Source organism: Staurois parvus, unplaced genomic scaffold (genome assembly GCF_062004578.1).
Source record: "Staurois parvus isolate SC_StPar_1 unplaced genomic scaffold, SC_StPar_1.0 ptg001689l, whole genome shotgun sequence".
Classification (NCBI taxonomy): domain Eukaryota; kingdom Metazoa; phylum Chordata; class Amphibia; order Anura; family Ranidae; genus Staurois; species Staurois parvus.
In genome coordinates this window covers 2068-146246 of record NW_028319485.1, presented here as the reverse complement: position 1 = coordinate 146246, position 144179 = coordinate 2068, and the positions used below count along the sequence as shown (strand labels likewise).

The following is a 144179-nucleotide window of genomic DNA, read 5'->3' as shown; positions in this document are numbered from 1 at the left end:
TCTGTCCACCCCTCTGTCCAACCACTGCCCCCCTGTCCACCCTTCTGTCTCCCCACTACCCCCTGTCCACCCCTCTATCTCCCCACTGCCTCCCTGTCCTCCCCTCTGTCCCCCCTCTGCCCCCTCTGCCCACCTCTCAATCCACCTGCTGCCCCATTTCCAGCTTTGCTCTGTGTATTCAGAATTCCCCGCCATGTCATGCCTCTTTCTATGCTTTCAGATATAGGTGACCCAGTTGGTGAGAACTTTTATGGGGCTCTCAGGGTATGCCCACCCCCCTGTCAGGGGCCCCCACATTGGTTCCTGGACTCACCCATTCCTCTCTTACAGTGGGAGCTGGAGGTGATCGGGGAACATCCTCTCCCTGATCCCTCTGCGGGTAATGAACCCCAAAGTCACTTGTATCACTTCAGGGTCACAGCTGTAATTTCCTGGCTGCTGCAGCTGCGGATGCAGCTAATCAAGCACAATTTGTGGTTGATCAGCTGCATTGGAGGGCAAGGGAGACATTGGGGGTCCAATAGACATCCAATGTCTCCATAAAGAGGACCTGTCACCTGCTCATGCTACCACATAGCTGACTTGCTAAATCCTGAGTAAACAAAAAATAAAATAAATGTTAAAAAATGTTGAGTCTCCGGCATTCACCCGTGTCCATATCATGATACAAACCCCCAGCGTGTATGGAGACATAAATGGTGTCACACATGTGAGGTGTCAGCGCACACGTCACAGGGACATGAAGAATTGTAGAACCATCATACATGACGATGACCTGTAAAGGCTTTTTTTTTTTTTTTTTTAAAGAGACTTTATTAGGTTTTATCTTATACACACATGAACCAACGATAAAAGTTATACAGTATACGTAGCGTAGCAACATGTCAAAGCAGGTAACAGAATCCAAAAATACCAATTGTTCTCATAACGAATATGCAAAAGCCCCAAGAGAGACAAAGAGAAAAACAAAGATGTGTAGGAATAAAAGATTTACTTATAGAAAAGGGAGACATCGCATGAAGTGTCGAAATGTAAGGGCTTAGGAGTAATGTATCCAGGTTGTTAAGAAGATACGAGTCAAAACATGCATAGGTATAATTCTAGAGAGATAAGCAGATATATTCCATGTTAGCCAATAGTCAAATGACCAGGAGGAGGGTCAACGTGCATATGGATAGGAAGTGGGAACAAAAACAGAAAACATAGAATAGAGAATAGAGATTAGACCGTAGGGAAAGAAGGAGAAAGAAAATTGAGAAAACAAGTCTAGAAAGAAATAGACCATCATGAAAGACAAAGAGAAAGAAAGAAAGAAAGAAAGGAGGGAGAAGTAGAAGACTTAGGAATGTATTGCCTAGGTTCAGAGGCCAGATGACCGGAAGAACATGTCAGTAGCAAGAAACAGCTCGACAGTGTGTGGAGGTGTAGATGGGCTAGTATGGGGACAGTTCCCTAAGAGTCAACAAAGAGGTGAGGTTGTGAAAGAAAGAAAATAGAAGAAAACTGAAAACTGAATCCAAAGTGGAAGGAGGGTAGATTGTCAAAGGTCCAAGAAGGCCCAGAAAGTATAATTTAAACAGTCAGATTACCCCTAATACGAGCAATACATAATGCATCAGGAATATCCCAGAGGCTACATTAGGACCAGGCTAGAAATCCGTGTGAGGGGTGCTGAGACTCCGAGGAAGGGAGTATTCTTGAAACATATTGTCCCCACTTGCGGTTGAACTTTTCCTCTCCTGGAGTAGATGGGGAGTTATAAATGTTGAGCCGCTCCAAACGAAGTAGAGAGTGTAAGTCCAATTTGACATCCGAAATGGTTGGCGGGCAATTGGAGACCCATTTTTTTAAAATTGACCTTCTCGCTGCCATCAGGCAGGTGGAGAGCCACGGTTTGGCAGTTCTGAGCAGAGCAATGTGCTGATGTGAAGCAGCAGTCACGGGAACATCCAGGTTTCCAAAAAGAAGGAGCAGTGGGTCTCTAGGTAGCGGGAGAGCAGTAACGAAGAGCATAAAGTTCAAGAGTTGGGACCAGAAATTAGAGATCGAGGGACAACTCCAAAACCTGTGGTGGAGGGATGGCTTATATGAGCCACAAAGCGGACACGCAGAGATCGTTGGGTCCGATCTTGAGTACAAACAAGGCATATAGGCATGATGCATAATTTTAAATTGCTGCTCCCGCCAAAATTCGTTCGTGTTGAACGCACAGGTAGTGTTAAAGCCTGCAAGTATTTGTTCCGCAGTGAAAACATTGTCGAAGTCCCGTAACCATGTTTTGATGGAGGTAGAGGAGTCCAACGGTGTAGCATATTGCAAGGACAATTGATTATATATGTTAGATATGTTATACTTCTGGTTCCTCACAAGAACCTCTATCATAGTCGTGCAAAAACGGGTGGACTTATCCTGAGCTATGGATTTCACAAAATTCCTGACTTGTAAAATATACAAAAAATGATGGGAAGGTAGTTCAAACGAGCCAAGAATTTGTTGAAACGGAAGGGGAGAACCTGATGCACCATCATACAATTGGTTCACAAGTCTAAGACCCTGGTTATACCACAAATCGTAGGCTGCATGTTGTTGAGAGACAGAGAAGGAAGGATTGTGATGTATGGGAAGAAAGCGAGATATCCAGGGAGAAACTCCTAGTCTACGTCTGACCTCCCTCCAAGTGAAGAGTGTATCCCGTATGAGTGGATTATGTTTAAGATGAACCGGTATTGAGTTGGAGTTAGAATGTAATAGGGCCGACAGGTCGAACGGACTCACCATGGCTGATTCAAGTAGGTAATTGGAGAACATGGACGCTTGGGATAGCCAATCTATACACACCCGTAAAATACAAGATAAATTATAGAGCCGAATGTTGGGGAGGCCCAGGCCGCCCTCACATCTAGGGAGAAACAGCTTGTGTATAGCTATACGCGGGCGACGCCCCCTCCATAGGAAGCTGGAAATCCCCTTGTTTAACTTGACTATATCCGTGCGTTTGAGCAGAAGAGGGATAGTTTGGAGAGGGTATAAAAGCTTCGGAAAGCTTGTCATCTTGAAGAGATGGGCTCTACCCATGAGGGATAACGGCAGGTCTTTCCACACTTCCAATTCCGCTAAAATTTTTTGAATAACTGGCGAAAAGTTGAGAGAATAAAGGGACGAAGCTAATTTCCCAATTTTGATACCCAGATAGGTAATGTAACGTGTATTGATTTTAAAGAGGGAGTCGCAGGCCCAATCAGGAAGTCGAGCGTGGTAGAGGGGAAGGACCTCACTTTTTGCAAAATTAATACGAAGACCCGAGCAACACCGAAAGTCTGCAAAAACTTTCTGAATATATGGCAGATCTAGTGACGGGTTGGAAGTGAATATTAATATGTCGTCCGCAAATAAAGCTAGGCGAAGATCTTGTTGAGCAACTTGAACGCCATGAAGTTGTGACTGAAAAAGCAGGAAGCGGGCTAGGGGTTCCAATGCTAAATTGAAAAGCAAGGGAGATAGTGGACAGCCTTGCCTTGTTCCTTTATGTAGTAGAAAAGAGTTAGATATTTTTCCCGCCGCTACTATCTGAGCCGTTGGGGCAGAATACATAGCCTGAATTAACTGTATAAACGAACCGGAAAAGCCGAATTTAGAGAGTACTAGTTGAAGCCATTGAAAACTAACGTTATCAAAGGCTTTTTCAGCATCGAGAGAAATAATCGCTAAATCCTGAAGGGGGTTATTTTTAGCCTGATGCAGAACTGTAAGCACTTTGCGGATATTAGACGTGGCCGATCGACCCTTTATAAAACCTGCTTGAGAAGGGTGAATGATAGAGGGTAAAATAATGGCCAAACGGTTAGCTATGATCTTAGAAAGGATCTTTGCATCTAGGTTAAGGAGGGAAATGGGACGATACGATCCAGGATCAGAAGGGTCTTTACCTTTTTTTGCTATTAGTTTAATGTGGGCTTGCGAAGCCGATGGGAGATATACCCCGCTCTCCTGGATGGACTGATAAACTAGCTGGAGAGTAGGAGACAGAGTTTTGTCCATCAGTTTAAAAAATTCAGAGGTGTACCCATCTGGACCTGGAGCTTTACCATTAGCTAGAGATCTAATAGCTAGACAAATATCCGCCTGTGAAATAGGGGCATTTAGAGATTGCAGTGCTATTGGATCTATTTGGAGCAAATTTACACTTTCCAGAAAGGACTGTGCTCGTGCCTGGTCAATAGGATCTGGCCCGTACAAGTCTGCATAAAAGCTTTCCAAAATAGATATAATCTCTTCCTGAGATTGTTTAAGTGCCCCCTGGGAGTCTTTAAGAGAGGTGAATTGCGTGGGGGTGAAAGGCTTCCTACACAGGCGCGCCAGCAGTTTGCCTGGTTTATTACCAAACCTGTGATATTGTAAGTCAAGGTGTGAGTGATGTAATGCTTCCTGAGCAGCCGCCCAGGTATCAAATTGGTTTTTAGCGTCCGCCCAAGCTTTCCTGTTGTCCTGCGTATTAGAGTCCGCCATTTTTCTTTGAGTCAGTCTAAGAAGGTTACTAGCTTCAGTGAAATTACGTGAAATTCTTTTTTTATAAGCGGACGTAAAAGCGATGATTTTGCCGCGTAACACAGCCTTCCCTGCATCCCAAAACAAATTTGGATTAGAGACATGGACAGCATTCGTAATTTGAAAGTCTGCCCAGGTGTCCTGTAATTGTTTGGAGAGCTCCTGATTATTCGCCAGAAACGAGGGGAAACGCCATATCCTAGGATGTGGCGTAGGGTCTAAAAAGTTTATAGTAATAGAGATTGGAGAGTGATCTGATATGGCTATGTCATGTATGGTAGATGATACAACATGTTGCAGTAGAACGGAATTACAAAAAGTATAATCTATTCTAGATAAAGAATGATGAACAGGGGAATAGAAAGTGTAATCTTTGCCGTCCGGATGGGTTAAGCGCCATATATCGGTAATTTGCATTGCTTCAGCGAAGCTACATAGCAAAGTAGGTGTGAGACGGGGAAACTGAGGGGAGCGAGGGCCACGGTCTACATTCTGCGATTTATCCTCCTGCTCTTGCATAACAGAATTAAAGTCCCCTCCCACGACGAGCAGCTTGTGAACATATGCCGCCAGCCGTGAAGAGAGGGCCTGGAAAACCTGCCTTGTCGGGGAATTGGGTGCGTAGAAACTAGTAAGAACCAATTCTTGGGTTCCGAGTTTGATATGTGCTGCTATGAAACGGCCTTCAGTATCAGCATCCATAGCGACTAATTCCGGATTAAGCCGTTTGTGAATAAGAATAAGTACCCCTGCTTTATTATTTAGGGAGGAGGAGCCGAAAACATGACCCACCCATAGTTTACGCATGCGGATAAAGTCAGATTGGGTAAGGTGAGTTTCTTGGAGCAAAGCTATATCCGCACGCAAGCGCCGTAGATGTCGTAGAACCGCCATGCGTTTGTGAGGGGACCTGAGACCCTTGACATTCCAAGAGAAAATACGTGTCATCTTAACTGATGTGCTTGATATGATAGAAGGATAATCATTTTACCCATTAGAAATGTACGCATAATGAACACTGCTTCGCTAGACAATTGGGGGTGATTAGAAACCGGTCTCAGAGGACGGAGGAGTTCTCCCAAGAAATAAAGTTGGAGAAGAAAAGAAAAGCGAGAGAGAAAGGCGAGAACAAGATCAAGGGCCCTAATAGAGCCCAACAAAAAGTCAAAACATACAATATACCAATACAGTATACAGGACTTCACGTCATTCCGCATGCTGTTTCCACCAATACCAGCGTGACCGAGAGTATCTGGGAGAAGAGCCTGCCCCAGGGGCCAGTGTATAATTGTTGGGATGGGAGAGGGCCTCCCTCAAATTTATTCCCAGCAGCGGCTCCAGCATCTCCCCCCCCCCAGCATCGCTGAAATAGGGAACCAGGCACATGCAGGAGTAGGGAAGTATAAATTCAGGCATATATATGATTTACACAATAATGTTGAAGCAGGTGAGCGTGAGAGAACGCCGCACCATCAGATAATATATATAACATTACAAGTTGAACAGCCAATAAAACTCAGACTTTGGAAAGTATGTTCATTGCAATAGAAAGCAATAGAAACCAAGCAAAAAAATGAAAAACAGTCACATCTGAACCAATCGGGCCAGGAGATAAGCTTAAAGCTAATATGTAGAGACCAATGGCCTCTTATACCTTCAAGGCGGGCGAGATTTGGAAGACGCTGGGTTTGTGCGTTGACGCTTAGGTGGGTCTTTGCGAGGACTACGTTGATCTCTAGGGCCAGAATTCCTGCCCGCAATACGCGTCGACGGATCCCCGTCATTTAGGTGATCTTGGAGGTATTGGTGGGCTTCTTCAGGGTGGACGAAAGATTTGGATTCCCCGGATGGTGCATTGAAACGTAACGTAGCCGGATACGCTAATGTGAATTTTATTCCTTTCTGGTGAAGAGTGGCGCAGACTTGCTGAAACGCTTTCCGTTTACGTGATACTTCCTGTGAATAGTCCGCAAATATTAATAATTTGTGACCCTCAATTTGTAGAGAACGGGAATTACGAAAAGAGGTGAGGATCGCCATGCGATCAGCATAGTTGAGATAGCGGACAATCACCGAACGTGGCACCCGGCGTTCGTTAGATGGGGGCCCCAGGCGATGAGCTCTCTCTACCTGACAGGAGGAGGATAGACCCAAAGCTGCAGGGATTCGTGCTGAGCAGAGATCGGGAAGAGAACCTGTATTAAAAGATTCTGGGAGACCCACGATGCGTAAGTTATTTCTACGTGATCGATTTTCCAGATCGTCGATTTTATCCAATATATTTTGCTGTATACGATTGGATTGTGACGTAACTGCTTGTATGGAATGGACTTCATCTTCTAAGTCAGATAAGCGCTGCTCAGCCACAGTTAACCGTTTAGAATGTTCGCCCAAATCTATTCGCAGCTGTTCAATGCCCTGGCTTACAGCCTTATCCACAGCCTGTGTGATATTTGGGAGCAAAATTGAAGAAACTGCCTGGGCTATTTTTATATATTGCTCAGAAGAGCTATCAGTGCCTGATGTGAGTGGAGAGGCAGTGAGGATGGTGGGGAGAGGTGCAGACATACCTGCTCCCACGTTGTGATCTCCCTCTGTGCCTGTGTCCATGCTGTGACAGGCAGCTTCGGCGGCCATCTTGGCTGCAGGAGGGGGAGAGCCGCACCCCTCCGCCCCAGCAGCCGACTCGTGGCCGGACTGCATCGGGAGAAGGTACCGCTCCATGCTGGGGCCGCCGCGGGATGTGAGGAGGCACCCCAAAGCCAAGATGCGGGGGTCCCCGAGGCAGATGGCAGATGTTATAAGGGCGGGTTCCCGGGAGCCGCGGGTCCCGCTAGTCACAGCATCCGGCGCCGGAACCGGAAGTCTTAATGAAAGTTTTAAAAGACATCCCTGCTTATGATTCAGATAAAGATATATACAGCAACATGGAAATGTATGAAATGCATGTCAAATGCCATCAGCTTTCAAATCATGAAATAAATTATTTATTTCCATTTGGCTACCAATTAAATTTATGTCTCGAATTAAAAATTCTGTTATTAACGATAAATATCAGAAAAAACATAGTGACGCGACAGACAGACTGCGACAATTACTGTTATGTTCAACTGGTGAAGACGTACCTTCTGTAGAAATGCTAGACTTACTTCAGACTACTGCTGGCGAAGACCCTTTTGAGTTTAAAAATAAGTTTTCCAAAGCATATAAAATTATATTTGGAGTAGAAAATGAGGAAGACTCAGCTATGATCAAAGCTTTTGTAAAGAAATTCAAGTATCTTGATCCAGTAACCGTTGTCATAGCAGAGGAAAAACAAAATCTGAATGACATAGTAAGTTTCATTGACAAAATCTGGAGAAAATTGAAAAACAGCAATCTCAATTACGAGGTAGCTGTGATTCAAAGTGACAAAAATAGTCAGACAGCAGCCATGCCAGGAACCACAAGTCCCAGTAAGAATGACAACGAGAGATGCAAGCAAGTGAGTCATAAAGAGCATACCACATGCTTTCACTGTCATAAACAAGGTCATATCAGACGGCATTGTTGGAAGTTTAAACTTGACTCACAAATAAAGAAAATGGAAATAAAAAGTGAAAAAGCAGCTTTTGTACAACCTGCTGTGTTGTGTAATGATAAAAGTTTAACTGAATTGCCTTATGCCTCAACAGTTACACAGATTCATACTTTGACTAGAAACAACTGTTCAGACTACATGGTGAGAAGGGCTGTCACTGACACAAATGGTTTATTACCAGTTCCAAAAATAGAATCACGTCCACATTCATCCCCAATATCGTTAGAATTTGTAGCTCCAATTGTATTGGATGACAATGGAAGACCATTTGTACAAGGTTTACTAAATGGTAAAAAGATTAAATTTTTAATTGACAGCGGATCTGAGATTAGCCTTACCAGAGAAAACGTACCTGTGAAACCAAATTCACCCATGTGTAATATAAAAGGTTTTAATAATACAGGTCATTCCACTGCTAGACAGGTGCCTAATGTAACATTTGAAGTACCTGGGCTAGTGAAAACTAACATTGATATTTGGTATAGTAATGCCACCGAGAATATTCTTGGCATTGATTTTATCAATAAGCAGAAGTGGATTATTGATATTATGACCAAAGTTATTTGGAGGAATCCATCTAGGCCCAAATCAATGTTAATGGATCCTTCTATATACAGTGATGTTGGTTTCAACTCTAAAATGTCTACAGCACAAAGATGGCCCGATACTGATGGTAATTGTGCTTTAAAAGAATTGGTACAACGTTTTCCAAGTTTGTGGTCAAAATTTAAAAATGACATAGGAACATTGAAAAATACAGAATTGAATATTGAGGGAAAAGATCCTATACCCCTTAATCAGTATGAGTTACCACAAGAATCAATAGGACCACTTTCTGCCATTATTCAAGAGTTTGTACAACTTGGCATTTTAAAGAAAACACAATCAGTGGTAAATAACTGTATTTGGCCTATCAAAAATGCTGACAATTCATATTCTTTGTCAGTTGACTTCAGGACACTGAATAAACATATCACAAATAACAAAGCAGTTGTTCCGGATCATTCTAATATCAAGTTACATTTAAAGGCCGAATCCAAAGTGTTTTCTGTTTTGGAAATCGATAACAGTCATTTTTCGATCCCCTTAGCTAAAAGTTGTCAATACAAGTTAGCTTTCAAGTTTCAGAAAGAGACCTATCCATTCACTCGATTAGTAGCTGGTTTAGACATCAGTGATGGTGTAGTCCATGAATCCATAGCAAAAATTCTATCAACATTTTCAAGGCCAGAATGCATTTTTCAGCATGTAAATACAATTATGCGAAGTACGCAGAATGTTAACGAACATATTACTCTTTTGTCTGAGTTATTTATGTTGTTACAGGATGCAGGCCTAAAATTAAACCCGGAAAGAGTTCAGCTGATGAAAAGTCAGGTGGAATGCTTTCACATGCAGATTAGTCAAGGGAAGAGACAATTATTACAAGAAACAGTCAGAGCTATCACTGCCATTCCAGTTCCTACAACTCATAAAGCATTGCAACAATTTTTGAAAAACATAAATCATTGCAAAGAGTTTATACATGGTTTCGCAGAGAAAGTTAAGCCATTATATCATCTTTTGAAGAGTAAAAATAACTTAGTTGACCAATGGGGTCCAAATGAGAATAATGCTTTAAAAGTGTTGAAAAAGGATTTGCAGAATGCGCCAGCATTAGGTACAATTGAGGTTTGTTCCAATGCTCCTTTTGTTGTGAAAACTCATGTATCTGATAATGCAATTTCAGTAACTTTGTCTCAATTAAAAGAAGGTAATGAGAGACTAATTAGTTACTTCTCCAGAGATTTATCACCATTGGAAAGAACTTTTACACCTGAGGTACTGCAACGGCTAAGTGTCTTTTATGCAATCAAAGCTTCAGAAAGCACAGTGAAGTCACACAGTATCATATTACAGTCTCCTGACAGTTCACTAAGAAGAATTCTTGAGGAAGATACATTCAGAGAATGTGGTGAAAGGTATCCTCAGTGGATAAGAGCACTGTTAGCCAAACACATTGTGATAGGTACAGCTGTATCAGACAAGTCTCTACCTCACATTCACAGCAACACATGTATTACTGAAGAACACTCTAACACCAGAATAATGACATCAGCACAGAAAACAGCTACGCATATTTCTAATATTATAGGGATGAGAACAAAGGCATAATCCTTTGTCATCTCTGGGGTGATACAAAACCTTTCTTTGTTTAGTAAAACAGGGTTTTGCGGTCATGACCTATGATGAAATATTGCGTCCTGTCATACCTAAATATCACACTACTTTTGTATTCTAGTTTAGGTACTTTTAGACAGGATTAGGACAGTATTTTGATTGATATATAGAAGTTTTCTGTAAAAGGAAATAGGAAGTAATGTTACTTCACAATATGTGTTCTAACCTCATAAACCGATTGTTCCATAATCTTTCATATTTGTTGAAAAAGGTGTAAGAATAATGCAATGTTTGTGCCAAAGTAATGATACTGCATTTCTTTACAGAAATGGCATCTAAAATCAAATATGAAGCGTAACAATCTCCTACAAGCCAACGTGAAGGAATTTGGACGTTAAAGAAGAGATCTTCATATGGGAAGAAGATTGAACAGGAGCTTAATACTTCACACTTGTGACTGATTTATCACGTTCAACAAAAATGTTTCTACTTTACAGAACTTAAAGAAGATATTTTATAGACATTGCATGAAGAAAAGATTCATCAAGAGGAAATCTATTTATTATTAGTGATAACATCATTTATTATTGAAAATATTGTTATAGGTCACATATACATTTTAATGATCCTCTTATTCTGATACTTACATCCATATTAGGATAATAATATTATTATTATTTTTTATTTTTTACATATTCATATACAGAATATTTTTTAGCTAATACTTCACAGACTTATTCCAGTTAATAGAATATCTTTTGTTAAAAGGTTAAGAAACATATTACTCTTGTATGAGCAATAGAAACTTATGACACATTTTAGAATGGAAAGTATATTTCCGGAGAGTTAAAATATTATTCAAATATGGAAATATACTACATTAATTATTATTACATCATTTATTATTATTATTATTATTATATTAACATATATCATTTCAAATTAACATTATGATTAAGAATTTTTATAGTAAGAAAAACTGAAGATAAGGTATAGAGTTTTGAAGGAAAGTTATTTTTGGTTGGTCCAGTTATGAAGAATATGTACGATCATTTGGAATAAGGCAGTGTGTATGGGCCATGAATGAAGTGTGCATTGGTTAAACATTAATGATGGACTAAACATAATAAGGAGGATTTATTAGAAATCAAAATTATGATTCGGCACTTATATTGATGGCAAGCTTGCAAAATATTTGGTTTTTATGATTAATCATAATTAATATTAATATGTGTGAATGGTCTTTTGACAAATGGTAGTATTACAATTCTTCAGACATAACTGAGACTGAAAAATAGGAATAAGTTAAACTGAGACAGTAAATATGGGTAAGTTAGCTGAGACAGTAAATATGGGTAAGTTAGCTGAGACAGTAAATATGGGTAAGTTAAGCTGAGGCAGTAAATATGGGTAAGTTAGCTGAGACAGTAAATATGGGTAAGTTAGCTGAGACAGTAAATATGGGTAAGTTAGCTGAGACAGTAAATATGGGTAAGTTGGCTGAGACAGTAAATATGGGTAAGTTAGCTGAGACAGTAAATATGGGTAAGTTAGCTGAGACAGTAAATATGGGTAAGTTAGCTAGACCAGCTAAACCAGCTGAAGACTATATTTAGGCATAGCTGGTTAGAAGTCTCTAGTATATGTCAAGGGTATTAGGAGGACTCATTATAGATGTACTATTACATTATGTATTTTAATAGTATCTGTGTGTATTTAGTATACGTTTCTAATATTGATACATATATAGATTAGTGATTATACATTGAAGTTATATTATCATTTAAATATGAATATCTGAGGTTACATCATCGGCTTACAATATTATGTACATCAGCATCCATATGTTCCTGTCCATCAAAACCATTCTGTGAGTGTCGTCCCCTCCCTTCTATGCCATACAAGGTATTACGAATCTCTCGCTATGACACACTCATTCTGCATATAAGGGACAGAGGACGGGATCTCACACACACGCTAACACTGACACTCTGACACATACACATACATGTCTAGGACGTTCTGAGAAAACAACAGGTGCGTGCTGCAAGACAAATATCATCACTTCCATCTATTTCCGGCTTCTTCACAAAGTCTCGAAGGACAAGTAGAGCATGAGAAGGACAAGAACATGAAGGACAGAACGGCACATGGCCGGACTTCAATAACTAAAAATGGTGACTTTTTCTTTAAACTTCAGCTTGATATTTCTACAGTAGTTTTATCTACATGGAACTGTTCATGATACGCTTTACATTGTTATTTTACACCATTGTGTGATAGAATAAAATCACACTTTATTTTTTATTTCAACGGCTCTTTCATTCATAATCGCCTCAAGACACTAAAAGGTATTATATGTGTCTAAAATCCAACAGGGGGTGGTAAAATATGAACCTGCAGCCACTTGCTGGGGATTTGGATTTTTAACAATGCTACAGATTTGTTATTTTTTGCGCATTCCCCACCACTATACAGCCGGGAGTGTGAGGACTTTAGTAAAGTCTGATTTCATGTGGAAGTGATACAAATGGCTGTGAATCCGCCTGTTACTTCCATGAACATTGCTGCAATGTGCCCTGACCCCACCACCGGACAGCAGAGCATGGTCCTGTCATGGTGGGTGTCACTGGGAAGGGTGGCGGGAGCTCAGTGGACCTCCTGTACACAGACCAGGAAGTGACATGTATGACGTGGATGACATCACTTCCTGGACTGGAGCTGTCATTCTCCGGGATCAGTGTCGGGGGAAGAAGCTGATGGAAGGCGGTCTGTGTTCCATCATCTGCAGTGGAGTAGACAGGAGACATCTACAGTCTAATATACCCCAGGGGTCTCCATAAAGAGAACCTGTCACCTATATGCCATCACATAGGAGGCTATTGGTCCCCTACATGATAGCAATACAAGTTATGGACAAAATAAGTAAAGTTTGAAGCATAGAAAGAGACACATTTTTTTTAATATTGTAAAAATGTTAGAGCCCCCCTCCCCCCACACACACCTACAAAAACACGCACATTGGGGTGTATACATAGGAACACAGTGATCCCCACACACGTTACATATCAGCGCACACGCCACAGGGAGAGCAATGATTGGAGCACCAGTGCTCCTGTGTAACTCTATACTGATGACCTGGAGGGGCTATTAAAGCGTTCCAAGTGCACACAGTGTTACGGCTTGACATGTTGGGAATCCCATTTCCTCGGCACAACCTCATCTTTTATATTTCACCAGAAAATAGGTCATGAATTGCATTTATGTGCTCAGAAATAAACGTTACTATATTGTTCCTGAAATGTTGCCTTTCATAAACTGTTGTGCTAATATCATGTAACATAGAAAATGACAACTCCCAACATTGGATTATATAGGGTGTCTGCTATCAAAGAATACATCAGATTTGGGGTTTAGTGATCTTCAGGAATAAAATGATTTTTAAAAGGTGTAAACAAGAAATAAAAAAAATATGTAAAAATGTCCCCAGGACTCCATGGACCCCTTCATTCCACGCCGTCTCCAGGAACCGGGAAACCCCAGAGAAGCCAAGTGTCCCCTGACTTCCTCTCCAGGCTGGGATGTCACTCTGGTCGGGCGCCACCTACAGTGGAAGAAGCAGACTGCACCGGCCTACATCTGCTCTATGCTTTGTCTGATCAGGATGGAGGCCATTTGTCCCTGAACACAGAGCGCCCTAAACACGAGGTAAACGTGGTGCAACACTGAGCCCCGTCCAGCTGTAGTGTAGACTTTGACAGGCTGCAGGCAGCGGGGCTGGACGCTGTACCTGTGCCTATCAGGTGTATTATAATGCCAGCATTGTACCCACAGGGGCCGGACCCCCCATGTACAAGTGGCCTAAGAGATACCATCAGCTTGTGTCCCATTCCATCAGACTCCTAGAACTGGAAGAGGACATTTTTGGGGGGATGTGTTGTAGAAGAACCCAGACCACGGTATTGTGCGGTGAAAATATCATCCAACTTTATTCATCATATAAATGTGACACTTTAACTACAGAAGGAAAGAGATAGATTGTTTACATTTCAAGGATCTAGTTATACAATTTATATAATCTATGCTAATAAACTGATTAACATATGACACACCCCTCAATACCAGCCCCGCCCACTTATGTAACCCTCTAAACATCCAAATCCCTGTAACTTCCCAGAAGACACTTTCATCTTTTATCCATAACAAGCTGATTGAGTACAAGAGAACCCTGAGCCCCTCCTGCTCATTCCCACACAGCAAGTCCATGTCACCATCTACAAGGTGAGAGGACCTGAAGGAGAACAAGTCCATGACCACCAGGACCATCGCCTGACTGAAGCCATGCTCACATTTCTTTCTAATGCTGCTTCTATGGTCTACTCAGATACAGATTTGGCAGATGTACATTCGTGTCTTCAAGGAGCTGATCAAACATGATTTGTGCTTGACTATCTTTTTTGGGGACCAGAGGTGACATTAGGGGTCTGATAGACCTCTTGTGTTTCTTTAAAGAGGACCTGTGACCAGCAATATGTTATCACATGCGAGGCTATTAACCCCCTATATGGCAATAATAAAGTTCAGAGAAAGAAAAGTGTAAAGTAACACTCTGTAAATGAAAAAACACACAAAACACATTTTAAAGCCCCCAGTTCCAGTATACATGAGCAATTGCAAGGGTTGGGTGCAGTTATGTAGGAAAACATCAATCACACTACACATTGTACATATCTCTGCACACACCATTGCCGATGACATACTTTTTCTAACAGACCCACATATCACGTTACCTTATTTGCTACACGATTTCAAATTATTTCAGTATTTGGCCAACTTGAAAATCAACTTTTCTAAATCCCAAGCTCTTAATGTCTCATTACCTCCAGACATGATTAGACAAGCAAAATCAAATTTTCCTTATACCTGGCAGTCTGAGGCTATCACTTATTTGGGAATCCAATTGCCAACCCACCTTACGGAACTCTATGCCAAAAATTTTTTGCCCCTCTTATGTGACATCACCAAAGACCTTCAGACATGGAATAAACCTTGGTTCTCCTGGTTTGGTAGAGCAGCTATACTTAAGATGAACGTGCTCCCTAGAATACTATATCTACTGCAGATTATACCAATTCAGTTACCAAACTTCTTGTTTAAATCATATAGAACGCTCTGTACCTCCTTTCTTTGGTATAATAAATGCCCAAGAATTAGCTTTACCCAACTTACTATGCCCAAGAAGAGTGGAGGTATTGGATTGCCGGATATTACCCGTTACTACAGGTCTCGTCACCTAGCTAGAATAGTAGATTGGACCACGAACCACATTCGTAAGGTTTGGGTTGGTGTGGAGGCTGATTTCTCAAAGATACCGCTTGCCACCTCCCCTGAAAACCTCTCACATTCCTTCTGAGTTTCGGGAACACCCTCTTATAGGTCCCACTTTATGCTGTAGCTCTCAGTTGTTCCAGAAAAAAGAACTTCCGTCCTCTCCGAGCCCTCTAACTCCGATCAAAATGAATCCGGACTTTCTACCAGGGATGTCTCCGACCTTTCTCGCCGGATATAACCGTGAAGATAATCTAACAGTACGTCAATTCTTCAAAGATACTAAGCTCTTATCTAGAGAAGACGTTACAAAGGCGTGGCCATCCCTTACACTAACGCCTTGGATGTATAGACAAATCCACCACTTTTTACGAAACTCCCCACATCTAAAGGATTATTCAAGGCTACTTACTCCATTTGAGAAACTCTGCTTTACAGACTTCCCCCAGAGGCATGTGATATCCAAGCTTTATTCCTATCTTGAAAGTGCCAATACATCTCAATCTCGGAAGACCTGTGAGGCCTGGATGCGTGATCTACAACTTCCAATGTCACCAGAGGACTGGGACCACATTTATGACCACATGCATAAAGGTTCCATATGTGTCTCTACACAAGAAAGCAACTATAAATTAATTTCCAGATGGTACAGAGTTCCGTATGTGATTCATAGATTTGATCCTAACGTTCCGGATTTATGCTGGAGATGTTACCAGGCAACAGGTACACTTCTACATATATGGTGGGAATGTCCGCTGCTACAGCCCTTCTGGAGAAAAGTTCTGGACATAATCGCACAAGTAACTACATACACCCTAGACTTTACCCCAGCACAATTCTTACTCCATCACTCCTCACTTCCTGTAAGGACTTATCGTAAGTCGCTTGCCTTACATATGATAAACGCGGAAAAGCAGTGTATTCCTGTTCATTGGCGATCAGACCATGTTCCCACCGTGCGAGAGTGGCTTCTTAGGATCGTCAGGATCGCAGAAATGGAGGAGCTGATCTCAGTGGCAAAGGAACACCCCGAGAGATTCAGGAAGACTTGGGCTTGTTGTTCCAAACTACTAATACTTATCATGGTTTAATGAAGGAATGAACAAGAAGAGATTTGGAGATACGGAAAACCTTGAAAGCTTTCACCTCAGGAATAACTCCATAGATGGAGTCTAACCGAACCGTATCCTAAATTAAAGATAGAATCTGTGTCAGTTTGGCCGTTGCTTATTGATGTGACTGGTTTGGTTGCACTTACTTAATCATAAACCTCATCCTTCCCCCCCCTTTTTTTTTCTCTTCCTTCCCCTCTTCCCTATATATTTGTTTTTTGTGCTCCCCCCTCACCCCATTATGATATTACTTTTCATATTCCTCTTCCATTTACGTGCTCTTTTCTTTTCTTTCTCTCACACCTTTTTCATACTCTATTTAATCATATATTTCATAAGGAACAGAGTATTCATACATGTACAGGTGAGACGGTTATCTACAAAACTAACCTACATTTTTCGGATACGGATACATTGGACGTATATACCTTGAAATGACACTTTTGTCTTACTCTTCACAGTCCTGTTATCCGAGATCTCCCTACACAGTGGACTAGTGTGCAGCGTACTTCTCTAAATCACATACTGTTATCATTATTTCTACTGTTACATATTATGCATCTGCTTTATTGTAGGACTTTGTTTCAGGATGATCTACAATTTAATTCCATGTCTTGGTCCCGTCTGCAATACGGGAGAACATGTAAGAGGTACATTCGCGGACTGCGATCCGTATCTGTATATGATTTGTTAAGCCTTTCATATTTCAATAAAACTTTTTTGGAATAAAAAAAAAAAAAATTCAAAACATTAACAATAACATATAAAGTCATTTATAACTCTGCCCCAAATTACATCACCAATCTTGTCTCCAAATATCACCCAAACCGTACTCTCCGCTCCTCGCACAACCTCCTGCTCTCTAGCTCCCTTGTCCCCTCCTCCCATGCTCATCTCCAGGACTTCTCCAGAGCTTCCCCCATCCTCTGGAACTCTCTACCCCAATTTATCAGACTATCGCCTACTCTGCTCACTTTTAGGCAATCTCTGAAATCCTCTCTCTTCAGGGAAGCATATCCTGCCCTCAGCTAATAATGGAATCTTCTACTCTTCCAACCAGTCCATCCCCCACAGTTAGTACCTTTTTTGTACCAATAGCCCCTCCCTCCTAGATTGTAAGCTCCAAGGATCAGGGTCCTCCTATCCCTCTTGTATTTAACTGTATTGTTGCTGTATTGTCTCCCGTTATATTGTAAAGTGCTGAGCAAACTGTTGGGGCTATATAAATCCTGTATAATAATAATAATGAGAGGAGATGAAATGTGGAAAGAAGGCATTGATAATGGGAGAGGAGATGGAACATGTAATGGGAGGAATGGACAAGGTGGGTTTAGCTGGAGACCTCAAGCCTGGCTGATGATGTATCAATAGTCAGAAGAACCTGGAATGGACTCTCCCACTGAGGCTTCAGAGACTTGGTAAGATGACAATAGACCCCATCCTAGTCTCTGGTACTGAGGCAGTGTTGGTCATGTATTACCTCAGGATCCAGAAATGAGGAAAATGCTTGGAAACACAACTCAGTTGGTGAATCATGAAAATGCATTACATGTTCAGTCAAAGCTCCATAAAAAAAGCTAAAGAATGAGAATCATGAGGGAAGCTGTTCAGTTATTGATGCTTATCTTAAAAAAATTATCAAAAGATAAAATATTTAAATCCCTTCTAGTTGTGTATTGATGGAGATAAGCACTAAACTCAGTTCATCCAATCATTACATTGCAGTTTGCTCAGATTTTAGTTTGTTTCTTTTAAGGTAACATTTTATCTTCTCCCTTCTTCTCTAGGTTGTGGGATGATATTGGGGATGTGAAACTAACTTGTGACACCTGAAACTTTTTAAATATCTCTTTTCGTCCAGTATTTAATCTATGCTGAAATTTGTGAATCCTCCGGTGATAGATTAGACCGGCATTAACTGTAAAAGTTTTGTCATATTGATAGCATTAAAATGACTTCTCTCCAGTGTGAATCATCTGGTGTGTGATAAGATATGACTTCCGTGTAAAAGCTTTATCACATTCAGAACACTGATATGACTTCTCTCCAGTGTGAATCCTCTGGTGTCTGATAAGACTTGACTTCCGTGTAAAAGCTTTATCACATTCAGAACACTGATATGGCTGCTCTCTAGTGTGAACATTCTGGTGTCTGATAAGATCTAACTTATGTGTAAAAGCTTTATCACATTCAGAACACTGATATGGCTTCTCTCCAGTGTGAATCCTCTGGTGTCTGATAAGATCTGACTTTACTGTAAAAGCTTTATCACATTCAGAACACTGATATGACTTCTCTCCAGTGTGAATCCTCTGATGTGTGATAAGATATGACTTCCGTGTAAAAGCTTTATCACATTCAGAACACTGATATGACTTCTCTCCAGTGTGAATCCTCTGATGTGTGATAAGATATGACCTCTGTGTAAAAGCTTTGCCACATTCAGAACACTGATATGACTTCTCTCCAGTGTGAACAATCTGGTGTCTGATAAGATGTGACTTCTGTGTAAAAGCTTTATCACATTCAGAACACCGATATGGCTTCTCTCCAGTGTGAACTCTTTGGTGTACTATAAGGTCTCTCTCACGTGTAAAAGTTTTGCCACAGTCAGAACAATGATATGACTTCCCTCCATTGTGAACCTTCTGATGTGTGATATATTTTCTCTCCATTGTAAAATCTCCAAACAAGAAGTAGTATGAAATGACTCCTCTTATGTATACGTGGTTTGGACTTTAGTGTAAAGCAATTGTCACTTCCAGAACACTGAAATTCCCTTTCTCCTGCTGTCCTCTGAGGCTGGATCAATGTGGAAGAGGATCCAAACCATGACTTTTAGAACACAGATATGACTTGTACCCTGTATGAATCCTCCAGTGAGCTGCAATAAAGACTTTCAATCAATTAAGACATCCATATGTCTTGTTTTCCATGTGACTCAGCTGTATTCATGAAGACCAACATGACCGAAAACTTGGCTCATCAATCCACCTGTACAGAACGAAAAAAAATTAAAATTCTATATAAAGGGCTACATAAAGTTTCTTTCTATTTTTAATGTTCATTACTAAATATATCTTATGAATAGAAAGAATATGTACAGCATTATCTACAGTATTTTTGTAATCAAATAGAGTTTATTCAGAAAGTTTATAAGTGCGCACAGTATTCCCAACATTCAGCCCAGACAATGGAGTCATACATTCTCACGTATAGGCAGTTGTGGCACTGTTACAGATCATACAGAACAATAACTTGCTTTGTCTATGGTGTCACTTTTACCTTTTATAAACAAATGAACAGAGAAAAGAAGAAACAGCCTAGAACAATTCAGCTGTACACGGCAAGTAACTCCCCCAGTACATACATAGATAGCTGACACCGATCAATTTTTTATGGTCAAGCAGCCTCACTATTGCTCTATGACTTGTAATAGGAGGAGGTGTAAATAATTCCTCCTCTATTGAGACCAAGAGGCACACCCGAGGAATATTGAATACCAACATTATAATACTGGTCATATTGTTCCACTTTTTGAATAATTTTGGACATCTCCAAAACATGTGTATCAAATCCCCGACATCACCGCTACAATTGTGGTCATAAGGGGAAATCCCTCCTGTCCTAGTTGAACAATTGAGCTGGAGTCCTGAAAGCTCTATGCAAAGAAATGACTGAGTTTCTGTGAAGAGGACAGAGAGATGAGAGGTATGGAGGTCACAATCACCTCCCACCACTCTCTCTTATTTTCTCTGTTTCCCATTTCTTTCTATAAGTCTTCGGCAAGAGTCAAAAGACGGGAATAAATATATGAGAGATCATGCCTTTCCCACTGGTGCCATCTGAAGCCCATTAACAAGTGTGAGAGTGTCAGGAATGGACTTGCCAATGGTGATGGGACTCACCTGCCTTGTGGGCTGCAGTACCAGGGCTTGCCAGCGGGTGCTCTCAGCAACCAGAGACTCACTCCTGCAATCGGCCATCACCTGAGGCTGATTGCAGGAGGTGTATTTAAGGAATGGCCGGGCCTGTGATCAGTGCCTTGATGTATGTTTCCCATGAGCCCCTGTATCTTGTTATCTGTGCCTGCTTTGATCCTGATCCTGTTGACTGTCTCCTGCACTGACCCCTGGCTCTTTACATGACTACTCTCTGCCTGCTCCTCCTGTACCTACCTGCCTGATAGTTACTGACCCGGCCTGCCTGACTATGCTTGTGTTCCCACACATATTGGGACTAGCTTAAGGTTTGGTTTTGCACTGTGTTCTGTGTATTGTGTAACCTTAAATAAATTATATTACTTTTACACCATCCTTGAGCCTGCGTTTCCCTGTGTCAGTCCACACATCTCTGGACATACCTGGAGCCCTGACAGAGAGTGATGTGAAATCTGTATCTGATGGAAGTAGCAACCGATGGATGGGATCTAATGTGTCTACTAAGTCCCACCTGGTAAGATGTTGAAGTTGGGCAGCTATAAAATAAAGTCTAGCATTTGGTATTGCTAGGCCTCCTTGGTCTTCACCATACTGTAGAGTAGTGAGTTTGATTCTAGCTGACAGCTTCTTCTAAATGAGTTCCCCAAACTGGGAGTCTATACTGGAGAACCACTTACGAGGTGTCCACATGGGAGAATTGTGGAGTATATAGAGGAATTGTGGGGTCCATATCTTCTCTTGTTCATAGATTTTATTGGAAAGAGATAATAGTTTTACAAGGAGCTGATAACAATGTGATTGCAGGACTCACCAACAGTAAGTCAGAAGGGGTACAACCCTTAGAGGTAACGTACAGGTTGTAATTTGTACAGTACAAATAATATCTTCATACATTAAAGTGGAGTTCCAGTGAAAATTAAAAAAATAAAAGTCAGCAGCTGTAAAAACTGTAGCTGCTGACTTTTAAAAGATCGGCACTTACCTGTCCCTCGATCTCGTGGTGTCCTCCCCACAGCCCGTTTCACTGGCCGCCCTGTGTTTCCAGTGCCGGCATCTTCAGTGTGGGCACCCAGCTGTGACAGTTTGCAGCTTCACATCCGGGTGCCCACTGAGCATGTGTGAGTATCTCTGTGCTTTGTGAATGGTCCTGTAGTCTTCTAGGACCTTTCATGTGTCCCAGAAGACTACAGGGAGGGAGGGGGGAGGACAACCTCCGCTTCTGATCACCTAGGTGATTGCAGCAGAAGTGGGAGCGGGTACCTGTCAATTTCGGTTACCCCCCCAAAAAGGTGCCAGTGGGGTCCTTAACCACTTGCATACCAGGCACTTACAGTGGGGATCGAAAGTTTGGGCACCCCAGCTAAAAATTTGTATTAATGTGCATAAAGAAGCCAAGGAAAGATAGAAAAATCTCCAAAAGGCATCAAATTACAGATTAGACATTCTTATAATATTTCAACAAAAGTTAGATTTTATTTCCATCATTTACACTTTCAAAATAACAGAAAACAAAAAAATGGCGTCTGCAAAAGTTTGGGCACCCTGCAGAATTTATAGCATGCACTGCCCCCTTTGCCAAGCTGAGACCTGCCAGTGTCATGGATTGTTCTCAATCATTGTCTGGGAAGACCAGGTGATGTCAATCTCAAAGGTTTTAAATGCCCAGACTCATCTGACCTTGCCCCAACAATCAGCACCATGGGTTCTTCTAAACAGTTGTCTAGAAAACTGAAACTGAAAATAGTTGACGCTCACAAAGCTGGAGAAGGCTATAAGAAGATAGCAAAGCGTTTTCAGATGTCAATATCCTCTGTTTGGAATGCAATTAAGAAATGGCAGTCATCAGGAACAGTGGAAGTTAAAGCAAGATCTGGAAGACCAAGAAAAATATCAGACAGAACAGCTCGCAGGATTGTGAGAAAAACAATTCAAAACCCACGTTTGACTGAACGATCCCTCCAGAAAGATCTGGCAGACACTGGAGTTGTGGTACACTATTCCACTATAAAGAGATACTTGTACAAATATGGTCTTCATGGAAGAGTCATCAGAAGAAAACCTCTTCTACGTCCTCACCACAAAAATCATCGTTTGAACTTTGCAAATGAACATATAGACAAGTGTAACGGAAACGGAACCCAGACCGCACTGAGTTTTTCTGTTATACTACAGCTTCCCCTGTCCGAACACCATCCACGGACCACACCCTGAAATCCCTCAGGAAAAAGACAGCACCCAGCTCTTCTTAAGACAGAAGCCAACAACTTTTATTGTACACAAACAACATGTTTTATACAGAGGGCGGGGAAAGACAACCAGGGACAGGAAACACATCATCAGCCCACCCTATCAGTGGGAAGGGCTACAGTATAGGCAGGAAACACCTCATCACCCCTCCCCATCCAACCAAGACACAGAACAATGGGATGCAGCCATGCAGCAAAGGACATTGACCAACCCCCACACCAATACACAAACAGTACATCCCATAATAGTTGGCTGGACAGGAAGGCACAGCACCATGGGGGGGAGCACATGGCAAACAGACAATGGACAGCCATGTGGCCTAGACAAAGGACAACACACTATACACAAGACTCAGACATTCACATACACACCCTGTACCCCTTAACAGGCACAGGGTGCCTTAAACATAATGGGAATTTGGGAGGATGATACAGAGGTCCCCCCACCCCCAAAAGTCACTCCCGTCACAACAAGTCTGATGCATTTTGGAAACAAGTTCTGTGGACCGATGAGGTTAAAATTGAACTTTTTGGCCGGAATGAGCAAAGGTACGGTTGGAGAAGAAGGGGCACAGAATTTAATGAAAAGAACCTCTGTCCAACTGTTAAGCATGGGGTTGGATCAATCATGCTTTGGGGTTGTGTTGCAGCCAGTGGCACAGGGAACATCTCACGAGTAGAAGGAAAAATGGATTCAATAAAATTTCAGCAAATTTTGGATGGTAACTTGATGCCATCTGTGAAAAAGCTGAAGTTTAAGAGAGGATGGCTTCTACAAATGGATAATGATCCTAAACACACCTCGAAATCCACGGGGGATTACATCAAGAGGCGTAAACTGAAAGTTTTGCTATGGCCTTCACAATCTCCTGACCTCAACATAATTGAAAATCTATGGATAGACCTTAAAAGAGCCGTGCGTGACAGACAGCCCAGAAATCTCAAAGAACTGGAAGACTTTTGTAAGGAAGAATGGGCAAAGATACCTCAAACAAGAATTGAAAGACTCTTGGCTGGCTACAAAAAGCGTTTACAAGCTGTGATACTTGCCAAAGGGGGCAGTACAAGATATTAACTCTGCAGGGGGCCCAAACTTTTACAGACGCCATTTTTTTGTTTTCTGTTATTTTGAAAGTGTAAATGATGGAAATAAAATCTAACTTTTGTTGACATATTATAAGAATGTCTAATCTGTAATTTGATGCCTTTTGGAGATTTTTCCATCTTTCCTTGGCTTCTTCATGCACATTAATACACATTGTTAGCTGGGGTGCCCAAACTTTCCATCCCCACTGTATACCCCCTTCCTTACCAGGCCAATTTTCAGCTTTCAACGTTGCCACACTTTAAATGACAATTGTGCGGTCATGCAACATTGTACTCATTTTTATCATTTTTTTTACACAAATAGAGATTTCTTTTGGTGGTCTTTACTCCCCGCTGGGTGTTTTATTTTTTGTGCTATAAACAAAAAAAGAGCAAAAAATAAGATAAGTTTCTTTGTTTCTATTATAACATTTTGCAAACAGGTAATTTTTCTCCTTCACTGATGTGCACTGATAGGCAGCACTGATAGGCAGCACTGATGAGGCGGCACTGATAGGTGCCAGTGGGGTCCTTAACCACTTGCCTATCAGGCACTTATACCCCCTTCTTTACTAGGCCAATTTTCAGCATTGTCGCACTTTAAATGACAATTGCGCGGTCATGCAACATTGTACTCATTTGAAATTTTTATCATTTTTTTTTACACAAATCGAGCTTTCTTTTGGTGGTATTTACTCCCCGCTGGCTGTTTTATTTTTGCGCTATAAATAAAAAAAAAAGCAAAAAATTTGAAAAAAAAGTTTCTTTGTTTCTATTAAAATATTTTCCAAACAGGTAATTTTTCTCCTTCACTGATTGCGATAGGAGTCCCAGAGTGGCTGGTTCAGCCCCATAGTGTTGATGCCCAAACCGGATGGGAGCTGGTGATTTTGTAATGACTTCCGACAGTTAAATAAAGTCACAAAGTTTGACACCTACCCCATGCCGAGGATAGATGAATTAATCGACCGTCTGGGAGCAGCCCGGTACATGACGACGCTCGATTTGACCAAAGGATATTGGCAGATACCCCTAGCTGAGTCAGCAAAGGAGAAGACTGCATTTGTAACCCCAGAAGGGTCATTCCAGTATAGAAGAATGCCGTTCGGGTTACAGAATGCACCGGCTACCTTTCAGCGCAAAATGGATCAAATTATTCGCCCCCATCAGAAGTATGCTGCAGCTTACCTGGACGATGTGATTGTCCATAGCGCAGATTGGGCCTCACATTTGCCAAAAGTTCAGGCTGTACTAGACTCAATACGGAAAGCTGGGTTTACGGCCAACCCAAAGAAGTGTATGATTGGACAGGCAGAGGCCAGGTACACCATTGGGAGAGGAGTAATAAAACCCCAGATCAACAAAGTTGAAGCGATAGAGTTGGCCACGCCCAAACAACAAGAAGCAGGTACGGGCATCCGATGTTGGCTTAGGAGCAGTGTTGTCCCAGGATTGGAAGGGGGAGGAGCACCCGGTAATCTACCTGAGCAGAAAGCTTAAGTCTCACAAGGAAAATTACACCACAATTGAGAAGAAGTGCTTATCAGTAAAGTGGGCTCTAGATTCCCTGCGGTACTATCTGCTAGGCAGACATTTTGACCTAGTCACGGATCACGCTCCCTTGAAATGGATGGCTCAAAATAAAGAGACCAATAGAAGGGTAAATAGGTGGGAAATGTGGATGCTTTATCCCGGGTTCATGCCTGCCTGGCTACTGGTGTTACAACCCCAAGGTTGAAACAAGAGGGGGGGTATGTGACAGTAGGCAGGTGAAATCACCTGGTTGCGTCCTGGATGGACGATACATCTGTCCAAGGTTTAGACTATATGGGGATTTGTTCCACTAGGGGGGAAGTGCTGAGTCCTTCAGCACTGAGGTAATGAGCCCAGCTGAAGATAGTGCGCTCATTAAGGCCTTTATAAAACTTCCCAGCCTGCTTAGGGAGTTGCTGCAACCTGGAACCAGATCTGTGCCTGAACTGACTGGGGAGCAACATCCTATCTGTGTGCAGTGAGACAAAAGCCTGTGTGGCTAATCCTCCAACTAACAGGGGCTAGGTATAGCATCAGGCTATACCTGGTGGGTAGCTAGGGAAGCTATGTTGTACAGTAAGTATCCAAGTTGGCCAGGATTTAATGTTTCTTATTTTTTTTTACGTTTTTATGTAAATATTGTAAATAAACTGCATCTTTTTGTTTTTTTCACCTCCACTGTTGTGCTGTGCCTGTGTTTTGTGTTGTGCACCCATCCAGGGGGTCACACACACCCACTGCCGAGCGAACCCCATTACAGTGTTCAAACCTGGTCATGTCTGGGAGGGAGGGGGTTGGTGTGTAAGTGGGAGGAACAAAAGTGATTGATCTGAAGATATCTAAAAAGTTCAGGTCTAGATATTTTGTGGGACTCACATAGGGTTTGGAAGGGTATAAAGGAGTCTGGTGCTGTGAAATTGTAAGTTTGAACTAGACTAGCTCTAGGACAAGCATGAAAAGAAGATGGAGGCATCCATGCCGGATAAAAGCCTGGAATGAGGAGGTATGCCATGAGTGGGTTATGGGGTGACTGTAAGGTGTATCAGAACTTTAGACTGTCCCAGATAGATGGGTAGTGTGACGGAGCGTAGGCAGGACAGAACACACAGAGTAGATGGCAAACGCACAAAGCTTTATTGAGACAAACAGACGGCAGTCACTGAATAGGGGAGTTGGTAGGGAGGGTGAATACGCCAGTCCAAGATGACACGGAAGGACCAACACACTTAAAGTCCAGACAGAGAGCCAAGGGAGAGTCTCTGTAGCAAATAAAGTCTTCCCCAGCTCTGGGAGAAGGGGGGTCCTAGGCAGCCTTGGTTCTCTGCCAAGCCTGGCCACAAAAGGTCCCGGCCACAGATCTTGGGCTCCTTCCGTCAGCTACCCAGCGATGAATACCTCGGGAGCTCTGCATCAGCTTCTTAAAACTGGTTGGACCCCCCTAGTCACCTAGGCAACCGGGGGGGGGGGGGGGGGGCAGAGCTAGGGTGGCTCAAGCTTGCCTTAGGAATTCCTTTCATATTTGCAGGAGGGGGGAGGGGCATGGATGAGAGATGGCAGAGAGAGAGCAGGGACAGAGAAGGGGCTGGGGAGGGCAGCTGTGACAGGTAGTGTTGAGTAATTAAGTTTTGCAGTAAGCGATGGTCTCTGGAGTGTAGCCATAGTAAATTGGCAACTGATAAGGGGTCACAATCTACTGACTCTATAGCGACCCATGGGGGGGGGGGGGGTAACTTTTACTGCGTGATATTTGGGGAGTTGAGCAAGATGTGCAGCTTGGAAATATTTTGCAAAGTTCAGAAGCCCCAGACCGCTCTAAGTTTCGGTAAGGTATGGATGGACCTGGGCAGATGCAGTTTAATAGTGCCCCATATATAAGTGGTGGGGTGACACTAATATGCAGAGGAAACAAAAAGGTATATATATGGGTAGGACCCAATAAAGGTATAATATTTTGTGCAGAATTGTCATTTTTTACAACCGTGATACAACCCATCCATGAGAGGGGTAGTCTGGACCAGGATGTCATAAGATTGGTAAGGTGTGTTAACATAGGAGGGTAGATAGCAGAATATAGAATATTGAGGTCTGCCATCAGCTTGGGTCCTAAATCAGTAATATATTGACTGGACCAAGAGAAGGGTGGAGGACGTTGTAGATGTGACACAGTTAAGGAGGGTAGAGAGATATTAAGAGCTGTAGACTTTTTGGGATTCACAACCAGGTCCGAAATCGCTGCAAATTGGTCCAGGCATTGGAGAAGGTTGGGTGCTGAGATCAAAGGAGAAGACATGAAGAGGAGATTGTTATCAGAGAAAAAGCATAACTCATGATGATGACCGCCAAGCTCTAATCCTTTAATATTTGTGTTAGTTCTTATCAGCTGTGCTAAAGGTTCATTCGCTAGAAAAGGAGGGGGGGGGGCAGCCTTGCCTCATTCCCCTTTGTATGGAAAAAAAGTCTGACTTGCAACCCACATATCTCAAGTAAGCCCTTGGGGAGGTGTAAAGGGGTGATATCCATTGGAGTCAAAGGCTTTTTTTATGTCTAAGGAAAGGAAACAGCCGGGTATGCGGCGTATGCAAGCTGCATGTTCTAGCAAAACCACTCTGTGGTCTCGGCTTGGCAGAGGGGGGTTAAAACCCATCTGATCCTTGTGTATCAAGGTGCCTATGATGGAGTTCAGCCATGCAGATAGGATTTTTCTAGGATTTTAACATCCAAGTTAAGAAGGGAGATTGGTGTGTAATGAAGCCATGTGGTGTGATCTGATTGGGGTTCAGGTAGCATAGAAATGACTGCTGTTAGGGAGTCTGAGCAGAAAGAATAACCTTTGAGTAAGGCATTAAATGCATTAACCAATAAAGGTGGAAGGAGGTTAGTAAATATTTGGAATATAGGGCTGTAAGCTGTCTGGGCCAGGCCACTTATTAGACTTTAGGGACTTGATGGAGTTCGGGGACCTCAAGTTCTGTAATAGGTGTTTCCAGGGAAGAACATTGAGAAGCTGAGAGTGTTGGTAGAGATAGGCTTGAGAAAAGTTCAGTGGCCTGCGATTCATCATAGGAGCCGGTCTCAGAGTATAATTCTGCTAGATGTTTGTGGAAGACCTGTAATATTTTATTAGGATGGCTGGTGTGTGAAGTTTTTGTAATCTTTAAATGGACAAGTCTGTGTGTGTGGTCTGAGGTTCGCAGTCCCAGGGCTAGAAAAGTGTCAGGTTTGTTTGCGTTCATATAATGTTTATGCCTGGATTGGCGTAGAACTTTTTCATCTGATTCTGTCAAGAAAACATCTATTTCTAGCCTGGTCTTGTCCAGGACAATCTATGAGAAGGTGAGGGGTCTGATTGGAAGGCTTTGTTGGCCTGATGAAATGAGGTTTCTAAGCGGTGATGGATTGCTCGCTGTCCTTTCTTGAGATGTGAGGCTTGGCTGATACAGGCTCCTCTAATTACAGACTTATGGGCTTCCCAAAAGGTCAGGAGAGAGATGTCATCAGTTGTGTTATGTGTCAGGTATTCTTTGATGGCTAGTTCAATGTCCAGTCTGTGGGATGGGTGGGCCATTTAGACTCCATGTAGTGCTAGTTTGTTGGGGTACTAAGGAGGAGAGGGTCAAGAGGACAGCTTTGTGACCAGTCCAGGGGTGAGGTATGATGGTTCAGGATAGGAGGGCTGGGGACATACCTCTAGTCAGAAATATATGGTCAATGTGGGAGAAAGTTTTATGTGGATATGAGTAGTATGTATAGTGTCTTCTACCTGGGTTAGCTTCTTGCCATGTGTCTATGAGAGAGTGTTGTTGGAGTTGTTGCTGGAAGGAGGATGTGGATGGATAAGAGGTTATGGGGGATTTGTCTAAAAAGGGATAAACTAGCTGATTGGAATTGCCACATAGTAAAAGTGTACCTAATTTATGGGAATCTATTACCTGTAGCAAATGGGAGCAAATGACCCGTTAGAAAATATAACGGCTCTCTGGGTCCCAGATCCCTGCCTTGGGTGTAAATGGAGTAGAGCAGTGGAAAGCTTTGAGTACACCTGTGTGTTTAGTTGCGGCAGAAGCCATATAAACCTGTGGGTAGGAAGAGCGGAGATATTTCGGCATATGGCTGGCACTGAAATGAGTCTCCTGCAGGCCCTCCACATGTGCTTTGGCAGAGGCAAAGGATTTGAAGGCCTTAATTTTTTTATTCAGGGTAAGTATATTTATTGGAGCCATGATAAAGGACAGATGCAAAGCTGATTGTAGGTGTGGCATCATGGCGCCATCATCACTCCTGGGACAGGAATAAGAGAAAGGAGGAGAGAAGTGGGGGAAGCAAGGTTAGTAAAGAGAGAGAAATGTCTGACAAAACAGGTCAGGAGGCCAAAAGGCCATGATGTAAAAACAGGTAGGTTGTCCATCTGTCTATGTCACTGGGATATAAATGGACGGGAAAAAAACAGTCCTGGGCAGGCCCAACTCAGGCTACCAAGGAAAATGTGAGGAAGCAGTGAACATCTTCAGAAGCCACAGAGGCCAAAAACAGGATATTAAATATCCGTTTGGTAGAGGAGTCAGGCCAAGGATAGACTATTGGGATGAAGATGTCAGCCTGCAGATATAAGCAGTTGGTAAGTGTATGCATTGTTCAAAGAGGCTATGCTTGGCTGGGTATCATGGGCATTAAACAGCATTAGACCACAGCTGGATGAAAGGGTGATCCGTTTGTTATTTTGTTGTCCAGCTATTGGTAGAAGGTTTAGCTAACAGCATTGAGCTGTTAGTTGTAAAAATTGTAGAATTATACTAAATATATATTTTTTTGTTTACAAACGTTTTTATTTTTTAAGAAATAGACTTCAAAATGGCATTACAGCTTCAAATAGAATATACAACAGAAACAAGGAACAACTGCAGTATTCATTTCAAAGGTGAAATTATGTAGAATAAAGGGAAAGAGAAAAAAAACTAGAAAAGAAATGAAGTACATGAGCAATATAGGTAGAGAGGTAGGCAGAGTTATAAAACGACCAACAAAGTAACTCAATCAATCAAAGCATAAATGGTCCTTATTGATCTAGTAAATGCCTGTGAGTTCTCCAAAGTTCCCATTTTCTGTCAAATAAATGCATCTTATCCAATAGAGTATAATGAATTCTCTCCATGAGCATCACCGCATCAACTCTGCAGAACTGTGGTCAATGGTACTGTGAGGGATTTCCAATGGAGGGCAATAGCCCATAGGGTGGATATACAAATGCTATGGATTAGCCTCATAACCTCAGTCTGAACTCCCGAGATAGGGGCTCCCAGTAGGCAGGACTGCATAGACAGATGCACCGGAGCACCTGCCACTGCAGAGGCAACTTCAGAAATTTTGTGCCACACCAATGAGAGGCTTGGGCAGGCCCAAAATATATGCACTAGAGTACCAGCAAGGCCACAGCCCCGGAAACAAAGGTGGGACGTCCCTGGATACATGGCGTGTAGTCTAGATGGGGTATGATACCATCTGGTTATTACTTTGAGGGCCGTCTCACAGACAGAAAGATCTAGAGCTCTTACACACATTATCCACCATGGAATCCCAATCCTCATCAGAAAAAGTGACATCACTATCAGCCTCCCATTTCTGTCTATAAAGAGGGGGTGAGGGAAAGAAAATAACCAAAAATTGGCGATACAAATCTGAAATAAGACCCCTGCCCCTAGGAGAGTCACGGCTAATACGTTCAAAAAATGAAATCGGAGATGAAGACGTAAGACCAAAATGTGAATTAAAAAAATATCTAATCTGTCGATAATGATAATATTCACGAAGTGGGATATCAAAAAGTATGCGTAGCATCTCAAAAGTGATACAAGATCCTCCTCTCTGAAAGTCAGATAACCTAATAAAGGACCTATCATACCACCAACAGAATACCTGTGAAGATGAGAATGCTGTAATAAAATTTGGGTCACCAAAAAAAATGACGAATCTGGTGAGAGAGAGGAGACAAGATTCAATTTAAGTTTATAACGGGACCAAAACATCAATGATTGGGCAACAATGGAATTATAGAGCAATAACGAGCGGGGGGGGGGATTTTGGACCATAATACACCTGGTAAATAGAACGGATGTATAGACTGAGATTCAAATCTGATCCATGAGACCTGGGAAGTAATAGTCACCCATTGTGATAGCTGTGCGAAACGGGCTGACAGGTAGTAAAGCCAGAAATTGGGGAGACCTAGGCCTCCCGCCCATTGTGACCGGTAGAGGACCGATGAAGTAAAACGAGGGCGTTTGTTACGCCAAATAAAATTATTAATAATCCTGTGAAAGAGATCTAAGAACGTTTTTGAGACACGGATTGGGAGTGATCTAAATAAAGTAATTTAGGGAAGACATTCATTGTTACTGCCGTGACTCTGCCAAGAATGAGATAGGGGATCCATGCCAGATCTTCAATAGAGGTGAGAGGCGTGACACACATGGTGGCCAATTAGCAGCAAATAATTTTGAGTATCTGGGGGTGAGGTTTATACCTAGGTATGAAATCTGATCTGTGGCCCAACGAAATGGAAAAGAATTGCGGAGAGATGCACCCAGGGAATCAGGAACATTAATAGGCAGAACTACTGATTTAGTAAAATTTACAGTAAGACCTGATACTGTTACAAAGTCATTCAATAATGAGCAGAAGTCAGGCAATGACACCAACAGTTTAGTAAGGAAAAGCATAACATCATCTGCATACATACAAATTGTGAAATGTGAACCAATAATGGGGAACCAGAAATGTCTGAGTGTGATTATTGCAATTGCCAAGGGTTCCAAAACAAGCGCCAATAATAAAGGTGAAAGAGGACAACCCTGACGGGTACCTCCGCCTAGTGTACAAAATACAGAATTGCAGCCTGGAAGTCTTATTCTTGTTTTGGGGGGAGTCATACAAAGCATGTACACCAGACAGAAATTCATCACTAAAGCCCATCTTCTGCAGTAATGAAAACAAGTATGGCCAGAGGACACTATCAAAGGCCTTGTTAATGTCCCGGCTCAGCAACAAAACTTCTTTAGAATGCAAATTGGTGTCCTGAATAACATTTAATGTGAGAGGAATATTGTCCGTGATAAGTCTGCCTGGGATAAATCCCGATTGGTCCAGTGAGACCAAAGAGGAGATAATAGGGGCCAACCTATCTGCCAGAATGCGGCTAAATATTTTCAGATCATTGTTCATCACTGAGATTGGTCTATAGTTTTGAGGTAAATGATGGTCTTTCAGGGGTTTAGGTAATAGAGACAGGTTAGCCAAGAGTATCTCCTCAGGAAACCTACCGCCCTGCAAAACATCATTGAATAATGACACCAAAGAGGGAGCCAATGTAGGAGCAAAATGTTTATAATAACTGGCCGTGAACCCATCAGGGCCGGTGCTGTGGAAGTTCTGAGTGCGCTAATCACACAGGATATTTCCTTCAAAGTGCATGGGGCATTGGGAGAGGATATCTGAGAGGGTGAGAGAGCAGGGAGGGGTATAGAATCAAGCCATGAGCCATTTGAGGAAGCAGAAGTTGGTTGCAGAGGAGCTAATAGGGTGGAATAAAATTTTTCAAAAATACCCAGGACTTCACGAGGAAGAGAGGAGATACTGCCGGATTTAGTACATAACTTGTAGATATGTGGGGGTCGTATTGAGAGGTTTAATTTCCATGCGAACATAGTAGACCCTGAATTAGTATTTGTAATAAAAAGGAGGCCTTCGACCAGCGTAGAGCTTTTTCAGTTTTCTGGGATAGTAAAATATTCGGTTCTAGACACTTTTGCGATATCATGGTTTGTTACGGAGAGATGGATTGCCATCATGAGCCCTATAATGTGATTCTAATTCTCGGGTAAGTTTCTGAATTTGTTTCCACCGCTCTCTATTTCTAGAAGAAACCATAGAAATAACGTGGAAATAAAAACCCTACTAGAGTAAAACCTTTTCTTACTCTCTGGGAATGTCCTCTTGTTATGGGCTGTACATTCCAGAGCCTCCTCGAGACCTGGACCAAAAAGATTATCACCAATAAAGGGTAAGGCACAAAGGTGCAATTTGAATGCAGAGTTCCCTGCCCAGGTTTTTAACCAAAATGCCCTTTTAGCTGAATTCACTAGGGCAGAGTTTCGAGCCGATAGCTTAACGGATTTGGCCGAGGCATCCACAAGGAAACCAACTGCTTTAAACAGCAAAGGAAATTAATTATTTATTTAAGGTACTTATATAGTGCTGTCAGTTTACGCAGCGCTTTACATATATATTGTATATTCACATCAGTCCCTAACCCTCAAGGGGCGTACAATCTAAGGTCCCTAACTCACATTCATACATACACATACTAGGGACAATTTTGACATCAGCCAATTAACCTACCAGCATGTCTTTGGAGTGTGGGAGGAAACCGGAGTACCCAGAGGAAACCCATGCAGGCACAGGGAGAACATGCAAACTCCAAGCAGGTGGTGCCGTGGCTGGGATTCGAACCAACAACCCGAGTACTGCCAGGTGGAAGTGCTAACCATTTAGCCACTGTGCTGCCCTATATTTCAGGATTTGCTGCCTGAAGGTTCCTGCCAAAAGATGCGACTAACTGGGTAAGCCAGCATTCCATATTTCTGGTGACACCGGTAGACGATAAAGCTGGCCTAAAGCTGATGGAAGTGGAATCCCAGGCCCTGCGGAGTAAGACTTCATCCCTCTTATACATAGGGTCCTTCATGGCCCCCATATCTTCAAATGCTAAGTCTGTCGTTTTAGAGACTTTAGATAAGGGGGTGTCTAATTTCTGAACCTTGTTCCATTGCTGGGACCTGTTATCCTAAAAAGGAAACCTCCTTTCAAGGTTACTTGAGAAAAAGGGTTTCCTCTCGGGGCTTTCTCATTCCTGCTTAATGGTATCAACCAGGGAACTATGGACTAGAAAGACACTAGTCTTTCTAGCATGCAAACCTTGATACATGAGGTCATGCTTAGATAGGCAAACGTCCTCCTCCTCGATCTCTAAGATTTTGTAGATAACTTTAAGGAGGTCGTCCACATCTTCCAGGGGCAATTTGTTCCTGGAACCTCTGGAGGAGCAAACTTCACCGTCCTCCTCTTATGAGCCTGAATCTAACCGTGAGGAAGCAAGAGACCTAGGATCCTCCGGGTCCTCCTCCCCTCTTAATGCATCTGCTAACGACAAACCCACCGATTGGGTCCAAGGACACAGTGGCAACTGCATTTTTCCAATATGGATCTAAAGGATACACTACCACCTCCCCCCCTCTTCTCCATCTACACCTCCTCCCTTGGCCAACTGATACACTCACACGGCTTCAACTACCACCTCTATGCCGATGACACGCAAATCTATCTCTCGAACCCTCGCCTCACCCCTTCAGTCTCCGCCCGAATCACCAGCCTACTGAACAACTTATCAGATTGGATGTCACTCCACTTCCTTAAACTGAACCTCTCCAAAACTGAGCTCCTAGTCTTCCCCCCTGCCCGCACACACCCCCCCACTGACTTCTCCATCACATCCAACAATGCCACTATCAGGCCCGAGTACTTGGTGTCATACTAGACTCCAATCTATCCTTCCAGCCCCAAGTCCAATTGCTAACAAACTCATGCAGGTTCCACCTCCGCAACATCACCAAAATCCGCACGTTCCTAACCCCAGAAACCACTAAACAGCTCATCCACTCCCTCAGCATATCACGACTGGACTACTGCAACTCCCTCCTCACTGGCCTGCCTCTTAACAGGCTATCCCCACTTCAGTCGATCCTGAATACGGCAGCCAGACTCATCCACCTTTCCAACCGATCCATCTCCGCCACCCCCCTCTGCCAATCCCTCCACTGGCTTCCGATTGCCCAACGGATCAAATTCAAAATGCTAACACTGACATACAAACCTGTCAATAGCTCTGCCCAAAACTACATCACCAACCTAATATCCATCTACCACCCAAAAGATATGTTTCGCTCCTCACAAGACCTCCTTCTCTCTAGTTCCCTGATCTCCTCCTCCCATGCTCGCCTCCAGGACTTCTCCAGGGCATCACCCATCCTCTGGAACTCCCTACCCCAATCCATCAGACTATCACCCACTCTCCTCTCCTTTAGGCGCACCCTAAAAACCCACCTCTTCAGGGAAGCCTACCCCACCCTCCAAGGAGCAGGGCCCTCGAACCCCTCATGTATCACATTGTATTGTTATTGTACTGTCTCATGTACTGTCTCCCATTGTAATGTACAGCGCTGAGCGAACTGTTGGAGCTTTATAAATACTGTATAATAATAATAATAATAAAAGGATTGGAATGTAGACAACATGTCATCCTTAATGGAGGTGAGCACTTTATGGCAGGCTGTAAATGACTTATCCTTAATTAGGCTAGCCACACAATTGCAGCATAAGGGTTTTTCCCAGCTGAACCCAATTTAGCTGCACAAACTGCACACTTCTTCTTGGGGGTCTGACTCGGCACCTTGTCCTGGACTTTAACCTACAATGAGCAAGAAAAGACACAATACAGAAAATAATCAGCCCAGGGCCCCTCATACAAAACCACTGTGCTGGGGGAGCAAGAAAAGGTAGTGTGCCCACCAGGGTCATCAAGAGGGATCAGAGTCCCCAAGCTTAACTTAGAGGAGCCAGTGCTTGAAGGACCAGGGTATGCCTGAGAAGTGCCAGCGCCTTCCATCCATCCCTCTTGGTGTGGAGCCAAAGGCTCTGCTGGGTCTGTACTCCAGACTGGCTGCAGTGCTAATATGGAGACTGGAACCACGAGTCTCCGGCGCCTGTCAATGACGTCACCGCAGCCGTAACTTCCGGTTCCTGAACAGCACCCAGAAGTTGCGGGTACTTGCACGCCTGCTTGGCAGTCACTCTGCCCCATTTTGCATCGGATGCTGGAGCCCCCCCCCCCCCCCTCGGGAAGGACAACGACAGGCATCAAAGGTCCTGGACCCCTCAGGACACCCCCGATGATGGTTATCATCCACTGAGGCATGGAAGGACATCAGGAGAGCAGCCCCACTTCCCCTGAATCGCGTCGGGCAGGAGGAAGTAAGCTAGACCAGGAGCCACCAGCAACCTCTAGGGCCCAGGACTTCCAGACAATCAGTTCCTTGATGACTGCACCCATCCTTGCAGAAGAAACACTAAAAACTCAGGAGGGAGGCCTGGTGGTCCGCCTTTTATAGTACTGTGCATACGTGTTTCCTGTCCCAGAGGGAGGAGCTCTGTCTCAGGAAGGCTGTCCTGGAGGACGTTTGGAGAAATGAACATTAGAATGTCTGAGAGACAAAAGCCAGAAATAGATCAGTGGCTGCATGCACACCTCATTGTTAGGCTGCAGGTAGAGAGGTAGAGAGGCAGAGATGAGGCAGGATTTATCATGAAATACAAATTAAAGTGTATTATTTTCAAAACAGCCAAGAATATTCCAGAAGGTCTGAAAAGTATGTAAGTCATCGAGTTATTCCCCAATTTAAGAAGAAGAGCATAACTGCAGGTAGTAAATGTAAGAGAGGAGTTGCAGATGATACGATGGTGGGTAATATGTACAGGAGAGGAGTACGGAGGTATGACAGTGATCGGTATGTACAGGAGAGGAGTGCGGGGGGTATGACAGTGATCGGTATGTACAGGAGAGGAGTACGGAGGTATGACAGTGATGGGTATGTACAGGAGAGGTGTGTGGAGGTATGACAGTGATGGGTATGTACAGGAGAGGAATGTGGAGGTATGACAGTGATGGGTACGTACACGAGAGGAGTACGGAGGTATGACAGTGATGGGTACGTACAGGAGAGGAGTGTGGGAGGTATGACAGTGATGGGTACGTACACGAGAGGAGTGTGGGAGGTATGACAGTGATGGGTACGTACACGAGAGGAGTGTGGGAGGTATGACAGTGATGGGTACGTACACGAGAGGAGTACGGAGGTATGACAGTGATGGGTATGTACAGGAGAGGAGTGTGGGAGGTATGACAGTGATGGGTACGTACACGAGAGGAGTACGGAGGTAAGACAGTGATGGGTATGTACAGGAGAGGAGTGTGTAGGTATGACAGTGATGGGTACGTACAGGAGAGGAGTACGGAGTTATGACAGTGATGGGTACGTACAGGAGAGGAGTACGGAGGTATGACAGTGATGGGTACGTACAGGAGAGGAGTACGGAGGTATGACAGTGATGGGTATGTACAGGAGAGGAGTACGAAGGTATGACAGTGATGGGTATGTACAGGAGAGGAGTACGGAGGTATGACAGTGATGGGTATGTACAGGAGAGGAGTGATGACAGTGATGGGTGTGTACAGGAGAGGAGTACGGAGGTATGACAGTGATGGGTATGTACAGGAGAGGAGTACGGAGGTATGACAGTGATGGGTATGTACAGGAGAGGAGTGTGGAGGTATGACAGTGATGGGTATGTACAGGAGAGGAGTACGGAGGTATGACAGTGATGGGTACGTACAGGAGAGGAGTACGGAGGTATGACAGTGATGGGTATGTACAGGAGAGGAGTGTGGAGGTATGACAGTGATCGGTATGTACAGGAGAGGAGTACGGAGGTATGACAGTGATGGGTATGTACAGGAGAGGAGTACGGAGGTATGACAGTGATGGGTATGTACAGGAGAGGAGTATGGAGGTATGACAGTGATGGGTATGTACAGGAGAGGAGTACGGAGGTATGACAGTGATGGGTATGTACAGGAGAGGAGTACAGAGGTATGACAGTGATGGGTGTGTACAGGAGAGGAGTACGGAGGTATGACAGTGATGGGTATGTACAGGAGAGGAGTACGGAGGTATGACAGTGATGGGTATGTACAAGAGAGGAGTACGGAGGTATGACAGTGATGGGTATGTACAGGAGAGGAGTACGGAGGTATGACCGTTCCCAGGGAGGAGTATCTCAGGAAGGGTCTATACTCCACCATAACTCTGGTTCTCGGAGTGTCAGGTCCCAGCGGGTTCTCCTGGTGTCTCTCCTGTTATTCTGTCTCGGACACATCAGAGGAACATGGTGGGAGATCGGCCTGAATGTCCTTCCTAGGAGGGAATACCGGAGCCATTCTGAGGCCCATTTAATGGCCGACAATGAGGAGGAAACCAACACTGAGAAGTAGATGCTGAGATATATACAGCACGGGGCAGCACAGTGGCTGAGTGGTTAGCACTTCCTCCTGGCAGTACTTGGGTTGTTGGTTCAAATTCCAACCATGGCACCACCTGCCTGGAGTTTGCATGTTCTCCGTGTGGCTGTGTTGATTTCCTCCGGGTACTCCGGTTTCCTCCTACACTACAAAAGACATGCTGGGAGGTGAATTGTCTCCGGTCTAAGTTGTCCCTTGTATGTGTATGTATGAATGTGAGTTAGGGCCCTTAGATTGTACGCTCCTCGGGGGCGGGGACTGATGGGAATGTACAATATAGATGAAAACTGACGGCGCTATACAAGTACCTGGAATAAATAATAATAATACACCCAGATCATCGATGACGAGGAGGAAGGTTCGGTCACAGATGATTGGTCCGTCTATAGCAGGGACAGGAGCCGGGACCAGGAAAAGGAGATCCACCTGACTTACCCGTGTGCTCTGACATGGAGAAGATCCCATGCTGGCCCTACGGTGGCCGTGTGTTCAGGATGGAGACCGATTCTGTTGGACCTTCTCGAAGCAGATCTAAAATGGCTGAGAGGAAGAAAGTGTTCCAGGGACAGGAAGTGACTCCAGACAGGAAGTGACACAAACAGGAAAAGACTCCAGACAGGAAGTGACTCCAGACTGATTTATACAGAGGGTGCAGTATGGAGAGCAGACACTAGATGGTGAAAAAGCAGAATAGTATAAAACAACAGGGAAAAAACCTGAAAAACAAAAGATGATGGAGGCTTGTAAACATCTTATTTATCACCTTGACGTCATTGTCCCACTCTACAGGTTACATCACATCACGTGACTTCCTCAGGAGTTGGCCATCGGACGTACAACTGCCTATATATACCATTATAATCCTTAATAGACTAATCGGGCGCCATTATGTTGTAGCCTGTCTGTCCCTTATTTGGCAGCCATTTTCCCTTGGTCTAATATAGTGTTTTTACATTACAGTGGATTAGATCTCCCTCCTCCATTATGTTGTAGCCTGTCTGTCCCTTCTCCGGCGGACATTTTCCCTTAGTCTGATATGAATGCTGGCACATTTTGTCCCCTGATATTAGACATTAGCCGGGTGATTGTATACACACAGCGGGCAGATCTCAATCAATGTCACCCACTAGTCTATACTGTCACGGGGTTGGCCAGCCAATCATGTGGCTCCTATTCTGTCCTTCCAATGACCATTCCTAGTACATAGGACTCATCTTCCATACTACATTCATGATACAACAAGATGGAAACTGTTATAGAGTCATTGTACAAATCCTGTGACCCGACTTGTATCCGGGAATATTGCATGGCCTTCTACTTCCTGCTTCCTGTTCTATGCTGACCTGGATGCAGTTCTGTTGTACAACATGATTCCTCACACCAGCAGCTTGTGTTGTCTTCATTCCTGTACAGGAAACATGGTGTCAGAAGTGACTGGAATCAGGACTGAGCCTCTTGTTTGGAGCGCAGCAGCTTTGGGAAACACAGGTTTGTGAACTACAGCCTGAGACTGAGGATTGTCTGAGATTTGATAGCTCAGAGGCTTCCTGACAATATGGCTGCCATGAATGGCATACCTCCCCCAGAGGGGATGACAATGAGTGGGGATTGGAGCAGCAATTGGGAATCTTTCAGAGCTGAATGTGAAGATTATTGTCTGGCTATAGGCTGGAATGAGAAATGTGCAGGAGTGCCGGCAGCAACTCTGAGAAGAGTCATGGGCAGTGAATGCAGGCATGTGTATAAACACCATGTGACCCTCACAGCAGATCAGCAACACAATGTTACAGCCATTGTAAATGTACTGGAAGATGATCTCATACCTGCTACAAATGTCATTTATGAAAGGGATGTGTTTGGATGCTGCAAACAAGAAGACGGACAATCTTTGGATCACTTTGTTACACACTGGAGAGAAAAGGCAGCAACTTGTGAATATGGCACTCAGAGACCAATTGATAAGGGACACAATTGTTGTTGGTATAGCTAGCGAGAGAGCACACGCAGGCGCCTCCTAAGAGAACATGACTTCACTCTACACACAGCCATTGAGACGTGCCGTACAGCAGAGCTCACTGACAGACGTCTGAAAGTTATGGAACAGGACAGACAGCAGACCGACAGCATAAACATTGCAATGCAGCATGGCAACAGGAACAAACTGCAGCAACGCCCCCTGATGAGCACAAATACTGCCAACCCTACAGCTTGCAAATACTGTGGGACTGTGCATGAAAGAATTAAAGAGCCGTGTCCAGCTTATGGGGAGTCTTGGAAGTCTTGTGGAAGAACAAACCATTTTACTAACGTTTGTTTGTCAAGTAAACGACGGCCATCAATAGGCAAATGACACAACGTGGAGAACACATCCGCATATGAGGAAGAGACACACACCACTGAAGTTATAGACAGCAGGGAATTGATGGGCCTACCTCCCCCACACAGATCACCTACCTCCCCCCACAGATCACCTACCTCCCCCCACAGATCACCTACCTCCCCCCACACAGATCACCTACCTCCCCCCACACAGATCACCTACCTCCCCCACACAGATCACCTACCGCCCCCCAGAGATAACCTACCTCCCCCCACACAGATCACCTACCTCCCCCCACACAGATCACCTACCTCCCCCCACACAGATCACCTACCTCCCCCACACAGATCACCTACCTCCCCCCACACACAGATCACCTACCTCCCCCCACACAGATCACCTACCTCCCCCCACACAGATCACCTACCTCCCCCCACACACAGATCACCTACCTCCCCCCACACACAGATCACCTACCTCCCCCCACACAGATCACCTACCTCCCCCACACAGATCACCTACCTCCCCCCACACACACACCACTGAAGTTATAGACAGCAGTGAATTGATGGGCGCTGTGCAATCCAGAGGAAAGAAATGGTTTGTCACTTTACATGTAAATAATAAGCCCCAATCCTGTCTCCTCCATTCAGGAACAACGTGGGATGTAATGTGCTTCAGAGACAAAATGGTGTCAGCACCAGAAGCACGTCTACTGCCAAGTGACACCAGATTAAAGTTATACTCCGGTGCGATGATGAAATCTCTGGGGCTCTTCAAGACAGAATGTGCCATACGTGGACTAACACACAAGCTGGAGTGTGAAATTGTGGAAGCAGCCAAAAGCCACTGTTGTCTGGCTCATCCTGTGAGCGTCTAGGGCTGATACGTTTCTCCGTCCCTGCAGAGCGCAATGTGATGGACAATCTATCCAAGGGGCCCTTGACAAAACAACTGCTGATAAAGGAATTTAGTGATGTGTTTACTGGGCCAGTAGAATCTGTACCAGGGGAAGTTCATTTCCACCTTGATGTGAGTGTCCGTCCAGTCCAATGTGCACCACGCAATGTGCCGGTGGCATTAAAACAGGCAGTTAAGGCACAGCTTGACCAGTATGAGGCCAATGGACACTTGGCACCAGTGACTGACCCAACTGGCTGGATAAGTAACATGGTGATTGTATGGAAGCCAAATAAGCTATAAATATGCATAAATCCCAAATTCTTAAATATGGCACTGAGACGATCTCACTACATCATGCCAACTCTCGAGGATGTTTTGTACAAGCTGCCTAAGGCACGTCTGTTCACGCTTGTTGATGCCCGGGATGCATTTTTACAGTGTAAGTTGGATGATGCAAGTAGTTACATGACAACCTTCTGGACTCCGTGGGGCAGGAAAAGATGGCGCAAACTGCCTTTTGGAGTATCAGTTGCACCAGAGGTGTATCAACGTAAACAACATGAACTATTGGCTGGACTCGGTGGTATTGAACCAATAGCTGATGACATCCTTGTGGTTGGCTGTGGGGACACAGATGAGGAAGCAGAGCAAGATCATGATGGCAAACTGCTGGAACTGATAAATCATTGTAGGCAGGTAAAATTGAGACTTGGCATGAAAAAGCTGCAATTCAAGGTCAAAGAAGTCCCCTTTCATGGACACATTCTAACCTGGGAGGGTTTGAAGGCTGACTGTCAGGAGCAGGCGCAGTGTGCCAACTTGCACTGGTGTGCGGGCACTAGGTCTTGGCCGGCCACGGCAATGACGGAACTCACGCATGTGCATTCGGGACCAATGACAGTGCAGGGCGCAGTATTTAAATCCATTCTGCACTGACACCGGTTGCCGTATGGTCTATCCTGTGTTCCTGTTCCTGAAGTCTCTGTATTTTGATCGTTGCTGACCCAGATTGTCCCTGACTGTGTTGAATTCTCCTGCTCTGACCCTCTGGCTTGCCTGACCTCTCTCTCGGATGCCCCCTTTGGATTTGATCTTCTGTTACTGACCCAGCGAGTGACCCGACTATTCTTTGCCTGCAGCCGTGTACCTCGCTGTCCCCACAGTTACCGACCCGGCCTGTCTGACCTCGCTTCTTCTCAGTCATCCATCCATCCCACTCGGATCCATCCGCCTCTTCATATCAGGCTCTCATCCTGTGGATACCTCTGGCAGATTCCTCTACCACGGGTGGGTGTACTCAGGGGCCGCGACCTGGTCTCTGTCTGCTGCAAGTCCATCCCCACCATCAGGGGCCCTGGTGAACAAGCAGACTGGGACTTAGACTCTGCGCTCTGGGGAATCCTATTCCATGGGTTACTAGAGGCCCCGCCAGGTGGTTCCTTACACTGACCCAGAAAAAATCAGAGCCATACTGGATATGCCGCAGCCAGCAAATGTGAAATCCCTGCAGCGCTTTATTGGATTTGTTACCTACCTAGCAAAATTCCTACCACACCTCTCAGAGGTCTGTGAGCCATTGAGAAGGCTTCTGGACAAGGACGCTGTTTGGCATTGGCTTCCTAAGCATGATAATGCAGTGCAGGACATCAAACGCTTGGTCACGGACACACCTGTCCTGAAGTACTATGACCTTACAAAACCTGTAACTATTCAAAGTGATGCAAGCAAAACTGGACTTGGGTGTTGTCTATTGCAAGCTGGCCAGCCTATCGCTTTTGCTTCAAGGACACTGACTCTTACCGAACAAAACTACGCACAAATAGAAGAGGAATGTCTGAGTATAGTGTTTGCCTGCCAGCGCTTTCACCACTACCTCTATGGGCGCGACGAGATCACGGCAGAAACTGACCATAAACCTCTGATTTCTATTTTCCAGAAACCACTTTTGTGTGCACCCAAACGTCTACAGAGCATGTTGTCACGTTACAAAACTATTGCCTAAATGTTGTCTATAAACCTGGTCCTGAAAGATACATTAGTGACACTCTTAGCAGAGCTACAGCAGCAGGTGGTACACCTGAGTATGCACAACACACAGTTTGCAATGTTCAGCGGGACCTGGAGGTCCTGTCACAGATTAATCATTCAGACTATTTATACGTCACGGACCAACGATTGCTTCAGATAAAACAGCACACTGAAACCGATGAGACTTTGCAGGCTCTTAAATATGTTGTCCTGAACGGTTGGCCTGATTCCAAGTTGGAAGCCCCATTATTTGTGAGAGAATATTGGACTTTCAGAGATGAAATCGCCATCCAAGATGGTATACTGTACAAGGGGCCAAGGGTCATCATTCCTAAATCTTTAAGATGGGAGATGCTGACTCGTATTCATGCCAGTCACATTGGAGGAGAAACATGCTATAGGCAAGCACGTGATACCCTATACTGGCCCAACATGCAGAATGAGATTAGAGACTGTTGCTCGGCATGAAATGAAAATATCAGGTACAACAGAAAGAACCTATGATGTCACATGTGCTGCCCACCCGGCCTTGGCAAATTGTAAGCATGGACTTACTGAATTATGCTGGGCAGGATTTTCTGCTAATTGTTGATCACTATTCTGACTTTTGGGAGATTGAGCTACTTCCTGACCTGTCTGCTGATACTACCATCAAGTGTTGTAAAGCACAGTTTGCACGTTATGGCCAGCAGGATAGAGTCATCTCGGATAATGGACCTCAATTTGCATGTGAGCAATTCAGACGTTTCTCTACAGATTGGGGATTTGAGCATGTTACCTCATCCCCAAGTCAATGGTAAAGCGGAATTGGCTGTCAAGATAGTGAAGAATCTTTGTAAGAAGGCCAAGTTTGATGGTACTGATCCGTGGAAGGCCATTCTACATTGGAGGAACACCCCATCTGAAGGCATGGACAGTAGTCCTGCACAGCGCTTGATGTCTAGGAGACTGAAGACTTCATTGCCTGTGGCCAACAAATTACTTAATCCTTGTGTGGTTACAGGTGTCCCGGTGAAACTGCAGCGGAGGAAACAGATTGCCAAACTGTCATACGATGTGTCTGCTAAAGACTTACCTGAACTAAGCATTGGAGAGGCAATCCGTATGAAGCCGCTTCCAGGTGACAGGACCGGTCTCTGGAGACTGGGTTCCTGTGTTTAGAGGGTTGCTCCTCGATCATATCTTGTGGATGTAGAAGGCAGTCTTTACCGCCGCAATCGAGTGGACCTGCAAAGGGCAGAACGATTCCCTGCACAAGCCTATGAGCACCCCGCACGTGATCCTCCTGAGGTGCTCAATGCCCCGAGTCCTACTGGACCATATACTCAAAGCAGAGAGAACTCCGCTGTCATATCGGGATACAATGAGGATGACATAATGCAGCCACATATCCCGACAAGTTCTTCTCTGCCAAACACACCAGCCAGGAAAGAGGGTCGCTCCTTATCAACACCTTCTGGAGCTGAACGGATTTCCCCAGGAAAATCCCTGTGGCCTTGCGTAGTGGTCGAGTTTCCAGACCACCAGATAGACTCAATCTGTAGTGTATCTACCAGTAACACAGCATGCCATGTTCAAGACTGTTCAGGATCTGTTTTAGTTTTATTGTTTACAAGGTTTGAATGGAATGTAAAAAAGGGAGACGTTATAGAGTCATTGTCCAAATACTGTGACCCGACTTGTATCCGGGAATATTGCATGGCCTTATACTTCCTGCTTCCTGTTCTATGCTGACCTGGATGCAGTTCTGTGTACAACATGATTCCTCACACCAGCAGCTTGTGTTGTCTGCATTCCTGTACATGAAACAGGTACTGTCCGTGTATTAGGGGAACCAATGACACCTTGGCTAGTATTGTAGATGAATCTGGGGGCGTCGGGGACAATCTTCTTATGTTTATGGCCCTTTAGGGCAGATGTGATTTCTATGTATTTTATGGGAGATTTTCTCTGTATATTGGGAGTTTCCATCTTGTTTTATCATGAATGTAGTATGGAAGATGAGTCCTATGTACTAGGAATGGTCATTGGAAGGACAGAATAGGAGCCACATGATTGGCTGGCCAACCCCGTGACAGTATAGACTAGTGGGTGACATTGATTGAGATCTGCCCACTGTGTGTATACAATCACCCGGCTAATGTCTAATATCAGGGGACACAATGTGCCAGCATTCATATCAGACTAAGGGAAAATGGCCACTGGAGGAGGGACAGGTGGGCTACAATAAAATGGAGGACAAATATCTACTCCACTGCACTGTAAAGTGATAACTGTGTTTTATTCATAATAGAAGTTTACGAGCCGCCATCGTCTTTTGCTTTTCAGGTTTTTTCCCTGTTGTTTTATACTATTCAGATTTTGTTGGACCAGCACCATCTAGTGTCTGCTCTCCATACTGCAGCCTCTGTATAAATCTGTCCCCAGTCACTTCCTGTTTTGTGTCACTTCCTGTCTGGTGGCTTTTCCTCTCGGTGTCACTTCCTGTACCGGGAAAACTTTCTTCCTTTCAGCCATTTTAGATCTGCTTCCAGAGGATCCAACAGAATCGGTCTCCATCCTGAACACACGGCCACCATAGGGCCAGCATGGGATCTTCTCCATGTCAGAGCACACGGGTAAGTCAGGTGGATCTCCTATTCCTGGTCCCGGCTCCTGTCCCTGCTATAGACGGACCAATCATCTGTGACCGAACCTTCCTCCTCGTCATCGATGATCTGGGTGTATTATTATTATTTATTCCAGGTACTTATATAGCGCCGTCAGTTTACATCTATATTGTACATTCCCATCAGTCCCCGCCCCTGAGGAGTGTACAATCTAAGGGCCCTAACTCACATTCATACATACACATACTAGGGACAACTTAGACCGGAGACAATTCACCTCCCAGCATGTCTTTGTAGTGTAGAAGGAAACCTGAGTTCCCGGAGGAAACCCGCACAGGCACAGGGACAACATGCAAACTCCAGGCAGGTGGTGCCATGGTTGGGATTTGAACCGACAACACGAGTACTGCCAGGAGGAAGTGCTAACCACTCAGCCACTGTGCTGCCCCGTGCTGTATATATCTCAGCATCTACTTCTCAGTTTCCTCCTCATTGCCGGCCATTAAATGGGCCTCAGAATGGCTCCGGTATTCCCTCCTAGGAAGGACATTCAGGCCGATCTCCCACCATGTTCCTCTGATGTGTCCGAGACAGAATAACAGGAGAGACACCAGGAGAACCCGCTGGGACCTGACACTCCGAGAACCAGAGTTATGGTGGAGTATAGACCCTTCCTGAGATACTCCTCCCTGGGAACGGTCATACCTCCGTACTCCTCTCCTGTACATACCCATCACTGTCACACCTCCGTACTCCTCTCCTGTACATACCCATCACTGTCATACCTCCGTACTCCTCTCCTGTACATACCCATCACTATCACACCTCCGTACTCCTCTCCTGTACGTACCCATCACTGTCATACCTCCGTACTCCTCTCCTGTACGTACCCATCACTGTCATACCTCCGTACTCCTCTCCTGTACGTACCCATCACTGTCATACCTCCGTACTCCTCTCCTGTACGTACCCATCACTGTCATACCTCCGTTCTCCTCTCCTGTACGTACCCATCACTGTCATACCTCCCACACTCCTCTCCTGTACGTACCCATCACTGTCATACCTCCACACTCCTCTCCTGTACATACCCATCACTGTCTTACCTCCACACTCCTCTCCTGTACATACCCATCACTGTCATACCTCCATACTCCTCTCCTGTACATACCCATCACTGTCATACCTCCGTACTCCTCTCCTGTACATACCCATCACTGTCATACCTCCGTACTCCTCTCCTATACATACCGATCACTGTCATACCTCCGTACTCTTCTCCTGTACATACCCATCACTGTCATACCTCTGTACTCCTCTCCTGTACATAACCATCACTGTCATACCCCCCACACTCCTCTCCTGTACATACCCATCACTGTCATACCTCCGTACTCCTCTCCTGTACATACCCATCACTGTCATACCCCCCACACTCCTCTCCTGTACGTACCCATCACTGTCATACCTCCGTACTCCTCTCCTGTACACACCGATCACTGTCATACCGCCGTACTCCTCTACTGTACACACCGGTCACTGTCATACCTCCACTCTCCTCTCCTGTACATACCGATCACTGTCATACCTCCGTACTCCTCTCCTGTACATACCGATCACTGTCGTACCTCCGTACTCCTCTCCTGTACATACCGATCACTGTCATACCCCCCACACTCCTCTCCTGTACATACCCATCACTGTCATACCTCCGTACTCTTGTCCTGTACATACCCATCAATGTCATACCTCCGTACTCCTCTCTTGTACATACCCATCACTGTCATACCTCCGTACTCCTCTCCTGTACATACCCATCACTGTCATACCACCCACACTCCTCTCCTGTACATACCCATCACTGTCATACCACCCACACTCCTCTCCTGTACGTACCCATCACTGTCATACCTCCGTACTCCTGTATGTACCGATCACTGTCATGCCTCCACACTCCTCTCCTGTACGTTCCTTTCCTGTACGTATCGAACACTGTCATACCTCCGTACTCCTCTCCTGTACGTACCGATCACTGTCATACCTCCGTACTCCTCTCCTGTACGTACCGATCACTGTCATACCTCTGTACTTCTCTCCTGTACGTACCCATCACTGTCATACCTCCGTACTCCTGTATGTACCGATCACTGTCATACCTCCATACTCCTCTCCTGTACATATCGATCACTGTCATACCCCCCCACTCTCCTCTCCTGTACATATTGATCACTGTCATACCATCTTTACTCCTCTCCTATACATACCGATCACTGTCATACCACCCACACTCCTCTCCTGTACATACCGATCACTGTCATACCACCCACACTCCTCTCCTGTACATACCGATCACTGTCATACCACCCACACTCCTCTGCTGTACATACCGATCACTGTCATACCACCCACACTCCTCTCCTGTACTTACCCATCACTGTCATACCTCCACACTCCTCTCCTATACATACCGATCACTGTCATACCTCCACACTCCTCTTCTGTACATACCGATCACTGTCATACCTCCACACTCCTCTCCTGTACATACCGATCACTGTCATACCACCCACACTCCTCTCCTGTACATACCGATCACTGTCATACCTCCACACTCCTCTCCTGTACATACCGATCACTGTCATACCCCCCACACTCCTCTCCTGTACATACCGATCACTGTCATACCTCCACACTCCTCTCCTGTACATACCGATCACTGTCATACCCCCCACACTCCTCTCCTGTACATACCGATCACTGTCATACCTCCGTACTCCTCTCCTGTACATACCGATCACTGTCATACCTCCGTACTCCTCTCCTGTACATACCGATCACTGTCATACCTCCTCACTCCTCTCCTGTACACACAGATCACTGTCATACCTCCGTACTCCTCTCCTGTACATACAGATCACTGTCATACCTCCGCACTCCTCTCCTGTACATACCGATCACTGTCATACCTCCACACTCCTCTCCTGTACCTACCCATCACTGTCATACCTCCGTACTCCTCTCCTGTACACACAGATCACTGTCATACCTCCACACTCCTCTCCTGTACATACCCATCACTGTCATACCTCCACACTCCTCTCCTGTACATACCGATCACTGTCATACCTCCGCACTCCTCTCCTGTACATACCGATCACTGTCACACCCCCCACACTCCTCTCTTGTACATATTACCCACCATCATATCATCTGCAACTCCTCTCTTACATTTACTACCTGCAGTTATGCTCTTCTTCTTAAATTGGGGAATAACTCGATGACTTACATACTTTTCAGACCTTGTGAAATATTCTTGGCTGTTTTGATAATAATACACTTTAATTTGTATTTCATGATAAATCCTGCCTCATCTCTGCCTCTCTACCTGCAGCCTAACAATGAGGTGTGCATGCAGCCACTGATCTATTTCTGGCTTTTGTCTCTCAGTCATTCTAATGTTCATTTCTCCAAACGTCCTCCAGGACAGCCTTCCTGAGACAGAGCTCCTCCTTCTGGGACAGGAAACACGTAAGCACAGTACTATAAAAGGCGGACCACCAGGCCTCCCTCCTGAGTTTTTAGTGTTTCCTCTGCAAGGATGGGTGCAGTCATCAAGGAACTGATTGTCGAAGTCCTGGGCCCTAGAGGTTGCTGGTGGATTCTGGTCTGGATTACTTCCTCCTGCCCGACGCAATCACTTCAGGGGGAGTGGGGCTGCGCTCCTGATGTCCTTCCATGCCTCAGTGGATGATAACCATCATTGGGGGTGTCCTGGGGGGTCCAGGACCTTTGATGCCTGTCGTTGTCCTTCTCGTGCGGGGGGGGCTCCAGCATCCGATGCACAATGTGGCAGATTGACTGCCAAGCAGGCGTGCAAGTAGCCGCAACTTCTGGGTGCTGTCCAGGAACCGGAAGTTCCGGCCGTGGTGAGGTCATTGACAGGCGCCGGAGACTCGTGGTTCCAGTCTCCATATTAGCACAGGCAGCCAGTATGGAGTACAGACCCAGCAGAGCGTGTGGCTCCACACCAAGAGGGACATATGGAAGGCGCTGGCACTTCTCAGGCATACTCTGGTCCTTCAAGCACTGGCTCCTCTAAGGTAAGCTTGGGGACTCTGATCCCTCTTGCTGACCCTGGTGGGCACACTTCCTTTTCTTGCTCCCCCAGCACAGTGGTTTTGTATGAGGGGCCCTGGGCTGATTATTTTCTGTATTGTGTCTTTTCTTGCTTATTGTAGGTTAAAGTCCAGGACAAGGTGCAGAGTCAGACCCCCAAGAAGAAGTGTGCAGTTTGTGCAGCTAAATTGGGTTCAGCTTGGGAAAAACCCTTATGCCGCAATTGTGTGGCTATCCTAATTAAGGATAAGTCATTTACAGCGTGCCATAAAGTGCTCACCTCCATTAAGGATGACATGTTGTCTACATTTCAATCCTTTTATTATTATTATTAGTATTATTATACAGTATTTATAAAGCACCAACAGTTCGCTCAGCGCTGTACATTACAATGGAAGACAATACATGAGACAGTACAAAACCAATACAATGTGATACACGAGGGGTTCGAGGGCCCTGCTCCTTGGAGCTTTCAATCTAGGAGGGAGGGGATAGTGGTATGGGAGGAAAAGCTGTGGGTTGGAGTGGTAGGAGGAGTGGAGGAGATCGGCAGTTAGCAGAGGGTGGGGTAGGCTTCCCTGAAGAGATGGGTTTTTAGGGTGCGCCTAAAGGAGAGGAGAGTGGGTGATAGTCTGATGGATTGGGGTAGGGAGTTCCAGAGGATGGGTGATGCCCTGGAGAAGTCCTGAAGGCGAGCATGGGAGGAGGAGATCAGGGAACTAGAGAGAAGGAGGTCTTGTGAGAAGCGAAACATATCTTTTGTGTGGTAGATGGATATTAAGTCAGTGATGTAGTTCGGGGCAGTATGGTGGACAGCTTTGTACGTCAGTGTTAGCATTCTGAATTTGATCCGTTGGGCAATCGGAAGCCAGTGGAGGGATTGGCAGGGGGTGTGGCAGAAGCTGAGCGGTTGGAAAGGTGGATGAGTCTGGCAGCCGTATTCAGGATGGACTGAAGCGGGGATAGCCAGCGGCGAGGCAGGCCAGTGAGGAGGGAGTTGCAGTAGTCCAGTCGTGATATGATGAGGGAGTGGATGAGCTGTTTAGTGGTTTCTGGGGTTAGGAACGTGCGGATTTTGGCGATGTTGCGGAGGTGGAGTCTGCATGTTGCGGAGGTGGAGTCTGCATGAGTTTGTTAAAGATTGGACTTGGGGCTGGAAGGATAGGTTGGAGTCCAGAATGACACCAAGTACTCTGGCTTCTGAGGTGGGCTTGATGGTGGCATGGTTGGGCGTGATGGAGAAGTCAGTGGGGGGTGGTGTGCGGGCTGGGGGGAAGACTAGGAGCTCAGTTTTGGAGAGGTTCAGTTTAAGGAAGTGGAGTGACATCCAATCTGATATGTCGTTCAGTAGGCTGGTGATTCGGGCGGAGACTGAAGGGATGAGGTGGGGGGTCGAGAGATAGATTTGCCCGTCGTCGGCATAGAGGTGGTAGTTGAAGCCGTGGGAGTGTATCAGTTGGCCAAGGGAGGAGGTGTACATGGAGAAGAGAAGGGGCCCAAGGACAGAGCCTTGAGGGACCCCAACAGAGAGGGGGAGTGGGGGGGAGGTAGTAGTGTATCCTTTAGATCCCTATTGGAAAAATGCAGTCGCCACTGGGTCCTTGGACCCAATCGGTGGGTTTGTCGGTAGCAGATACATTAAAAGGGGAGGAGGACCCTGAGGATCCTAGGTCTCTTGCTTCCTCAAAGGTAGATTAAGGCTCATAAGAGGAGGACGGTGAAGTTTGCTCTTCCAGAGGTTCCAGGAACAAATTGCCCCTGGAAGATGTGGACGACCTCCTTAACCACTTCCAGACCGGACACTTTTACCCCCTTCCTGACCAGGGCAATTTTCAGCTTTCAGCGCTATCACACTTTGAATGACAATTGCGCAGTCATGCAACACTGTACCCAAATTAAATGTTTACCATTTTTTTGAGACAGATAAAGCTTTGTTTTGGTGGTATTTATTCACCGCTGGGATTTTTATTTTTTTTGCTATGTAAAAGTGTTTTTTTTATAACATTTTGCAAATAAATTATATTTCATCATAAATCTTTGCCAAAATTTATTCCGCTATCTTTTTAGTAAAAAAAAAAACAAAACAAATTAGTTTATAACCAAAAATTATAATTTTTAAACTTTTTTTTACATTTTTATTTTATATTATTATTTTTTATTAATTTTTTTACATACTGTCACCCTAGCAGTACAGTGACACTGTACTACTTGTGGGGGGTGGTGAAGATTTTTTTTTTTTTTTTACACTGATTGCTTTTACACCCATATAGGATGTAAAAGCAATCATTTCTCTTTCTCATTGAGAAGTACTGAGTGAGCTGTGATTGATCACAGCTTGTCACATGGTACAAGGCTGTTGTGAATAGCCCTGTACCATGTGACCTCTGTGATCATTCACAGATTTCACATGTAGTAAGCAATGATGTCACAAGTGACATTTTGCTTACTACTTTGCATGTGATCACTGATTGGCCAATCAGTGATCACATGATCGGGACCTCGTACAGAGGTCCCGTCCGACGATCGGTGTTTCACTGTGTCCGGAGGACACAGCGGGCACCGGATCGTGGTGCTGCGCGCTCCCAGGGAGCGCGCACAAGCAGGGTGAGGGGAGGCCGTTCATAAACGGCCACCCGACCCTGCACTGCCACTGTCCGGCCGTTTATATGCAACGGCCGGACGGGAGGTGGTTAAAGCTATCTACGAAACCTTAGAGATCGAGGAGGAGGATGTTTGCCTATATAAGCATGACCTCATGTATCAAGGTTTGCATGCTAGAAAGACTAGTGTCTTTCCAGTCCATAGTTCCCTGGTTGATACCATTAAGCAGGAATGGGAAAGCCCTGAGAGGAAACCCTTTTTCTCAAGTAACCTAAAAACGAGGTTTCCTTTTTAGGATAACAGGTCCCAGCAATGGAACAAGGTTCAGAAATTAGACACCCCCTTATCTAAAGTCTCTAAAAGGACAGACTTAGCATTTGAAGATATGGGGGCCATGAAGGACCCTATGTATAAGAGGGATGAAGTCTTACTCCGCAGGGCCTGGGATTCCGCTTCCATCAGCTTTAGGCCAGCTTTATCGTCTACCTTGTCACCAGAAATCTGGAATGCTGACTTACCCAGTCGCATCTCTCAGCAGGGACCTCCAGGCAGCAAATCCTGAAATATATGGGCAGCACAGTGGCTAAATGGTTAGCACTTCCACCTGGCAGTACTCGGGTTGTTGGTTCGAATCCCAGCCACGGCACCACCTGCTTGGAGTTTGCATGTTCTCCTTGTGCCTGCATAGGTTTCCTCTGGGTACTCTGGTTTCCTCCTACACTCCAAAGATATGTTGGGAGGTGAATTGGCTGATGTCAAAATTGTCCCTAGTATGTGTATGTATGAATGTGAGTTAGGGATATTAGATTGTACGCCCCTTGAGGGTTAGGGACTGATGTGAATGTACAATATATATGTAAAGCGCTGCGTAAACTGACAGCGCTATATAAGTACCTGAAATAAATAAATAATTTCCTTTGCTGTTTAAAGCAGTTGGTTTCCTTGTGGATGCCTCGGCCAAATCCGTTAAGCTAGCGGCTTGAACCTCTGCCCTAGTGAATTCAGCTAAAAGGGCATTTTGGTTAAAAACCTGGGCAGGGAACTCAGCATTCAAACTGCACCTTTGTGCCTTACCCTTTATTGGTGATAATCTTTTTGGTCCAGGTCTTGAGGAGGTTCTGGAATGTACGGCCCATAACAAGAGGACATTCCCAGAGAGTAAGAAAAGGTTTTACTCTAGTAGGGTTTTTATTTCCACCTTATTTCTATGGCTTCTTCTAGAAATAGAGAGCGGTGGAAACAAATTCAGAAACTTACCCGAGAATTAGAATCACATTATAGGGCTCATGATGGCAATCCATCTCTCCGTAACAAACCATGATATCGCAAAAGTGTCTACAACTGAATACTTTACTATCCCAGAAAACTGAAAAAGCTCTACGCTGGACGAAGGCCTCCTTTTTATTACATAATAACTCAGCATCTACTATGTTCGCACGGAAATTAAACCTCTCAATACGACCCCCACATATCTACAAGTTACGTACTAAATCCGGCAGTATCTCCTCTCTTCCTCGTGAAGTCCTGGATATTTTTGAAAATTTTTATTCCACCCTATTAGCTCCCCGCAACCAACTTCTGCTTCCTCAAAAGGCTCATGGCTTGATTCTATACCCCCCCCCCGCTCTCACACCCTCTCAGATATCCTCCCTCAATGCTCCCTGCACTTTGAAGGAAATATCCTGTGTGATTAGCAAACTCAGAACTTCCACAGCACCGGCCCTGATGGGTTCACGGCCAGTTAACCATTAGCCGCCCGGCCAATGGCCGTTTGGCGGCTTGAAATGTGCTCCTGTATTCCGGGTGCACGCCATTTGGCGTGCTCCCGCACATGCGCGGTTTGCGCGGTTGCAGAGCGACGCAGCAGTGTGATCTGTCACTGCCCGTGCACCTCGGACACGGCCGATGACAGATCCGAGTACCGGCTCCCGTTGTTGGTACCATGTGACCTGCTGTGACCAACCACAGCTGGTCACATGACAGTTGTATACAATGGATGGCTTCATTCATGATGCCATCCATTGTATACTAGTGCCTAGCTGTGAATGGTCACAGCTAATCACATGCACATGTCATGTGATTAGCTGTGACCAAATCACAGCTAAGCACAAAAAAAAAAAAAAAAAAGCTGAATGAATCGATTTCATTCAGGTAAATGCTTGTTTATAGCAAAGTAATTCTTTGCTATAAGCAAATTGTGTAAAAAAAAAAAAAAAAATACTGATCACTTCCCCAAAGTAGTACAGTGTTACTATGGTAACATTGTACTATTTTGGTCATAGTAAAATATGAAAAAAAAATCTTAAAAACATAAAAAAAAATGTAATAAAAAATTAAATATAATAAAAAAAAAAAAAAATTTAAAAAAAAAAAAATATATTTTTTTTTCATACTGTCACCAGTCAGTGTTGCTGATCACCGCCATGCCAGTTATATGATGACGCTGTACTGCACTGGTGACAGTATGTAAAAAAAAAAATAGTGAAAATAATTTTTTTAATTTTTTCATTTTCCGAAAAATTATGACAAAAAAATACAACTTCAAAAAACTCGCCATTCCTCTTATGAAGTACATCGGACTGTCTGCTCTGCAAAAAGGGGTCATTTGGGGATATCTGTACTGTTCTGACATTTGGGGGATATCTGTACTGTTCTGACATTTGGGGGATATCTGTACTGTCCTGACATTTGGGGGGATATCTGTACTGTCCTGACATTTGGGGGATATCTGTACTATTCTGACATTTGGGGGATATCTGTACTGTCCTGACATTTGGGGGATATCTGTACTGTCCTGACATTTGGGGGATATCTGTACTGTCCTGACATTTGGGGGATATCTGTACTGTTTTGACATTCTTGGACCTCAAGAAATTAGATTGGCTGTCATTACTTCAGGATTGATCAATATTCAGATCTATACCATAGTTTGTGAACTCTATAACTTTCCTACAAACTAAAAAATACATCCTAATTTGGGTTATTTTCACCAAAGACATGTAGCAGAATACATCTCGGCCTAAATTTATGAAGAACAATTATTTATTTGTAAACTTTTATAACAGAAACAAAAAAAAACGTGTTTTTTTCAAACATTTTGGTCTTTTTTTGTTAATTTAGCAAAAAATAAAAACCCCAGCAGTGATTAAATACCACCAAAAGAAAGCTCTAGTTGTGTGAAGAAAATTATAAAATTTTAGTTTGGGTACAATGTTGTATGACCGCGCAATTGTCATTCAAAGTGTGAGAGCGCTGAAACCTGAAAAATGGCCTGGGCAGGAAGGGGTAAAATTGCACGTTATTGAAACGGTTAAACATTTTGCTCCTACATTGGCTCCCTCTTTGATGTCATTATTAGAGATGAGCGAAGAAATGAAAAATTTGATTCGACTGATTCGGCGAATTCGTGGACAATATTCGATTCGAGTCGAATAAATTCGCTGTGAATTTAACTTAAAAAAGGGTGTTTCTAGGCTTCAGAGAGACTTAATATTAGTGCAGAACACTGTAGCTTTAATTTAAATGCCCTTGGAGTCTGCTGGGGAAGAGAAATAATACTGTCAGTCAGTATGACATGCAGATGAGTGCCGTCGATCTTAGAATCACCGCACACTTCACTCATTTGGGCAGTCACGGGGCCAAAACCAGTGTTTGGAGCCACAGTGTGGCGGTGGAGGCAGCAGCAATGGGAGGCCATACAGCAACCTATGACAAAATGGAAACCAGCAGGAGTGTGAGGAGACCTGAAAGTGGCACATGGCAGAGTGGGAGCAATGGGAGGCGGTACAGGGACCCAGGTCACACTGTGGGCCCAGCAGCAGCGTGACCAGGCGGTACGGGGGCCCATGGCCGATTTGACCTCGTTCATCCCATAGTCCTGCCAACTCACGAATAGCGTGGCCTCCTCAAAGGGCCTGAGCAAGCGCAGGTGTCACGCATGAGCTGCCAATGGCTGACATCTAAGTTACACAGGGAGTACCTTTATCCGCTTTTAACATCAGGAAATCTGTGATGGCCTTTCGCTGTTCGTAAAGGCGGTCTAACATATGTAGGGTTGAATTCCACCTTGTTGCAACGTCACAGCATGAGGAGTCGGTACGGGGGCCCATGGCAGATTACGTGCCTGGCAGCAGCAATGGGAGGCCCGTAATCTGCCAGCACCCTATGTCAAAAAATTGAACACACCAGCAGTGTGAGGAGACCTCAAAGTGGCACATGGCAGAGTGGGAGCAATGGGAGGCGGTACAGGGACCCAGGTCACACTGTGGGCTCAGCAGCAGCGTGACCAGGCGGTACGGGGGCCCATGGCCGATATGGGGCCTGGCGGCACCTATGGAAGGCCTGTAATCTGCCAGCAACCTATGTCAAAATGGAAAAGCACAGGAGTGTGAGGAGACCTCAAAGTGGCACATGGCAGAGAGAAAGCAATGGGAGGCCGTACAGGGACCCAGGTCACACTGTGGGCCCAGCAGCAACGTGACCAGGCGGTACGGGGGCCCATGGCCGATTTGGGGCCTGGCGGCACCTATGGAAGGCCGCTAATCTGCCAGCAACCTATGACAAAATGGAAAACCGCAGGAGTGTGAGGAGACCTCAAAGTGGCACATGGCAGAGTGGGAGCAATGGGAGGCCGTACAGGGACCCAGGTCACACTGTGGGCTCAGCAGCAGCATGACCAGGCGGTACGGGGGCCCATGGCCGATTTGGGGCCTGGTGGCACCTATGGAAGGCCTGTTATCTGCCAGCAACCTATGACAAAATGGACAACCGCAGGAGTGTGAGGAGACCTCAAAGTGGCACATGGCAGAGTGGAAGCAATGGGAGGCCGTACAGGGACCCAGGTCACACTGTGGGACCAGCAGCAGCGTGACCAGGCGGTACGGGGGCCCATGGCCAATTTTGGGCCTGGCGGCACCTATGGAAGGCCTGTAATCTGCCAGCAACCTGTCAAAATGGAAAAGCACAGGAGTGTGAGGAGACCTCAAAGTGGCACATGGCAGAGTGGAAGCAATGGGAGGCCGTACAGGGACCCAGGTCACACTGTGGGCCCAGCAGCAGCGTGACCAGGCGGTACGGGGGCCCATGGCCGATTTGGGGCCTGGCGGCACCTATGGGAGGCCCGTAATCTGCCAGCACCCTATGACAAAATGGAACCCTGGGCTGGGGCAGGCAGAACCGCCGTATCTTTATCACGTTTTTCCCAGGCCACCGAATGGCGACGCTGCATATGCTGACGCAACGCTGTAGTCCCAACATGAGCCCCCTGGCCACGCTTGACTTTCTGGCCACATAGTCGACATTAGGCTACGTTTACTTCCTCGGGCGGCTTGACGAAAACTTGCCACACCGCCGAGTAGGAAACTTTGCACCCGCTACTCCTCACTGGCTGACTGCTACTTCCTCCGTGCACACCGGCACCACTACTGGCTGTGGTGGTAGGCTGCAGTGGAGCTGCTGCTCTACTCCGTGGCCGTTTGCCTCCACTGACACTGCTGCGACCCTGCTGCCTCCTGGCAGCAGCAATGGGAGGCCGTACAGGGACCCAGGTCACACTGTGGGCCCAGCAGCAGCGTGACCAGGCGGTACGGGGGCTCATGGCCGATATGGGGCCTGGCGGCACCTATGGAAGGCCGCTAATCTGCCAGCAACCTATGACAAAATGGAAAACCGCAGGAGTGTGAGGAGACCTCAAAGTGGCACATGGCAGAGTGGGAGCAATGGGAGGCCGTACAGGGACCCAGGTCACACTGTGGGCCCAGCAGCAGCGTGACCAGGCGGTACGGGGGCCCATGGCCGATTTGGGGCCTGGTGGCACCTATGGAAGTCCTGTAATCTGCCAGCAACCTATGACAAAATGGACAACCGCAGGAGTGTGAGGAGATTTCAAAGTGGCACATGGCAGAGTGGAAGCAATGGGAGGCCGTACAGGGACCCAGGTCACACTGTGGGACCAGCAGCAGCGTGACCAGGCGGTACGGGGGCCCATGGCCGATTTGGGGCCTGGCGGCACCTATGGGAGGCCTGTAATCTGCCAGCACCCTATGACAAAATGGAACCCTGGGCTGGGGCAGGCAGAACCGCCGTATCTTTACCACGGTTTTCCCAGGCCACCGAATGGCAACGCTGCATATGCTGACGCAACGCTGTAGTCCCAACATGGGCCCCCTGGCCACGCTTGACTTTCTGGCCACATAGTCGACATACGGCTACGTTTACTTCCTCGGGCGGCTTGACGAAAAATTGCCACACCGCAGAGTAGGAAACTTTGCACCCGCTACTCCTCACTGGCTGACTGCTACTTCCTCCGTGCACACCGGCACCACTACTGGCTGTGGTGGTAGGCTGCAGTGGAGCTGCTGCTCTACTCCGTGGCCGTTTGCCTCCACTGACACAGCTGCGACCCTGCTGCCTCCTAGCAGCAGCAATGGGAGGCCGTACAGGGACCCAGGTCACACTGTGGGCCCAGCAGCAGCGTGACCAGGCGGTACGGGGGCTCATGGCCGATATGGGGCCTGGCGGCACCTATGGAAGGCCGCTAATCTGCCAGCAACCTATGTCAAAAAATTCAACACAACAGCAGTGTGTGAGCAGACCTGAAATTGGCACATGGCAGAGTGTGGCGATGGAGACAGCAGCAATGGGAGGCCGTACAGGGACCCATGAGAGACTCTGCACTTGGCAGCAGCATGAGGAGGCGGTATATAGGGGCCCATGGCAGATTAGGGGCCTGGCAGCAGCTATGGGAGGCCCGTAATCTGCCAGCACCCTATGTCAAAAAATTCAACACACCAGCAGTGTGAAGAGACCTGAAAGTGGCACATGGCAGAGTGTGGCGATGGAGACAGCAGCAATGGGAGGCCGTACAGGGACCCATGAGAGACTCTGCACTTGGCAGCAGCATGAGGAGGCGGTATATAGGGGCCCATGGCAGATTAGGGGCCTGGCAGCAGCTATGGGAGGCCCGTAATCTGCCAGCACCCTATGTCAAAAAATTCAACACACCAGCAGTGTGAAGAGACCTGAAAGTGGCACATGGCAGAGTGTGGCGATGGAGACAGCAGCAATGGGAGGCCGTACAGGGACCCATGAGAGACTCTGGACTTGGCAGCAGCATGAGGAGGCGGTATATAGGGGCCCATGGCAGATTAGGGGCCTGGCAGCAGCTATGGGAGGCCCGTAATCTGCCAGCACCCTATGTCAAAAAATTCAACACAACAGCAGTGTGTGAGGAGACCTGAAAGTGGCACATGGCAGAGTGTGGCGATGGAGACAGCAGCAATGGGAGGCCGTACAGGGACCCATGAGAGACTCTGGACTTGGCAGCAGCATGAGGAGGCGGTATATAGGGGCCCATGGCAGATTAGGGGCCTGGCAGCAGCTATGGGAGGCCCGTAATCTGCCAGCACCCTATGTCAAAAAATTCAACACAACAGCAGTGTGTGAGGAGACCTGAAAGTGGCACATGGCAGAGTGTGGCGATGGAGACAGCAGCAATGGGAGGCCGTACAGGGACCCATGAGAGACTCTGCACTTGGCAGCAGCATGAGGAGGCGGTATATAGGGGCCCATGGCAGATTAGGGGCCTGGCAGCAGCTATGGGAGGCCCGTAATCTGCCAGCACCCTATGTCAAAAAATTCAACACACCAGCAGTGTGAAGAGACCTGAATGTGGCACATGGCAGAATGTGGCGATGGAGACAGCAGCAATGGGAGGCCGTACAGGGACCCATGAGAGACTCTGGACTTGGCAGCAGCATGAGGAGGCGGTATATAGGGGCCCATGGCAGATTAGGGGCCTGGCAGCAGCTATGGGAGGCCCGTAATCTGCCAGCACCCTATGTCAAAAAATTCAACACACCAGCAGTGTGAAGAGACCTGAATGTGGCACATGGAAGAGTGTGGCGATGGAAACAGCAGCAATGGGAGGCCGTACAGGGACCCATGAGAGACTCTGCACTTGGCAGCAGCATGAGGAGGCGGTATATAGGGGCCCATGGCAGATTAGGGGCCTGGCAGCAGCTATGGGAGGCCCGTAATCTGCCAGCACCCTATGTCAAAAAATTCAACACACCAGCAGTGTGAAGAGACCTGAATGTGGCACATGGCAGAATGTGGCGATGGAGACAGCAGCAATGGGAGGCCGTACAGGGACCCATGAGAGACTCTGGACTTGGCAGCAGCATGAGGAGGCGGTATATAGGGGCCCATGGCAGATTAGGGGCCTGGCAGCAGCTATGGGAGGCCCGTAATCTGCCAGCACCCTATGTCAAAAAATTCAACACACCAGCAGTGTGAAGAGACCTGAATGTGGCACATGGCAGAGTGTGGCGATGGAGACAGCAGCAATGGGAGGCCCGTAATCTGCCAGCACCCTATGACAAAAAATGGAACACACCAGCAGTGTGTGAGGAGACCTGAAAGTGGCACATGGCAGGGGCATGATTCATGGCGGATTTAGTCAGTTGTGTCAGGAACTGGTGGTTTGAAATCCAGACTAATCCACGCCTGATTCATTTTCACAAACGTGAGTCTCTCCACACTTTTGGTGGACAGTCGTGTCCTCCGCGGAGTTACAATACCTCCTGCCGCACTAAACACGCGCTCCGATGCCACGCTACTGGCCGGGCATGACAGCCTTTCAAGGGCAAATTCAGCTAGTTGGGGCCAAAGGTCAAGTTTCGTTGCCCAGTAGTCAAGGGGATTGTCTACCTCGGTTGGCAGGGTGCTGTCCAAGTAGGCCCAAGCCTGTTGTTTGAGCTCCTGCTCCAGGTCCACCTGATGCTGCTGCTGCTGCTGCTGCTGCGGCTGGTTAGTAGTTTCCTCACTGCGCTGGTGAAGAAAGCTACTCATCATCGACTGCAGACTGAGGCAGCCGCTGCTGGTGGAGCTGCCACTGCTCCTACCACCCCACCCCTCCCCTGCTGCCATGGCAGCGGAACGCGAGCGCACAGGGCCCACAGTGTCTGAGGATGGACGTTGGCGCACAAAGGCAGAGACCAACTGACTACATAGGTGGTTTTTATAGTACGTAATTTTGGCCTCCCTCTCAGCAGGTGTGAAAAAGGCCACCATTTTGGAACGATAGCGAGGGTCCAACAAGGTGGACAGCCAAAAGTCATCCCTCTGTCTGATGGTTATTATTCAGCTGTCGCTACGCAAGCAACCGAGCATGCTATGGGCCATTTGCGCCAAGGAATGCGAGGGACTCCCTGCCTCCATCTCCACAGCATACTGCCACGGTGCGTCTGGGTCCTCTGTCTCCTCCTCCTCCTCCTCTACCAGATGCTCCTGCTCCTCCACTCCTGTCCGCTGAGTGGAAAAACCACCCATTTCACTCAATAATTCCTGAGCACAAATGTCCTCCTCTACCTCCTCTTCTTCTTCATGTCCTGGCCCCACAGGGGTCATGTGGCGTTTAGATCTGTGCGCCACGTCTACCGCACCCTGACCAGCCATTGTTAACAGCATTTGTTCCAGGACGTGCAACAGAGGAATGACGTCGTTCATCCCATAGTCCTGCCGACTCACCAATAGCGTGGCCTCCTCAAAGGGCCTGAGCAAGCGGCAGGTGTCACGCATGAGCTGCCAATGGCTGACATCGAAGTTACACAGGGGAGTACCTTTATCCGCTTGTAACATCAGGAAATCGGTGATGGCCTTTCGCTGCTCGTAAAGGCGGTCTAACATGTGTAGGGTTGAATTCCACCTTGTTGCAACGTCGCAGATCAGGCGATGCTGTGGAATTCCGTTCTGCCGCTGCAGCTCAATGAGGGTGTTCTTTGCGGTGTAGGAATGGCTGAAATGCATGCACAGTTTACGTGACATTTTAAGGATGTCTTGCAGTGGGATGGTGGATTTTAGGAACCGCTTGACAACCAGATTGAACACGTGAGCCATGCATGGCGCATGGCACAACCTTCCTTGACGCAGAGCAGACACCATGTTCTTTCCATTGTCGGTCAACATGGTTCCGATTTTCAGTTTGCGCGGAGACAGCCATCTGTCGATTTCTCTGTTCATTACACTCAGAAGTTCCTCCCCTGTGTGACTACGTTCGCCAAGGCATACCAGGTGCAGCACAGCGTGACACCGTTGCGCCCTGCACATGTGATATGCCGGTCGGGTAATGGGACTTGGCACGGGGGTGGCGGCTGAGGACACGGCGGAAAAAGAGGTGGTAGAGGCGGACATGTTTGCTGGACCAAGGACGTGCAAACGTGGAGGCAAAAGCGTCGTGACCTGTCCAAGTTGCTGGTGCGGCTGTGCCGGCACCACGTTCACCCAGTGGGCCGTAAATGACATATACTGTCCCTGACCGTAGTTACAGCTCCACACGTCGGCGCTGCCGTGCACTTTGGCAGAGACCGACATGCTCAAAGACTGGCCCACCATCTCTTCTACATGTGAATGCAGGGCTGGCACTGCCTTTATGGCGAAGAAATGACGGCTTGGCACTCTCCACCACGGCGCGGCACAAGCCATCATTTCTCGGAAAGGTGCTGAGTCCACCAGTTGGAAAGGGAGGGACTGCAGCACCAGCAACTTGGACAGGAGGACGTTCAGCTTTTGCACCGTCGGGTGCGTGCTCGCAAACTGTTGTCTCTTGGAAACGGATTCCAAGAAAGACTGTTGACGGAATCCGAGAAGAGGAGTAGCAGGAGAAGGAGCATCTGAACGAGCGGAAGATGCCAACGAGCGACAACTCCCCTCAGCAGAGGTGTTGGAGCCTTGACTGGCTGATAGAGGGTGATTGACGACGTCGGGTGACGGAGCAAGTAACGGAGCGGGTGATGGAGCGGGGGCTGGGGCAGGCAGAACCGCCGTATCTTTATCACGGTTTTCCCAGGCCTCCGAATGGTGACGCTGCATATGCTGACGCAACGCTGTAGTCCCAACATGGGCCCCCTGGCCACGCTTGCATTTCTGGCCACATAGTCGACATACGGCTACGTTTACTTCCTCGGGCGGCTTGACGAAAAATTGCCACACCACCGAGTAGGAAACTTTGCCCCCGCTACTCCTCACTGGCTGACTGCTACTTCCTCCGTGCGCACCGGCACCACTACTGGCCGTGGTGGTAGGCTGCAGTGGAGCTGGTGCTCTACTCCGTGGACGTTTGACTCCACTGACACTGCTGCGACCCTGCTGCCTCCTGGGCAACCCACCGACTGTTTCGCTCGCTGCCAAGCTGGCACCCTCTTCTCCTGATGATGCGGAAGAAATTACCTGATGACGACGAGGCAGCCAAGTGCGATCAACCTCCTCATCATCAAGTACGGTCTCCGCCTCACTACTAGCCCCCTCGGCTGCGTCTGGGTCAGGAGACAGACCTGTCTCTAGACCGGCTACCGAGCCACTCTCCTCGCCAGTACTTCTTCGCCTGGCTGCTGAAAAGGCGGATGTCTCCCCCCGTTCCTGACCGCCCTCTGTTAGCTCTTCCTCACTGTACAGTGGGGCTGAGCCAACAGCATGCGATACTTCGCTTGGTGAGGGAACAGCAAAGGACAGGGGCAGGTAGAGGACATGTGATTTCAGTGGGCTTGCTCCCGGGCCATGCCAACTAACGGTTGTGTCTGACGTACCCACCGACCGTTGGCTGTAGGTGTCAGAGGTGACCTGGGAAGAGGAAGACGACTGAGCCAACCAATCGATGACGGCAGGGTTGTCGGTGGAGACACGACCGCTGGATGACACCGGGAGCACTGTCCTCTGGCTGAGAATAGTGCTGCCTCGACCCCTTCCTCTGCTGCCACGTCTGCTTGCTCCTAAAACATTGCCTCCTCTGCCACTCCTCTGCATGTTGTCTGACATACTCTTTAATTCAACGATTATGTGTCCCTGAGTAACAATTCTGTGTCTGTCCGAGTAACAATTCTGTGGCCCTAAGTAACAGTTCTGTGGCCCTCAGTAACAATTCTGTGTCCCTGAGTAACAATTCTGTGGCCCTAAGTAACGGTTCTGTGGCCCTCAGTAACAATTCTGTGTCCCTGATTAACGTTTATGTGGCCCTAAGTAACGGTTCTGTGGCCCTCAGTAACAATTCTGTGTCCCTGATTAACGTTTATGTGGCCCTAAGTAACGGTTCTGTGGCCCTCAGTAACAATTCTGTGTCCCTCAAGAAACAATTCTGTGTCTGTCCCTGAGTAACAATTCTGTGGCCCTAAGTAACGGTTCTGTGGCCCTCAGTAACAATTCTGTGTCCCTGATTAACGTTTCTGTGGCCCCAAGTAACGGTTCTGTGGCCCTCAGTAACAATTCTGTGTCCCTGATTAACGTTTCTGTGGCCCCAAGTAACGGTTCTGTGGCCCTCAGTAACAATTCTGTGTCCCTGATTAACGTTTATGTGGCCCTAAGTAATGGTTCTGTGGCCCTCAGTAACAATTCTGTGTCCCTGAGTAACAATTCTGTGTCTGTGCGAGTAACAATTCTGTGGCCCTAAGTAACAGTTCTGTGGCCCTCAGTAACAATTCTGTGTCCCTGAGTAACAATTCTGTGGCCCTAAGTAACGGTTCTGTGGCCCTCAGTAACAATTCTGTGTCCCTGATTAACGTTTCTGTGGCCCCAAGTAACGGTTCTGTGGCCCTCAGTAACAATTCTGTGTCCCTGATTAACGTTTATGTGGCCCTAAGTAACAATTCTGTGGCCCTAAGTAACAGTTCAGTGGCCCTCAGTAACAGTTCTGTGTCCCTGAGTAACAATTCTGTGTCTGTGCGAGTAACAATTCTGTGGCCCTAAGTAACAGTTCTGTGGCCCTCAGTAACAATTCTGTGTCCCTGAGTAACAATTCTGTGGCCCTAAGTAACGGTTCTGTGGCCCTCAGTAACAATTCTGTGTCCCTGATTAACGTTTCTGTGGCCCCAAGTAACGGTTCTGTGGCCCTCAGTAACAATTCTGTGTCCCTGATTAACGTTTCTGTGGCCCCAAGTAACGGTTCTGTGGCCCTCAGTAACATTTCTGTGTCCCTGATTAACGTTTATGTGGCCCTAAGTAACGGTTCTGTGGCCCTCAGTAACAATTCTGTGTCCCTGAGTAACAATTCTGTGTCTGTGCGAGTAACAATTCTGTGGCCCTAAGTAACAGTTCTGTGGCCCTCAGTAACAGTTCTGTGTCCCTGAGTAACAATTCTGTGTCTGTGCGAGTAACAATTCTGTGGCCCTAAGTAACAGTTCTGTGGCCCTCAGTAACAATTCTGTGTCCCTGAGTAACAATTCTGTGGCCCTAAGTAACGGTTCTGTGGCCCTCAGTAACAATTCTGTGTCCCTGTGTAACAATTCTGTGTCTGTGCGAGTAACAATTCTGTGGCCCTAAGTAACAGTTCTGTGGCGCTCAGTAACAATTCTGTGTCCCTGAGTAACAATTCTGTGTCTGTGCGAGTAACAATTCTGTGGCCCTAAGTAACAGTTCTGTGGCCCTCAGTAACAATTCTGTGGCCCTAAGTAACAGTTCTGTGGCCCTCAGTAACAATTCTGTGTCCCTGAGTAACAATTCTGTGTCTGTGCGAGTAACAATTCTGTGGCCCTAAGTAACAGTTCTGTGGCCCTCAGTAACAATTCTGTGTCTGTCCCTGAGTAACAATTCTGTGGCCCTAACTAAAGTTTCTGTGGCCCTAAGTAACAGTTCTGTGGCCCTCAGTAACAATTCTGTGTCTGTCCCTGAGTAACAATTCTGTGGCCCTAACTAAAGTTTCTGTGGACCTAATTAACAATTCTCTGGCACTCAGTAACAATTCTGTCTGTCCCTGAGTAACAATTCTGTGGCCCTAATAACGTTTCTGTGGCCCTAAGTAACAATTCTCTGGCACTCAGTAACAATTCTGTCTGTCCCTGAGTAACAATTCTGTGGCCCTAACTAGCGTTTCTTTGTCCCTAAGTAACGATTCTGTGGCCCTCATTAACAATTCTCTGTCCCTAAGTAACGTTTCTCTGTCCCCAAGTATCGTTTCTGTGGCCCTAACTCTGTCCGTAATACAGAGCGGTCTGCCTCTGTTCAATGACTGCAGGCAAATGAAGAATTCCAAAATGGCCGCTATTTATAGCTCGACCATTACACAGTGCTGGCTGGCTGGCTGCTGATTGGCTGATGCGATCACATGTCGTTGAGGAATGCATTATGGGTCAGCGCGCCTTGTCTGCGCGCCTTCCCAGACATCCCCGCTCCGTTGCCGCACATGTCCGCCGCCATTTTCGGAAAAATTTCGATTTGCGCGTCCGAAGTAGGCTATTTTTCGGATTCGGCGCGAATCAAAATTTTTCCGATATTCGACTCGAATTCCACTTCGGCTACTTCGATTCGCTCATCTCTAGTCATTATTCAATGATGTTTTGCAGGGCGGTAGGTTTCCTGAGGAGATACTCTTGGCTAACCTGTCTCTATTACCTAAACCCCTGAAAGACCATCATTTACCTCAAAACTATAGACCAATCTCAGTGATGAACAATGATCTGAAAATATTTAGCCGCATTCTGGCAGATAGGTTGGCCTCATTATCTCCTCTTTGGTCTCACCGGACCAATCGGGATTTATCCCAGGCAGACTTATCACGGACAATATTCCTCTCACATTAAATGTTATTCAGGACGCCAATTTGCATTCTAAAGAAGTTTTGTTGTTGAGCCGGGACATTAACAAGGCCTTTGATGGTGTCCTCTGGCCATACTTGTTTTCATTACTGCAGAAGATGGGCTTTAGTGATGAATTTCTGTCTGGTGTACATGCTTTGTATGACTCCCCCCAAAACAAGAATAAGACTTCCAGGCTGCAATTCTGTATTTTGTACACTAGGCGGAGGTACCCGTCAGGGTTGTCCTCTTTCACCCTTATTATTGGTGCTTGTTTTGGAACCCTTGGCAATTGCAATCATCACACTCAGACATTTCTGGTTCCCCATTATTGGTTCACATTTCACAATTTGTATGTATGCAGATGATGTTCTGCTTTTCCTTACTAAACTGTTGGTGTCATTGCCTGACTTCTGCTCATTATTGAATGACTTTGTAACAGTATCAGGTCTTACTGTAAATTTTACTAAATCAGTAGTTCTGCCTATTAATGTTCCTGATTCCCTGGGTGCATCTCTCCGCAATTCTTTTCCATTTCGTTGGACCACAGATCAGATTTCATATCTAGGTATAAACCTCACCCCCAGATACTCAAAATTATTTGCTGCTAATTGGCCACCATGTGTGTCACGCCTCTCACCTCTATTGAAGATCTGGCATGGATCCCCTATCTCATTCTTGGCAGAGTCACGGCAGTAACAATGAATGTCTTTCCTAAATTACTTTATTTAGATCACTCCCAATCCCTGTCTCAAAAACGTTCTTAGATCACTTTCAACGGATTATTAATAATTTTATTTGGCGTAACAAACGCCCTCATTTTACTTCATCGGTCCTCTACCGGTCACAATGGGCGGGAGGCCTAGGTCTCCCCAATTTCTGGCTTTACTACCTGTCAGCCCGTTTCGCACAGCTATCACAATGGGTGACTATTACTTCCCAGGTCCCATGGATCAGATTTGAATCTCAGTCTATACATCTGTTCTATTTACCAGGTGTATTATGGTCCAAAATTCCCCCCCCCCTCGTTATTGCTCTATAATTCCATTGTTGCCCAATCATTGATGTTTTGGTCCCGTTATAAACTTAAATTGAATCTTGTCTCCTCTGTCTCACCAGGTTCATCATTTTTTGGTGACCCAAATTTTATTACAGCATTCTCATCTTCACAGGTATTCCGTTGGTGGTATGATAGGTCCTTTATTAGGTCATCTGACTTTCAGAGAGGAGGATCTTGTATCACTTTTGAGATGCTACGCATACTTTTTGATATTCCGCTTCGTGAATATTATTATTATCGACAGATTAGACATTTTTTTAATTCACATTTTGGTCTTACACCTTCATCTCCGATTTCATTTTTTGAACGTATTAGCCGTGACTCTCCTAGGGGCAGGGGTCTTATTTCATATTTGTATCGCCAATTTTTGGTTACTTTCTTTCCCTCACCCCCTCTTTATAGACAGAAATGGGAGGCTGATAGTGATGTCACTTTTTCTGATGAGGATTGGGATTCCATGGTGGATAATGTGTGTAAGAGCTCTAGATCTTTCTGTCCGTGAGACGGCCCTCAAAGTAATAACCAGATGGTATCATACCCCATCTAGACTACACGCCATGTATCCAGGGACGTCCCACCTTTGTTTCCGGGGCTGTGGCCTTGCTGGTACTCTAGTGCATATATTGTGGGCCTGCCCAAGCCTCTCATTGGTGTGGCACAAAATTTCTGAAGTTGCCTCTGCAGTGGCAGGTGCTCCGGTGCATCTGTCTATGCAGTCCTGCCTACTGGGAGCCCCTATCTCGGGAGTTCAGACTGAGGTTATGAGGCTAATCCATAGCATTTGTATATCCACCCTATGGGCTATTGCCCTACATTGGAAATCCCTCACAGTACCATTGACCACAGTTCTGCAGAGTTGATGCGGTGATGCTCATGGAGAGAATTCATTATATTCTATTGGATAAGATGCATTTATTTGACAGAAAATGGGAACTTTGGAGAACTCACAGGCATTTACTAGATCAATAAGGACCATTTATGCTTTGATTGATTGAGTTACTTTGTTGGTCGTTTTATAACTCTGCCTCCCTCTCTACCTATATTGCTCATGTACTTCATTTCTTTTCTCTTTTTTTTCTCTTTCCCTTTATTCTACATAATTTCACCTTTGAAATGAATACTGCAGTTGTTCCTTGTTTCTCTTGTATATTCTATTTGAAGCTGTAATACCATTTTGAAGTCTATTTCTTAAAAAATAAAAATGTTTTAAACAAAAAAATATATATATTTAGTATAATTCTACAATTTTTGCAACTAACAGCTCAATGCTGTTAGCTAAACCTTCTACCAATAGCTGGACAACAAAATAACAAACGGATCACCCTTTCATCCAGCTGTGGTCTAATGCTGTTTAATGCCCATGATACCCAGCCAAGCATAGCCTCTTTGAACAATGCATACACTTACCAACTGCTTATATCTGCAGGCTGACATCTTATTCCCAATAGTCTATCCTTGGCCTGACTCCTATAAAACAGATATTTAATATCTTGTTTTTTGGCCTCTGTAGGTTCTGAAGATGTTCACTGCTTCCTCACATTTTCCTTGGTAGCCCCGAGCTGGGCCTGCCCAGGACTGTTTATTTTCATCCATTTATATCCCAGTGACATAGACAGATGGACAACCTACCTGTTTTCACATCATGACCTTTTGGCCTCCTGACCTGTTTTGTCAGACATTTCTCTCTCTTTACTAACCTTGCTTCCCCCACTTCTCTCCTTTCTTTCTCTTATTCCTGTCCCAGGGGTGATAATGTTGCCATGATGCGACACCTACAATCAGCTTTGCATCTGTCCTTTATCATGGCTCCAATAAATATACTTACCCTGAATGTTCGGGAAATAAAAAAATTAAGGCCTTCAAATCCTTTGCCCATGCCAAAGCACATGTGGTGTGCCTGCAGGAGACTCATTTCACTGCCAGCCATATGCCGAAATATCTCAGCTCTTCCTACCCACAGGTTTATATGGCTTCTGCCGCAACTAAACACACAGGTGTACTCAAAGCTTTCCACTGCTCTACTCCCTTTACACCCAAGGCAGGGAACTGGGACCCAGAGGGCCGTTATATTTTCTAGGGGGTCACCTCCTTGACTCAGAGGTCACTATAGCTTCATACTATGCCCCAATTGCAGTCCTAACTCCCATTTGCTACAAGTAATAGATTCCCATAAATTAGGTACACGTTTACTATGTGGCAATTCCAATCGGCTAGTTTATCCCTTTTTAGACAAATCCCCCATAACCTCTTATCCATCCACATCCTCCTTCCAGCAACAACCCCAACAACGCTCTCTCATAGACACATGGCAAGAAGCTAACCCAGCTAGAAGACACTATACATACTACTCATATCCACATAAAACTTTCTCCCACATTGACCATATATTTCTAACTATAGGTGTGGCAGAACCATTCCGCCTGGGCTTCCTCATGCAGAGCAATGCGTCTCAGCCAATGGTCCCCTTTTCTGGCAAGTCTTCCAGCGCTCTGTCAAGGCGGGTATTAGAGCTCAAAACCAATCCTTCCCTGCTATCCCAAACTACGAGTCAAAACTTTGTGTAGGGTGAAATGAATGAATCTTTATTAAACACAGCTCAGTATATACAGCTTCACCCCCCCCCCCTCCTCCCCCACCAGACAGCCTGGCACCGGGGTTTCCCCACCCACAACAAAACCCTACCACCCAACAATACAGTATGAATTCTATAGAAGGGAAAGACTACAAGTTCACATTCCCCTAAACAAACAGTGTAGAATGCCTGTCTACATAACATCTGCTAAACATATACAGCTTTACCAAGGGGAGAATGGGAAGACCAATTACCAAAGGGATAAAACCAGAACAGAAAGGGCAAAATGTGATCACAAAGGGACTGTTTGTCACAATAGATATGTCCCCAGCCTTCCTATCCTGAACCATCATACCTTACCCCTGGACTGGTCACAAAGCTGTCCTCTTCACTCTCTCCTCCTTAGTTCCCCAACAAACTAGCACTACATGGAGTCTAAATGGCCCACCCATCCCACAGACTGGACATTGAACTAGCCATCAAAGAATACCTGACACATAACACAACTGATGACATCTCTCTCCTGACCTTTTGGGAAGCCCATAAGTCTGTAATTAGAGGAGCCTGTATCAGCCAAGCCTCACATCTCAAGAAAGGACAGCGAGCAATCCATCACCACTTAGAAACCTCATTTCATCAGGCCAACAAAGCCTTCCAATCAGACCCCTCACCTTCTCATAGATTGTCCTGGACAAGTCCAGGCTAGAAATAGATGTTTTCTTGACAGAATCAGATGAAAAAGTTCTACGCCAATCCAGGCATGAACATTATATGAACGAAAACAAACCTGACACTTTTCTAGCCCTGGCACTGCGAACCTCAGACCACACACACAGACTTGTCCATTTAAAGATTACAAAAACTTCACACACCAGCCATCCTAATAAAATATTACAGGTCTTCCACAAACATCTAGCAGAATTATACTCTGAGACCGGCTCCTATGATGAATCGCAGGCCACTGAACTTTTCTCAAGCCTATCTCTACCAACACTCTCCGCTTCTCAATGTTCTTCCCTGGAAACACCTATTACAGAACTTGAGGTCCTGAACTCCATCAAGTCCCTAAAGTCTAATAAGCGGCCTGGCCCAGACAGCTTAAAGCCCTATATTCCAAATATTTACTAACCTCCTTCCACCTTTATTGGTTAATGCATTTAATGCCTTACTCAAAGGTTATTCTTTCTGCTCAGACTCCCTACATGGCTTAATCTTGGCTATCTCCCTTCTTAACATACCCGGCTGTTTCCTTTCCTTAGACATAAAAAGCCTTTGACTCCAATGGATATCACCCCTTTACACCTCCCCAAGGGCTTACTTGAGATATGTGGGTTACAAGTCAGACTTTTTTTCAATACAAAGGGGAATGAGGCAAGGCTGCCCCTTGCCCCCCCCCCCCCTCCTTTTCTAGCGAATGAACCTTTAGCACAGCTGATAAGAACTAACACAAATATTAAAGGATTAGAACTTGGCGGTCATCATCATAAGTTTTGCTTTTTCTCTGATGACAATCTCCTCTTCATGTCTTCTCCTTTGATCTCAGCACCCAACCTTCTCCAATGCCTGGACCAATTTGCAGTTATTTTGGACCTGGTTGTGAATCCCAAAAAGTCTACAGCTCTTAATATCTCTCTACCCTCCTTAACTGTGTCACAACTACAACGTCCTCCACCCTTCTCTTGGTCCAGTCAATATATTCCTGATTTAGGACACAAACTGATGGCAGACCTCAGTATTCTATATTCTGCTAACTACCCTCCTATGTTAACACACCTTACTAATCTTATGACATCCTGGTCCAAACTACCCCTCTCATGGATGGGTTGTATCATGATTGTAAAAAATGACAATTCTGTCCAAAATATTATACCTTTATTGGGTCCTACCTATATCTATACCTTTTTGTTTCCTCTGCATATTTGTGTCACCCCACCACTTATGTATGGGGCACTATTAAACTGCATCTGCCCAGGTCCATCCGTACCTCACCGAAACTTAGAGTGGTCTGGGGCTTCCGAACTTTGCAAAATATTTCCAAGCTGCACATCTTGCTCAACTCCCTAAATATCATGCAGAAAAAGTGACCCCCCCCCCAAATGGGTAGCTATAGAGTCAGTAGATTGTGACCCCTTATCAGTTGCCAATTTACTATGGCTACACTCCAGAGACCATCGCTTACTCCAAAACCCAATTACTCAACATTACCCATATATCTGGGACAGTCTAAAGTTCTGATACACCTTACAGTCACCCCATAACCCACTCATGGCATACCTCCTCCATCCAGGCTTTTATCTGGCAAGGATGCCTCCATCTTCTTTTCATGCTTGTCCTAGAGCTAGTCTAGTTCAACACCAGACTCCTTTATACCCTTCCAAACCCTATGTGACTCCCACAAAATATCTAGACCTGAAAGTTTTAGATATCTTCAGATCAATCACTTTTGTTCCTCCCACTTACACACCAACCCCCTCCCTCCCAGACATGACTAGGTTTGAACACATATGTAAATGTAACCCCCATGTCAGAGGTTTGATTTCCACCTTATATACACAGCTATCAGCTCCACCACCATGGAGACTAACCACAAAACTCTCATGTCCTGGCAAAAAAGAAAAAAATCACACAGGTGCTGCAAACACCTAGCACATTATTCAAGCTTTATTTAAAAAAAAAATTTAAAAGACAAAAAACATCCAAAATATGTACATGGAAAAGCCTAAAAAGCCACAGTGATGGCCCAAACAGATGGCAGCGTCCGACTGGTGGTGCGGTCAGCCTGCTGATGCATTGCGGGGACGTGTCCCTTTCCTCAGAGCTGAAGCCGACAAGAGTTGATGCCCTAATATATATATGTGTGACCAGTGCTGCCTATAGTAAAGACCTCTCCCCTCAGGTACCTGGTCCCTGTCCGGATTGCTACATTCATTCCATCCTAATCCCTGACTTGTTTTCATGGCTGCTCTGAAGCAATTACCAGCCTTCACATTTGGTGGACCTGCCCAGTTGTTCAAACGTATTGGTGCAAAATATTCCATATGCCTACAGTTCTTTATGAAGAAGTTACAGTATATATATCCATCCGGCCACTGCCTCATTTAATAACAAGCCCCAAGAAGTATACCTTATGGCGTGTCTCCAAGCTATGGATGGAAGGAAAGGGATCACCCCACCGGCAAGTGAGAAGAGGGGAGCATGAGTCAGAGCAATTCCAGTGTCAGCCAATACAAGTAACGGAATGGATGCAGTGTGACCAAGCCCAAGTGGGTGTGGAGAAATGCATCAGAGGGCGTGGCTAGAATGGCAGCTGAGGCAGTTCCTCAACACTGGACTGGGGTCGGTTGACCAGTGTCCATTCCTTTACTTGCATAAGGTCCAAGAAGTGACACACTGGCAATTCAAACTACTCCTGTAGGTCACCACCACGGCTTAGCAAACCATAGTAAAGGCTTGGAAATCCCCCCACCTCAATACCACTGAAACTAAGAATAGTGTCACTCGAGCCACGATACATGTCAAAGTAGAAGCCGTCCTATTAGACAGAGTGCATAAAAATGAACAACTATGGCAACCATGGGTTGACCATTTCCTACCCTCAAACTCTGATGAAACCTTACTCTCTTTGTAGTCCTGAGTCCATTAGGTAACCCACTACTCAGTTGCTACTCTATACAGGCACACACCCTCCCCCCTGGGGACCTCCTCTCCTCCCCCCTTATCTGTACCCCTTTCTTCACTACTCTTGCTCTTATCTCTCCATTGCTCTCTTCCTTTTCACCTTTCCTCTCATTAGCTCTTTATCCCTTATGGGGTTTCCCAATTGGGGGAACCTACACTATCGGTTTGAATTTTCAGTGAGGCGGACAGGTCACCCACTCGTCTGCCACTGGTATCTGCATACAGGTTGAAGTGCTAAATCTATACTCCCACTGTGAGAGTACCAGAAATGATATTATAGAGTATATAACATGTTTCAGTCTCTACATTCACTCCTCCCTTGATACTATAGCACTGTTATCTCTTGCTGAAGTTAAAGCAGAGCTCCACCCAAAAGGGGAAGTGCTGCTTTAACTAGTTGCCGACCGCAGGTAGCCAAATGACGACTGCACTGCAGCCGGCCAGTTCTGGGAGGCCGTCATATGATGTCCTCCCAAAACGCGCTCTCCTGCATGCCCCCCGTGATCTCCGTGATTGCTGTGTCCTATGACACGCTGGTCATCGGAAAATGCAATTGCCGGTTCTTGACTGCACTTTCCTCACGCTGTCAGAAAGTACTGCCTGCAGTTGTCAGAGGAGGGAACATCAGGGCACTGGTCAGTGCCCTGAGGATCGGTGCCCAGCAGCGCCACCCACCAGTTCCGTCCACAAGTGCCCAGCAGTGCCGCCAGTCAGTGCCCAGCAGTGCTGCCAGTCAATGCCCAGCAGTGCTGCCTGTCAGTGTCACCTATCAGTGCCGTCCTCATTAGTGCTGCCTATCAGTGCTGCCTATCAGTGCAGCCTCATCAACGCCCATCAGTGAAGGAGAAAAATTACCTGTTTGCAAAATTTTATAATAGAAACAAACTTTTTTGCTTTTTTTCTGTTAATAGCACAAAAAAAATAAAACACCCAGCGGGGAGGAAATACCACCAAAAGAAAGCTCTATTTGTGTCTAAAAAAAAAGATAAAAATGAGTACAATATTGCATGACCGCGCAATTGTCATTTAAAGTGTGGCAACACTGAAAGCTGAAAATTGGCCTGGTAAGGAAGGGGGTATAAGTGCCTGGTAGGCAAGTGGTTAAGGACCCCACTGGCACCTTTTGGGGGGTAACCGAAAATGACAGGTACCTGCTCCCACGTCTGCTGCAATCACCTACATGATCAGAAGCCGAAGTTGTCCTCCCCCCTCCCTCCCTGTAGTCTTCTGGGACACATGAAAGGTCCTAGAAGACTACAGGACCATTCACAAAGCACAGAGATACTCGCACATGCTCAGTGGGCACCCGGATGTGAAGCCGCAAGCTGTCACAGCTGTGTGCCCACACTGAAGATGCCGGCACTGGAAACACAGGGCGGCCGGTGAAACGGGCTGCGGGGAGGACACCACGAGATCGAGGGACAGGTAAGTGCCCGTCTTTTAAAAGTCAGCAGCTACAGTTTTTGTAGCTGCTGACTTTTATTTTTTTTTTTATTTTCACTGGAACTCCACTTTAATGTATGAAGATATTATTTGTACTGTACAAATTACAACCTGTACGTTACCTCTAAGGGTTGTACCCCTTCTGACTTACTGTTGGTGAGTCCTGCAATCACATTGTTATCAGCTCCTTGTAAAACTATTATCTCTTTCCAATAAAATCTATGAACAAGAGAAGATATGGACCCCACAATTCCTCTATACAGGTGAAACTCGAAAAATGAGAATATGGTGCAAAAGTTCATTTATTTCAGTGCAGCAACTGAAAAGGTGAAACGAATATATGAGATAGACTCATTCCATGCAAAGCAAGATAGTTCAAGCCGTGATTTGTCATCATTATGATGATTATGGCTTACAGCTCATGAAAACCCCAAATCCACAATCTCAGAAAATGAGAATATTGTGAAAAGGTGGAATATTCTCGGCTCAAAGTGTCCCACTCTAATCAGCTCATTCAGCCATAACACCTGCAAAGGGTTCCTGAGCCTTTAAATGGTCTCTCAGTCTGGTTCAGTAGGAATCACAATCATATGAAAGACTGCTGACCTGACACCATCACTGACACCCTCCATAAGGAGGGAAAGCCTCAAAAAGGTAATTGCAGAAGAAGTTGGATGTTCCCAAAGTGCTGTATCAAAGCACATTAATAAAAAGTTATGTAGAAGGGAAAAGTGTGGAAGAAAAAGGTGCACAAGCAGCAGGGATGACCACAGCCTGGAGAGGATTGTCAGGAAAAGGCCATTCAAAAGTGTTGGGGACTTTCACAAGGAGTGGACTGAGGCTGGAGTTAGTGCATCAAGAGCCACCACACACAGACGGATCCTGGACATGAACTTCAAATGTCGTATTCCTCTTGTCAAGCCACTCCTGAACAACAAACAACGTCAGAAGCGTCTTACCTGGGCTAAAGAAAAACAGACCTGGTCTGTTGCTCAGTGGTCCAAATCCTCTTTTCTGATGAGACAACTTTTGCATGTCATTTGGAAACCAAGGACCCCGAGTATGGAGGAAGAATGGAGAGGCCCAAGGACCCACGAGTATGGAGGAAGAATGGAAAGGCTCAAAGACCCCGAGTATGGACGAAGAAAGGAAAGGCACAAGGACCCCGAGTATGGAGGAAGAATGGAGAGGCACAAGGACCCCGAGTATGGAGGAAGAATGGAGAGGCCCAAGGACGCTGAGTATGGAGGAAGAATGGAGAGGCCCAAGGACCCCGAGTATGGAAGAATAATGGAGAGGCCCAAGGACCCCGAGTATGGAGGAAGAATGGCGAGGCCCAAGGACCCCGAGTATAGAGGAAGAATGGAGAGGCGCAAGGACCCCGAGTATGGAGGAAGAATGGAGAGGCCCAAGGACCCCGAGTATAGAGGAAGAATGGAGAGGCCCAAGGATCCCGAGTATGGAGGAAGAATGGAGAGGCCCAAGGACCCCGAGTATGGAGGAAGAATGGAGAGGCCCAAGGACCCCGAGTATGGAGGAAGAATGGAGAGGCCCAAGGACCCCGAGTATGGAGGAAGAATGGAGAGGCACAAGGACCCCGAGTATGGAGGAAGAATGGAGAGGCACACACTGCAAGATGCTTGAAGTCCAGTGTGAAGTTTCCACAGTCTGTGTTGATTTGGGGAGCCATGTCATCTGCTGGTGTTGGTCCACTGTGCTTCATTAAGTCCAGGGTCAACGCAGCCATCTACCAGGAGATTTTGGAGCACTTCATGCTTCCTTCTGCAGACGAGCTTTATGGGGATAATGACTTCATTTTCCAGCAGGACTTGGCACCGCCCACACTGCCAAAAGCACCAAAACCTTGTTCAATGACCGTGGGATTACTGTGCTTGGCTGGCCAGCAAACTCGCCTAACCTGAACCCCATAGAGAATCTATGGGGCATTGCCAAGAGAAAGATGAGAGACATGAGATCGAACAATGCAGAAGAGCTGAAGGCCGCTATTGAAGCATCCTGGTCTTCCATAACACCTCAGCAGTGCCATAGGCTGATAGCTTCCATGCCACACCGCATTGAGGCAGTAATTGCTGCAAAAGGGGCCCAAACCAAGTACTGAGTATGCATGCTTCTACTTTTCAGAGGTCCGATATTGTTCTATGTACAATCCTTGTTTTATTGATTGCACGGAATATTCTCATTTTCTGAGATTGTGGATTTGGGGTTTTCATGAGCTGTAAGCCATAATCATCACAATGAAGCTTGAACTATCTTGCTTTGCATGTAATGAGTCTATCTCATATATTAGTTTCACCTTTTAAGTTGCTGCACTGAAATAAATGAACTTTTGCACCATATTCTCATTTTTCGAGTTTCAACTATATACTCCACAATTCTCCCATGTGGACACCTCGTAAGTGGTTCTCCAGTATAGACTCCCAGTTTGGAGAACTCCTTTAGAAGAAGCCATCAGCTAAAATCAAACTCACTACTCTACAGTATGGTGAAGACCAAGGAGGCCTAGCAATACTAAATGTTAGACTTTATTTTATAGCTGCCCAACTTCAACATCTTACCAGCTGCGACTTAGTAGACACATTAGATCCCATCCATTGATTGTTACTTCCATCAGATACATCACTCTCACACTTGTTAAAGGGCTGTAGATGGCACCAGTGGGAAAGGCATGATCTCTCATATATTTATTCCAGTCTTTTGACTCTTACCGAAGACTTATAGAAAGAAATGGGAAACAGAGAAAATAAGAGAGAGTGGTGGGAGGTGATTGTGACCTCCATGCCTCTCATCTCTCTGTCCTCTTCACAGAAACTCAGTCATTTCTTTTGCATAGAGCTTTCAGAACTCCAGCTCAATTGTTCAGCTAGGACAGGAGGGATTTCCCCTTATGACCCCAATTGTAGTGGTGATGTCGGGGATTTGATACATGTTTTGGAGATGTCCAAATTTATTCAAAAAGTGGAACAATATGACCAGTTTTGTAATGTTGGTGTTCAATATTCCTCGGGTGTGCCTCTTGGTGTCAATAGAGGAGGAAATATTTACACCTCCTCCTATTACAAGTCATATAGCAATAGTGAGGCTGCTTGACCACAAAAAGTATCCCGATCTTGGCTATCATCTCAAACTCCCAGCAGACACCAGTGGGTTGAGCAGGTGATCTCCACATTAACATATGAAAAATGAACTCTCCAACATTGTAATTCCCCCAGGAGATGTATGTCTGGCAGAACTGGCTGGATACTCCTTGTTCACTCCTAGTTAGTTCTTCATAGGATTTTAAAATCTTAGCTCTTTTAGCCCCATAGAAGGAGAACGGCCAGTTGTATCCTACTGAATGGTGACTACATGGGGGGCCCATACTTGGGGTATGATCCTGTAGACACGGGCCTCATTGATCGGTGTCAGCTATCTATGTATGTACTGGGGGGAGTTACTTGCTGTGTACAGCTGAATTGTTCTAGGCTGTTTGTTCTTTTCTCTGTTCATTTGTTTATAAAAGGTAAAAGTGACACCATAGACAAAGCAAGTTATTGTTCTGTATGATCTGTAACAGTGCCACAACTGCCTATACGTGAGAATGTATGACTCCATTGTCTGGGCTGAATGTTGGGAATACTGTGCGCACTTAGAAACTTTCTTAATAAAATCTATTTGATTAAAAAAAATACTGTAGATAATGCTGTACATATTCTTTCTATTCATAAGATATATTTAGTAATGAACATTAAAAATAGAAAGTAACTTTATGTAGCCCTTTATATAGAATTCTAACTTTTTTCTTTCTCTACAGGTAGATTGATGAACCAAGTTTTTGGGACATTTTGGTCTTCATGAATACAGCTGAGTCACATGGAAAACAAGACATATGGATGTCTTAATTGACTGAAAGTCTTTACTGCAGTTCATTGGAGGATTCACACGGGATACAAGTCATATCTAAAAGTCATGGTTTGGATCCTCTTCCACATTGATCCAGCAGGAGAAAAGTAATTTCAGTGTTCTGGAAGTGACAATGGCTTTACACTAAAGTCCAACCCCAGTATACATAAGAGGAGTCATTTCAAACTACTTTTTTTGTAGATTTTACAATGGAGAGAAAATATATCACACACCAGAAGGTTCACAATGGAGGGAAGCCACATCAGTGTTCTGAATGTGACAAAACTTTTACACACAAGAGAGACCTTACAGTACACCAAAGAGTTCATACTGGAGAGAAGCCATATCAGTGTTCTGAATGTGATAAAGCTTTTTCACGGACGTCACATCTTATCACACACCAGAGGATTCACACTGGAGAAAAGCCATATCAGTGTTCTGAATGTGGTAAAGCTTTTACTCAGAGGTCAGATCTTATCATACACCAGATTGTTCACACTGGAGAGACGTCATATCAGTGTTCTGAATGTGATAAAGCTTTTACACGGAAGTCACATCTTATCACACACCAGATTGTTCACACTGGAGAGAAGCCATATCAGTGTTCTGAGTGTGACAAAGCTTTTACAAGGAAGTCAAGCCTTATGATACACCAGAGGATTCACACTGGAGAGAAGCCATATCAGTGTTCTGAATGTGATAAAGCTTTTACAGGGAAATCCGATCTTATCAGACACCAGAGGATTCACACTGGAGAGAAGCCATTTTAATGCTCTCAATGTGATAAAACCTTTACAGTTAATGCCGGTCTAATCTATCACCGGAGGATTCACAAATTTCAGCATAGACTATATTCTGGAAGAAAAGTGATATTAAAGAAGTTTCAGGTGTCACAAGTTAGTTTCACATCCCCAATGTCATCCCACAAGCTAAAGAAGAAGGGAAAAGATAAAATGTTACCTTAAAAGAAACAAACTAAAATCTGAGCAAACTGGAATGTAATGATTGGATGAACTGAGTTTAGTGCTTATGTCCATCAATACACAACTAGAAGGGATTTGAATATTTTATCTTTGACAATTGCTTTAAGATAAGCATCAATAACTGAACAGCTTCCCTCATGATTCTCATCTTTATCTGTTTTATGGAACTTTGAATGAACATGTAATGCATTTTCATGATTCACCAACTGAGTTGTGTTTCCAAGCATTTTCTTCATTTCTGTATCCTGAGGTAATACAAGACCAGCACTGCCTCAGTACCAGAGACTAGGATGGGGTCCAATTGTATCTTACCAAGTCTCTGAAGCCTCAGTGGGAGAGTCCATTCCAGGTTCTTTTGACTATTGATACATGATCAGCCAGGCTTGAGGTCTCCACGTAAGCCCACCTTGTCCACTCCTCCCAATACATGTTCCATCTCCTCTCCCATTATCAATGACTTCTTTCCACATTTCATCTCCTCTCATAGGCGACAACTTTACAGGCAGGTCTGTGTCTGTGACACCAGCTAGAAAGAAGTCTGTTCAGTGAGAAAACAACATCCCAAGCTGATGCAGGCCTTCCAATACTGAGTTACTGCTGATTTAGGGGATGTATTCAGCAGTAAAACGTAAGCCCAGCTGGCCACTTGTGTTCCATGTGGTTCTGCCAAATGGGATTCCATCAGGTGAAGATCAGAAATCCTTGTTCCATGTTTTCTCTTTCCAGCTATTACTCCTCTCCATAGACTAATCACACAATACAACTGCCAGAGATCTGAACTTACAAAGTGCTGAGTGTGCGGTCATATTCCTACCACTTCTTCCGGGGGACTGACATTCCTCTGATTGGGGTTCACAATAATCACTCTGAGTGCACACATCTCTTTTTGGTGGAAAGTTTGTAAAGAAAACTTCTTCTCCCTGGAAATATTACAACGTTGGCACCAAAGTGTAACTATGGGCAAAATCACTAATGACATTAATAATGAAATCTGTCATTAGCAGAGCAGGCTTTGTTTTTCCAAGTCTCCTATTGTATTATTTTTTTTTGTACCTCCCAGTAGATTGTTTGTTTTTTACTACTTCCTGTAGAAGGCCAAGTCTTTTGGGAAAAATGGCAGTTGGAGGGGTTGGGGCAAATCCTATAACACTGCTGGGGGTGCTCACAACTGTCAGTTGTCATTCATATGGGGGGTTGGACCTTATAGAGAACCTGTTGCTGTAACTGCTGTAGAAGCGTTAGCTGAAGTTGGGCTTTACTTGTTGTGTGTCTTACTTATAATCTATCTAAGACTTCCCTGTACAGGGTGACAACGCTGCTGTGTAATGTTCCTGCAGAATGGTCAGGGTTGTCACCCTGTTACAGAAGGTGGGAAAATAACAGATCTACAGACAGGACCAACAGCTGATACAACTATGTTGCAGAGGGAACTCTGGGAATGCTAATGACAGATTGCATTACACATTCAGTTAGCAGACTTCCTGCTGTTGGTCTGATGTTTGAATTGTGTTCTGATATTTACTGTCCTGCTGTAAAAGGTGTAAATGATCGCCCGCATGTTTCCTGTAGTAGCAGGGACTACAAACTCATATCAGGAATAGTAGGATGGGTACCTACCCGAGGGGGTCACCTTTTTGGATTTGGGGGAAACATTTCACATAGTTTCTTTCCATTAATGACACCGACAAGGGGAGTCTCACTTCACTAACAATAGGAGAGCCAATCACAGGCCAGTAATATTTCATGGTGTCTCAATGTATTGCAGAATGTTTATTCCCCATTGGTCCAATGGATTCCTAGTCCTTCCATATACATTGCTTCTTGTGTGGAAGGAGCGCCCTAAAATGGCTTCCCTTCAATTCCACCCATAGCTGTACTTTAGGTGATGTTGCCCCTCCCCCATATCTGTAAGGGAAAGCCTCAATTTCTCCCAATCCTCCTCTGGCCTTCCAGTGAGAAGAAACATTTTCTCTGGAGTGGAGATGTTTTATGCAGTGAGCCCTTCATAGACGGGATGGGGAATCTAAGTAATCTAAGATAAGTAAGATGAACCGGTGTACTGGAGTCATGGATCAGATAACCAATGACACCATTGATGGTATAGCAGAGCCGACAGCAGAAGTGGCTCCATCACCTAAGGTGGTGTCACAGAACTGCATGGCGGCTGACTATCTCTCGGAAGATCAAGGCAGAGTCTACAAACTGGTGTCAGAGAGTGTTGTACATTTATATTAGATCATGAGGATCTCAGAAGGAGATATCTACACAAGGTAAAGGAGTTCCAACAGTCACCTGGGTGGGGGGAAGTGGGATCCATTTTCTTGGATGGGTTTAGCTGGAACTTGGTTGAGTAATATGGTGGCTTTGCTTCTTAGGCCATTAGTTCCTACTATAGATTTGATGATAATTGTATACATTGTTGCTGTTGTGTGTTTTGCTGCCAGTTGATTTTGCTTGTTTATGCACATGATTACATTCACATTGTTAGGCCAGAAGATTATTTAAAACCCCAAAAACTTTTTCCTATTTTCTGAAAGCAGAGACCATGGAGAATAAAATGGTGGTGGTTTTTATAACACAATATTAGCACAGCTGTCTATGAAATGCATATTTTCAGTAAAAAAACCCAATACCGATAATTCCAGTGCAGACAAACACATTATATGACCCAATTTCATGAAATATGAAAGATGAGGTTGACATCAAGTATATAGATACCAAACATGTCAAACTTAAAAAATGTCATGTGCTTGTGAAATGGTGACAAACTTCAGTACCAGAAATTGTCCATAGGTGACGCTTTAAAAGCCTTTACAGGTCATCAGTTTATATAGTGAACCATGAATGATGGCCCTAGAGTTATTCCTCTCCCTCTGGTGTGTGCAGAGATATGTACAATGTGTAGTGTGATTGATGTTTTCCTACATAACCGCACCCAACCCTTGCAATTTCTCATTTATACGGGAACTGGAGGCTTTGAAATGTGTTTTGTGTGTTTTTTCATTTTCAGTGTGTTACTTTACACTTTTCTTTCTCTGAACTTTATTATTGCCATATAGGGGGTTAATAGCCTCGCATGTGATAACATATTGCTGGTCACAGATCCTCTTTAAAGAAACACAAGAGGTCTATCAGACCCCTAATGTCACCTCTGGACCCCAAAATAGATGGTCAAGCACAGATCATGTTTGATCAGCTCCTTGAAGACACAAATGTACATCTGCCAAATCTGTATCTGAGTAGACCATAGAAGCAGCATTAGAAAGAAATGTGAGCATGGCTTCAGTCAGGCGATGGTCCTGGTGGTCATGGTCTTGTTCTCCTTCAGGTCCTCTCACCTTGTAGATGGTGACATGGACTTGTTGTGTGGGAATGAGCAGGAGGGGCTCGGGGTTCTCTTGTACCCTATCAGCTTGTTATGGATAAAAGATGAAAGTGTCTTCTGGGAAGTTACAGGGATTTGGATGTTTAGAGGGTTACATAAGTGGGCAGGGTTGGTATTAATGAGGGGTGTGTCATATGTTAATCAGTTTCTTAGTATAGATGATATAAATGGTATAAATAGATCCTTGAAATGTAAACAATCTATCTCTTTCCTTCCGTTGTTAAAGTGTCACATATATATGATGAATAAAGTTGGGTGATATTTTCACCGCACAATACCGTGGTCTGGGTTCTTCTACAACACATCCCCCCAAAAATGTCCTCTTCCAGTTCTAGGAGTCTGGTGGAATGGGACACAAGCTGATGGTATCTCTTAGGCCCCTTGTACATGGGGGGTCCGGCCCCTGTGGGTGCAATGCTGGCATTATAATACACCTGGTAGGCACAGGTACAGCGTCCAGCCCCGCTGCCTGCAGCCTGTCAAAGTCTACACTAAAGCTGGACGGGGCTCAATGCTGCACCACGTTTACCTCGTGTTTATGGAGAAATGGCCGCCATCCTGATCAGACAAAGCATAGAGCAGATGTAGGCCGGTGCAGTCTGCTTCTTCCCCTGTAGGTGGCTCTCAACCAGAGTGACATCCCAGCCTGGAGAGGAAGTTGGGGGACACTTGGCTTCTCTGTGGTTTCCCGGTTCCTGCAGACGGCGTGGAATGAAGGGGTCCATGGAGTCCTGGGGACATTTTTACATATTTTTTTTATTTCTTGTTTACACCTTTTAAAAATCATTTATTCCTGAAGATCACTGAACCCCAAATCTGATGTATTCTTTGATAGCAGACACCCTATATAATACAATGTTGGGAGTTGTCATTTTCTATGTTACATGATATTAGCACAACAGTTTATGAAAGGCAACATTTCAGGAACAATATAGTAACGTTTATTTCTGAGCACATAAATGCAATTCATGACCTATTTTCTGGTGAAATATAAAAGATGAGGTTGTGCCGAGGAAATCGGATTCCCAACATGTCAAGCCGTAACACTGTGTGCACTTGGAACGCTTTAATAGCCCCTCCAGGTCATCAGTATAGAGTTACACAGGAGCACTGGTGCTCCAATCATTGCTCTCCCTCCGGCGTGTGCGCTGATATGTAACGTGTGTGGATCACTGTGTTCCTATGTAGGCGCCCCAATGTGCGTGTTTTTGTAGGTGTGTGTCGGTTGAGGAGGGGCTCTAACATTTTTACATTATTAAAAAAAATGTGTCTCTTTCTGTGCTTAAAACCTTATTTATTTTGTCCATAACTTGTATTGCTATCATGTAGCAATAGCCTCCTATATGATGGCATATAGGTGACAGGTTCTCTTTATGGAGACTCCTGGGGTATATTAGACTGTAGATGTCTCCTGTCTACTCCATTGCAGATGATGGAACACAGACCACCTTCCATCAGCTGCTTCCCCCGGCACTGATCCCGGAGATTGACAGCTCCAGTCCAGGAAGTGATGTCATCCACGTCATGCATGTCACTTCCTGGTCTGTGTACAGGAGGTCCACTGAGCTCCCGCCACCCTTCCCAGTGACACCCACCATGACAGGACCATGCTCTGCTGTCCGGTGGCGGGGTCATGGCACATTGCAGCAATGTTCATGGAAGTAACAGGCGGATTCACAGCCATTTGTATCACTTCCACATGAAATCAGACTTTACTAAAGTCCTCACACTCCCGGCTGTATAGTGGTGGGGAATGTGCAAAAACTAACAAATCTGTAGCATTGTTAAAAATCCAAATCCCCAGCAAGTGGCTGCAGCTTCATATTTTACCACCCCCCTATCCTGGCACCCTAAGATGGTTGCCTAAGCCTCCTTAAGGTGGTCATTGTGGTGTCCTCATACTGGGGAGAAGTAGCAGAATGTGTTTTGGGTGTAATTCCACATCTCCCCAAGGCGTGTGCCAGAAATAGCTCATTAAATTACATTTTGTTTTTCATTTTCCAATAACTTATGGCAAAAACTGTAAATGTTCCATGGACACAACATGCCTCTCAGCACATACCTTGGGATGTATCCTTCCCATAAAGGGGACATTTGGGGATGTTTGTAAGGTCCGGGCATTTTACTGCCTCAAGAAATGTGATCGGCAGTCAGAAAGTAACAGCGACGTAAAAGCTGCATAAATTCCATTCTATATCCCATAGTTTGTAACTTCACACAAACCAATCAATATCCACGGATTCAGCTATGCTTCTACCAAAGACACGGAGCAGAATACACGTTGTACTACATGTATGAAGAAATCTGATTTTATGGGATATGTTTTATAACAAAGTAGAAGATATCATTTAATCCAATCTGAAAATCAGTGTTGCTCTCTCTCATACACGCCGTATTCATGTACATATATACATATAAAATATACAATAAAAGTCCTTATAATTGGAACAGTTAATTTAAATATTGTGCTTGAATAAATGTGTTTGATATAGAATGTGCTCCAGAAGCCTGCAGTGCTCCCCCGTGAAATCTGCACCTCCACCTATGGATAAGGATGGCCGCTCACCTCATAGTATGGACCTATAAACTATTATAGGTCAACCAAGCAAAAGGATTCCATGAAAAATATCATTTGTAATAAAAAATAAACCCCCAGTGCTGATCAAATACCACCAAAGAAAGCTCTATTTGTGTGCAAAATGATATCAATTTAATTTGTGTGCAGTGTTGCATGACCGCACAATTGCCAGTGCTGAATGGCAAAAAATACCCCGGTCATGAAGGGGGTAAAACTTTCCGGAGCTGAAGTAGAAATAAATAAATCTTGCTTTCATCGTACAGTATGGTTTCATTTTCTTGGACTGCATTTCTTCTGAGCTCCAGAAGGTGGTGATCACACAATTACAGAGACAGGAAATCTCTATGGAAGACAGGAAGTGATGTCGGGCAAAGACAGGAAGTGATGTCGGGCACAGACAGGAAGTGATGTAAGGCACAGTGTTAGAAATCAAAATTATGATTCGGCACTTATATTGATGGCAAGCTTGCAAATTATTTGGTTTTTATGATTAATCATAATTAATATTAATATGTTTGAATAGACGCCTGAAGCCAATAGTATTACAATTCTTCAATTATAGCTGAGACCAAAAGATATATAAGTTAGGCTGAGACAGTAAATATGGGTAAGTTAGCTAGACCAGCTAAACCAGCTGAAGACTATATTTAGGCATAGCTGGTTAGAAGTCTCTAGTAATATGTCAAGGGTATTAGGAGGACTCATTATAGATGTACTATTACATTATGTATTTTAATAGTATCTGTGTGTATTTAGTATACGTTTCTAATATTGATACATATATAGATTAGTGATTATACATTGATATGTTCTTAAGCTATATTATTCTTTAAATATGAATAGCTGAGGTTACATCATCGGCTTATAATATTATGTACATCAGCATCCATATGTTCCTGTCCATCAAAACCATTATGTGAGTGTCGTCCCCTCCCTTCTATGCCATACAAGGTATTAAGAATCTCTCGTTATGACACACTCATTCTGCATAAAAAGGTCCATAAGGGACAGAGGAGGGGAGACACTCACACACTAACACTGACACTTTGACATACACGCACACACACGTATGAGAAGCTGGAACAGGTGCTTACTGAAGACAAGATCATCATTTCCGTCTATTTCTGGTTTCTTCCCAAAAAGACATGAGAAGGACAAGGAGAACATGAAAGACAGAACAGCACATGGCCGGACTTCAATAACTAAAAATGGTGACTTTTTCTTTAAACTTCAGCTCGATATTTCTACAGTAGTTTTATCTACATGGAACTGTTCATGATACGCTTTACATTGTTATTTTACACCATTGTGTGATAGAATAAAATCACACTTTATTTTTTATTTCAACGGCTCTTTCATTCATAATCGCCTCAAGACACTAAAAGAAGTATTGTATGTGTCTAAAATCCAACATTTTGGTGAGCCAGCCTCCGCCGAAGTTTTTTCTCCGGTTTTCCATTCCTTGATAAGGGGGAGAACGCACAATTCTGTGATTGTCAAGTCTGGGAAAAGCGCGGTGAAAAGAACCTAGCAGAAAAGGCGATTAAACAGACGTGGACGAGAGGTCCAGTGACTGAGCCGGGTAAAACGAGAAAATCTTTTGATTTCAGTGAGTAACAATTATGGAATTTATTGATGACTTAGTTAATGAAAGCAAGCTAGAGTTTAAAGATGTTTCTTTATATCCTGAAGACGGTCAGCTATGGCACTATATGTATAATGAATGTTTACAGGCCAATATTCAGATAGATAAATCTAGATTTACTGTGCACAGACAGCGTAAAAAGATATCTAACATCTTAAATTTAGTAAGAATATGCAACAAAATGTTGAATTTTGAATGTTGATTTACCTGTTAAAAAAGCTTGTACATTAAAACAGACAGAATGTAGTACTGTACAGAATACAGAAATACATGAAAATGTGTCTCAAGATGCTCTTAGTTTCCCAAACTGTGACATTTTTTGTAATTCTATAGAAAATCTTGAGGAACAAATTGATTCAAAGACAAATCTTTTGTTAAGACTGCAGAATGACAGTAAACAGGTTGCCATGATAAACACAGATGACAAACAGAGTGATTCAAGATCAGAGCCACGGCTGTCCGATATCTCTGAAAGTTTGGATATTGACTCTGATGACGAAACACAAAGTAAACATAAAGAATTGTTATGTAAAACTGCAAAACTTAAGTTGCAAATACATAATCAATTAATGAAAGTTTTAAAAGACATCCCTGCTTATGATTCAGATAAAGATATATACAGCAACATGGAAATGTATGAAATGAATGTCAAATGCCATCAGCTTCCAAATCATGAAATAAATTATTTATTTCCGATGTGGCTACCAATTAAATTTATGTCTCGAATTAAAAATTCTGTTATTAACGATAAATATCAGAAAAAACATAGTGACGCGACAGACAGACTGCGACAATTGCTGTTATGTTCAACAGGTGAAGACGTACCTTCTGTAGAAATGCTAGACTTACTTCAGACTACTGCTGACGAAGACCCTTTTGAGTTTAAAAATACGTTTTCCAAAGCATATAAAATTATATTTGGAGTAGAAAATGAGGAAGACTCAGCTATGATCAAAGCTTTTGTAAAGAAATTCACGTATTTAGACCCAGTAACCATTGTCATAGCAGAGGAAAAACAAAATCTGAATGACATAGTAAGTTTCATTGACAAAATCCGGAGAAAATTGAAAAACAGCAATCTCAATTACGAGGTAGCTGTGATTCAAAGTGGCAAAAATAGTCAGACAGCAGCCATGCCAGGAACCACAAGTCCCAGTAAGAATGACAACGACAGATGCAAGCAAGCGAGCCATAATGAGTATACCACATGCTTTCACTGTCATAAACAAGGTCATATCAGACGGCATTGTTGGAAGTTTAAACTTGACTCACAAATAAAGAAAATGGAAATAAAAAGTGAAAAAGCAGCTTTTGTACAACCTGCTGTGTTGTGTAATGATAAAAGTTTAACTGAATTGCCTTATGCCTCAACAGTTACACAGATTCATACTTTGACTAACAACAACTGTTCTGACAACATGGTGAGAAGGGCTGTCACTGACACAAATGGTTTATTACCAGTTCCAAAAATAGAATCACGTCCACATTCATCCCCGATATCGTTAGAATGTGTCGCTCCAATTGTATTGGATGACAATGGAAGACCATTTATACAAGGATTACTAAATGGTAAAAAGATTACATTTCTGATTGACAGCGGATCTGAGATTAGTCTTACCAGAGAAAACATACCTGTGAAACCAAATTCACCCATGTGTAATATAAAAGGTTTTATTAATACAGGTCATTCCACTGCTAGACAGGTGCCTAATGTAACATTTGAAGTACCTGGGCTAGTGAAAACTAACATTGATATTTGGTATAGTAATGCCACCGAGAATATTCTTGGCATTGATTTTATCAATAAGCAGAAGTGGATTATTGATATTATGACCAAAGTTATTTGGAGGAATCCATCTAGGCCCAAATCAATGTTAATGGATCCTTCTATATACAGTGATGTTGGTTTCAACTCTAAAATGTCTACAGCACAAAAATGGCCTGATACTGATGGTAATTGTGCTTTAAAAGAATTGGTACAACGTTTTCCAAGTTTGTGGTCAAAGTTTAAAAATGACATCGGAACATTGAAAGATACAGAATTGAATATTGAGGGAAAAGATCCTATACCCCTTAATCAGTATGAGTTACCACAAGAATCAATAGGACCACTTTCTGCCATTATTCAAGAGTTTGTACAACTTGGCATTTTAAAGAAAACACAATCAGTGGTAAATAACTGTATTTGGCCTATCAAAAATGCTGACAATTCATATTCTTTGTCAGTTGATTTCAGGACACTGAAGAAACATATCACAAATAACAAAGCAGTTGTTCCTGATCATTCTAATATCAGGTTACATTTAAAGGCCGAATCCAAAGTGTTTTCTGTTTTGGAAATCGATAACAGTAATTTTTCGATCCCCTTAGCTAAAAGTTGTCAATACAAGTTAGCTTTTAAGTTTCAGAAAGAGACCTATGCATTCACTCGATCAGTAGCTGGTTTAGACATCAGTGATGGTGTAGTCCATGAATCCATAGCAAAAATTCTATCAACATTTTCAAGGCCAGAAGCAATTTTTCAGCAGGTAAATACAATTATGCTGAGTACGCAGAATGTTAACCACTTGCCGACCAGCCGTTGTATATAAACGGCCGGACGGTGGCACTGCAGGGTCGGGTGGCCGTCAATAAACGGCCTCCCCGCACCCTGCTTGTGCGCGCTCCCTGGGAGCGCGCAGCACCGCGATCCGGTGCCCGCTGTGTCCTCCGAACACAGTGAAACACCGATCGTCGGACGGGACCTCTGTACGAGGTCCCGATCATGTGATCACTGATTGGCCAATCAGTGATCACATGCAAAGTAGTAAGCAAGATGTCACTTGTGACATCATTGCTTACTACGTGTGAAATCTGTGAATGATCACAGAGGTCACATGGTACAAGGCTATTCATAACAGCCTTGTACCATATGACAAGCTGTGACCAATCACAGCTCACTCAGTTCTTCTCAATGAGTGCATGAATGCACACAGAGAGAAAGAGAAATGATTGCTTTTACATCCTATATGGGTGTAAAAGCAATCAGTGTAAAAAAAAAAAAAAAAATCTTCATCACCCCTCACAAGTAGTACAGTGTCACCATGGTGACACTGTACTGCTAGGGTGACAGTATGTAAAAAATAAAAATAAAAATAAAAAATAATAATATAAAAAAAAAATAAAAATGTAAAAAAAAATGTTTAAAAATTATAATTTTTGCTTATAAACTAATTTTGGATTTTTTTTTTTTTTACTAAAAAGATAACGGAATAAATTTTGGCTAAGATTTATGATGAAATATTATTTATTTGCAAAATTTTATTAAAAAAACACTTTTTTTCAAAATTTTTGGACATTTCATTTACATAGCAAACAAAATACAAATCCCAGTGGTGAATAAATACCACCAAAATAAAGCTTTACCTATCTCAAAAAAATGGTAAAAAATGCATTTGGGTACAGTGTTGCATGACCGCGCAATTGTCATTCAAAGTGTGATAGCGCTAAAAGCTGAAAATTGCCCTGGTCAGGAAGGGGGTAAAAGTGTCCGGTCTGGAAGTGGTTAATGAACATATTACTCTTTTGTCTGAGTTATTTATGTTTTTACAGGATGCAGGCCTAAAATTAAACCCGGACAGAGTTCAGCTGATGACAAGTCAGGTGAAATGCTTTCACATGCAGATTAGTCAAGGAAAGAGACAATTATTACAAGAAACAGTCAGAGCTATCACTGCCTTTCCAGTTCCTACAACTCATAAAGCATTGCAACAATTTTTGAAAGACATAAACCATTGTAAAGAGTTTATACATGGTTTCGCAGAGAAAGTTAAGCCATTATATCATCTTTTGAAGAGTACAAATAACTTAGTTGACCAATGGGGTCCAAATGAGAATAATGCTTTAAAAGTGTTGAAAAAGGATTTGCAGAATGCGCCAGCATTAGGTACTATTGAGATTTGTTCCAATGCTCCTTTTGTTGTGAAAACTCATGTATCTGATAATGCTATTTCAGTAACTTTGTCTCAATTAAAAGAAGGTAATGAGAGACTAATTAGTTACTTCTCCAGAGATTTATCACCATTGGAAAGAACTTTTACATCAGAGGCACAACAACTGTTGAGTTTCTTTTATGCAATCAAAGCTTCAGAAAGCACAGTGAAGTCACATAGTATCATATTACAGTCTCCTGACAGTCCACTAAGAAGAATTCTTGAGGAAGATACATTCAGAGAATGTGGTGAAAGGTATCCTCAGTGGATAAGAGCACTGTTAGCCAAACACATTGTGATAGGTACAGCTGTATCAGACAAGTCTCTACCTCACATTAACAGCAACACATGTATTACTGAAGAACACTCTAACACCAGAATAATGACATCAGCACAGAAAACAGCTACGCATATTTCTAATATTATAGGGATGAGAACAAAGGCATAAACCTTTGTCATCTCTGGGGTGATACAAAACCTTTCTTTGTTTAGTAAAACGGGGTTTTGTGGTCATGACCTATGATGAAATATTGCGTCCTGTCATACCTAAATATCACACTACTTTTGTATTCTAGTTTAGGTCATTTTAGACAGGATTAGGACAGTATTTTGATTGATATATAGAAGTTTTCTGTAAAAGGAAATAGGAAGTAATGTTACTTCACAATATGTGTTCCAACCTCATAAACTGATTGTTCCATAATCTTTCATATTTGTTGAAAAAAGGTGTAAGAATAATGTAATGTTTGTGCCAAAGTAACAATACTGCATTTCTTTACAGAAATGGCATCTAAAATCAAATATGAAGCGTAACAATCTCCTACAAGCCAACGTGAAGGAATTCAGACGTTAAAGAAGAGATCTTCATATGGGAAGAAGATTGAACAAGAGCTTAATACTTCACACTTGTGACTGATTTATCACGTTCAACAAAAATGTTTCTACTTTACAGAACTTAAAGAAGATATTATATAGACATTGCATGAAGAAAAGATTCATCAAGAGGAAATCTATTTATTATTAGTGATAACATCATTTATTATTGAAAATATTGTTATAGGTCACATATACATTTTAATGATCCTTTTATTCTGATACTTACATCCATATTGGGATTATATTAATATTATTATTATTTTTTATTTTTTACATATTCATATGCTGAATATTTTTTAGCTAATACTTCACAGACTTATTCCAGTTAATAGAATACCTTTTGTTAAAAGGTTAAGAAACATATTACTCTTGTATGAGCAATAGAAACTTATGACACATTTTAGAGTGGAAAGTATATTTCCGGAGAGTTAAAATATTATTCAAATATGGAAATATACTACATTAATTATTATTACATCATTTAATTATTATTATTATATTATTATCATATATCATTTAAAATTAACATTATGATTAAGAATTTTTATAGTAAGAAAAACTGAAGATAAGGTATAGAGTTTTGAAGGAAAGTTATTTTTGGTTGGTCCAGTTATGAAGAATATGTACGATCATTTGGAATAAGGCAGTGTGTATGGGCCATGAATGAAGTGTGAATTGGTTAAAAATTAATTATGGACTAATCATAGTAAGGGGGATTTATTAGAAATCAAAATTATGATTCGGCACTTATATTGATGGCAAGCTTGCAAAATATTTGGTTTTTATGATTAATCATAATTAATATTAATATGTGTGAATGGTCTTTTGACAAATGGTAGTATTACAATTCTTCAGACATAACTGAGACTGAAAAATAGGAATAAGTTAAGCTGAGACAGTATATATGGGTAAGTTAGCTGAGACAGTAAATATGGGTAAGTTAGCTGAGACAGTAAATATGGGTAAGTTAGCTGAGACAGTAAATATGGGTAAGTTAGCTGAGACAGTAAATACGGGTAAGTTAGCTGAGACAGTAAATACGGGTAAGCTAAGCTGAGGCAGTAAATACGGGTAAGTTAAGCTGAGGCAGTAAATATGGGTAAGTTAGCTGAGACAGTAAATATGGGTAAGTTAGCTGAGACAGTAAATATGGGTAAGTTAGCTGAGACAGTAAATATGGGTAAGTTAAGCTGAGGCAGTAAATATGGGTAAGTTAGCTGAGACAGTAAATATGGGTAAGTTAGCTGAGACAGTAAATATGGGTAAGTTAGCTGAGACAGTAAATATGGGTAAGTTAGCTAGACCAGCTAAACCAGCTGAAGACTATATTTAGGCATAGCTGGTTAGAACTCTCTAGTATATGTCAAGGGTATTAGGAGGACTCATTATAGATGTACTATTACATTATGTATTTTTATAGTATCTGTGTGTATTTAGTATACGTTTCTAATATTGATACATATATAGATTAGTGATTATACATTGAAGTTATATTATCATTTAAATATGAATATCTGAGGTTACATCATCGGCTTACAATATTATGTACATCAGCATCCATATGTTCCTGTCCATCAAAACCATTCTGTGAGTGTCGTCCCCTCCCTTCTATGCCATACAAGGTATTACGAATCTCTCGCTATGACACACTCATTCTGCATATAAGGGACAGAGGACGGGAGCTCACACACACGCTAACACCGACACTCTGACACATACACATACATGTCTAGGACGTTCTGAGAAAACAACAGGTGCGTGCTGCAAGACAAATATCATCACTTCCATCTATTTCCGGCTTCTTCACAAAGTCTCGAAGGACAAGTAGAGCATGAGAAGGACAAGAACATGAAGGACAGAACGGCACATGGCCGGACTTCAATAACTAAAAATGGTGACTTTTTCTTTAAACTTCAGCTTGATATTTCTACAGTAGTTTTATCTACATGGAACTGTTCATGATACGCTTTACATTGTTATTTTACACCATTGTGTGATAGAATAAAATCACACTTTATTTTTATTTTGACGGCTCTTTCATTCATAATCGCCTCAAGACACTAAAAGAAGTATTATATGTGTCTAAAATCCAACAGGGGGTGGTAAAATATGAACCTGCAGCCACTTGCTGGTGATTTGGATTTTTAACAATGCTACAGATTTGTTATTTTTTGCACATTCCCCACCACTATACAGCCGGGAGTGTGAGGACTTTAGTAAAGTCTGATTTCATGTGGAAGTGATACAAATGGCTGTGAATCCGCCTGTTACTTCCATGAACATTGCTGCAATGTGCCCTGACCCCACCACCGGACAGCAGAGCATGGTCCTGTCATGGTGGGTGTCACTGGGAAGGGTGGCGGGAGCTCAGTGGACCTCCTGTACACAGACCAGGAAGTGACATGTATGACGTGGATGACATCACTTCCTGGACTGGAGCTGTCATTCTCCGGGATCAGTGCCGGGGGAAGCAGCTGATGGAAGGTGGTCTGTGTTCCATCATCTGCAGTGGAGTAGACAGGAGACATCTACAGTCTAATATACCCCGGGGGTCTCCATAAAGAGAACCTGTCACCTATATGCCATCACATAGGAGGCTATTGGTCCCCTACATGATAGCAATACAAGTTATGGACAAAATAAATAAAATTTTAAGCATAGAAAGAGACACATTTTTTTTAATAATGTAAAAATGTTAGAGCCCCCCTCCCCCCACACACACCTACAAAAACACGCACATTGGGGTGTATACATAGGAACACAGTGATCCCCCCACACGTTACATATCAGCGCACACGCCGGAGGGAGAGCAATGATTGGAGCACCAGTGCTCCTGTGTAACTCTATACTGATGACCTGGAGGGGCTATTAAAGCGTTCCAAGTGCACACAGTGTTACGGCTTGACATGTTGGGAATCCCATTTCCTCGGCACAACCTCATCTTTTATATTTCACCAGAAAATAGGTCATGAATTGCATTTATGTGCTCAGAAATAAACGTTACTATATTGTTCCTGAAATGTTGCCTTTCATAAACTGTTGTGCTAATATCATGTAACATAGAAAATGACAACTCCCAACATTGTATTATATAGGGTGTCTGCTATCAAAGAATACATCAGATTTGGGGTTTAGGGATCTTCAGGAATAAAATGATTTTTAAAAGGTGTAAACAAGAAATAAAAAAAAATGTAAAAATGTCCCCAGGACTCCATGCACCCCTTCATTCCATGCAGTCTTCAGGAACCAGGAAACCACAGAGAAGCCAAGTGTCCCCCGACTTCCTCTCCAGGCTGGGATGTCACTCTGGTCAGGTGCCACCTACAGGGGAAGAAGCAGACTGCACCGGCCTACATCTGCTCTATGCTTTGTCTGATCAGGATGGCGGCCATTTCTCCCTGAACACAGAGCGCCCTAAACACGAGGTAAATGTGGTGCAGCATTGAGCCCCGTCCAGCTGTAGTGTAGACTTTGACAGGCTGCAGGCAGTGGGGCTGGACGCTGTACCTGTGCCTACCAGGTGTATTATAATGCCAGCATTGCACCCACAGGGGCCGGATCCCCCATGTACAAGGGGCCTAAGAGATACCATCAGCTTGTGTTCCATTCCACCAGACTCCTAGAACTGGAAGAGGACCTTTTTGGGGGGATGTGTTGTAGAAGAACCCAGACCACGGTATTGTGCGGTGAAAATATCATCCAACTTTATTCATCATACATATGTGACACTTTAACAACAGAAGGAAAGAGATAGATTGTTTACATTTCAAGGATCTATTTATACCGTTTATATCATCTATGCTAAGAAACTGATTAACATATACCACGCCCCTCATTAATACCAACCCCGCCCACTCATGTAACCCTCTAAACATCCAAATCCCTGTAACTTCCAATGAGACACTTTTATCTTTTATCCATAACAAGCTGATTGGGTACAAGAAAAACCCGAGCCCCTCCTGCTCGTTCCCACACAACAAGTCCATGTCACCATCTACAAGGTGAGAGGACCTGAAGGAGAACAAGACCATGACCACCAGGACCATCGCCTGACTGAAGCCATGCTCACATTTCTTTCTAATGCTGCTTCTATGGTCTACTCAGATACAGATTTGGCAGATGTACATTCGTGTCTTCAAGGAGCTGATCAAACATGATCTGTGCTTGACCATCTTTTTTGGGGACTAGAGGTGACATTAGGGGTCTGATAGACCTCTTGTGTTTCTTTAAAGAGGATCTGTGACCAGCAATATGTTATCACATGCGAGGCTATTAACCCCCTATATGGCAATAATAAAGTTCAGAAAAGAAAAGTGTAAAGTAACACACTGTAAATGAAAAAACACACAAAACACATTTTAAAGCCCCCAGTTCCCGTATACATGAGAAATTGCAAGGGTTGGGTGCGGTTATGTAGGAAAACATCAATCACACTACACATTGTACATATCTCTGCACACACCATTGCCGATGACATACTACTTTTTCTAACAGACCCACATATCACGTTACCTTATTTGCTACACGATTTCAAATTATTTCAGTATTTGGCCAACTTGAAAATCAACTTTTCTAAATCCCAAGCTCTTAATGTCTCATTAACTCCAGACATGATTAGACAAGCAAAATCAAATTTTCCTTATACCTGGCAGTCTGAGGCTATCATTTATTTGGGAATCCAATTGCCAACCCACCTTACGGAACTCGATGCCAAAAATTTTTTGCCCCTCTTACGTGACATCACCAAAGACCTTCAGACGTGGAATAAACCTTGGTTCTCCTGGTTTGGTAGAGCAGCTATACTTAAGATGAACGTGCTCCCTAGAATACTATATCTACTGCAGATTATACCAATTCAATTACCAAACTCCTTCTTTAAATCATATAGAACGCTCTGTACCTCCTTTCTTTGGTATAATAAATGCCCAAGAATTAGCTTTACCCAACTTACTATGCCCAAGAAGAGTGGAGGTATTGGATTGCCGGATATTACCCGTTACTACAGGTCTCGTCACCTAGCTAGAATAGATTGGACCACGAACCACATTCGTAAGGTTTGGGTTGGTGTGGAGGCTGATTTCTCAAAGATACCGCTTGCCACCTCCCCTTGGCTGAAAACCTCTCACATTCCTTCTGAGTTTCGGGAACACCCTCTTATAGGTCCCACTTTATGCTGTAGCTCTCAGTTGTTCCAGAAAAAAGAACTTTTGTCCTCTCCGAGCCCTCTAACTCCGATCAAAATGAATCCGGACTTTCTACCAGGGATGTCTCCGACCTTTCTCGCCGGATATAACCGTGAAGATAATCTAACAGTACGTCAATTCTTCAAAGATACTAAGCTCTTATCTAGAGAAGACGTTACAAAGGCGTGGCCATCCCTTACACTAACGCCTTGGATGTATAGACAAATCCACCACTTTTTACGAAGCTCCCCACATCTAAAGGATTTTTCAAGGCCACTTACTCCATTTGAGAAACTCTGCTTTACAGACTTCCCCCAGAGGCATGTGATATCCAAGCTTTATTCCTATCTTGAAAGTGCCAATACATCTCAATCTCGGAAGACCTGTGAGGCCTGGATGCGTGATCTACAACTTCCAATGTCACCAGAGGACTGGGACCACATTTATGATCACATGCATAAAGGTTCCATATGTGTCTCTACACAAGAAAGCAACTATAAATTATTTTCCAGATGGTACAGAGTTCCGTCTGTGATTCATAGATTTGATCCTAACGTTCCGGATTTATGCTGGAGATGTTACCAGGCAACAGGTACACTTCTACATATATGGTGGGAATGTCCGCTGCTACAGCCCTTCTGGAGAAAAGTTCTGGACATAATCGCACAAGTAACTACATACACCCTAGACTTTACCCCAGCACAATTCTTACTCCATCACTCCTCACTTTCTGTAAGGACTTATCGTAAGTCGCTTGCCTTACATATGATAAACGCGGCAAAGCAGTGTATTCCTGTTCATTGGCGATCAGACCATGTTCCCACCGTGCGAGAGTGGCTTCTTAGGATCATCAGGATCGCGGAAATGGAGGAGCTGATCTCAGTGGCAAAGAAACACCCCGAGAGATTCAGGAAGACTTGGGCTTGTTGGACTCACTTCCAAACTACTAATACTTATCGTGGTTTAATGAAGGAATGAACAAGAAGAGATTTGGAGATACGGAAAACCTTGAAAGCTTTCACCTCAGGAATAGCTCCATAAATGGAGTCTAACCGAACCGTATCCTAAATTAAAGATAGAATCTGTGTCAGTTTGGCCGTTGCTTATTGATGTGACTGGTTTGGTTGCACTTACTTAATCATAAACCCCATCCCCCCTTCCCCCTTTTTTTTTTTCTCTTCCTTCCCCTCTTCCCTATATATTTGTTTTTTGTGCTCCCCCTCACCCCAATATGATATTACTTTTCATATTCCTCTTCCATTTACGTGCTCTTTTCTTTCTCTCACACCTTTTTCATACTCTATTTAATCATATATTTCATAAGGAACAGAGTATTCATACATGTACAGGTGTGACGGTTATCTACAAAACTAACCTACATTTTTCGGATACGGATACATTGGACGTATATACCTTGAAATGACACTTTTGTCTTACTCTTCACAGTCCTGTTATCCGAGATCTCCCTACACAGTGGACTAGTGTGCAGCGTACTTCTCTAAATCACATACTGTTATCATTATTTCTACTGTTACATATTATGCATCTGCTTTATTGTAGGACTTTGTTTCAGGATGATCTACAATTTAATTACATGTCTTGGTCCCGTCTGCGTTACGGGAGAACATGTAAGAGGTACATTCGCGGACTGTGATCCGTATCTGTATATGATTTGTTAAGCCTTTCATATTTCAATAAAACTTTTTTGGAATAAAAAAAAAAATTCAAAACATTAACAATAACATATAAAGTCATTTATAAATCCGCCCCAAATTACATCACCGATCTTGTCTCCAAATATCACCCAAACCGTACTCTCCGCTCCTCGCACAACCTCCTGCTCTCTAGCTCCCTTGTCTCCTCCTTCCATGCTCATCTCCAGGACTTCTCCAGAGCTTCCCCCATCCTCTGAAATGCTCTACCCCAATTTATCAGACTATCGCCTACTCTGCTAACTTTTAGGAGATCTCTGAAATCCTCTCTCTTCAGGGAAGCCTATTCTGCCCTCAGCTAATAATGGAATCTTCTACTCTTCCAACCAGTCCATCCCCCACAGTTAGTACCTTTTTTGTACCACTAGCCCCTCCCTCCTAGATTGTAAGCTCCAAGGAGCAGGGCCCTCCTATCCCTCTTGTATTTAACTGTATTGTTGCTGTATTGTCTCCCATTATATTGTAAAGCGCTGAGCAAACTGTTGGTGCCATATAAATCCTGTATAATAATAATAATGAGAGGAGATAAAATGTGGAAAGAAGTCATTGATAATGGGAGAGGAGATGGAACAGGTAATGGGAGGAGTGGACAAGGTGGGCTTAGCTGGAGACCTCAAGCCTGGCTGATGATGTATCAATAGTCAGAAGAACCTGGAATGGACTCTCCCACTGAGGCTTCAGAGACTTGGTAAGATAATAGACCCCATCCTAGTCTCTGGTACTGAGGCAGTGTTGGTCATGTATTACCTCAGGATCCAGAAATGAAGAAAATGTTTGGAAAAACAACTCAGTTGGTGAATCATGAAAATGCATTGCATGTTCATTCAAAGCTCCATAAAAAAAGATAAAGATGAGAATCATGAGGGAAGCTGTTCAGTTATTGATGCTTATCTTATAAAATTGTCAAAAGATAAAATATTTAAATCCCTTCTAGTTGTGTATTGATGGACATAAGCACTAAACTCAGTTCATCCAATCATTACATTCCAGTTTGCTCAGATTTTAGTTTGTTTCTTTTAAGGTAACATTTTATCTTCTCCCTTCTTCTCTAGCTTGTGGGATGACATTGGAGATGTGAAACTAACTTGTGACACCTGAAACTTCTTTAATATCTCTTTTCTTCCAGAATTTAATCAATGCAGAAATTTGTGAATCCTCCGGTGATAGATTAGACCGGCATTAACTGTAAAAGTTTTGTCACATTGAGAGCATTAAAATGGCTTCTCTCCAGTGTGACTCCTCTGGTGTCTGATAAGATGTGACTTCTGAGTAAAAGCTTTATCACATCCAGAACACTGATATGACTTCTCTCCAGTGTGAATCCTCTGGTGTGTGATAAGATTTGACTTCTGTGTAAAAGCTTTATCACATTCAGAACACTGATATGGCTTCTCTCCAGTGTGAATCCTCTGGTGTCTGATAAGATGTGACTTTCCTGTAAAAGCTTTATCACATTCAGAACACTGATATGACTTTTTTCCAGTGTGAACCCTCTGGTGTCTGATAAGATATGACTTCTGTGTAAAAGCTTTATCACATTCAGAACACTGATATGGCATCTCTCCAGTGTGACTCCTCTGGTGTGTGATAAGATGTGACTTCACTGTAAAAGCTTTATCACATTCAGAACACTGATATGACTTCTCTCCAGTGTGAATCCTCTGGTGTCGGATAAGATATGACTTCTGTGTAAAAGCTTTATCACATTCAGAACACTGATATGACTTCTCTCCAGTGTGAATCCTCTGGTGTCTGATAAGATGTGACTTTCCTGTAAAAGCTTTATCACATTCAGAACTCTGATATGAGTTTTCTCCAGTGTGAATCCTCTGGTGTCTGATAAGATGTGACTTTCCTGTAAAAGCTTTATCACATTCAGAACATTGATATGACTTCTCTCCAGTGTGAATCCTCTGGTGTGTGATAAGATATGACTTCAGAGTAAAAGCTTTATCACATTCAGAACACTGATATGGCTTCTCTCCAGTGTGAATCCTCTGGTGTCGGATAAGATATGACTTCTGTGTAAAAGCTTTATCACATTCAGAACACTGATATGACTTCTCTCCAGTGTGAACAATCTGGTGAATGATAAGACTTGACTTCTGAGTAAAAGCTTTATCACATTCAGAACACTGATATGGCTTCTCTCCAGTGTGAACAATCTGGTGTTTGATAAGATGTGACTTCTCAGTAAAAGCTTTAACACATTCAGAACACTGATATGGCTTCTCTCCAGTGTGAATCCTCTGGTGTGTGTTAAGACTTGACTTCTGTGTAAAAGCTTTATCACATTCAAAACAATGATATGGCTTCTCTCCAGTGTGAACTCTTTGGTGTGTGATAAGATGTGACTTCACTGTAAAAGCATTATCACATTCAGAACACTGATATGGCTTAACTCCAGTGTGAACAATCTGGTGTTTGATAAGATGTGACTTCTCAGTAAAAGCTTTAACACATTCAGAACACTGATATGGCTTCTCTCCAGTGTGAATCCTCTGGTGTGTGTTAAGACTTGACTTCTGTGTAAAAGCTTTATCACATTCAGAACAATGATATGGCTTCTCTCCAGTGTGAACTCTTTGGTGTGTGATAAGATGTGACTTCACTGTAAAAGCTTTATCACATTCAGAACACTGATATGGCTTCTCTCCAGTGTGAACTCTTTGGTGTACTATAAGGTCATTCTCGCTGGTAAAAGTTTTGCCACATTCAGAACAATGATATGACTTCCCTCCATTGGGAACCTTCTGGTGTGTGAAATATTTTCTCTCCATTGTAAAATCTCCAAATAAGAAGTAGTTTGAAATGACTCCTCTTATGTATACTTGGGTTGGACTTTAGTGTAAAGTAATTGTAACTTCCAGAACACTGAAATTCCTTTTCTCCTGTTGTCCTCTGAGGCTGGATCAATGTGGAAGAGGATCCAAACCATGACTTTTAGAACACAGATATGACTTGTATCCCGTGTGAATCCTCCAGTGAGCTGCAATAAAGACTTTCAGTCAATTAAGACACCCATGTGTTTTATTTTCCATGTGACTCAGCTGTATTCATGAAGACCAACATGACCGAAAACTAGATTCATCAATCCACCTATACAAAAAAAAAAAAAATTAAATTTAAAATTCTATATAAAGGGCTACATAAAGTTGCTTTCTATTTTTAATGTTCATTACTAAATATATCTTATGAATAGAAAGAATATGTACAGCATTATCTACAGTATTTTTATAATCAAATAGATTTTATTAAAAAAGTTTATAAGTGTGCACAGTATTCCCAACATTCAGCCCAGACAATGGAGTCATACATTCTCACGTATAGGCGGTTGTGGCACTGTTACAGATCATACAGAACAATAACTTGCTTTGTCTATGGTGTCACTTTTACCTTTTATAAACAAATGAACAAAGAAAAGAAGAAACAACCTAGAACAATTCAGCTGTACACGGCAAGTAACTCCTCCCAGTACATACATAGATAGCTGACACCGATCAATGAGGCCCGTGTCTACAGGATCATACCCCAAGTATGGGTCTCCAATGTAGTCACCATTCAGTAGGATACAACTGGCCGTTCTTCTATGGGGCTAAAAAAGCTAAAGTTTTAAAAACCTATGATGTTAATGTGGAGATCACCTGCTCAATCCACTGTTGTCTGCTGGGAGTTTGAGATGATAGCCAAGATCGGGATATTTTTTATGGTCAAGCAGCCTCACTATTGCTATATGACTTGTAATAGGAGGAGGTGTAAATAATTCCTCCTCTATTGACACCAAGAGGCACACCCGAGGAATATTGAATGCCAACGTTATAATACTGTTCATATCGTTCCACTTTTTGAATAATTTTGGACATCTCCAAAACATGTGTATCAAATCCCCAACAACACCGTTACAATTGGGGTCATAAGGGGAAATCCCTCCTGTCCTAGCTGAACAATTGAGCTGGAGTCCTGAAAGATCTATGCAAAAGAAATGACTGAGTTTCTGTGAAGAGGACAGAGAGATGAGAGGTATGGAGGTCACAATCACCTCCCACCACTCTCTCTTATTTTCTCTGTTTCCCATTTCTTTCTATAAGTCTTCGGTAAGAGTCAAAAGACTGGAATAAATATATGAGAGATCATGCCTTTCCCACTGGTGCCATCTGAAGCCCATTAACAAGTGTGAGAGTGATGTGAAATCTGTATCTGATGGAAGTAGAAACCGATGGATGGGATCTAATGTGTCTACTAAGTCCCACCTGGTAAGATGTTGAAGTTGGGCAGCTATAAAATAAAGTCTAACATTTGGTATTGCTAGGCCTCCTTGGTCTTCACCATACTGTAGAGTAGTGAGTTTGATTCTAGCTGACGGCTTCTTCTAAATGAGTTCCCCAAACTGGGAGTCTATACTGGAGAACCACTTACGAGGTGTCCACATGGGAGAATTGTGGAGTATATAGAGGAATTGTGGGGTCCATATCTTCTCTTGTTCATAGATTTTATTGGAAAGAGATAATAGTTTTACAAGGAGCTGATAACAATGTGATTGCAGGACTCACCAACAGTAAGTCAGAAGGGGTACAACCCTTAGAGGTAACGTACAGGTTGTAATTTGTACAGTACAAATAATATCTTCATACATTAAAGTGGAGTTCCAGTGAAAATAAAAAATAAGTCAGCTGCTACAAATACTGTAGCTGCTGACTTTTAAAAGACGGGTACTTACCTGTCCCTCGATCTCGTGGTGTCCTCCCCGCAGCCCGTTTCACCGGCCGCCCTGTGTTGCCAGTGCCGGCATCTTCAGTGTGGGCACCCAGCTGTGACAGCTTGCAGCTTCACATCCGGGTGCCCACTGAGCATGTGCGAGGAACTCTGTACTTTGTGAATGGTCCTGTAGTCTTCTAGGACCTTTTATGTGTCCCAGAAGACTACAGGGAGGGAGGGGGGAGGACAACTTCCGCTTCTGATCACCTAGGTGATTGCAGTAGAAGTGGGAGCGGGTACCTGTCAATTTCGGTTACCCCCCAAAAGGTGCCAGTGGGGTCCTTAACCACTTGCCTACCAGGCACTTATACCCCCTTCCTTACCAGGCCAAATTTTCAACTTTCAACGTTGCCGCACTTTAAATGACAATTGTGCGGTCATGCAACATTGTACTCATTTTTATAATTTTTTTGACACAAATAGAGCTTTCTTTTGGTGGTCTTTACTCCCCGCTGGGTGTTTTATTTTATGTGCTATAAACAAAAAAAGAGCAAAAAATGTAAAAAAAAAAGTTTCTTTGTTTCTATAACATTTTGCAAACAGGTAATTTTTCTCCTTCACTGATGTGCACTGATAGGTGGCACTGATAGGCAGCACTGATGAGGCGGCACTGATGAGGCGGCACTGATGAGGCGGCACTGATGAGGCAGCACTGATAGGCAGCACTGATGAGGCGGCACTGACAGGCAACACTGATGAGGCGGCACTGATAAGTACCAGTGGGGTCCATAACCAGTTGCCTACCAGGCACTTATACCCCCTTCCTTACTAGGCCAATTTTCAGCGTTCTCGCACTTTAAATGACAATTGCGTGGTCATGCAACATTGTACTCATTTGGAAATTTTATCATTTTTTTTACACAAATAGAGCTTTCTTTTGGTGGTTTTTACTCCCCGCTGGCTGTTTTATTTTTTGCGCTATAAACAAAAAAGAGAGCAAAAAATAAGAAAAAAAAGTTTCTTTGTTTCTATTAAAATATTTAGCAAACAGGTAATTTTTCTCCTTCACTGATGTGCGTTGATGAGGCTGCACTGATAGGCAGCACTGATGGGCACTGATAGGCAGCACTAATGAGGTGGTACTGATAGGTGGCACTGATGATGGGTACTGATAGTTGTCACTGATTGGCAGCACTGCTGGGCACTGACGGGCGGCACTGGTGGGCAAAGATGGTTGGCACTGCTGGGCACTTGTGGGCAGAACTGGTGGGTGGCGCTGCTGGGCACCAATCCTCAGGTCACTGATCATAAGTGCCCTGATGATCCATCCTCTGACAACTGCTGGCAGTACCTTCCTCATGCTCTGACAGTGTGAGGAAAGTGCAGTCGAGAACCGGAAACTGCAACTCCGATGACCAGCGTGTCATAGGACACAGCGATCATGGAGATCGCCAGGTTCATGCCCCCGGGGGCATGCAGGAGAGAGCATTCTGGGAGGACATCATATGAGATTTCTACATGGCAAATAATTTCCTAGCAGGTGTAGTAGAGTCATAGAAATCCAACAGACCCAACAGTCATGACATGCATGCTGCTGATTCTGTGTCATTGAATCACTCATTGAAAGGGGCGTGTTCAAAATAATAGCCGTGTGGAGTTCTATTAGTGACGTCATTCATTCTTTGATAAACAGGTGGCAATTATTGCCCTTATTTAAGGAAGGAAGGCAGCAAATGTTGGACATGCTGGTTACAGTGCATTTCTCTCTGAAATTCTGAGGAAAATGGGTCGTTCCAGACATTGTTCAGAAGAACAGCGTGCCTTGATTAAAAAGTTGTTTGGAGAGGGGAAAACATATAAAGAAGTGCAGAAAATGATCGGCTGCTCAGCTAAAATGATCACAAATGCTTTAAAATGGCAACCAAAACCTGAAAGATGTGGAAGAAAGCGAAAAACTACCATTGGAATGGATAGAAGAATAGCCAAAATGGCGCAGACTCAGCCAACAATCAGCTCCAGGAAGATGAAAGAAGGTGTGATGTTCCCTGTGAGGACTCAGCCAACAATCAGCTCCAGGAAGATGAAAGAAGGTGTGACGTTCCCTGTGAGGACTGTTACAATTAGAAGACGCCTATGTGAAGCCAAGCTATCTGCAAGAAGTCCCCGCAAAGTCCCACTGTTGGGAAAAAGACGTGTGCTGAAGAGGTTACAATCTGCCAAAGAGCACATTGACTGGCCTAAAGAGAAATGGTGCAACATTTTGTGGACTGATGAAAGTAAGATTGTTCTTTTTGGGTCTAGTGGGCGGAGACAGTTTGTCAGACGACCCCCAAACACTGAATTCAAGTCACAGTACACTGTGAAGACCATGAAGTATGGTGGTGCAAGCATCATGATATGGGGATGTTTCTCATACTACGGTGTTGGGCCTATTTATCGCATACCAGGGATCATGGATCAGTTTGAATCCATCAGAATACTTGAAGAGGTCATGCTGCCTTATGCTGAAGAGGAAATGCCCTTGAAATGGATGTTCCAACAAGACAACAACCTCAAACACACCAGTAAACATGCAACATCTTGGTTCCAGACCAACAAGATGGACGTTATGGAGTGGCCAGCCCAATCCCCGGATCTTCATCCAATAGAAAACTTGTGGGGTGACATCAAAAATGCCGTTTCTGAGGCAAAACCAAGAAATAGAGAAGAACTGTGGAATGTGGTCCAATCATCCTGGGCTGGAATACCTGATCACAGGGGCCAGAAGTTGGGGGACTCCATGCAACACAGATGTACAGCAGTTCTCAGAAACAGTGCGACTACAACCAAATATTCATGAAGTCATTCAAAGGAAAGCAAAATCTTCAAACATTTTTCAGTCTATATATTTTTTTAGAGGAACAACACAAATTTGATGTAGTTTTCTTCATGTTGTGATTTGGAATAGAATGTGTCGTGTTCCCAATGCATTTGTGTGGATGGAAATAAAAGTATTAGAAGGATTTTCAGCTTTAGTCACTTTTTCCAACACACTGCTATTATTTTGAACACAACTGTATATGGTATGAAGTGTAAGGTGGTGGAGCTGGTAGCTGTGTATATAAAGGTGGAAATCAAACCTCTGACATGGGGGTCACATTTACATATGTTATGTGACAGTAGGCAGGTGAAATCACCTGGTTGCGATAGGAGTCCCAGAGTGGCTGGTCCAGCCCCATAGTGTTGATGCCCAAACCGGATGGGAGCTGGCGATTTTGTAATGACTTCCAACAGTTAAATAAAGTTACAAAGTTTGACATCTACCCCATGCTGAGGATAGATGAATTAATCGACCATCTGGGAGCAGCCCGGTACATGACGACGCTCGATTTGACCAAAGGATATTTGCAGATACCCCTAGCTGAGTCAGCAAAGGAGAAGACTGCATTTGGAACACCAGAAGGTTATTCCAGTACAGAAGAATGCCGTTCGGGTTACAGAATGCACCGGCTACCTTTCAGCGCAAAATGGATCAAATTCTTCACCCCCATCAGAAGTATGCTGCAGCTTACCTGGACGATGTGATTGTCCATAGCACAGATTGGACCTCACATTTGCCAAAAGTTCAGGCTGTACTAGACTCAATACGGAAAGCTGGGTTTACGGCCAACCCAAAGAAGTGTATGATTGGACAGGAAGAGGCCAGGTACACCATTGGGAGAGGAGTAATAAAACCCCAGATCAACAAAGTTGAGGCGATAGAGTTGGCCACGCCCAAACAACAAGAAGCAGGTATGGGCTTTTCTAGGTATTGCTGGCTACTATTGGCGATTCATTCCCCATTTTGCTTCTCTGGCAGTGCCCCAACCAACTTGACAAAAAGGAAGGAGTCGGTCGTGGTTAAGTGGTCCCCGGAGGCTGAAGCAGCATTTCAGTCTTTAAAAAGGGCTTTATGTAGCCAGCCAGTTCTATACTCACCAGACTTCTCAAAAGACTTTGTGGTCCAGACGGATGCATCCGATGTTGGCTTAGGAGCAGTGTTGTCCCAGGTTTGGAAGGGGGAGGAGCACCCGGTAATCTACTTGAGCAGAAAGCTTAAATCTCACAAGGAAAATTACACCACAATTGAGAAGAAGTGTTTAGCAGTAAAGTGGGCTCTAGATTCCCTGCGGTACTATCTGCTAGGCAGACATTTTGACCAAGTCACGGATCACGATCCCTTGAAATGGATGGGTCAAAATAAAGAGACCAATAGAAGGGTAAATAGGTGGTTCCTGGCCCTACAAGAATTTAACTTCACGGTAAAGCATCGCCCTGGAGTTCAGATGGGAAATGTGGATGCTTTAGCCCGGGTTCATGCCTGCCTGGCTACTGGTGTTACAACCCCAAGGTTGAAACAAGAGGGGGGGTATGTGACAGTAGGCAGGTGAAATCACCTGGTTGCGTCCTGGATGGACGATACATTTGTCCAAGGTTTAGACTATATGGGGATTTGTTCCACTAGGTGGGAAGTGCTGAGTCCTTCAGCACTGAGGTAATGAGCCCAGCTGAAGATAGTGGGCTCATTAAGGCCTTTATAAAACTTCCCAGCCTGCTTAGTGAGTTGCTCCAACCTGGAACCAGATCTGTGCCTGAACTGACTGGGGACAACATCCTATCTGTGTGCAGTGAGACAAAAGCCTATGTGGCTAAGCCTCCAACTAACAGGGGCTAGGTATAGCATCAGGCTATACCTGGTGGATAGCTAGGGAAGCTATGTTGTACAGTAAGTATCCAAGTTGGCCAGGATTTGATGTTTCTTATTTTTTTTTACGTTTTTCTGTAAATATTGTAAATAAACTGCACCTTTTTGTTTTTTTCACCTCCACTGTTGTGCTGTGCCTGTGTTTTGTGTTGTGCACCCATCCAGGGGGTCACACACACCCGCTGCTGAGCAAAACCTGTTACAGTGTTCAAACCTGGTCATGTCTGGGAGGGAGGGGGTTGGTGTGTAAGTGGGAGGAACAAAAGTGATTGACCTGAAGATATCTAAAAAGTTCAGGTCTAGATAGTTTGTGGGAGTCACATAGGGTTTGGAAGGGTATAAAGGAGTCTGGTGTTGAACTAGACTAGCTCTAGGACAAGCATGAAAAGAAGATGGAGGCATCCATGCCGGATAAAAGCCTGGATTGAGGAGGTGTGCCATGAGTGGGTTATGGGGTGACTGTAAGGTGTATCAGAACTTTAGACTGTCCCAGATAGATGGGTAGTGTGACGGAGCGTAGGCAGGACAGAACACACAGAGTAGATGGCAAACGCACAAAGCTTTATTGAGACAAACAGATGGCAGTCACCGAATAGGGGAGTTCACAGGGAGGGTGAATACGCCAGTCCAGGATGACACGGAATGATCAACACACTTAAAGTCCAGCACAGAGAGCCAAGGAAGAGTCTCTGTAGCAAGTAAAGTCTTCCCCAGCTGTGGGAGAAGGGGGGTCCTAGGCAGCCTTGGGTCTCTGCCAAGCCTGGCCACAAAAGGTCCCGGCCACAGCTCTCGGGCTCCTTCCGTCAGCTACCCAGCGATGAATACCTCGGGAGCTCTGCATCAGCTTCTTAAAACTGGTTGTACCCCCCTAGTCACCTAGGCAACCGGGGGGGGGGCAGAGCTAGGGTGGCTCAAGCTTGCCTTAGGAATTCCTTTCATATTTTCAGGAGGGGGGAGGGGCATGGATGAGAGATGGCAGAGAGAGAGCAGGGACAGAGAAGGGGCTGGGGAGGGCAGCTGTGACAGGTAGTGTTGAGTAATTAGGTCTTGTAGTGAACGATAGTCTCTGGAGTGTAGCCATAGTAAATTGGAATCTGATAAGGGGTCACAATCTACTGACTCTATAGCGACCCATGGGGGGGAGGGTGTCATTTTTACTGCATGATATTTAGGGAGTTGAGCAAGATGTGCAGCTTGGAAATATTTTGCAAAGTTCAGAAGCCCCAGACCACTCTAAGTTTCGGTGAGGTACGGATGGACCTGGGCAGATGCAGTTTAATAGTGCCCCATACATAAGTGGTGCCGCGACACTAATATGCAGAGGAAACAAAAAGGTATATATATGGGTAGGACCCAAAAAGGTATAATATTTTGGATAGAATTGTCATTTTTTACAATCATGATACAACCCATCCATGAGAGGGGTAGTTTGGACCAGGATGTCATAAGATTGGTAAGGTGTGTTAACATAGGAGGGTAGTTAGCAGAATATAGAATATTGAGGTCTGCCATCAGCTTGGGTCCTAAATCAGGAATATATTGACTGGACCAAGAGAAGGGTGGAGGGCGTTGTAGTTGTGACACAGTTAAGGAGGGTAGAGAGATATTAAGAGCTGTAGACTTTTTGGGATTCACAACCAGGTCCAAAATCGCTGCAAATTGGTCCAGGCATTGGAGAAGGTTGGGTGCTGAGATCAAAGGAGAAGATATGAAGAGGAGATTGTCATCAGAGAAAAAGCATAACTTATGATGATGACCACCAAGTTCTAATCCTTTAATATTTGTGTTAGTTCTTATCAACTGTGCTAAAGGTTCATCGCTAGAAAAGGAGGGGGGGGGAGGGGCAGCCTTGCCTCATTCCCCTTTGTATGGAAAAAAAGTCTGACTTGTAACCCACATATCTCAAGTAAGCCCTTGGGGAGGTGTAAAGGGGTGATATCCATTGGAGTCAAAGGCTTTTTTTATGTCTAAGGAAAGGAAACAGCCGGGTATGCGGCGTATGCAAGCTGCATGTTCTAGCAAAATCACTCTGTGGTCTCAGCTTGGCAGAGGGGGGTTAAAACCCATCTGATCCTTGTGTATCAAGGTGCCTATGATGGAGTTCAGCCATGCAGATAGGATTTTTCTAGGATTTTAACATCCAAGTTAAGAAGGGAGATTGGTGTGTAATGAAGCCATGTGGTGTGATCTGATTGGGGTTCAGGTAGCATAGAAATGGCTGCTGTTAGGGAGTCTGAGCAGAAAGAATAACCTTTGAGTAAGGCATTAAATGCATTAACCAATAAAGGTGGAAGGAGGTTAGTAAATATTTGGAATATAGGGCTGTAAGCTGTCTGGGCCAGGCCGATTATTAGACTTTAGGGACTTGATGGAGTTCGGGACCTCAAGTTCTGTAATAGGTGTTTCCAGGGAAGAACATTGAGAAGCTGAGAGTGTTGGTAGAGATAGGCTTGAGAAAAGTCCAGTGGCCTGCGATTCATCATAGGAGCCGGTCTCAGAGTATAATTCTGCTAGATGTTTGTGGAAGACCTGTAATATTTTATTAGGATGGCTGGTGTGTGAAGTTTTTGTAATCTTTAAATGGACAAGTCTGTGTGTGTGGTCTGAGGTTCGCAGTCCCAGGGCTAGAAAAGTGTCAGGTTTGTTTGTGTTCATATAATGTTCATGCCTGGATTGGCGTAGAACTTTTTCATCTGATTCTGTCAAGAAAACATCTATTTCTAGCCTGGTCTTGTCCAGGACAATCTATGAGAAGGTGAGGGGTCTGATTGGAAGGCTTTGTTGGCCTGGTGAAATGAGGTTTCTAAGCGGTGATGGATTGCTCGCTGTCCTTTCTTGAGATGTGAGGCTTGGCTGATACAGGCTCCTCTAATTACAGACTTATGGGCTTCCCAAAAGGTCAGGAGAGAGATGTCATCAGTTGTGTTATGTGTCAGGTATTCTTTGATGGCTAGTCCAATGTCCAGTCTGTGGGATGGGTGAGCCATTTAGACTCCATGTACTGCTAGTTTGTTGGGGTACTAAGGAGGAGAGGGTCAAGAGGACAGCTTTGTGACCAGTCCAGGGGTAAGGTATGATGGTTCAGGATAGGAGGGCTGGGGACATACCTCTAGTCAGAAATATATGGTCAATGTGGGAGAAAGTTTTATGTGGATATGAGTGGTATGTATAGTGTCTTCTAGCTGGGTTAGCTTCTTGCCATGTGTCTATGAGAGAGCGTTGTTGGAGTTGTTGCTGGAAGGAGGATGTGGATGGATAAGAGGTTATGGGAGATTTGTCTAAAAAGGGATAAACTAGCTGGCTGGAATTGCCACATAGTAAAAGTGTACCTAATTTATGGGAATCTATTACTTGTAGCAAATGTGAGTTAGGACTGCAATTGGGGCATAGTATGAAGCTATAGTGATCTCTGAGTCAAGGAGGTGACCCACTAGAAAATATAACGGCCCTCTGGGTCCCAGATCCCTGCCTTGGGTGTAAAGGGAGTAGAGCAGTGGAAAGCTTTGAGTACACCTGTGCGTTTAGTTGCGGCAGAAGCCATATAAACCTGTGGGTAGGAAGAGCTGAGATATTTCTGCATATGGCTGGCAGTAAAATGAGTCTCCTGCAGGCACACCACATGTGCTTTGGCATGGGCAAAGGAGTTGAAGGCCTTAACTTTTTTTATTCAGGGTAAGTATATTTATTGGAGCCATGATAAAGGACAGATGCAAAGCTGATTGTAGGTGTCGCATCATGGTGACATCACTCCTGGGACAGGAATAAGAGAAAGAAAGAAGAGAAAAGTGGGGGAAGCAAGGTTAGTAAAGAGAGAGAAATGTCTGACAAAACAGGTCAGGAGGCCAAAAGGCCATGATGTGAAAACAGGTAGGTTGTCCATCTGTCTATGTCACTGGGATATAAATGGATGGAAATAAACAGTCCTGGGCAGGCCCAACTCAGGGCGACCAAGGAAAATGTGGGGGAGCAGTGAACATCTTCAGAAGCCACAGAGGCCAACAGGATATTAAACATCTGTTGTATAGAGGAGTCAGGCCATGGATAGACTATTGGGATGAAGATGTCAGCCTGCAGATATAAGCAGTTGGTAAGTGTATGCATTGTTCAAAGAGGCTATGCTTGGCTGGGTATCATGGGCATTAAACAGCATTAGACCACAGCTGGATGAAAGGGTGATCCGTTTGTTATTTTGTTGTCCAGCTATTAGTAGAAGGTTTAGCTAACAGCATTGAGCTGTTAGTTGCAAAAATTGTAGAATTATACTAAATATATATTTTTTTGCTTACAAACTTTTTTTATTTTTTAAGAAATAGACTTCAAAATGGCATTACAGCTTCAAATAGAATATACAAGAGAAACAAGGAACAACTGCAGTATTCATTTTAAAGGTGGAATTATGTAGAATAAAAGGAAAAAGAGAAAATAAATTTAGTACATGAGCAATATAGGTAGAGAGGGAGGCAGAGTTATAAAACGACCAACAAAGTAACTCAATCAAAGCATAAATGGTCCTTATTGATCTAGTAAATGCCTGTGAGTTCTCCAAAGTTCCCATTTTCTGTCAAATAAATGCATCTTATCCAATAGAGTATAATGAATTCTCTCCATGAGCATCACCGCATCAACTCTGCAGAACTGTGGTCAATGGTACTGTGAGGGATTTCCAATGTAGGGCAATAGCCCATAGGGTGGATATACAAATGCTATGGATTAGCCTCATAACCTCAGTCTGAACTCCCGAGATAGGGGCTCCCAGTAGGCAGGACTGCATAGACAGATGCACCGGAGCACCTGCCACTGCAGAGGCAACTTCAGAAATGTTGTGCCACACCAATGAGAGGCTTGGGCAGGCCCAAAATATATGCACTAGAGTACCAGCAAGGCCACAGCCCCAGAAACAAAGGTGGGACGTCCCTGGATACATGGCGTGTAGTCTAGATGGGGAATGATACCATCTGGTTATTACTTTGAGGGCCGTCTCATGGACAGAAAGATCTAGAGCTCTTACACACATTATCCATCATGGAATCCCAATCCTCATCAGAAAAAGTGACATCACTATCAGCCTCCCATTTCTGTCTATAAAGAGGGGGTGAGGGAAAGAAAGTAACCAAAAATTGGCGATACAAATCTGAAATAAGACCCCTGCCCCTAGGAGAGTCACGGCTAATACATTCAAAAAATGAAATCGGAGATGAAGGTGTAAGACCAAAATGTGAATTAAAAAAATGTCTAATCTGTCGATAATGATAATATTCATGAAGCGGAATATCAAAAAGTATGCGTAGCATCTCAAAAGTGATACAAGATCCTCCTCTCTGAAAGTCAGATGACCTAATAAAGGACCTATCATACCACCAACGGAATACCTGTGAAGATGAGAATGCTGTAATAAAATTTGGGTCACCAAAAAATGATGAACCTGGTGAGACAGAGGAGACAAGATTCCATTTAAGTTTATAACGGGACCAAAACATCAATGATTGGGCAACAATGGAATTATAGAGCAATAACGAGCGGGGGGGGGGAATTTTGGACCATAATACACCTGGTAAATAGAACGGATGTATAGACTGAGATACAAATCTGATCCATGGGACCTGGGAAGTAATAGTCACCCATTGTGATAGCTGTGCGAAACGGGCTGACAGGTAGTAAAGCCAGAAATTGGGGAGACCTAGGCCTCCCGCCCATTGTGACCGGTAGAGGTCTGATGAAGTAAAACGAGGGCGTTTGTTACGCCAAATAAAATCATTAATAATCCGTTGAAAGTGATCTAAGAACTTTTTTGAGACAGGGATTGGGAGTGATCTACATAAAGTAATTTAGGGAAGACATTCATTGTTACTGCCGTGACTCTGCCCAAGAATGAGATAGGGGATCCATGCCAGATCTTCAATAGAGGTGAGAGGCGTGACACACATGGTGGCCAATTAGCAGCAAATAATTTTGAGTATCTGGGGGTGAGGTTTATACCTAGGTATGAAATCTGATCTGTGGCCCAACGAAATGGAAAAGAATTGCGGAGAGATGCACCCAGGGAATCAGGAACATTAATAAGCAGAACTACTGATTTAGTAAAATTTACAGTAAGACCTGATACTGTTACAAAGTCATTCAATAATGAGCAGAAGTCAGGCAATGACACCAACAGTTTAGTAAGGAAAAGCATAACATCATCTGCATACATACAAATTGTGAAATGTGAACCAATAATGGGGAACCAGAAATGTCTGAGTGTGATTATTGCAACTGCCAAGGGTTCCAAAACAAGCGCCAATAATAAGGGTGAAAGAGGACAACCCTGACGGGTACCTCCGCCTAGTGTACAAAATACAGAATTGCAGCCTGGAAGTCTTATTCTTGTTTTGGGGGGAGTCATACAAAGCATGTACACCAGACAGAAATTCATCACTAAAGCCCATCTTCTGCAGTAATGAAAACAAGTATGGCCAGAGGACACTATCAAAGGCCTTGTTAATGTCCCGGCTCAGCAACAAAACTTCTTTAGAATGCAAATTGGCGTCCTGAATAACATTTAATGTGAGATGAATATTGTCCGTGATAAGTCTGCCTGGGATAAATCCCGACTGCTCCGGTGAGACCAAAGAGGAGATAATGGGGCCAACCTATCTGCCAGAATGTGGCTAAATATTTTCAGATCATTGTTCATCACTGAGATTGGTCTATAGTTTTGAGGTAAATGATGGTCTTTCAGGGGTTTAGGTAATAGAGACAGGTTAGCCAAGAGTATCTCCTCAGGAAACCTACCGCCCTGCAAAACATCATTGAATAATGACATCAAAGAGGGAGCCAATGTAGGAGCAAAATGTTTATAATAACTGGCCGTGAACCCATCCGGGCCGGTGCTGTGGAAGTTCTTAGTGTGCTAATCACACAGGATATTTCCTTCAAAGTGCATGGGGCATTGGGAGAGGATATCTGAGAGGGTGAGAGAACAGGGAGGGGTATAGAATCAAGCCATGAGCCATTTGAGGAAGCAGAAGTTGATTGCGGGGGAGCTAATAGGGTGGAATAAAATTTTTCAAAAATACCCAGGACTTCACGAGGAAGAGAGGAGATACTGCCGGATTTAGTACGTAACTTGTAGATATGTGGGGGTCGTATTGAAAGGTTTCATTTCCATGCGAACATAGTAGACGCTGAATTAATATTTGTAATAAAAAGGAGGCCTTCGACCAGCGTAGAGCTTTTTCAGTTTTCTGGGATAGTAAAATATTCAGTTCTAGACGCTTTTGCGATATCATGGTTTGTTACGGAGAGATGGATTGCCATCATGAGCCCTATAATGTGATTCTAATTCTCGGGTAAGTTTCTGAATTTGTTTCCACCGCTCTCTATTTCTAGAAGAAGCCATAGAAATAAGGTGGAAATAAAAACCCTACTAGAGTAAAACCTTTTCTTACTCTCTGGGAATGTCCTCTTGTTATGGACCGTACATTCCAGAGCCTCCTCGAGACCTGGACCAAAAAGATTATCACCAATAAAGGGTAAGGCACAAAGGTGCAGTTTGAATGCTGAGTTCCCTGCCCAGGTTTTTAAACAAAATGCCCTTTTAGCTGAATTCACTAGGGCAGAGGTTCAAGCCGCTAGCTTAAAGGATTTGGCCGAGGCATCCACAAGGAAACCAACTGCTTTAAACAGCAAAGGAAATTAATTATTTATTTCAGGTACTTATATAGTGCTGTCAGTTTACGCAGCGCTTTACATATATATTGTATATTCACATCAGTCCCTAACCCTCAAGGGGCGTACAATCTAAGGTCCCTAACTCACATTCATACATACACATACTAGGGACAATTTTGACAGGAGCCAATTCACCTCCCAACATATCTTTGGAGTGTAGGAGGAAACCGGAGTACCCAGAGGAAACCCATGCAGGCACAGGGAGAACATGCAAACTCCAAGCAGGTGGTGCCGTGGCTGGGATTCGAACCAACAAGCCGAGTACTGCCAGGTGGAAGTGCTAACCATTTAGCCACTGTGCTGCCCTATATTTCAGGATTTGCTGCCTGAAGGTTCCTGCCAAAAGATGCGACTAACTGGGTAAGCCAGCATTCCAGATTTCTGGTGACAAGGTAGATGATAAAGCTGGCCTAAAGCTGATGGAAGTGGAATCCCAGGCCCTGCGGAGTAAGACTTCACCCCTCTTATACATAGGGTCCTTCATGGCCCCCATATCTTCAATGTTAAGTCCGTCCTTTTAGAGACTTTAGATAAGGGGGTGTCTAATTTCTGAACCTTGTTAAATTGCTGGGACCTGTTATCCTAAAAAGGAAACCTCCTTTCAAGATTACTTGAGAAAAAGGGTTTCCTCTCAGGGCTTTCCCATTCCTGCCTAATGGTATCAACCAGGGAACTATGGACTGGAAAGACACTAGTCTTTGTAGCATGCAAACCTTGATACATGAGGTCATGCTTAGCTAGGCAAACATCCTCCTCCTCGATCTCTAAGGTTTTGTAGATAGCTTAAAGGAGGTCGTCCACATCTTCCAGGGGCAATTTGTTCCTGGAACCTCTGGAGGAGCAAACTTCACCGTCCTCCTCTTATGAGCCTGAATCTACCTTTGAGGAAGCAAGAGACCTAGGATCCTCCTCCGGGTCCTCCTCCCCTCTTAATGCATCTGCTACCTACAAACCCACCGATTGGGTCCAAGGATCCAGTGGCGACTGCATTTTTCCAATAGGGATCTAAAGGATACACTACCACCTCCCCCCCACTCCCCCTCTCTGTTGGGGTCCCTCAAGGCTCTGTCCTTGGGCCCCTTCTCTTCTCCATCTACACCTCCTCCCTTGGCCTCCCTTGGCCAACACTCTCACGGCTTCAACTACCACCTCTATGCTGACGATACGCAAATCTATCTCTCGACCCCTCGCCTCACCCCTTCAGTGTCCGCCCGAATCACCAGCCTACTGAAAGACATATCGGATTGGATGTCACTCCACTTCCTTAAACTGAACCTCTCTAAAACCGAGCTCCTAGTCTTCCCCCCTGCCCGCACCCCCCCCCCCACTGACTTCTCCATCACGTCCAACCATGCCACCATCAAGCCCACCCCGCAAGCCAGAGTACTTGGTGTCATACTAGACTCCAATCTATCCTTCCAGCCCCAAGTCCAATCACTAACAAACTCATGCAGACTCCACCTCCGCAACATCGCCAAAATCCGCTCGTTCCTAACCCCAGAAACCACTAAACAGCTCATCCACTCCCTCATCATATCACGACTCGACTACTGCAACTCCCTCCTCACTGGCCTGCCTCGCCGCTGGCTATCCCCGCTTCAGTCCATCCTGAATACGGCTGCCAAACTCATCCACCTCACCAACCGCTCCGCTTCTGCCACCCCCCTCTGCCAATCCCTCCATTGGCTTCCGATTGCCCAACGGATCAAATTCAGAATGCTAACACTGACATACAAAGCTGTCAATTGTTCTGCCCCAAACTACATCACCGACCTGATATCCATCTACCACCCAAAACATATGTTTTGCTCCTCACAAGACCTTCTTCTCTCTAGTTCCCTGATCTCCTCCTCCTATGCTCGCCTCCAGGACTTCTCCAGGGCATCACCCATCCTCTGGAACTCCCTGCCCCAACCCATCAGAATATCACCCACTCTCCTCTCCTCTCCTTTAGGCGCACCCTAAAAACCCACCTCTTCAGGGAAGCATACCCCACCCTCACCTAACTGCCGATCTCCTCCACTCCTCCTACCACTCCAACCCACAGCTTTTCCTCCCATACTACTATCCCCTCCCTCCTAGATTGAAAGCTCCAAGGAGCAGGGCCCTCGAACCCCTCGTGTATCACATTGTATTGTTATTGTATTGTTATTGTACTGTCTCATGTATTGTCTTCCATTGTAATGTACAGCGCTGAGCGAACTATTGGTGCTTTATAAATACTGTATAATAATAATAATAATAATAATAATAATAACAATATTAATAAAAGGATTGAAATGTAGACATGTCATCCTTAATGGAGGTGAGCACTTTATGGCAGGCTGTAAATGACTTATCCTTAATTAGGCTAGCCACACAATTGCAGCATAAGGGTTTTTCCCAAGCTGAACCCAATTTAGCTGCACAAACTGCACACTTCTTCTTGGGGGTCTGACTCTGCACCTTGTCCTGGACTTTAACATACAATAAGCAAGAAAAAACATAATACAGAAAATAATCAGCCCAGGGCCCCTCATACAAAACCACTGTGCTGGGGGAGCAAGAAAAGGAAGTGTGCCCACCAGGGTCAGCAAGAGGGATCAGAGTCCCCAAGCTTACCTTAGAGGAGCCAGTGCCTGAAGGACCAGGGTATGCCTGAGAAGTGCCAGCGCCTTCCATCCATCCCTCTTGGTGTAGAGCCACAGGCTCTGCTGGGTCTGTACACCAGACTGGCTGCCTGTGCTAATATGGAGACTGGAATCACGAGTCTCCGGCGCCCGTTGCCGATGTCACCACGGCCGGAACTTCCGGATCCTGGACAGCACCCAGAAGTTGGGGCTACTTGCACGCCTGCTTGGCAGTCACTCTGCCACATTGTGTATCAGATGCTTGAGCCCCCCCCCGCACGGGAAGGAGAACGACAGGAATCAAAGGTCCTGGACCCCTCAGGACACCCCCGATGATGGTTTTCATCCACTGAGGCATGGAAGGACATCAGGAGCGCAGCCCCACTCCTCCTGAAGGGATCACGTCAGGCAGGAGGAAGTAATCCAGACCAGGATCCACCAGCAAACTCTAGGGCCCAGGACTTCCAAACAATCAGTTCCTTGATGACTGCACCCATCCTTGCAGAGGAAACACTAAAAACTCAGGAGGGAGGCCTGGTGGTCCGCCTTTTATATTACTGTACTTACATGTTTCCTGTCCCAGAGGGAGGAGCTCTGTCTCAGGAAGGCTGTCCTGGAGGACGTTTGGAGAAATGAACATTAGAGTGACTGAGAGACAAAAGCCAGAAATAGATCAGTGGCTGCATGCACACCTCATTGTTAGGCTGCAGGTAGAGAGGCAGAGATGAGCCAGGATTTATCATGAAATACAAATTAAAGTGTATTATTATCAAAACAGCCAAGAATATTTCACAAGGTCTGAAAAGTATGTAAGTCATCGAGTTATTCCCCAATTTAAGAAGAAGAGCATAACTGCAGGTAGTAAATGTAAGAGAGGAGTTGCAGATGATACGATGGTGGGTAATATGTACAGGAGAGGAGTGTGGGGGGTATGACAGTGATGGGTATGTACAGGAGATGAGTACGGAGGTATGACAGTGATGGGTACGTACAGGAGAGGAGTACGGAGGTATGACAGTGATGGGTATGTACAGGAGAGGAGTACGGAGGTATGACAGTGATGGGTATGTACAGGAGAGGAGTGTGGAGGTATGACAGTGATCGGTATGTACAGGAGAGGAGTACGGAGGTATGACAGTGATGGGTACGTACAGGAGAGGAGTGAGGAGGTATGACAGTGATCGGTGTGTACAGGAGAGGAGTACGGAGGTATGACAGTGATGGGTATGTACAGGAGAGGAGTACGGAGGTATGATAGTGATGGGTACGTACAGGAGAGGAGTACGGAGGTATGACAGTGATGGGTATGTACAGGAGAGGAGTACAGAGGTATGACAGTAATCGTTATGTACAGGAGAGGAGTACGGAGGTATGACAGTGATGGGTATGTACAGGAGAGGAGTACGGAGGTATGACAGTGATGGGTATGTACAGGAGAGGAATATGGAGGTATGACAGTGATGGGTATGTACAGGAGAGGAGTGTGGAGGTATGACAGTGATGGGTATGTACAGGAGAGGAGTACGGAGGTATGACAGTGATGGGTATGTACAGGAGAGGAGAACGGAGGTATGACAGTGATGGGTATGTACAGGAGAGGAGTACGGAGGTATGACAGTGATGGGTATGTACAGGAGAGGAGTACGGAGGTATGACAGTGATGGTTATGTACAGGAGAGGAGTACGGAGGTATGACAGTGATGGGTATGTACAGGAGAGGAGTACGGAGGTATGACCGTTCCCAGGGAGGAGTATCTCAGGAAGGGTCTATACTCCACCATAACTCTGGTTCTCGGAGTGTCAGGTCCCAGCGGGTTCTCCTGGTGTCTCTCCTGTTATTCTGTCTCGGACACATCAGAGGAACATGGTGGGAGATCGGCCTGAATGTCCTTCCTAGGAGGGAATACCGGAGCCATTCTGAGGCCCATTTAATGGCCGGCAATGAGGAGGAAACCAACACTGAGAAGTAGATGCTGAGATATATACAGCACGGGGCAACACAGTGGCTGAGTGGTTAGCACTTCCTCCTGGCAGTACACGGGTTGTTGGTTCAAATCCCAACCATGGCACCACCTGCCTGGGGTGTGCATGTTCTCCCTGTGCCTGGGTGGGTTTCCTCTGGGTACACCGGTTTCCTCCCACACTACAAAGACATGCTGGGAGGTAAATTGTCTCCTAAGTTGTCCCTAGTATGTGTATGTGTGAATGTGAGTTAGAGCCCTTAGATTGTTCGCTCCTCGGGGGCGGGGACTGATGGGAATGTACAATATAGATGTAAACTGACGGCGCTATATAAGTACCTGGAATAAATAATAATAATACACCCAGATCATCGATGACGAGGAGGAAGGTTCGGTCACAGATGATTGGTCCGTCTATAGCAGGGACAGGAGCCGGGACCAGGAATAGGAGATCCACCTGACTTACCCGTGTGCTCTGACATGGAGAAGATCCCATGCTGGCCCTATGGTGGCCGTGTGTTCAGGATGGAGACCGACAATCACAGGACCTTCTAGAAGCCGATCTAAAATGGCTGAGAGGAGGAAAGTGTTCCCGAGACAGGAAGTGACACAGACAGGAAGTGACTGCAGACAGATTTATACAGAGGGTGCAGTATGGAGAGCAGACACTAGATGGTGCTGGTCCAACAAAAGCTGAATAGTATAAAACAGAAAAAAACCTGAAAAGCAGAAGAGGATGGCGGCTCGTAAACTTCCTATTTAGCAGCTTGAATTCATTGTCCCACTCTACAGGTTACATCACATCACGTGACTTCATCAGGAGTTGGCCATCGGACGTACAGCTGCCTATATATACCAATATAATCCTTAATAGACTAATCGGGCGCCATTATTTTGTAGCCTTTAAGTCCCTTATTCGGCGGCCATTTTCCCTTGGTCTAATTTAATGTTATCACATTACAGTGCAGAGGTTAAGATCATCGTCCTCCATTTTGTTGTAGCCCGCACATCCCTCCTCCGGCGGCCATTTTCCCTTGGTCTAGTAACAATTTACATTTATCCCATTACATTGCAGTGGATTAGATCTCCCTTCATTTTGTTGTAGCCCGCCTGTCCCTCCTCCGGCGGCCATTTTCCCTTAGTCTGAAATCAATGATCTCGCAATTATACACATCACATTGCAGTGGATTAGATCTTCATCCTCCATTTTGTTGTAGCCCGCCTGTCCCTCCTCCGGCGGCCATTTTCCCTTAGTCAGATATGAATGCTGGCACATTTTGTCCCCTGATATTAGACATTAGCCGGGTGATTGTATACACACAGCGGGCAGATCTCAATCAATGTCACCCACTAGTCTATACTGTCACGGGGTTGGCCAGCCAATCATGTGGCTCCTATTCTGTCCTTCCAATGACCATTCCTAGTACATAGGACTCATCTTCCATACTACATTCATGATACAACAAGATGGAAACTCCCAATATACAGAGAAAATCTCCCACAAAATACATAGAAATCACATCTGCCCTAAAGGGCCATAAACATAAGAAGATTGCCCCCGACGCCCCCAGATTCATCTACAATACTAGCCAAGGTGTCATTGGTCCCCCTAATACACGGACAGTACCTGTTTCATGTACAGGAATGAAGATAACACAAGCTGCTGGTGTGAGGAATCATGTTGTACAACAGAACTGCATCCAGGTCAGCATAGAACAGGAAGCAGGAAGTATAAGGCCATGCAATATTCCCGGATACAAGTCGGGTCACAGGATTTGTACAATGACTCTATAACGTCTCCCTTTTTTACATTCCATTCAAACCTTGTAAACAATGAAACTAAAACAGATCCTGAACAGTCTTGAACATGGCATGCTGTGTGACTGGTAGATACACTACAGATTGAGTCTATCTGGTGGTCTGGAAACTCGACCACTAAGCAAGGCCACAGGGATTTTCCTGGGGAAATCCGTTCAGCTCCAGAAGGTGTTGATAAGGAGCGACCCTCTTTCCTGGCTGGTGTGTTTGGCAGAGAACTTGTCGGGATATGTGGCTGCATTATGTCATCCTCATTGTATCCCGATATGACAGCGGAGTTCTCTATGCTTTGAGTATATGGTCCAGTAGGACTCGGGGCATTGAGCACCTCAGGAGGATCACGTGCAGGATGCTCATAGGCTTGTGTGGTGAATCGTTCTGCCCTTCGCAGGTCCACTCGATTGCGGTGGTAAAGACTGCCTTCTACATCCACAAGATATGATCGAGGAGCAACCCTCTGAACACAGGAACCCAGTCTCCAGCGACCGGTCCTGTCACCTGGAAGCGGCTTCATACGGATTGGCTCTCCAATGCTTAGTTCAGGTAAGTCTTTAGCAGACACATCGTATGACAGTTTGGCAATCTGTTTCCTCCTCTGCAGTTTTACTGGGACACCTGTAACCACACAAGGATCAAGTAATTTGTTGGCCACAGGCAATGAAGTCTTCAGTCTCCTAGACATCAAGCGCTGTGCAGGACTACTGTCCATGCCTTCAGATGGGGTGTTCCTCCAATGTAGAATGGCCTTCCACGGATCAGTACCATCAAACTTGGCCTTCTTACAAAGATTCTTCACTATCTTGACAGCCGATTCTGCTTTGCCATTGGCTTGCGGGTGCCTCGGGGATGAGGTAACATGCTCGAATCCCCAATCTTTAGAGAACCGTCTGAATTGCTCACATGCATATTGAGGTCCATTATCCGAGATGACTCTATCCGGCTGGCCATGCAAACTGTGCTTTCCAATGCTTGATGGTAGTATCAGCAGACAGGTCAGGAAGTAGCTCAATCTACCAAAAGTCAGAATAGTGATCAACAATTAGTAGAAAGTCCTGCCCAGCATAATTCAGTAAGTCCATGCTTACAATTTGCCAAGGCCGGGTGGGCAGCACATGCGACATCATAGGTCCTTTCTGTTGTGCCTGCGCTTATTCATTGCATGCCGAGCAACACCTAACAAAGTCTCTAATCTCCTTCTGCATGTTGGGCCAGTATAGGGTATCACGTGCTTGCCTATAGCATGCTTCTCCTCCAATGTGACTGGCATGAATACGAGTCAGCATCTCCCATCTTAAAGATTTAGGAATGATGACCCTTGGCCCCTTGTACAGTATACCATCTTGGATGGCGATTTCATCTCTGAAAGTCCAATATTCTCTCACAAGTAATGGGGCTTCCAACTTGGAATCAGGCCAACCGTTCAGAACAACATATTTAAGAGCCTGCAAACTCTCATCGGTTTCAGTGTGCTGTTTTATCTGAAGCAATCGTTGGTCCGTGACGTATAAATAGTCTGAATGATTAATCTGTGACAGGACCTCCAGGTCCCGCTGAACATTGCAAACTGTGTGTTGTGCATACTCAGGTGTACCACCTGCTGCTGTAGCTCTGCTAAGAGTGTCACTAATGTACATTTCAGGACCAGGTTTACAGACAACATTTAGGCAATAGTTTTGTAACGTGACAACATGCTCTGTAGACGTTTGGGTGAACACAAAAGTGGTTTCTGGAAAATAGAAATCAGAGGTTTATGGTCAGTTTCTGCCGTGATCTCGTCGCGCCCATAGAGGTAGTGGTGAAAGCGCTGGCAGGCAAACACTATACTCAGACATTCCTCTTCTATTTGTGCGTAGTTTTGTTCGGTAGAGTCAGTGCCCTTGAAGCAAAAGCGATAGGCTGGCCAGCTTGCAATAGACAACACCCAAGTCCAGTTTTGCTTGCATCACTTTGAATAGTTACAGGTTTTGTAACGTCATAGTACTTCAGGATAGGTGTGTCTGTGACCAAGCGTTTGATGTCCTGTACTGCATTATCATGCTTAGGAAGCCAATGCCAAACAGCGTCCTTTTCCAGAAGCCTTCTCAATGGCTCACAGACCTCTGAGAGGTGTGGTAGGAATTTTGCTAGGTAGGTAACAAATCCAATGAAGCGCTGCAGGGATTTCACATTTGCTGGCTGCTGCATATCCAGTATGGCTCTGATTTTTTCTGGGTCAGCCTTCAAACCCTCCCAGGTTAGAATGTGTCCATGAAAGCGGACTTCTTTGACCTTGAATTGCAGCTTTTTCATGCCAAGTCTCAATTTTACCTGCCTACAACGATTCATCAGTTCCAGAAGTTTGCCATCATGATCTTGCTCTGCTTCCTCATCTGTGTCCCCAGAGCCAACCAGAAGGATGTCATCAGCTATTGGTTCAATTCCACCGAGTCCAGCCAATAGTTCATGTTGTTTACGTTGATACACGTCTGGTGCAACTGATACTCCAAAAGGCAGTTTGAGCCATCTTTTCCTGCCCCACGGAGTCCAGAAGGTTGTCATGTAACTACTTGCATCATCCAACTTACACTGTAAAAATGCATCCCGGGCATCAACAAGTGTGAACAGACGTGCCTTAGGCAGCTTGTACAAAACATCCTCGAGAGTTGGCATGATGTAGTGAGATCGTCTCAGTGCCAAATTTAAGAATTTGGGATCCATGCATATTCGTAGCTTATTTGGCTTCCTTGCAATCACCATGTTACTTATCCAGCCAGTTGGGTCAGTCACTGGTGCCAAGTGTCCATTGGCCTCATACTGGTCAAGCTGTGCCTTAACTGCCTGTTTTAATGTCACCGGCACATTGCGTGGTGCACATTGGACTGGAGGGACACTCACATCAAGGTGGAAATGAACTTCCCCTGGTACAGATTCTACTGGCCCAGTAAACACATCACTAAATTCCTTTATCAGCAGTTGTTTTGTCAAGGGCCCCTTGGATAGATTGTCCATCACATTAAGCTCTGCAGGGACGGAGAAACGTATCAGCCCTAGACGCTCACAGGTTGAGCCAGACAACAGTGGCTTTTGGCTGCTTCCACAATTTCACACTCCAGCCTGTGTGTTAGTCCACGTATGGCACATTCTGTCTTGAAGAGCCCCAGAGATTTCATCATCGCACCGGAGTGTAACTTTAATCTGGTGTCACTTGGCAGTAGACGTGCTTCTGGTGCTGACACCATTTTGTCTCTTAAGCCCATTACATCCCAAGTTGTTCCTGAATGGAGGTGACAGGATTGGGGCTTATTATTGACATGTAAAGTGACAAACTATTTCTTTCCTCTGGATTGCACAGCGCCCATCAATTCACTGCTGTATATAACTTCAGTGGTGTGTGTGTGGGGGGAGGTAGGTGATCTGTGTGGGGGGAGGTAGGTGATCTGTGTGGGGGGAGGTAGGTGATCTGTGTGGGGGGAGGTAGGTGATCGGTGTGGGGAGGTAGGTGATCGGTGTGGGGAGGTAGGTGATCGGTGTGGGGGAGGTAGGTGATCGGTGTGGGGAGGTAGGTGATCTGTGTGGGGGAGGTAGGTGATCTGTGTGGGGAGGTAGGTGATCTGTGTGGGGGGAGGTAGGTGATCTGTGTGGGGGGAGGTAGGCCCATCACTGCTGTCTATAACTTCAGCGGTGTGTCTCTTCCTCATATGCGGATGTGTTCTCCACGTTGTGTCATTTGCCTATTGATGACCGTCGTTTACTTGACAAACAAACGTTAGTAAAATGGTTTGTTCTTCCACAAGACTTCCAAGACTCCCCATAAGCTGGACACGGCTCTTTAATTCTTTCATGCACAGTCCCACAGTATCTGCAGGCTGTAGGGTTGGCAGTATTTGTGCTCATCAGGGGGCGTTGCTGCAGTTTGTTCCTGTTGCCATGCTGCATTGCAATGTTTATGCTGTCGGTCTGCTGTCTGTCCTGTTCCATAACTTTCAGACGTCTGTCAGTGAGCTCTGCTGTACGGCACGTCTCAATGGCTGTGTGTAGAGTGAAGTCATGTTCTCTTAGGAGGCGCCTGCGTGTGCTCTCTCGCTAGCTATACCAACAACAATTGTGTCCCTTATCAATTGGTCTCTGAGTGCCATATTCACAAGTTGCTGCCTTTTCTCTCCAGTGTGTAACAAAGTGATCCAAAGATTGTCCCTCTTCTTGTTTGCAGCATCCAAACACATCCCTTTCATAAATGACATTTGTAGCAGGTATGAGATCATCTTCCAGTACATTTACAATGGCTGTAACATTGTGTTGCTGATCTGCTGTGAGGGTCACATTGTGTTTATACACATGCCTGCATTCACTGCCCATGACTCTTCTCAGAGTTGCTGCCGGCACTCCTGCACATTTCTCATTCCAGCCTGTAGCCAGACAATAATCTTCACATTCAGCTCTGAAAGATTCCCAATTGCTGCTCCAATCCCCACTCATTGTCATCCCCTCTGGGGGAGGTATGCCATTCATGGCAGCCATATTGTCAGGAAGCCTCTGAGCTATCAAATCTCAGACAATCCTCAGTCTCAGGCTGTAGTTCACAAACCTGTGTTTCCCAAAGCTGCTGCGCTCCAAACAAGAGGCTCAGTCCTGATTCCAGTCACTTCTGACTCCATGTTTCATGTACAGGAATGAAGACAACACAAGCTGCTGGTGTGAGGAATCATGTTGTACAACAGAACTGCATCCAGGTCAGCATAGAACAGGAAGCAGGAAGTAGAAGGCCATGCAATATTCCCGGATACAAGTCGGGTCACAGGATTTGTACAATGACTCTATAACAGATTCCATCTTGTTGTATCATGAATGTAGTATGGAAGATGAGTCCTATGTACTAGGAATGGTCATTGGAAGGACAGAATAGGAGCCACATGATTGGCTGGCCAACCCCGTGACAGTATAGACTAGTGGGTGACATTGATTGAGATCTGCCCGCTGTGTGTATACAATCACCCGGCTAATGTCTAATATCAGGGGACAAAATGTGCCGGTTGCATGAAAATGTGTCTCCCGTGAGGATCTTCCCCCCTTGATGTATCTGTGCATGTGCCACTTTCAGGCATAAGCAGACGATCAGCGATCTCGCTCTGAGAAAGTGTTAACTCCTTTCATGCTGGATTGCAATTACAGGAGTCACATCCCTCGGATCACTGCTGCTGACGATCCCGATATTACAGGAGTCGCATCCCTCGGATCACTGCTGCTGACGATCCCGATGTTACAGGAGTCGCATCCCTCGGATCACTGCTGCTGACGATCCCGATATTACAGGAGTCACATCCCTCGGATCACTGCTGCTGACGATCCCGATGTTACAGGAGTCGCATCCCTCGGATCACTGCTGCTGACGATCCCGATATTACAGGAGTCACATCCCTCGGATCACTGCTGCTGACGATCCCGATATTACAGGAGTCGCATCCCTCGGATCACTGCTGCTGACGATCCCGATATTACAGGAGTCACATCCCTCGGATCACTGCTGCTGACGATCCCGATATTACAGGAATCACATCCCTCGGATCACTGCTGCTGACGATCCCGATATTACAGGAGTCACATCCCTCGGATCACTGCTGCTGACGATCCCGATATTACAGGAGTCGCATCCCTCGGATCACTGCTGCTGACGATCCCGATATTACAGGAATCACATCCCTCGGATCACTGCTGCTGATGATCCCGATATTACAGGAGTCGCATCCCTCGGATCACTGCTGCTGACGATCCCGATGTTACAGGAGTCGCATCCCTCGGATCACTGCTGCTGACGATCCCGATATTACAGGAGTCACATCCCTCGGATCACTGCTGCTGACGATCCCGATATTACAGGAGTCGCATCCCTCGGATCACTGCTGCTGACGATCCCGATAATACAGGAGTCACATCCCTCGGATCACTGCTGCTGACGATCCCGATATTACAGGAGTCACATCCCTCGGATCACTGCTGCTGACGATCCCGATATTACAGGAGTCGCATCCCTCGGATCACTGCTGCTGACGATCCCGATATTACAGGAGTCGCATCCCTCGGATCACTGCTGCTGACGATCCCGATATTACAGGAGTCGCATCCCTCGGATCACTGCTGCTGACGATCCCGATATTACAGGAGTCGTATCCCTCGGATCACTGCTGCTGACGATCCCGATATTACAGGAGTCACATCCCTCGGATCACTGCTGCTGACGATTCCGATATTACAGGAGTCGCATCCCTCGGATCACTGCTGCTGACGATTCCGATATTACAGGAGTCGCATCCCTCGGATCACTGCTGCTGACGATCCCGATATTACAGGAGTCGCATCCCTCGGATCACTGCTGCTGACGATCCCGATGTTACAGGAGTCGCATCCCTCGGATCACTGCTGCTGACGATCCCGATATTACAGGAGTCGCATCCCTCGGATCACTGCTGCTGACGATCCCGATATTACAGGAGTCGCATCCCTCGGATCACTGCTGCTGACGATCCCGATATTACAGGAGTCACATCCCTCGGATCACTGCTGTTGACGATCCCGATATTACAGGAGTCACATCCCTCGGATCACTGCTGCTGATGATCCTGATGTCGCCAAGCTGCTTGGGGGTTGACATGGCAAGTACAGTCACATGTGGGGGGATCAGTGATATTGGGGGGCCATAACATGTTTTGGTGGTGCAGTTACACGTGGGTGCCAGTCACATGGGGGTGGGGATTTGCAGCAAGGGAGACTGAGCTTATTGCTAGGGGGGAATGTTTGCCTCAATGGGGGGCAGATCTTCACGGGGTACTGATCCTGGGGTGAGGGGGGGTAATGACAAGGGGTGCAGATCTTCATGGGGGACTGATCTAGCTGTGGAATAATGACAAGGGGGGCAGATCTTCACGGGGGGGACTGATCTTTCTGGGGGGGAATGACAAGGGGGGGCAGATCTTCAAGGGGGACTGATCTTGCTGGGGGGGAATGACAAGGGGGGCAGATCTTCAAGGGGGACTGATCTTGCTGCGGGGGAATGACAGGGGGGGGCACATCTTCACGGGGGACTGATTTTGCTGGTGAATAATGACAAGGGGGGCACATCTTCACGGGGGACTGATCTTGCTGGGGGGAATGACAAGGGGGGAAGATCTTCATGGGGGACTGATCTTGCTGGGGAATGACAAGGGGGGCACATCTTAACGGCGAATTGATCTTGCTGGGGGGGAATGACAAGGGGGGCACATCTTCACGGGGGACTGATTTTGCTGGGGGATAATGACAAGGGGGGCACATCTTCACGGCGGACTGATCTTGCTGGGGGGGTATGACAAGGGGGGCAAATCTTCACGGGGGACTGATTTTGCTGGGGAATAATGACAAGGGGGGCAGATCTTCACGGGGGGCTGATTTTGCTGGGGAATAATGACAAGGGGGCAGATCTTCACGGCGGATTGATCTTGCAGGGGGGGAATGACAAGGGGGGCAGATCTTCACGGGGGACTGATCTTGCTGAGGGGGAATGACAAGGGGGGCACATCTTTACAGGGGACAGATCTTGGGGGGGAAATGACAAGGGGGGCAGATCTTCACAGGGTACTGATCTTGGGGGGGAATGACAAAGGGGGGCAGATCTTCAAGGGGGACTGATCTTGGTGGGGGGGAATGACAAGGGGGGCAGATCTTCACGGGGGACTGATCTTGCTGGGGAATAATGACAAGGGGGGCAGATCTTCACGGGGTACTGATCTTGGGGGGGTAATGACAAGGGGGACAGATATTCACGGTGGACTGATTTTGCTGGGGGGAATGACAAGGGGGGCAGATCTTCATGGGGGACTGATCTAGCTGTGGTTATGGACAAGGGGGGCTGACGTACAAAGCTGTCCACCATACTGCCCCGTACTACATCTCTGACCTAATATCCAAGTACCGCCCAATACGCACACTCCGCTCCTCACAAGACCTCCTTCTCTCTAGTTCCCTGGTCTCCTCCTCCCATGCCCGCCTCCAGGACTTCTCCAGGGTGTCACCCATCCTCTGGAACTCCCTGCCCCAACCCATCAGATTATCACCTACTCTCCTCTCCTTTAGGCGCACCCTGAAAACCCATCTCTTCAGGGAAGCCTACCCCACCCCCTGCTAACTTGCCGACCTCCTCCACTCTTCCAACCACTCCATCCCCCACAGCTATCTCCTCCTGTGCCTCCACCCCCTCCCTCCTAGATTGTAAGCTCGAAAGAGCAGGGCCCTCGATCCCCTCATGTTTTGCATTGTATTGGTATTGTTCTGTCACATGTTCTGTCTCCCTTTGTAATGTACAGCGCTGAGCGAACTATTGGCGCTTTATAAATACTGTATAATAATAATAATAATAATAATCTTCACGTGCCACATTATTGGTATCAGTTGGGGGAGGAATAGTGCCCCATCATTGGTGTTAGTGGGATGAATAGTGCCCCATCATTAGTATCAGTGACACCAATGATGGGGCACTATTCCTCCCACTTACACCAAAGACACTTAACATGCTGACCCCTGCGCCAGGGTAGGTGCTGCTGGAGGCAGCATACCTGGTTGCAGCAGCACCATCTGCACGGCACACTTACCGGGCCATCAGCTGTCCTCTTTCATTCACTCTGGCTGCTCCCTCACTCGATGTTGTGGGTCCGTTCGGCTCTGGCTCCTTGCATGTGATTGGCCGCCTGTGTGCCTTTCCTGAGCTACAGTTCTGTTGCCCAATCACCGGTGAGGAGGCGGAGGCGAGCAGCAGCGCAAACATGGAGTGAGGGAGCGGGCGGAGTGAATGAAGGAGCAGCGATTCCTGGACTGCATCATCGTGGGACTGGGACACGGAACCAGGTAAGACACAGCAGACCCCTTCCCGCTCCGGTACACAGTGTCCTTTCCATTGGAAGGGGTGGCGGCAGCACCGCGCCAACCCCCTAAAAAGTTCCACCCTAGGTAAACGCCTTGTTTGCCTCGCAACAAATTTGCCCCTGGGTACAGTGACATGGTAGGGGGAGAGTTCAAATTTGAGTGGGGCAATGATATGGGGGTTGGCAGTGATATGGGGGGGCATTAAATATGAGGCACATTGACATGTGGGGGCAGTGACATATGGTGTTGCCTGACATGGGGAGGACAGTGACATATGGTGTTGCCTGACATGGGGAGGACAGTGACATGTGAGGGGGCAGTGACATGGGGAGGACAGTGACATGTGAGGGGGCAGTGACATGGGGAGGACAGTGACATGTGAGGGGGCAGTGACATGGGGAGGACAGTGACATGTGAGGGGGCAGTGACATGGTAGGTCCTGATATGGTGAGGAAAGTGACATATGGGCGGACAGTGACATGGTGGGTCCTGACATGGGGAGGACAGTGACATGGGGAGGACAGTGACATTGGGGGGTCAGTGACATGGGGAGAACAGTGACATTGGGGGGTCAGTGACATGGGGAGGACAATTACAATGACATAGGGAGGACAGTGACATTGGGGGGTCAGTGACATGGGGAGGACAGTGACATGGGGAGGACAATTACAATGACATGGGGAGGACAGTGACATTGGGGGGTCAGTGACATGGGGAGGACAGTGACATTGGGGGGTCAGTGACATGGGGAGGACAATTACAATGACATAGGGAGGACAGTGACATTGGGGGGTCAGTGACATGGGGAGGACAATTACAATGACATGGGGAGGACAGTGACATTGGGGGGTCAGTGACATGGGGAGGACAATTACAATGACATAGGGAGGACAGTGACATTGGGGGGTCAGTGACATGGGGAGGACAATTACAATGACATGGGGAGGACAGTGACATTGGGGGGTCAGTGACATGGGGAGGACAATTACAATGACATGGGGGGTCAGTGACATTGGGGGGTCAGTGACATGGGGAGGACAATTACAATGACATGGGGAGGACAGTGACATTGGGGGGTCAGTGACATGGGGAGGACAATTACAATGACATGGGGAGGACAGTGACATTGGGGGGTCAGTGACATGGGGAGGACAGTGACATTGGGGGGTCAGTGACATGGGGAGGACAATTACAATGACATGGGGAGGACAGTGACATTGGGGGGTCAGTGACATGGGGAGGACAATTACAATGACATGGGGAGGACAGTGACATTGGGGGGTCAGTGACATGGGGAGGACAGTGACATTGGGGGGTCAATGACATGGGGAGGACAATTACAATGACATGGGGAGGACAGTGACATTGGGGGGTCAGTGACATGGGGAGGACAATTACAATGACATGGGGAGGACAATTACAATGACATGGGGAGGACAGTGACATTGGGGGGTCAGTGACATGGGGAGGACAATTACAATGACATGGGGAGGACAGTGACATTGGGGGGTCCTGACATGGGGAGGACAATTACAATGACATGGGGAGGACAGTGACATTGGGGGGTCAGTGACATGGGGAGGACAATTACAATGACATGGGGAGGACAGTGACATTGGGGGGTCAGTGACATGGGGGGGACAATTACAATGACATGGGGAGGACAGTGTGGTTGAGTTGTAGTCTGGATGTCGGTCAGTCTGTGTTGTCAGTTGCTTGTGCCCATGTTTTATGATCAGTTGTGGAGTGTTGCTCGTGTTTGCTAGGAGTCTGTGTTTTTGTTTGGGGTGCAGGAAATGTTTCATTTTGTCCTGTAATCAGGTTGAGGTGACGTGTGTCAGGTTGTCAGTCTGTTGTTTCTGTTCTGTTGGATTGGGATCATCCTTGGACTTCTGTAGGTAGATATGGGGGGGTGTCAGGCTGCTTGCGGTGTTGCTCTGTAGTTCTTGGGTGTCATGGCCGGTGTGTTTAGTCTTCATGCTGTTGTATGTTACATTGTTCATGTATGTCTGTTATCCTGTGAAATATCATTGTTCTATTTGTTGGTTTCTAACTCTTCTCTTTGTTTTCTGTTTTAGGTCCAGGCTTTGTTGGCTGTATACGGCATTGTTGTTGCTATTGGGTGTGCCCTTGCAGATCTTCAATGGTCACATCAACCTGTGACAGGACGTGTACTTATCCATGTGGATAGAGAACTTGGCTGATAATGGTGTATCCAGATCACCTTTCCAGAATTCTGCTCCTGTGACTTCTGGATAATTCATCTCCTTCATCTGTTTTCAGGCATCAATGTCTCACCTTGCAATAGTGTAGCCTACTTCCTCTGGTCAATAGCAGGAATAGACTCACCATTTGTAAACTCGGGCACTGCCCCAGGGCCAGGGGACAGTAGGGGGCCCCATGAGATGCCCCTGGTACCTTTTTCATAGGCTTTTTTGTTTGGGCAAGGACACAGTCCACCCCTGGTCAACAGTGAGAAAAAATAAATGAATGGACTATTGTTGTTATAGCAGTATTCAAGCATTCATTTATTGTTTAATGTGTTTTTTTTTATCTTTTATATGATTTAAAATATATTTTCTAACATTTTTTGAAATAAAATGTTTTTTGTTTCACCAATAAAAGGGCCATGGCCTATTGTATCCTACTATCTAGTCATGTTTTGTATGTATCAACATTGTTATGGCTGATATTTAGATTTATGTTGTGCTTATCCACTTGTTGTCTGCAAGGTTTTACCTCCATGACGACAGCCTTTCTAGCTATTCATTACAGCGCTACTTTAACTGGCCGTTGCAGAGTCATGTAATGTTGTAATAACATTGAATTTGATTACCAATATATATATATAAATATTATTTTTATTATTTATTTACTTTGTATTATTTTGCATCACCACTGTTTATTTTCCATGATAAATTGATTTTAAAGGCTTAAGTTCTTTCAGCTTCATGCATTGTATGCATGCGTTACAAAAACATGTATGCTGCAGTACACCCATCCCCGCCAACCCCCCCCCCACAATATTTACTTGATCCCCATTGATATCAATGAATGGCCACAACAGCCTTGGCTGTCCCTTTTCTCTGCCTTGTCATTGGCTCCCACTGCTGTAAATCCCAGGCAGTCATGTAATGAAGTAAGAGGAGGCGTGGCCAAGCCGTGGCCTGTGTGTGAATGGACACATGGACCATCATCTTGCCAATGCACCTGCTTGGGTGTCTCCATAGGAAGTTAACTATCATTTTTTTTCTTAGTTTCAAAAGAAAATTAAACTTTCATATAGCTTTTGAAAAGTCTGGAAATATGTAAAATTAAAAAATACTTTCTACTCCAATAAAATCCTATTTCTTTAGATGAATGTAGGCAATAATGGATCATCCGACATGTCTTTTCTATGTGTTATTAATTGGTTGGGGGGAACAATACAGTCTATAAACTATGTTCTATACAATATATCTGATCATTCTTCAGTCATGAGGAACTCTCGTCTTCTTTTTCTCGAGGCTCTAAAATGCCCAAATGATATCTGTATGGAAATTAGATTCTTTTTTTTTTTTTGTGAAAATTGTTTGATTAACTAATTGCCAACAGCAGATAGCCGAATGACGGCTACACTGCGTCCGGCCAGTTCTGGGTGGACATCATATGACGTCCTCCCAGAACGCGCTCTCCTGGGCGCCCCCTGGTCCGCACACCCGGCGATCTCCGTGATCGCTGTGTTCTACGTACACGGCTGATCATGTAATGTGTTAAAAGGCCAATTATGCCTGGATTTCAGCACCTGATCATCCGTGTCCAATGACACACTGATCACCGGGAAATGCCATTGCAGGTTCTCTTTCCTCACGCTGTCAGAGCACCAGGAAAGTACTGACGAGAACCGGCAGTTGTCAGAGCGGGGATCGGCACCGATCATTAGGCCAGTGATGATCAGTGCCTTGAGGATCGGTGCCCAGCAGTGCCACCCACCAGTTATGCCCACCTGTGCCTAGCACTGCACCAATCTGTACACCCACCTGTGTCAGCCACCTGTGCCCAGCAGTGTACCCACCTGTGCCACCCACCTGTGCCCACCAGTGCCACCCACCTGTGCCCACCAGTGCCACCCACCTGTGCCCATCAGTGCAGCCCAGCAGTTGCATCAGTCAGCGCCCAGCAGTGATGCCAGTCAGTGCCACCTATCAGGGCTGTCTATCAGTACCCATTATCAGTGCTGCCTATCTGTGCTACCCCATTAGTGCTGCCTATCAGTGCCATTGAGTGCTGCTTATCAGTGCCCATCACTGCTGCCTATCAGTGCCCATCAGTGCTGTCTATCAGTGCCCAGCAGTGCTGCCTATCAATGCTGTCTATCAGTGCCCAGCAGTGCTGCCTATCAGTGCTGCCTATCAGTGCTGTCTATCAGTGCCGCCGATCAGTGCTGCCTCATCAACGTACATCATTGAAGGAGAAAATTTACCTTTTTTAAAAAATTGTATAATAGAAACAAAGCAATTTTTTTTTTTTATTGTTTGCACTTTCTTTTTTTATATTGCAAAAAGTAAAGTGCCCAGCAGTGCTTAAATACCACCAAAAGAAAGCTCTATTTGTGAGAAAAAGATAACCATTTCATATGGGTACAATGTTGCATGACCGCGCAATTGTCATTCAAAGTGCAACAGCGCTGAAAGCTGAAAATTGGCCGGTAAAGAAGGAGGTACAAGTGCCGGTAGGGAAGGAGGTACAAGTGCCGGTAGGGAAGGAGGTACAAGTGCCGGTAGGGAAGGAGGTATAAGTGCCGGTAGGGAAGGAGGTACAAGTGCCGGTAGGGAAGGAGGTACAAGTGCCGGTAGGGAAGGAGGTATAAGTGCCCGGTAGGGAAGGAGGTATAAGTGCCGGTAGGGAAGGAGGTACAAGTGCCGGTAGGGAAGGAGGTATAAGTGCCGGTAGGGAAGGAGGTACAAGTGCCCGGTAGGGAAGGAGGTACAAGTGCCCGGTAGGGAAGGAGGTACAAGTGCCCGGTAGGGAAGGAGGTATAAGTGCCAGTAGGGAAGGAGGTACAAGTGCCGGTAGGGAAGGAGGTATAAGTGCCGATAGGGAAGGAGGTACAAGTGCCGGTAGGGAAGGAGGTACAAGTGCTGGTAGGGAAGGAGGTATAACTGCCGGTAGGGAAGGAGGTATAAGTGCCCGGTAGGGAAGGAGGTATAAGTGCCGGTAGGGAAGGAGGTACAAGTGCCCGGTAGGGAAGGAGGTATAAGTGCCCGGTAGGGAAGGAGGTATAAGTGCCGGTAGGGAAGGAGGTACAAGTGCCGGTAGGGAAGGAGGTATAAGTGCCGGTAGGGAAGGAGGTACAAGTGCCCGGTAGGGAAGGAGGTATAAGTGCCGGTAGGGAAGGAGGTACAAGTGCCGGTAGGGAAGGAGGTACAAGTGCCGGTAGGGAAGGGGTTACAAGTGAATGTGGAAGAAACATATTATTATTATTATTATTATTATTATTATTATTAATAAATGTCCCCCGTGTAGTACAGGGTCATCCTCTGACTGGTGGAGTCTGATCTTGTGTGCTGACTCTTGTCATTATCTTTTCATTTAAATTGAACTCATTTTTTGCAACATTTAAACATGTAACATGTTAGGAACGTTGTGCTCACCCTTCAATGTTGTCCTACAAGATCATCAATTCCATCTGCTATCTGTTATCCTGTGTAATTCTTTATCCCCTCACTGACATGTCCTGTTTTATGTCATGCATTTAGGGTGCAGGCTGCCGTGGCAACCAAAAATTGGCTCAAACACCCCTCCCCCCACAACCAGAGAGACACTGACCCCCCCCCCTTCAACCACAAAGAGAGCTTGACATTGAACAACAAGACCCCACCCCTACCCGAGAGAGCCCTCCACTACCACCACTCCCCATACACTGGCAACACCCCTCCCCCCACAGCCAGAGAGACACTGACCCCCCCCCTTCAACCACAAAGAGAGCCTGACATTGAACAACAAGACCCCACCCCTACCCGAGAGAGCCCTCCACTACCACCACTCCCCATACACTGGGAACACCCCTCCCCCCACAACCACAGAGACACTGACCCCCCCCCCCCCCTTCAACCACAAAGAGAGCCTGACATTGAACAACAAGACCCCACCCCTACCCGAGAGAGCCCTCCACTACCACCACTCCCCATACACTGGCAACACCCCTCCCCCCACAACCAGAGAGACACTGACCACCCCCCCTTCAACCACAAAGAGAGCCTGACAATGAACAACAAGACCCCACCCCTACCCGAGAGAGCCCTCCACTACCACCACTCCCCATACACTGGCAACACCCCTCCCCCCACAACCAGAGAGACACTGACCCCCCCCCCTTCAACCACAAAGAGAGCCTGACATTGAACAACAAGACCCCACCCCTACCCGAGAGAGCCCTCCACTACCACCACTCCCCATACACTGGCAACACCCCTCCCCCCACAACCAGAGAGACACTGACCACCCCCCCTTCAACCACAAAGAGAGCCTGACATTGAACAACAAGACCCCACCCCTACCCGAGAGAGCCCTCCACTACCACCACTCCCCATACACTGGGAACAGAGAAGACACTCACCTTCACGACTCTGGACACCACTGGGAACAAGAGTCATGTTCTGCATACCCCATCAAGCATCTCCCACCTGGTCCCCATGCTGTGTGTGCCCCTTCTTTTGGGTGGTAATGCTAATATGACATGTTGTCATTGACACGGGACAAGCTGACATATTTGTGTTGTAGTGAAATCATGGCCACCGTCTAACCTTCTATGCATGTCAAGCTGTGCACTTGTATGGATGTCACATTGGAATCTGCAGCTTTGTCTGTGCAGCCACCGCGTCACACTTGTCTTTTATAGGATTTCCTCATTGGGATGGAACACGGAATTCTTCATCATCATGTGTGTAAACACAGCCAGCACACGGGTCATGTCATCAAATATCCCCATCAACCAAAAAAGAGGGTTTTACAAATGTTTCTTGTTTGTGTTGTATTTGTGCTAAGTTCGGATGGCCATACATGACACAATTATGTCGCCTCTTTTTCCGTATAGACGGCCCTAGATCGGACATTTTTCTTCCAATGTTTTTATCATCCCCTCCAGTATGTGGTGCAACCATCTTACAGATTGTATGCCAATGACAAGGTTTGCTTCTGTATTCCCTAATAATATGTGTTCTGTATTACATAGCATTGTATCCCATATGGTCACATTTCTACATCAGGTTCATAAAACACGTCCCACCGCATTAACAGCCAATTCAGGTCCAATAAGGACATGTTTGTTTACAGAGATGATGTCATGAAGATGAGGTAACACTAGGGGAAAGGCTGCTGATGAGGTCATCATCATACATATGTCTGCAGAAAGCAACACCTTGTCATAAGATCAACAGCTGCCATCTGCTAATTTCACCTCTTCAAAAAAAAGACAAAATGTTTTATATCAGAATACTTCTCATTGCAATCCCAAGTAAACATTTCTCTTTACCATTGTGTCATTTATAAACTACATTCATGTCACAGGCAGGGGCCAAATCACCATTTGGAAACTCGGCCAGTGCCCAAGGGCCCGGGGTCAGTAGGGGGTCCCATGAGATGCCCCTGGTACCTTTTTCATAGTCTATTTTGGAGTTTGGCCAAGGACACAATGGCCCCATGGTCCCCTATTGCCCAGGGGCCCCATGAGTTGTCAGTTTGCCCCTGGTAACATAGTACTATATGAAATGAACATTGATGAGACAATGCCACCCACCTTTGTCACCAACCTGTGCCCATCAGTGCCACCCACCAATGCTCATCAGTGCAGCCCAGTAGTTCTGCCACTACTTGCCCAGCAGTAGCCCCAGTCAGTGACACCAGTCAATGCCGCCTAGCAGTGCCGCCTATCCGCGCCATCTCATTAGTGCTGTCTATGAGTGCCCTTCAGTGCTGACTATCAGTGCCGCCTATCATTGCCCATAAGTGATGCCTATCAGTGCCGCATCATCAACACACATCAGGAGAACAATTACCAGTTTTCACAATGTTTTAATAGAAACATAGAAATGTTTCGGGGGCACTATTATTGATTATAGAGCAAACAGTTAAACACACAGTGGAGAGTACATACCACGAAAAGAAGGTTGTATTTGTGACAAAAAATGATAAAACTTCATATGGGTACAGTTCTGCATGAACAACCAATTGTAATTGAAAGTGCGACAGCGCATAAAGCTGAAAATTGTCGGGGGCAGGAAGGGGTAGAAGTGCCCTGTAGGCAGGAAGGGGGTAGAAGTGTCCTGTAGGCAGGAAGGGGGTAGAAGTGTCCTGTAGGCAGGAAGGGGGTAGAAGTGTCCTGTAGGCAGGAAGGGGGTAGAAGTGTCCTGTAGGCAGGAAGGGAGTAGAAGTGTCCTGTAGGCAGGAAGGGGGTAGAAGTGTCCTGTAGGCAGGAAGGGAGTAGAAGTGCCCTGTAGGCAGGAAGGGGATAGAAGTGTCCTGTAGGCAGGAAGGGAGTAGAAGTGCCCGGTGGGCAGGAAGGGGGTAGAAGTGTCCTGTAGGAAGGAAGGGAGTAGAAGTGCCCGGTGGGCAGGAAGGGGGTAGAAGTGTCCTGTAGGCAGGAAGGGAGTAGAAGTGCCCGGTGGGCAGGAAGGGGGTAGAAGTGTCCTGTAGGAAGGAAGGGGGTAGAAGTGTCCTGTGGGCAGGAAGGGGGTAGAAGTGCCCTGTAGGCAGGAAGGGGGTAGAAGTGCCCTGAAGGCAGGAAGGGAGTAGAAGTGCCTTGTAGGCAGGAAGGGGGTAGAAGTGTCCTGTAGGCAGGAAGGGGGTAGAAGTGTCCTGTAGGCAGGAAGGGAGTAGAAGTGTCCTGTAGGCAGGAAGGGGGTAGAAGTGTCCTGTAGGCAGGAAGGGAGTAGAAGTGCCCTGTAGGCAGGAAGGGGATAGAAGTGTCCTGTAGGCAGGAAGGGGGTAGAAGTGTCCTGTAGGCAGGAAGGGGGTAGAAGTGTCCTGTAGGCAGGAAGGGGTAGAAGTGTCCTGTAGGCAGGAAGGGGGTAGAAGTATCCCTGTAGGCAGGAAGGGAGTAGAAGTGCCCTATAGGCAGGAAGGGGGTAGAAGTGCCCTGTAGGCAGGAAGGGGGTAGAAGTGCCCTGTAGGCAGGAAGGGGGTAGAAGTGCCCGGTGGGCAGGGAGGGGGTAGAAGTGCCCAGTGGGCAGGGAGGGGGTAGAAGTGTCCTGTAGGCACGGAGGGGGTAGAAGTGCCCGGTAGGCAGGAAGGGGGTAGAAGTGTCCTGTAGGCAGGGAGGGGGTAGAAGTGTCTGGTAGACAGGAAGGGGGTAGAAGTGCCTTGTAGGCAGGAAGGGGGTAGAAGTGCCCGGTAGGCAGGAAGGGGGTAGAAGCTGAAAATTGTCGGGGGCAGGAGGGGGGTAGAAGTGTCCGGTGGGCAGGAAAGGGATAGAAGTGTCCTGTAGGCAGGAAGGGAGTAGAAGTGCCCGGTGGGCAGGAAGGGGGTAGAAGTGTCCTGTAGGAAGGAAGGGGGTAGAAGTGTCCTGTGGGCAGGAAGGGGTAGAAGTGCCCTGAAGGCAGGAAGGGAGTAGAAGTGCCCTGTAGGCAGGAAGGGGGTAGAAGTGTCCTGTAGGCAGGAAGGGGGTAGAAGTGTCCTGTAGGCAGGAAGGGAGTAGAAGTGTCCTGTAGGCAGGAAGGGGGTAGAAGTGTCCTGTAGGCAGGAAGGGGGTAGAAGTGTCCTGTAGGCAGGAAGGGGGTAGAAGTGCCCTGTAGGCAGGAAGGGGGTAGAAGCGCCCAGTAGGCGGGAAGGGGGTAGAAGTGCCCAGTAGGCAGGAAGGGGGTAGAAGTGCCCTGTAGACGGGAAGGGGGTAGAAGTGTCCTGTAGGCAGGAAGGGGTACAAGTGCCCTGTAGGCAGGAAGGGGGTAGAAGTGTCCTGTAGGCAGGAAGGGAGTAGAAGTGCCCGGTGGGCAGGAAGGGGGTAGAAGTGTCCTGTAGGAAGGAAGGGGGTAGAAGTGTCCTGTGGGCAGGAAGGGGGTAGAAGTGCCCTGTAGGCAGGAAGGGGGTAGAAGTGCCCTGAAGGCAGGAAGGGAGTAGAAGTGCCTTGTAGGCAGGAAGGGGGTAGAAGTGTCCTGTAGGCAGGAAGGGGGTAGAAGTGTCCTGTAGGCAGGAAGGGAGTAGAAGTGTCCTGTAGGCAGGAAGGGGGTAGAAGTGTCCTGTAGGCAGGAAGGGAGTAGAAGTGCCCTGTAGGCAGGAAGGGGATAGAAGTGTCCTGTAGGCAGGAAGGGGGTAGAAGTGTCCTGTAGGCAGGAAGGGGGTAGAAGTGTCCTGTAGGCAGGAAGGGGTAGAAGTGTCCTGTAGGCAGGAAGGGGGTAGAAGTATCCCTGTAGGCAGGAAGGGAGTAGAAGTGCCCTATAGGCAGGAAGGGGGTAGAAGTGCCCTGTAGGCAGGAAGGGGGTAGAAGTGCCCTGTAGGCAGGAAGGGGGTAGAAGTGCCCGGTGGGCAGGGAGGGGGTAGAAGTGCCCAGTGGGCAGGGAGGGGGTAGAAGTGTCCTGTAGGCACGGAGGGGGTAGAAGTGCCCGGTAGGCAGGAAGGGGGTAGAAGTGTCCTGTAGGCAGGGAGGGGGTAGAAGTGTCTGGTAGACAGGAAGGGGGTAGAAGTGCCTTGTAGGCAGGAAGGGGGTAGAAGTGCCCGGTAGGCAGGAAGGGGGTAGAAGCTGAAAATTGTCGGGGGCAGGAGGGGGGTAGAAGTGTCCGGTGGGCAGGAAAGGGATAGAAGTGTCCTGTAGGCAGGAAGGGAGTAGAAGTGCCCGGTGGGCAGGAAGGGGGTAGAAGTGTCCTGTAGGAAGGAAGGGGGTAGAAGTGTCCTGTGGGCAGGAAGGGGTAGAAGTGCCCTGAAGGCAGGAAGGGAGTAGAAGTGCCCTGTAGGCAGGAAGGGGGTAGAAGTGTCCTGTAGGCAGGAAGGG

At 45.2% G+C, this 144179-nt stretch overlaps 2 protein-coding genes and 1 pseudogene across 3 annotated transcripts; 1 reads left to right on the top strand and 2 right to left on the bottom strand.

Annotated features, from left to right (window-relative positions):
• Positions 1–18101: 18101 nt before the first annotated feature.
• LOC149434738 (uncharacterized) lies at positions 18102–19575 on the bottom strand. Its single transcript, XM_089663452.1, has one exon. The coding sequence runs from the start codon at positions 19398–19400 to the stop codon at positions 18672–18674; it is 729 nt and encodes a 242-aa protein (XP_089519578.1). The 5' UTR covers positions 19401–19575; the 3' UTR covers positions 18102–18671.
• Positions 19576–46475: 26900 nt separating this feature from the next.
• Positions 46476–85145, top strand: LOC149434737 (uncharacterized). The gene is made up of 2 exons (XM_089663446.1): positions 46476–46583; positions 80414–85145. Exon 2 carries the CDS (start codon positions 80712–80714, stop codon positions 81270–81272), a length of 561 nt encoding a protein of 186 aa, XP_089519572.1. The 5' UTR covers positions 46476–46583; positions 80414–80711; the 3' UTR covers positions 81273–85145.
• Positions 85146–97619: 12474 nt separating this feature from the next.
• On the bottom strand, positions 97620–123102 carry LOC149434736 (uncharacterized; annotated as a pseudogene). The gene is made up of 2 exons (XR_016308630.1): positions 123000–123102; positions 97620–103934 (listed from the first exon to the last, which is right to left on the bottom strand). The product of XR_016308630.1 is annotated as an uncharacterized LOC149434736 (transcript).
• Between the last annotated feature and the right edge of the window lie 21077 nt (positions 123103–144179).

Coding starts and splice junctions, on each gene's coding strand:
- LOC149434737 (XM_089663446.1), top strand. CDS start 80,712: ATGGAGAGAAAATATATCACACACCAGAAGGTTCACAATGGAGGGAAG.
- LOC149434738 (XM_089663452.1), bottom strand. CDS start 19,400: ATGGAGAGAAAATATATCACACATCAGAAGGTTCACAATGGAGGGAAG.